The 144,179-nt window shown below is 45.5% G+C and overlaps 1 protein-coding gene across 18 annotated transcripts; it reads right to left on the minus strand.

Annotated features, from left to right (window-relative positions):
* Nucleotides 1-3,216: 3,216 nt before the first annotated feature.
* AHNAK2 (AHNAK nucleoprotein 2) lies at nucleotides 3,217-113,077 on the minus strand. Of its 18 annotated transcripts, none has more exons than XM_083729557.1 (11): nucleotides 113,008-113,077; nucleotides 38,328-38,395; nucleotides 35,508-35,603; nucleotides 34,614-34,676; nucleotides 33,164-33,305; nucleotides 31,474-31,655; nucleotides 21,075-25,734; nucleotides 19,839-20,351; nucleotides 17,613-18,422; nucleotides 15,688-16,904; nucleotides 3,217-13,791 (listed from the first exon to the last, which is right to left on the minus strand). In XM_083729557.1, exons 1-11 carry the CDS (start codon nucleotides 113,060-113,062, stop codon nucleotides 5,761-5,763), a joined length of 15,837 nt encoding a protein of 5,278 aa, XP_083585683.1. In that variant the 5' UTR covers nucleotides 113,063-113,077; the 3' UTR covers nucleotides 3,217-5,760. The 18 variants fall into 18 exon arrangements, with proteins under 18 accessions (XP_083585683.1, XP_083585691.1, XP_083585686.1 ...); XM_083729565.1 differs by having other exon boundaries at nucleotides 17,613-18,494; nucleotides 19,203-20,351; XM_083729560.1 differs by having other exon boundaries at nucleotides 15,688-16,956; nucleotides 18,388-18,422; nucleotides 19,131-20,351.
* Between the last annotated feature and the right edge of the window lie 31,102 nt (nucleotides 113,078-144,179).

The raw sequence follows: 144,179 nt of genomic DNA on the forward strand, positions 1-144,179 counted from the left end.
ATCCATCTTCTTGTTTCCTCATTTGAATGGTTACTCTCTAGTTCTTTCCTTGGCGTGGGCATATGTGGACATCGTATCTTGGGTTTTGCAGATGCTAGAAACTTATGTTTTCGAAATAAATAAACAAATAAATAAAATCCAGATATCTGGGGATTATGGTATGTCTACATAGGGTGGAATGGAGGGAAGCGGGTGGCGCTGTGGTCTAAACCACAGAGCCTAGGGCTTGCCGATCAGAAGGTCGGCGGTTTGAATCCCTGCGATGGGGTGAGCTCCTGTTGCTCGGTCCCTGCTGCTGCCAACCTAGCAGTTCGAAAGCACGTCAAAGTGCAAGTAGATAAATAGGTACCGCTCAGGTGGGAAGGTAAACAGCATTTCTGTGCGCTGCTTTGGCTCATCAGAAGCAGCTTAGTCATGCTGGCCACATGACCCGGAAGCTGAGTGTCTGTTGACTCCCACTTCCCTTTCCCGGGCGCAATATTTTTCCCACCCGAGGGCAAAGCCTCATAAGGCTACAGTACCCACCTCAAAAAAACCATTTAGCTTATACAGTGGTACCTCAGGTTAAGTACTTAATTTGTTCCGGAGGTTCTTTCTTAACAAGAAACTGTTCTTAACCTGAAGCACCACTTTAGCTAATGGAGCCTCCTGCTGCTGCCGCGCCGCCAGAGCACAATTTCTGTTCTCATCCTGAAGCAAAGTTCTTAAACTGAGGTAATATTTCTGGGTTAGTGGAGCCTGTAACCTGAAGCATGTGTAACCTGAAGCATATGTAACCTGAGGTACCACTGTACGTAAATCCGGCATTGCTTGGAGGCCAACAAGTGGCACAACTTCCCTCACTGTGAAACGACCACAATGTCTACCATGGGTGGAATATCCAAGGAGAATAAGGATATTGATTTGCGCACATCGTGAAGCTGTAATAAAAATGCATAAAGGCCTAATGGAAATTGGACTGCTGGGCTCTGACGATGGAAAGACCCACGGCAAATTTTGTTAACTGTGAACTCAGCATGCCGAAAATATGTTTATTGTTCCTTTGTCTTAACTGTGCTTGCAGAGTTGGTGTGGACATTTGTGCTAAATTAATGGTCATTTATTTAAAAAATGGAGGAAGGGTACAACTGATAAGGAAAGCTGAACCAGACCCGCTTCTGCCTCTCTGTAATTCTTAGCTGGGAAGCAATAGGCATAGCTTTATATATAAAAAAGTGACAATATACTGCTTCTACTAGGCCTAGGGTAACTTTTTCCAGGAGTAAATTGTGTAGATGGGACAGGTTGAAATCAGAGAAGCTCCTTCAAATAATCTAGTCCCAAGTCATTTTGCACTGTTTTGATAATTACCAGCACTTTGAATGTTATCTGGAAATGAACTAGAGGCCAGTGTAGCTGAAAAGCCGAACGCTCAAGTCCTTTTTAAAAAAAACCTGATTTGACTAACCTCCTGGTGTGGCATTATATTATTTCAAACTGACTTGCTTTTACACTTTCTACTTTTGTGGTTTTAAAGGCTTTTTAAAAAAAAACCAAAATTGTTGCACGGATTGCATTACTTTTTAAAAAATTAGATATCTGTGTTTTTAATTTGGAGGCTGCCTTGAGGACCCTGCGGGGGCCAAAAGCCAGGGTGGAACCATTTTGAATACATAATTGGTTACATGCTTTCATGTCCATCAATACCACAGGGCAGGGGTCAGCAAACGAAGGCCCGGATGCCGGATCAGGCCCAATTGCTTTCAGGATCTGTCTGACGGACTCTCCGTGGATCGGCATGGGGCTGCTGTTTGTTCAGGCTGTGCCATCCCCCCCCCCCCCGCACCATTCCATTCCCCCCTCTGCCTCTCACAAACTGGCTGGTTGAGCACCATTTTAAGCAGCCCCTCTTCCCTCTGCTGCCCTGGTGCTCCTGTGGACCAGAGAGCAGAGCGAACAAGCTCCCTCTGCCTACCCACGAGAAGCAGCAGTGGCGGCAGCCCCTGGGAAGGTCAGCACAGCGGCTGGGGCTGGGGAGGAGGACTACTTGCCCCCCTTGCCTATTCTTGCAGCCCCCCCCCCCGTGCCGCTTTTCCAGCCCGCCACAAGGTCTGAGGGACAGTGGACCGGACCGTGGTTAAAATTTTTGCCAACCCCTGCCACAGGGCAACCCAGTCAGAAGGTTGGCATATACAGTGGTGCCTCGCAAGACGAAAAGAATCCGTTCCGCGAGTCTCTTCGTCTAGCGGTTTTTTTGTCTTGCAAAGCAAGCCCATTGATGGATTAGCGGATTAGCGCTTTTAGCGGCTTTTAGCGGCTTTGCGGATAAGGAGATAAGCGGCTTAGAAAAAGGGGGTGGGGGAGGAAAAAAACCACGCAGGAACTCACAAGACATTTTGGTCTTGCGAAGCAAGCCCATAGGAAATTTGTTTTGCGAAGCGCCTCCAAAACGGAAAACCCTTTCGTCTAGCGGGTTTTTCGTCTTGAGAGGCATTCGTCTTGCGGGGCACCACTGTAATTAAATTACTAAGGCCCTAATTTCATGGGGGAGTTCACCAATGGCCTGAGCTTCCGCGGTGCAGCAACAACAACCACCCCGTCACTTGCCCACCCCTGTGGGTAGGACAATTTGACTCCCTCTAGCTTCTCAGTGCCACACTGCCTTGGTTAGCGATCATTGGCTTATTTACGTCCCAAGATTTACATGTGGCTTGATTGTAACAAACACATAAATAACCTCAAAGCAGTTATCCTTAAAATCTATGGCACAAAGTAAATGGGCTGTAACTGGCAAGAGTATAGAGGACTGACAAATTACCCACCGAACCCAGGTTTTGTTGTTCTCAGGTATTTTCTGACATCTGCAGTTCACATGGCACAGTAGTAGTTTCACCTACTACTTTGGAAATTGTCCCAGGTCCCCCTGCAGACTTTATCTACAGTATAGGCTTAACAGTTATTGTCAGACTGCTAAACATGAATGCAAGAGAAGATAATTTCCAGATTTGCAGATAATTCCCAAATCTGCAGATGGAAGGGAAGGAGTTCCATCTCAGGGACATTCTCTCAGGGACATTCCAGGGTTTTGTTGTATTTGTTTTTGCAAATGAACTCAGAATCCTAGTCCTAACAACCAAAGATTCCCCAATCGCCAACTTTCCCAGACATTTTAAATAGCCACATTGGCATGTTAGCATGGATAGTATTTCTTCAGAATCAGAATGACGATCACAATACTAATGGTACTACTTTTATTTCTGTATCAGGAGGAGCATAGCCAGGATACAATCAACATTATTGCCGTACATAAGCACAATGTTTCACAGGCATGTGTGTACCATCTTGTTGGCTGCATACGTGTAGCAAAGCATTCATATAATCCAAAAGGCAAACAATAACTATTTACAACCTATATCCTTAGGAAAGTTAAAGCCACTTACATATGCTCCCTTCCATCTTATCCAAGCACTAAACTCCTGACTATTAAGTTTTATTTCTGAAGTCACTTGAATGCCAGTTTACAATCCAGTCACACTGAAGTACACACCTTAAGCCACTTCAGCCCCCATTCTGTAGGGGTACTGTTGTGGTCAGAAGGTTCTCTTTATCAAGACAGTTGGATCTTATGACCCTTGTCTTAAGATTGGAGTCAATGAATGCCGCTTTTGAATGGTTAGATGGATTAATGAATGTGACGTCTTTGGTCTGCCCAACACATGTCTTTGGACTGAGAGTGATTACTGGTGATCATGTGGTTACATATCTGTACCTGGCCTGTGGGGGTTTGTTTTTACTGCTCAGCAGAAGGGTACAAAACAACACTGGGGTGAATGAGTCACCCTGGGGTGAATGAGTGTCAACAAATGAATACAGATTATGGTTGACAAGTCATAACTTATGATGTAGGCATTTTCACGTCAACTGTAACCCCCTTCATGCCTCATATGGCTGAAGTGGGGATGACCCCATGGACTTTAACCCACCCAGTCTGTCATGACCTGGCAACTGACACCATTGTCCTCCACGTTTAGAAAAATACTTCAGTGCCAGGGATCCTTCTGAATCCCTTGCACAATTTAGAACACTGGTGAATCCGATGCTCTAAATCACACGGGCAGCCTAAATGTGTACGGGAAGGTCCCTAAGGTTGGCTCTGCCATTAGGCAGAGTGGAGCGATTGCCTTAGGCAGATACTAGGTGGTGGAGACAAGCAGCAAGGTGTTGGAGGACAGAGCTGTGTGTGCCACAATATTGCCCTGTGTCTCCTGTAGGTGAGCCCTCTGCCCTCAGATGCACTGTTCTACCTGCTGGCAGTGTTGCAGTAAGATTCAGTCGGCAGTCTGCTTGGCTTCTGTATGAGGAATAGGGGAATGTCTTTCACCTCAGGTAGCATGTCTTGAGCTGGCTCTCCCCCATCTCACAATAATGAGGGAAGAACAACAGAAGAGGCTTGTTTTGTCTTGCAAAATTGCATGAGGAATTCTGCCGCATTTCTCTACCTGATTAGAAATGTGAGGAAGTGTGGGTCAAACTCTCGCCGCTTGGCAGGACAAAACAGACACCAATTAAATATGCACCGTGGCAAGTTTTCACATAGTAAGTCATTTGTTTCCATCCTGTATCCACCATACAGGCTACAGCCTGTATCTGCTCAGGTAATCAGTTACAGGCATGGTAGCCACTGGAATTTTGTGTGTGTTGGCCTCCAGTCGGTAGGAAACTGGCTGTGTGCATCATGTACCAGGTTCAGCTTTTGACTCCCCAGTGCAAAGGTTTGAAAAAATATTTGCAGGGGCATAGTTAAAACTGCTTCTTCTGTACAGTGGCAAATGCATTTACCCAACTTGCCACAGGACAAGCATGAAGGCAAGCAATATTTTTCTTATAGCTACTTTTCACCCAGGTGACCAGATGTTGGCTAGTCCCGATATTTTACATATATAAAACTTCAAAAGGCACGCTAACACATATCTTAAGACACTGGTGCTAAGATTTTTTGTCATTAAAAAGAAATTTCAGAAGTAACATTTATATATGCTGTTCTGCAAAATGTTTAGGACTGATATGCAATGTCTTTTAGGTGCCGATACTTCAGTTTAACTGATAGTCTTGAAAACTGGCAAGATGCTTTGTGACTGGAAAGGAAGAATAAGCATTGTAACATTTACAGTATTATTTCCATTTGGTCTATGTTTCAAAACGATCCTGAAATGTGCCTATTGCTCAAAGATAATGAAAATATATTTATATATACTTTTCATAAGATAGCAGCAGAAATACAGTTAAAAAAATAAAATCTAAAAAAGAAAATATGTCTCCTAATTCTCCCAGCACTTGCTTCCTAATACTCTGCAAATAATCTAGAACAAAATCATTGCTGTGATTTGATTCTCAAATGATTATATTTAAACTTTTGTCCAGTCTTTATTCCTCTAAGTAGGTCTGAAGAAGGAACACTTGTGGAAATTAATAGAAAGGGTCTTCGTTGGTTTCATTAGAACTACGGACGTCTCTTGTCAGTAGCTCCCTTTGTCTAATTTGTTTCCTTATGTCCCATGCAACAAGTGTTTTTGTTAAGAAATATTTTTCTATATTTCAATGAGCTTGAAAACAGTACTGTAATTTTAATCAAAACATTTCTTCGATCCTTGTAATGTAATGTTTTATTTTCTTTTGCTGGAAAGAAGGCAATGTGTTTTCTAATTCTCCCCTGCCTAGAAAAGTGTTTCATCACATTTTTATGTATGCTTGAATTTTGAAGGAAAAGAAACCATCTTAATTTTATGCCTCTTCAGGAACGCTTTGGGTTGGAGCTTTCCCTTTCTCTAGCAGTATCAATTCAGTTCTTGCAGAAGATGAAACAATGGGTGTGGTCTCTGAGGTTTCACTCTCTGCGACTGTTTCATTAGGTGGCAAGGATTCTTGTGCATCAAAAAAAGTTTCTGATTTTTCTGTTGGACTTTCCTCATCCTGAGGTTTTTCTTCTTTTGGATCTGTCTCTTCTACTTTATCAGTTTCCCTTCCCTTTTTTGTTGGAGATGAAAAACCTAACTTAGGGAATCTAAACCACCCAGCTTTTTCAGTTTGCTTGGCAGTGTCACTGTCTGATGTGGATGGGACATCGACTTCTGTCTCTTCTTGAAATGGTTTTTGAACTTCAGGTTTGGAATCTGTGCCTGTGTCATCAACAGAGGAAGAAAACCCAAGACTTGGAAGCCAAAATTTAAACCTGCCAGAAGATCTCTTACTATCAGATTTTTCCTTTGGATCTGTTGTTGACTCTTCTTCAGCCCTTGCAACTTCCGTTTCTTCGGTAATTTCTACAGCAGATTCAGACATCATTGAACTGTCTGCAAACTCATCAGAAGATTGTACTTCAACTGCAAATGCTTTCAGCTTTGTCAGCTTAGTAGTAGAAGATGCTTCTTCAGTAAGTTCTTGGCCTTTGTTTGATACTTTCAGTTCAGCAAAGCTGGTCTTTTGTGTTGTTTCTCTTGCCTTTTCACCTGAAGGTTGGTGATCTTTACTCTCAAACATTTCATTCGTATATTCTGTAGAAGACAATTTGACTGGCATATCCAAGTTCACAAGTGATTCCTGAATTTTCACTTTTAAAAGAGAAAACCCATAGGTGGCAGTTTGAACTTCTGATGGAGGAATCTCTGATTCTCTCACTATCTGAGTTGAGAAAGATTCCTGACTTTCAGAATCGCAGGAGTCAAACGCAGATTTACCTTGCAGCTGTTTTCCGTTTCCTTCAAAATATGGTCCTTCAATGTGCAGTGATGAACTTTGAATAAATGTCTCAGTAGATGGGAGTTTACACTCAAGTTGTGTTGTCTGAATATCTGGTTCTGTCAGTGTTGTAATTTTAGCCACTGATTTTTGGACTTTACCGTTCATGCTATCTATTTTTTCTGTAGGAAATTTAATGTTGAATTCCACTGGCCTCTGTATGAGTGTTGTTGTCTCCTCAAAAGAACGATCTGTAGATGGCAGTTTAGTTTCCACTTGTGTTCTTTGGATGTCAGACAATGTTGTAATTCTGACTGTTGATTTCTGGATATTACAACCAATGTCTTCTACCTTCTTATCGAGGAATGTAGTTCTGAATTCTTGTTGAGGGGCACCATCACCATCTGTATCAGTAGCAGCACATTTCATGTGTGTTGTGTCTTCTGAAGTCAACACTTGTCCTTCAGCTACAGATGTGCTGTATGTGAACTTGGGTATTTTAAGTTTGTGAATATGGAAATTTATCTCTGAATCTTCAAAATCTTGTTTGCCCGTGGTGTCTCCTGGTTTCTCCGCAAGGTCGAGTTTTCTACTTTTCATGTCAACAAACTCTTCTGCTTTTTGAGCCTGGATTCCAAATATCTGTCCTTCAGTTTTATCTAGCGACACCTCAGCCTCTGTTTTTGGTGGGTCAACTTCTGCACTTCGTGATTTGGTACGTAAACTGCCAAACTTTGGCATCTTGAATTTTGATGATTTTGTTTTACTTGAGCCATCTGTCCCTTCTGCTTTCACTTCTTCCACGGGCAAATCTTTTTCAAAGCCTTCTATTGGGTACTCTATTATTTCAAAGTCTTCATCAGTGACTGAAACATCCATTCTAACTTCTGGTGGTCTAACATCAGGCTCTTGCAAGTCAGATGTAGCATCATCAACTTTCTTGGTGGTTTTTGTGGTTGACCATCCAAAAGAAGGCACACTGAACTTTGGCATTTTGAATATGCTTTCTTTTCCTTGAATATCCTTTTTGGGTGATTTTATTTGGCTCTCCTTTTCAGCCTTTGCATCAGGGCTTTGCTCAGCGACATCTGCCTCTGTAATGATAGCATCAACTTTTTCCTCTGTTCCAGCCACAGTAATTTTAGTGGCATGTGTCTCAGTCACTGTCATGTCAATATCCACATCTGGTACACTGATTTCTGATGTGGGGGCAGTGGATGAAGTTTTATGTATCTGTACAATCTGTCCTTCAGCACCATGCTTAACTACATCAGCATATGTTTTAGATCCCAGAGGACTTATTGTATCGTCAGCTTTTCCTGAGGCCTGTGAAAAACTGCCTTCCCCCATTAATAGGCCAGTTCTGAAGTCCTTTTCCTTCTGTACTGTAACTCCATATTTTGTAACGTCCTCCTGAGGAAACATGACTTTGCCTTCTAAAATGTCCTGTCCAGAATACAATTCACTAACCACGTGGGGAGACTGGGTTGCCATTTCAGGAGCGTTTATTTCTACTTCAGCAAGAGGAGCTTTTCCTGTACTGCCATCTCCTTCAGCATCACCTTTTTTCCCCTTTGAAGATGACCGCCCAAATGAAGGCATCCTAAACTTTGGCATTTTAAACCAACCTGGAGGCTCCTCAGTTTGACTCTCTCCAGACTTTGCTTCATGTTCTCCTTGTTGTTTTGCATCCTGCTCTGCAGGGCTGCAAACAGATATGCCAGATACTTCGATGTCAACTCCGGGCATTTGTATTTCTCTAGCTGACACCTTTATTTCTGCATCAGCGGGTTCAGCTTTTACTTCCAAGGGTGGAGCTTCGCCACAAAGTCTCTCAAAGTCTTTTGTTGCTTGTAGATGAGAAACTTCAGTTTCCATTTCGGGTAAGGTGACCCCAGTCTCTGGCAATTTTCCTTCTGGAACTGAAATTCCAAACTTTGGCATTTGGAGTTTTAGCATTCTAATTGTGCCCTCCGCAACATCAGTTTTTGTACTTCCACTATCCACATTGATTTCACTTTCAGATCCTATTTCTGCACTTTTCAGTTCAAATGAACTATCTATGGTGGGCTCCTTAATGTCAACTTTAATATCGGTATCTACTTGGGGAGCTTTGATTTCCACTTTTGATGTGCCCTTTGGCATTTTTATGCATATTTCGGTTTCTTCTTCTTTCTGTGTGGTAAAACTGCTCTCTATATCAGGTATGTGTACCAAAGCCCCATCTCTTTCCACAGTAATACCTGCCTCCACTTTTGGCAGGCTACCCTGCGATTTTGGTAGCTTTGGCCTGTGAAGGGAGATTTTGGGCATATTAAAATGTGGCCTTTTCATCTGACCTTTTTTTGTAGCCATTTCAGCATCTAGCTCCATGTGGACTTCTTGGTCTTCTGACAGAACTGCTGTTAGTTCTGCATCTGTATCATCTGATAAGATAGTCAATTTAGGTTCTTCCAGAGGTTCCTTTGAAGTAGTTTTAAGACTTGCTTCCTTTTTAGGTGACCAATTAAATGATGGCAATTTGAATTTTGGCATTTTGAAATGCCCTTCTTTTTCTTCTGCATCTATACTTCCAGTCTTTATATCTCCCTCAAATTTAGCATCTTTTGCTGTAGCAACCAAATCTTGAGCCTCCGTCTCTGGCTGTGCCACAGAAAGACCCACTGATGGTAATTTTATGTCTATTGCTGGAATCTTCACATCAGCTCTAGGGATTGGGGGCATTTTAATTTTCCCTTCGGGGCCAGTTTTTCCTGAACCAGCTAAGTCACCTTCTCCTTCAAGTGTTGGAGCCTCTACTGCAATATCTGCAATATCTGCAGTCGTTTTCAACTGAGGAACTTTTGCATCTTCAGATGGTAAACTAATCTCGGTGTCTGGAGTTTTTCCTTTAGAGAATGAGATTCCAAACTTAGGCCTTTGGAATTTAGGCCTTTTCATCTTCCCATCCATTCCTTCAGTTTTTATCTCTGTTCCATCTACAGAGATATCAGTGGACGGTCCTTCAACTCCTACTTCTAGGCCTTTCACCACAGGGACTTTAATTTCTGCCATTGTTTTATTAACATTATCACCAACATCAAGCGATTTTAATTCTGCTTCTGAAAGACTGGCATCAGGTATAGGAAGTTTGACATCACTTTCAGGTAAGCTGATTTCCATGTCCATTTTTGGACCTTTAAGTTCTGGTTTGGAAAGTTCTAGGCTTGGAAGCTTAACTTCAGGCATTTTAATGCCTTTTCTAGAATCACTACCAATGATATCTGTATCCGGCATTTGTAGTGACATCTTTCCTTCATCCTCTATCGTAGATACTGTCATGTCAGCATGCAACTGTGGTACAGATATTTCTGCTTTATGACTTTTCATTTTTGGAAGGGATATCTTTGGCATGCTAAAATGAGGCCTTCTGATTTTGGTTTTCTCGCTGTCTTTATCAAAAGACATATGTCCCTCTAGTTCTTCAATGTGGACATCGCCTTCCTCTACAGTGAGTGTTAATTCAGATTCAATATCACCTGTTGGAACTGGAACTGAGGGATCTTCTAAATTGGCATAAATATCAGTAGAAACACTTGCTTCTTTCTTTGGAGACCAGCTAAATGATGGAAGCTTGAATTTTGGCATTTTAAATTTGCTTTCTTTTTCAACGATTTCTTTTTCATAGCTTTCACGTTTAATATTTTTGCCTTCTGAATCTGGTCCTTGGATGTCAGCATCTGATTTTGGAACAGAAATATCCACAGATGGAAAAGTGATCTCCTCGTCTGCACCTTTCGCTTTGGGAAGCGAAATTCCAAATTTGGGCGCTTGGAGCTTTGGCATGTTAAATTTACTGTCTAGGCCCTCCATCTTTGCCTCAGCACCATCCAGAGTAATCTCAGCAGAAGGTGCCTCTATTTGTAGGTCTGCAGCTCTCAGTTCCAAGGAAGTCTCCCCCTTTGGAATATTCACATCAGGTGCGGAGAACTTGATATCTGCTGAAATGTCCCCTGCCTTCATCTCAGGCTTGGCTACACTGACGTCCGGAAGAGCAATGTCAACCTTGGGTGCGCTGACGTCCACATCAACTTTGGGACCTTTGATTTCTGGTTTGGAGAAACCCATGCTTGGCATCTTGAACTTTGGCATGTGTATTTTCATCCCGCCACCCTCAATGCTGCCTTCTGCATCAGGCACCTTAACAGAGACCTCTGCCTCTGGAACTTCCACTTTTGCTTTGGGAACAGAGATGTCTGCGTCAACCTTTGGCAGCGAGACTCCCACTTGAGGAGTCTTCAGCTTGGGAACTTTGACGCTTGGCATCTTGACATCAGGCATTTGAATTTTGCCCTTCTCAGCGACCTCCAACTCCACACTAGGTGCCTTCATTTCAGCTCCGGGCAATTTCACATCAGTCTCGATGCCCACAGAGGGTAGGGTCACTTCCCTTTTCAGTTCTGGTTTGGAAACATCCACTTCCACAGAAGGTAAGGTGAGTTCTCCCTCTACAGCGGCTTTCCCCTTGGGAAGTGACATTCCGAACTTGGGCATATGGAATTTGGGCATCTTAAATTTACTGTCCGTGCCCTCCAGTTTCGCTTCAACTCCACCTAGAGTGACATCTGCTGATGGTGCCTTGACGTTTAGGTCTGGAGCCTTCAGTTCCAAGGAAGCTTCTCCCTTTGGAAACTTCATATCAGGTGCTGAAAGGCTGATGTCTGCTGAAATGTCACCCGCTTTGATTTCAGGCTTGGTTACACTGACGTGTGGAAGAGCAATGTCAACCTTGGGTGCGCTGATGTTCACATCGACTTTCGGACCTTTGATCTCTGGTTTGGAGAAACCCATGCTGGGCATCTTGAGCTTTGGCATGTGCATTTTCATTCCGCCACCCTCGATGCTCCCTTCTGTATCAGGCACCTTAACAGAGACCTCTGCCTCTGGAATTTCCACTTTTGCTTTGGGAACAGAGATGTCTGCTTCAACCTTCGGCAGCGAGACTCCCACTTGAGGAGTCTTCATTTTGGGAACCTTGACGCTTGGCATTTTGACATCAGGCATTCTGATTTTGCCCTTCTCAGAGACCTCCAACTCCACACTAGGTGCCTTAATTTCAGCTCCGGGCAATTTCACGTCAGTCTCGATGCCCGCAGAGGACAGGGTCACTTCCCCTTTCAGTTCTGGTTTGGAGATATCCACTTCCACAGAAGGTAAGGTGATTTCTCCGTCTGCAGTGGCTTTCCCCTTGGGATGTGACATTCCGAACTTGGGCATTTGGAATTTGGGCATCTTAAATTTAGTGTCGGTGCCCTCCAGCTTCACTTCAACTCCACCTAGAGCGACATCTGCCGATGGTGCCTCAACGTTTAGATCTGGAGCCTTCAGTTCCAAGGAAGTCTCTCCTTTTGGAAACTTCACGTCAGGTGCTGAAAGGCTGATGTCTGCTGAAATGTCGCCTGCTTTGATCTCAGGCTTGGTTACACTGACGTCTGGAAGATCAATGTCAACTTTGGGTGCGCTGATGTCCACATCGACTTTCGGAAATTTGATTTCTGGTTTGGAGAAACCTATGCTGGGCATCTTGAACTTTGGCATGTGTATTTTCATCCCACCACCCTCGATGCTCCCTTCTGTATCAGGCACCTTAACAGAGACCTCTGCCTCTGGAATTTCCATTTTTGCTTTGGGAACAGAGATGTCTGCTTCAACCTTCGGCATTGAGACTCCCACCTGAGGAGTCTTCAGATCAGGGACCTTCATACTTGGCATTTTGATGTCAGGCATTTTGATTTTGCCCTTCTCAGAGACCTCCAACTCCACACTAGGTGCCTTCATTTCAGCTCCGGGCAATTTCACATCAGTCTTGATGCCCACAGAGGGTAGGGTCACTTCCCCTTTCAGTTCTGGTTTGGAGATATCCACTTCCACAGAAGTGATTTCTCCCTCTGCAGTGGCTTTCCCCTTGGGATGTGACATTCCGAACTTGGGCATGTGGAATTTGGGCATCTTAAATTTACTGTCCGTACCCTCCAGCTTCGCTTCAACTCCACAAGGAGCGACATCTGCCGATGGTGCCTCAAGCATTAGGTCTGGAGCCTTCAGTTCCAAGGAAGCTTCCCCCTTTGGAATCTTTATGTCAGGTGCTGTGAACTTCATGTCTGCTGAAATGTCACCTGCTTTGATTTCAGGCTTGGTTACACTGACATCAGGAAAATCAATGTCAACTTTGGGTGCGCTGATGTCCACATCGACTTTGGGACCTTTGATTTCTGGTTTGGAAAAACCCATGCTGGGCATCTTGAACTTTGGCATGTGTATTTTCATCCCGCCACTCTTAATGCTGCTTTCTGCATGAGGCACATTGACAGATGCGGAAGCCTCTGGATTCTCCATTTCTGCTGTGGGAAGAGAGATGTCTGCTTGGACTTTTGGCAGTGAGACTCCCACCTGAGGAGTCCTCATTTTGGGTACCTTGACGCTTGGCATTTTGGCATCGGGCACTTTGATTTTTCCTTTCTCAGAGACCTCCAATTCCGCACTAGGTGCCCGTATTTCAGCTCCTTGCAATTTCAAATCTGTCTCGATGCTCATAGAGGGCAGTATGACTTCGCCTTTCTGTTCTGGTATGGAGACATCTACTTCCACAGAAGGTAGGGTGCCCATGCCATCTACACTGGCTTTACCTTTGGGAAATGAAATTCCAAACTTGGGCATTTGGAATTTAGGCCTTTTAAATTTACTGTCCATGCCTTCCACCTTTGTCTGAACACCTCCCAAATCAACATCGACTAGTGGTGCCTCAACCTTTACGTCTGGAGCCTTCAGTTCCAAGGAAGCCTCCACCTTTGGAAACTGTACGTCAGGTGCTGTGAACTTGATATCTGCTGAAATGTAACCTGCTTTGATTTCAGGCTTGGTTACACTGACGTCCGGAAGAGCAATGTCAACCTTGGGTGCGCTGACGTCCACATCGACTTTGGGACCTTTGATCTCTGGTTTGGAGAAACCCATGCTGGGCATCTTGAACTTTGGCATGTGTATTTTCATTCCGCCACCCTCAATGCTGCCTTCTGCATCAGGCACCTTAACAGAGACCTCTGCCTCTGGAATTTCCATTTTAGCTTTGGGAGCAGAGATGTCTGCCTCAACCTTGGGCAGTGAGACTGCTACTTGAGGAGTCTTCATTTTGGGGATTTTGACACCAGGCATTTTGATTTTGCCCTTCTCAGCGACCTCCAAATCCACACTAGGTGCCTTCATTTCAGCTCCGGGCAATTTCACGTCAGTCTCGATGCCCACAGAGGGCAGGGTCACTTCCCCTTTCAGTTCTGGTTTGCAGATATCCACTTCCACAGAAGGTAAGGTGATTTCTCCCTCTGCAACAGCTTTCCCCTTGGGAAGTGACATTCCAAACTTGGGCATATGGAATTTGGGCATCTTAAATTTACTATCCGTACCCTCCAGCTTCGCTTCAACTCCACCTAGAGCGAAATCCGCTGATGGTGCCTCAACCTCAATGTTGCCTTCAGCTTCAGGCACCTTAACAGAGACTTCGGTCTCTGGAATTTCCACTTTTGATTTGGGAAGGGAGATGTCCGCTTTAACCTTGGGCATTGTGACGCCCACTTCAGGAGTCTTCATTTTGGGAACGCTTGGCATTTTGACACCAGGCATTTTGATTTTGCCCTTCTCAGTGACCTCCAACTCCACACTAGGTGCCTTCATTTCAGCTCCAGGCAATTTAACATCAGTCTCGATGCCCACAGAGGGCAGTGTCACTTCCCCTTTCAGTTCTGGTTTGGAGATATCCACTTCCACAGAAGGTAAGGTGGATTCTCCCTCTGCAACAGCTTTCCCCTTGGGAAGTGACATTCCGAACTTGGGCATTTGGAATTTTGGCATCTTAAATTTACTGTCCGTGCCCTCCACCTTCGCTTCAACTCCACCTAAAGTGACATCTGCCGATGGTGCCTCAACATTTAGGTCTGGAGCCTTCAGTTCCAAGGAAGCCTCTCCTTTTTGAAACTTCACGTCAGGTGCTGAAAGGCTGAGGTCTGCTGAAATGTCACCTGCTTTGATCTCAGGCTTCGTTATACTGACGTCCGGAAGAGCAATGTCAACCTTGGGTGCGCTGATGTCCACATCGACTTTGGGACCTTTGATTTCTGGTTTGGAGAAACCTATGCTGGGCATCTTGAACTTTGGCATGTGTATTTTCATCCCGCCACCCTCGATCCTGCCTTCTGCATGAGGCACCTTAACAGAGACCTCGGTATCTGGAATTTCCACTTTTGCTTTGGGAACAGAGATGTCTGCTTCAACCTTCGGCAGCGAGACTCCCACCTGAGGAGTCTTCATACCAGGGACCTTCATGCTTGGCATTTTGACACCAGGCATTTTGATTTTGCCCTCCTCAGTGACCTCCAACTCCACACTAGGTGCCTTCATTTCAGCTCCGGGCAATTTTACATCAGTCTCGATGCCCACAGAGGGCAGGGTCACTTCCCCTTTCAGTTCTGGTTTGGAGATATCCACTTCCACAGAAGGTAAGGTGAGTTCTCCCTCTACAGCGGCTTTGCCCTTGGGAAGTGACATTCCAAACTTCGGCATTTGGAGTTTTGGCATCTTAAATTTACTTTCCGTACCCTCCAGCTTCGCTTCAATGCCACCTACATCAATATCAGCCGATGGTGCCTCAACCTTCAAGTCTGGAGCCTTCGGTTCCAAGGAAGCTTTTCCCTTTGGAATCTTCACGTCGGGTGCAGTGAACTTGATATCTGCTGAAATGTCACCAGCTTTGATTTCAGGTTTGGTTACACCGACATCTGGAAGAGCGATGTCAACCTTTGGTGCACTGACGTCCACATCGACTTTGGGACCTTTGATCTCTGGTTTGGAGAAACCCATGCTGGGCATCTTGAACTTTGGCATGTGTATTTTCATCCCTCCACCCTCAATGCTGCCTTCTGCATCAGGCACCATAACAGAGACCTCTGCCTCTGGAATTTCCACTTTTGCTTTGGGAACAGAGATGTCTGCCTCAATCTTGGGCAGTGAGACTCCCACTTGAGGAGTTTTTATTTTTGGGATCTTGACACTTGGCATTTTGATTTTGCCCTTCTCAGCGACCTCCAACTCCACACTAGGTGCGTTCATTTCAGCTCCGGGCAATTTCACATCAGTCTCGATTCCCACAGAGGGCAGGGTCACTTCCCCTTTCAGTTCTGGTTTGGAAACATCCACCTCCACAGAAGGTAAGGTGATATCTCCCTCTGCAGTGGCTTTCCCTTTGGGAAGTGACATTCCGAACTTGGGCATTTGGAATTCTGGCATCTTAAATTTAGTGTCGGTGCCCTCCAGCTTCACTTCGACTCCACCTAGAGCGACATCTGCCGATGGTGCCTCAACGTTTAGGTCTGGAGCCTTCAGTTCCAAGGAAGTCTCTCCTTTTGGAAACTTCACGTCAGGTGCTGAAAGGCTGATGTCTGCTGAAATGTCACCTGCTTTGATCTCAGGCTTGGTTACACTGACGTCCGGAAGAGCAATGTCAACCTTGGGTGCGCTGACGTCCACATAGACTTTGGGACCTTTGATTTCTGGTTTGGGGAAACCCATGCTGGGCATCTTGAACTTTGGCATGTGTATTTTCATCCCTCCACCCTCAATGCTGCCTTCAGCATCAGGCAACTTAACAGAGACCTCTGCCTCTGGAATTTCCACTTTTGCTTTGGGAACAGAGATGTCTGCCTCAACCTTGGGCAGTGAGACTCCCACTTGAGGAGTCTTCATTTTGGTCATTTTGACACCAGGCATTTTGATTTTGCCCTTCTCAGCGACCTCCAACTCCACACTAGGTGCCTTCATTTCAGCTCCGTGCAATTTCACATCAGTCTCGATGCCCACAGAGGGCAGTGTCACTTCCCCTTTCAGTTCTGGTTTGGAGATATCCACTTCCACAGAAGGTAAGCTGATATCTCCCTCTGCAGTGGCTTTCCCTTTTGGAAGTGACATTCCAAACTTCGGCATTTGGAGTTTTGGCATCTTAAATTTACTGTCCATACCCTCCAGCTTCGCTTCAATGCCACCTACATCAATATCAGCCGATGGTGCCTCAAGCTTTAGGTCTGGACCCTTCAGTTCCAAGGAAGCTTCCCCCTTTGGAATCTTTATGTCAGGTGCTGTGAACTTCATGTCTGCTGAAATGTCCCCTGCCTTCATCTCAGGCTTGGCTACACTGACGTCTGGAAGAGCAATGTCAACCTTTGGCGCGCTGACGTCCACATCGACTTTGGGACCTTTGATCTCTGGTTTGGAGAAACCCATGCTGGGCATCTTGAACTTTGGCATGTGTATTTTCATTCCGCCACCTTCGATGCTCCCTTCGGCATCAGGCACCCTAACAGAGACCTCTGCCTCTGGAATTTCCATTTTTGCTTTGGGAACAGAGATGTCTGCTTCAACCTTCGGCAGCGAGACTCCCACTTGAGGAGTTTTTATTTTTGGGACCTTGACACCAGGCATTTTGATTTTGCCCGTCTCAGCGATCTCCAACTCCACACTAGGTGCCTTCATTTCAGCTCCGGGAAATTTCACGTCAGTCTCGATGCCCACAGAGGGCAGGGTCACTTCCCCTTTCAGTTCTGGTTTTGAGATATCCACATCAACAGAAGGTAAGCTGATATCTCCCTCTGCAGTGGTTTTCCCTTTTGGAAGTGACATTCCAAACTTGGGCATTTGGAGTTTTGGCATCTTAAATTTACTGTCCGTACTATCCAGCTTCTCTTCAACTGCACTTAGAGCGACATCCGCCGATGGTGCCTCAACCTTAAAGTCTGGAGCCTTCAGTTCCAAGGAAGCTTCCCCCTTTGGAAACTGTACGTCGGGTGCTGTGAACTTCATGTCTGCTGAAATGTCACCTGCTTTGATCTCAGGCTTGGTTACACTGACGTCTGGAAGAGCAATGTCAACCTTGGGTGCGCTGATGTCCACATCGACTTTGGGACCTTTGATCTCTGGTTTGGAGAAACCCATGCTGGGCATCTTGAACTTTGGCATGTGTATTTTCATTCCGCCACCCTCAATGCTCCCTTCGGCATCAGGCACCCTAACAGAGACCTCTGCCTCTGGAATTTCCATTTTTGCTTTGGGAACAGAGATGTCTGCTTCAACCTTCGGCAGCGAGACTCCCACTTGAGGAGTCTTCAGCTTGGGAACCTTGACGCTTGGCATTTTGACATCAGGCATTTGAATTTTGCCCGTCTCAGCGATCTCCAACTCCACACTAGGTGCCTTCATTTCAGCTCTGGGCAATTTCATGTCAGTCTCGATGCCCACAGAGGGTAGGGTCACTTCCCCTTTCAGTTCTGGTTTGGAGATATCCACTTCCACAGAAGGTAAGGTGATTTCTCCCTCTGCAGTGGCTTTCCCCTTGGGATGTGACATTCCGAACTTGGGCATTTGGAATTTTGGCATTTTAAATTTAGTGTCGGTGCCCTCCAGCTTCACTTCAACTCCACCTAGAGCGACATCTGCCGATGGTGCCTCAACGTTTAGGTCTGGAGCCTTCAGTTCCAAGGAAGCCTCTCCTTTTTGAAACTTCACGTCAGGTGCTGAAACGCTGATGTCTGCTGAAATGTCACCTGCTTTGATCTCAGGCTTGGCTACACTGACGTCTGGAAGAGCAATGTCAACCTTGGGTGCGCTGACGTCCACATCGACTTTGGGACCTTTGATCTCTGGTTTGGAGAAACCCATGCTGGGCATCTTGAACTTTGGCATGTGTATTTTCATTCCGCCACCTTCGATGCTCCCTTCGGCATCAGGCACCTTAACAGAGACCTCTGCCTCTGGAATTTCCATTTTTGCTTTGGGAACCGAGATGTCTGCCTCAACCTTGGGCAGTGAGACTGCTACTTGAGGAGTCTTCATTTTGGTCATTTTGACACCAGGCATTTTGATTTTGCCCTTCTCAGTGACCTCCAAATCCACACTAGGTGCCTTCATTTCAGCTCCGGGCAATTTCAAGTCAGTCTCGATGCCCACAGAGGGTAGGGTCACTTCCCCTTTCAGTTCTGGTTTGGAGATATCCACTTCCACAGAAGGTAAGCTGATATCTCCGTCTGCAGTGGCTTTCCCTTTTGGAAGTGACATTCCAAACTTCGGCATTTGGAGTTTTGGCATCTTAAATTTACTTTCCATACCCTCCAGCTTAACTTCAATGCCACCTACATCAATATCTGTCGATGGTGCCTCAAGCTTTAGGTCTGGAGGCTTCAGTTCCAAGGAAGCCTCCCCCTTTGGAAACTGTACGTCAGGTGCTGTGAACTTCATGTCTGCTGAAATGTCACCTGCTTTGATTTCAGACTTGGTTGCACCGACATCTGGAAGAGCGATGTCAACCTTGGGTGTGCTGATGTCCACATCGACTTTGGGACCTTTGATTTCTGGTTTGGAGAAACCCATGCTGGGCATCTTGAACTTTGGCATGTGTATTTTCATCCCGCTACCCTCAATGCTGCCTTCTGCATCAGGCACCTTAACAGAGACCTCTGCCTCTGGAATTTCCACTTTTGCTTTGGGAGCAGAGATGTCTGCCTCAATCTTTGGCAGTGAGACTCCCACTTGAGGAGTTTTTATTTTTGGGACCTTGACACTTGGCATTTTGATTTTGCCCTTCTCAGCGACCTCCAACTCCACACTAGGTGCCTTCATTTCAGGTCCGGGCAATTTCACATCAGTCTCGATGCCCACAGAGGGCAGGGTCACTTCCCCTTTCAGTTCTGGTTTGGAGATATCCACTTCCACAGAAGGTAAGGTGATTTCTCCCTCTGCAGCGGCTTTCCCTTTGGGAAGTGACATTCCAAACTTCGGCATTTGGAATTTTGGCGTCTTAAATTTACTGTCCTTGCCCTCCAGCTTAGCTTCAATGCCACCTACATCAATATCAGCCAATGGGGCCTCAACCTTAAAGTCTGGAGCCTTCAGTTCCAAGGAAGCTTCCCCCTTTGGAATCTTTGTGTCAGGTGCTGTGATCTTCATGTCTGCTGAAATGTCACCTGCTTTGATTTCAGGCTTGGTTACACTGATGTCCGGAAGTGCAATGTCAACCTGTGGTGCGCTGACGTCCACATCGACTTTGGGACCTTTGATTTCTGGTTTGGAGAAACCTATGCTGGGCATCTTGAACTTTGGCATGTGTATTTTCATCCCTCCACCCTCGATGCTGCCTTCTGCTTCAGGCACTTTAACAGAGACCTCTGCTTCTGGAATTTCCACTTTTGCTTTGGGAACAGAGATGTCTGCGTCAACCTTGGGCAGCGAGACTCCCACTTGAGGAGTCTTCAGCTTGGAAACCTTGACGCTTGGCATTTTGACATCAGGCATTTGAATTTTGCCCGTCTCAGCGACCTCCAACTCCACACTTGGAGCCTTCATTTCAGCTTCGGGCAATTTAACATCAGTCTCGATGTCCACAGAGGGCAGGGTCACTTCCCCTTTCAGTTCTGGTTTTGAGATATCCACATCAACAGAAGGTAAGCTGATATCTCCCTCTGCAGTGGTTTTCCCTTTTGGAAGTGACATTCCAAACTTGGGCATTTGGAGTTTTGGCATCTTAAATTTACTCTCCGTACCCTCCAGCTTCACTTCAACTCCACCTAGAGTGACATCTGCCGATGGTGCCTCCAGCTTTAGGTCTGGTGCCTTCAGTTCCAAGGAAGCCTCCCCCTTTGGAAACTGTACGTCAGGTGCTGTAAACTTCATGTCTGCTGAAATGTCACCTGCTTTGATTTCAGGCTTGGCTACACTGACGTCTGGAAGAGGAATGTCAACCTTGGGTGCGCTGACGTCCACATCGACTTTGGGACCTTTGATCTCTGGTTTGGAGAAACCCATGCTGGGCATCTTGAACTTTGGCATGTGTATTTTCATTCCGCCACCCTCAATGCTGCCTTCTGCTTCAGGCACTTTAACAGAGACCTCTGCCTCTGGAATTTCCATTTTTGCTTTGGGAACAGAGATGTCTGCTTCAACCTTCGGCAGCGAGACTCCCACTTGAGGAGTCTTCAGCTTGGGAACCTTGACGCTTGGCATTTTGACATCAGGCATTTGAATTTTGCCCGTCTCAGCGATCTCCAACTCCACACTAGGTGCCTTCATTTCAGCTCTGGGCAATTTCACGTCAGTCTCGATGCCCGCAGAGGACAGGGTCACTTCCCCTTTCAGTTCTGGTTTGGAGATATCCACTTCCACAGAAGGTAAGGTGATTTCTCCCTCTGCAGTGGCTTTCCCCTTGAGATGTGACATTCCGAACTTGGGCATTTGGAATTTTGGCATTTTAAATTTAGTGTCGGTGCCCTCCAGCTTCACTTCAACTCCACCTAGAGCGACATCTGCCGATGGTGCCTCAACGTTTAGGTCTGGAGCCTTCAGTTCCAAGGAAGCCTCTCCTTTTTGAAACTTCACGTCAGGTGCTGAAACGCTGATGTCTGCTGAAATGTCACCTGCTTTGATCTCAGGCTTGGCTACACTGACGTCTGGAAGAGCAATGTCAACCTTGGGTGCGCTGACGTCCACATCGACTTTGGGACCTTTGATCTCTGGTTTGGAGAAACCCATGCTGGGCATCTTGAACTTTGGCATGTGTATTTTCATTCCGCCACCTTCGATGCTCCCTTCGGCATCAGGCACCTTAACAGAGACCTCTGCCTCTGGAATTTCCATTTTTGCTTTGGGAACAGAGATGTCTGCTTCAACCTTCGGCAGCGAGACTCCCACTTGAGGAGTCTTCAGCTTGGGAACCTTGACGCTTGGCATTTTGACATCAGGCATTTGAATTTTGCCCGTCTCAGCGATCTCCAACTCCACACTAGGTGCCTTCATTTCAGCTCTGGGCAATTTCATGTCAGTCTCGATGCCCACAGAGGGTAGGGTCACTTCCCCTTTCAGTTCTGGTTTGGAGATATCCACTTCCACAGAAGGTAAGGTGATTTCTCCCTCTGCAGTGGCTTTCCCCTTGGGATGTGACATTCCGAACTTGGGCATTTGGAATTTTGGCATTTTAAATTTAGTGTCGGTGCCCTCCAGCTTCACTTCAACTCCACCTAGAGCGACATCTGCCGATGGTGCCTCAACGTTTAGGTCTGGAGCCTTCAGTTCCAAGGAAGCCTCTCCTTTTTGAAACTTCACGTCAGGTGCTGAAACGCTGATGTCTGCTGAAATGTCACCTGCTTTGATCTCAGGCTTGGCTACACTGACGTCTGGAAGAGCAATGTCAACCTTGGGTGCGCTGACGTCCACATCGACTTTGGGACCTTTGATCTCTGGTTTGGAGAAACCCATGCTGGGCATCTTGAACTTTGGCATGTGTATTTTCATTCCGCCACCTTCGATGCTCCCTTCGGCATCAGGCACCTTAACAGAGACCTCTTCCTCTGGAATTTCCATTTTTGCTTTGGGAACAGAGATGTCTGCTTCAACCTTCGGCAGCGAGACTCCCACTTGAGGAGTCTTCAGCTTGGGAACCTTGACACCAGGCATTTTGATTTTGCCCGTCTCAGCGATCTCCAACTCCACACTAGGTGCCTTCATTTCAGCTCCGGGAAATTTCACGTCAGTCTCGATGCCCACAGAGGGCAGGGTCACTTCCCCTTTCAGTTCTGGTTTTGAGATATCCACATCAACAGAAGGTAAGCTGATATCTCCCTCTGCAGTGGTTTTCCCTTTTGGAAGTGACATTCCAAACTTGGGCATTTGGAGTTTTGGCATCTTAAATTTACTGTCCGTACTATCCAGCTTCTCTTCAACTGCACTTAGAGCGACATCCGCCGATGGTGCCTCAACCTTAAAGTCTGGAGCCTTCAGTTCCAAGGAAGCTTCCCCCTTTGGAAACTGTACGTCGGGTGCTGTGAACTTCATGTCTGCTGAAATGTCACCTGCTTTGATCTCAGGCTTGGTTACACTGACGTCCGGAAGAGCAATGTCAACCTTGGGTGCGCTGATGTCCACATCGACTTTGGGACCTTTGATCTCTGGTTTGGAGAAACCCATGCTGGGCATCTTGAACTTTGGCATGTGTATTTTCATTCCGCCACCCTCAATGCTCCCTTCGGCATCAGGCACCCTAACAGAGACCTCTGCCTCTGGAATTTCCATTTTTGCTTTGGGAACAGAGATGTCTGCTTCAACCTTCGGCAGCGAGACTCCCACTTGAGGAGTCTTCAGCTTGGGAACCTTGACGCTTGGCATTTTGACATCAGGCATTTGAATTTTGCCCGTCTCAGCGATCTCCAACTCCACACTAGGTGCCTTCATTTCAGCTCTGGGCAATTTCATGTCAGTCTCGATGCCCACAGAGGGTAGGGTCACTTCCCCTTTCAGTTCTGGTTTGGAGATATCCACTTCCACAGAAGGTAAGGTGATTTCTCCCTCTGCAGTGGCTTTCCCCTTGGGATGTGACATTCCGAACTTGGGCATTTGGAATTTTGGCATTTTAAATTTAGTGTCGGTGCCCTCCAGCTTCACTTCAACTCCACCTAGAGCGACATCTGCCGATGGTGCCTCAACGTTTAGGTCTGGAGCCTTCAGTTCCAAGGAAGCCTCTCCTTTTTGAAACTTCACGTCAGGTGCTGAAACGCTGATGTCTGCTGAAATGTCACCTGCTTTGATCTCAGGCTTGGCTACACTGACGTCTGGAAGAGCAATGTCAACCTTGGGTGCGCTGACGTCCACATCGACTTTGGGACCTTTGATCTCTGGTTTGGAGAAACCCATGCTGGGCATCTTGAACTTTGGCATGTGTATTTTCATTCCGCCACCTTCGATGCTCCCTTCGGCATCAGGCACCTTAACAGAGACCTCTGCCTCTGGAATTTCCATTTTTGCTTTGGGAACCGAGATGTCTGCCTCAACCTTGGGCAGTGAGACTGCTACTTGAGGAGTCTTCATTTTGGTCATTTTGACACCAGGCATTTTGATTTTGCCCTTCTCAGTGACCTCCAAATCCACACTAGGTGCCTTCATTTCAGCTCCGGGCAATTTCAAGTCAGTCTCGATGCCCACAGAGGCTAGGGTCACTTCCCCTTTCAGTTCTGGTTTGGAGATATCCACTTCCACAGAAGGTAAGGTGATTTCTCCCTCTGCAGCGGCTTTCCCCTTGGGAAGTGACATTCCAAACTTGGGCATATGGAATTTGGGCATCTTAAATTTACTGTCCGTGCCCTCCAGCTTCGCTTCAGTGCCACCTACATCAATATCAGCTGATGGTGCCTCAACCATCAAGTCTGGAGCCTTCAGTTCCAAGGAAGCTTCTCCCTTTGGAATATTCACGTCGGGTGCTGTGAACTTGATATCTGCTGAAATGTCACCAGCTTTGATCTTAGGCTTGGTTACACTGACGTCTGGAAGAGCAATGTCAACCTTAGGTGCGCTGAAGTCCATATCGACTTTGGGACCTTTGATTTCTGGTTTGGAGAAACCCATGCTGGGCATCTTGAACTTTGGCATGTGTATTTTCATCCCGCCACCCTCAATGCTGCCTTCTGCTTCAGGCACCTTAACAGAGACCTCTGCCTCTGGAATTTCCATTTTAGCTTTGGGAGCAGAGATGTCTGCTTCAACATTGGGCAGTGAGACTCCCACTTGAGGAGTCTTTTTTTTCGGAACCTTGACGCTTGGCATTTTGACATCAGGTGTTTTGATTTTGCCCTTCTCAGCGACCTCCAACTCCACGCTAGGTACCTTCATTTCAGCTCTGGGCAATTTCTCGTCAGTCTTGATGCCCACAGAGGGCAGGGTCACTTCCCCTTTCAGTTCTGGTTTGGATATTTCCACATCTACAGAAGGTAAGGTGATTTCTCCCTCTGCAGCGAGTTTCCCTGTGGGAAGTGACATTCCAAACTTGGGCATTTGGAGTTTTGGCATTATAAATTTACTGCCGGTGCCCTCCAGATTAGCTTCAACTCCACCTACTGCAATATCAGCCGATTGTGCCTCAATCTTTAGGTCTGGAGCCTTCAATTCTGTTCCAAATTCGGGCATTTGGAATTTTGGCATTTTAAACGTAGTGTCCATGCCATCCTTCTTAATCTCAGCAGCACCCAGAGACATATCAGTTGATGGTGTCTCTAGTTGTATGTGTGGAGTTTTAAGTTCCAAAGAAGCTTTGGCTGTCGGTATACGTATGTCAGTTGTTGCTATCATGACATTTGAATCTTCTTCATTTTGATTAATTACTCCTTTGATGCCATCCATGTCTTTTTTTTCTTTTTCTGTTTGTTCATTGTCCATTTGTAATTTTGTATACATTTTTTCTGTGGATCCCTTTTGCTTCTTTTTTCGTTGTTTTGGTGGTGTTGACTGTTTTATTTGTACATCTTGTATTTCACCTGTTTGCAATGTAGGTTTTGTTATCTGTGTTGTTATCACTGTCGTTTCTGATTTTTTTGTGATGGCTTTGGATTTTGATTTCTTTTCTTTTGTTTTTTTAATTGTTAATTCAACTTCAGGGTATTTACCTGTATGGTATGGCAGTTCAAATTTTGTTTCCCTAACATCTTTTCTGGGTTCCTGTATTTCCTCCAGCTTTTTCTCTTTAGCCCGTGAAGTAGAATATTGCACTGTTATTAATTCTGGTATTTCCTGCGCAGTATCATTTTCATAGTCTGTGAGAGGTTTGACTTCGTATTTTGTCCTCTCCTCTGGTTCTTGTTTAGTTCTGTGCATCTTGAATCCAATACTGGGGAACCTTAGTTTCTTTTGGCTTCCTCTTTTAACTTTTGCATGAATTTCTTCTGGCTGAAATTGTGATTCTGTGTCTGTGCTTGTTGGGGAAATATCCGGAATCGCATGTTCGTATGCGTCTGACGTGCTACGAGATCTCCTTTGCCCCAGTATCTTTTTACCTTTTAATGACTGGAATTTTGGCCAGGAAAGTCTGTCCTTTTTGGATCTTTTTGGTCTTCCAACTCTTTGTTTTACAATTAAGTCTGCTTTATCTTCTTCTGTGAATGTCTTTTCTGATGTTTCCAGTGCTTCCTTCCCCTGAGAAATAGAATTTCCAAAATAAATGGTTGTAGTACTTAATATGTATGTATTTAATCCCCACCCCTTTGCATTTTCAAAATTGTTGAAAGCAATGTACATCAGAATGTTTAAATGAATCAAATAGCAACAAGAAACCCCAAAACGTTAAAACGGACTAAATTAGCAGAGAGACTTGGGCTGTGTGCACATTACCATCTTAAAACACAGTGGGATAACTTCCCTCTGCTTCATTTCAAATCACATTTGGACATCATCGCACACATCAGCATGGTTGGGTGTATTTCCCTTTAATAATAATAATAATTTTTATTGAAGCTTTTTCATAATAAAGGTAAAAGATAAAGGGACCCCTGACCATTAGGTCCAGTCGTGACTGACTCTGGGGTTGCGGCACTCATCTCGCTTTATTGGCCGAGGGAGCAGCTTCCAGCTTCCAGGTCATGTGGCCAGCATGACTAAGCTGCTTCTGGCGAACCAGAGCAGCACACGGAAACGCCGTTTACCTTCCCGCCAGAGCAGTTCCTATTTATCTACTTGCACTTTTGACGTGCTTTCGAACTGCCAGGTTGGCAGGAGCTGGGACCGAGCAACGGAAGGTTACCCCGTGGTGGGGATTCGAACCACCGACCTTCTGATCGGCGAGTCCTAGGCTCTGTGGTTTAACCCACCGCGCCACTCGCGTCCATTTTTTTCATAATACAATGACATAAAAGGTTGGATGTTTTTCCAAGTCTCCCATTGCCTGTCCACATCAGTGGGTGGAGAGGGGCATGGATGTCATCATATGGCTTACATTTTCAAATCAGACTGAAGCTGGTTATGGAGAAAACACATAAAAATGCAATATTTCTCAAGGAACTACAGGATAGATGTGACTTGCAGCCAACATTGTGCATGCACGGCTTCCCAAACCAGTGCTGGGAGCTCACTGGAAGCAGAGCAAACACGAGTCTCCAAAACAACTGAATCACATTCCATAAAAGCCTCATGCTTCTGGGAATGTAAAAAGGTAAAGGGACCCCTGACCATTAGGTCCCTCTAGCAATTCAAGGTGACAAACACTTGCTGAAAAATATCATGTAGATAATACAGCTTAGTCAATTTTGCAGTCTTTTCCCATTCCCCAGTGATGTACCCCTCCTAAAACCTAGATGCAATGTTCCTAGCCGCTACGACAGTGTGAAGCTGTTAATAAGAAAAGGTGTATGTAAAAATGTTACATGGGGGGGGGGGGGGGGAATACGAGGCATTACACTTACACTGTAAAACAAGAAAACCCTTAATAAAATATTTTTTTAAAAAAGAATTAGTAAAGGATGAACTTAAATTTGTGTCTTTCTTTTTGGTATGCAAGGAGTGTTAATTTTGGATTTTTTTGTTGATGGTTATATACTAGTTGATCTGTTTTTCTGTTTTGTTATGGGTTTGTTTAAAAAACAACAACCAATAAAGCATTTTTTTAAAAAAAATATTAGAACTTTGCATTGTGGGCTAGAATAAGATTCTACCCTATGGGCTTTCCTTTAAAAAAATAAATAAGAGAAGGTGTACTCCCTTGTGAAAAATAATTGAAACAAAGCATGTTTTCTATCTTACTCGTAATCCTGTACTCAAAACAAACACGGAAAATGAATTGGTCATAATGGTGTCGGAAGCCTGCAGCCAATAGAAGGAATAATGTGCTCGCCACAATATACTGAGGTTCTACGAAAGAGAGTTATTGCAGAGCTGGGAAAAAACGTATCCTGATGGTACTGGGATATTGCAGCAGGACTTAGCCCCGTCACACATTGAAAGTGATGAAGAAAATCATGACAGAGCAACAAATACAGGTACTTTATTGGCCAGGGAATTCCCCGGACGTAAATCCCATTGAGAACTTGTGGGCTATATGCAAAAGTCGCCTCCGTGCTGTAGACTGTACAACTATGGAGAAGCTCATTCAGGTGCTGATTCTAGTGTGGTCCAGGGATCCAAAAATCAACAGTGACTGTTCGAAACTAGTAGACTCCATGCCAAACTGTGTTCAAATGCTTCTTAAAAATAGTGGAGGTCATATCTGTTACTAATGTGCGTTTTGTACAATAAACTAAATTGTTTGTTTCAATTAATTTGCACAAGGGTGTATAATAAGCCTGCCCTGTGTAAGAGGACCTTAGCCTTGCATCCTCGCATCTCACAACTGGAGTGTGCATTGTGTTCCGTAGGTCACCACAACCTATATTTATAGGAGACCTGCTCTGCTCCAGAGGAAGAACTGGGGGGGGGGGGGAGAGAGACTTTCTGCAGACAATGGCTTTTCCACCTGCCTTGTCGCAACCTCCATCCCCAAGAGCCTTTCCCAGACAATGACTGTGAGAACAGCAAAAGCCAAACTTTGACCTGACAGAGCCCCCTGATCTACTTGATTTATTCTGCTAGCCTGGAAAAATAAAGGACAATGATGATTAATTTTGTCTATGGAGGTGCCGAACAGGGCTGTCCTGGACTAAACCCACACAGAGAGAGAAACCAGCTTTCAGTCGGCTTATGAGAATCATCAGAGATCGCAAAAAAAGGAATACGATAACAACAAGATGATGAAAATATACAAAGAACTATCTGGTTTGAACTGGATAGAACTGATTAATGAATGCAGTAAAATAAGTGAAGTCTGGAAATAGCCGGAATTTTGGACTCGTGCGGAGCTTGATATATGGGTACTCCCAAAAAAATTAAAAATTTGGCTGTATAATTTGGAACCAATGTGATTTGAATAATATGATGTGATTGGCCTGTCAATAAAAATTATTTAAAAAAAAGAGAGAGAACAGCAAAAGCAGCTGGGCAGAGAGTAGTTCAGGGATAGTTTTTAAAAACTGAGTTGTGTGTCCTTGTTTCTCAGTTTGACCCTTTTACATGGTTTTGTGCGTTTGCTGTTATTTTATGCATTGCGATTTGCTGTTGCTTTTTTGATTATAGATTAGTAATTCTTTATTGGAATTGATAAGTGTAAACCGTTAAATTATTATTTGCTGATGTTTAATTTTACAGTTTACTATGGGATTATTGAATAGTGCTTTATCTGATATAAATTTCTTATTTTAAAATTATTGTGACTTTTTTATGTACTATAGGATCTGATTGTTACTATTAATGTTTGATGTTTTATTATTATTTATTCGTGTGTTGGAAGCCACCCAGAGTGCCTGAGGCAACGTGGGGTGGGGTATAAATAAAAATATTACTATTATATATTATTATATATATAGGCCATCTGCATATTCCTGCATTGCAGGGGGTTGGACTAGATAACCCTGGGGGTCCCTTCCAGCTCTACAATTCTATGTTTCTAAGACAATCATATTAGGATGTCTGCTCGGCACAATGTCAGAAATACGCCCTTAGTGTGGCAGCATGGAACTTCCTCTAGTTATCAGATAGGTCTGGTTTTTATTGTCTTTTTTTGTGCCAGTGAAGGCTTTTCTCTTTCCGCAAGCCTTCTAAGTGGAGGTTTTCATTCCAATTGGTATCTGAATTTATTTGGAATCGCTTTCTATGTGCAGTTGTTTAAATTGCTTTTATATAAGCAATTGTTTCAACTGTCTTTACGTAACCAGCTGTTTCGTTTGTGGTTTTTATTGTATCGTGAAATTGCTTTGAGATGCTTCATAGGAAGTGATTAATTTGGGGGGGGGGATTCTTCTGCTCCAAAAAGTGTCCTTAGGCACCATACTAATATGCCAGTAGTCTTCATCTTGTCAAGTGCTGTGATTCACCTGAAACGTAGAAGCTGCAGACAGGAGGCCTGCTTCTCAGAACCCATTAACCTGGGGATTGGGCCTAGCATTACAGCAGCCGACCACACGAAAACAGAACAGGAGGAGGCACTTTCTCCTCAGAAAACAAAATGCTGTCAGCAGCACTGCTGAGACCAGGGCTCCACTCCACTTTGGGGCAAAAGGCTAAGAAGTTGGATAATGCGAGTTGGTGTGGCTGAAATGCCTTTACTCGCATGCCACAGCAAAAGGTTGATGCTAGACTGGGGACTCAGCTATACAGCTGCAAATAAAACATTTTAAGTGCACTATACAAATGTGACGCTAGATGGAGACAGTGAGCTATGGCAAATTCAGTGTATTTTTCAAAACTTTTTTTTTAAAACAACAACAAACATTTTCACAGCATTTTTAAAATACGTGTGCAGATTCCACCTGGCTTTCGGCATCATTCTTGCCCTCCGGTTACAATATTCCTCTGCAATTTCATCGTAGCAACTATTGCAGAGTCTTCTGCAATTTATTTCCTCTCACTGGTTCCAGAAACGCAGCCACCAACTCTATTTTAACAAATTACATGTGCAGCAAACATTATACAGACTGTATTTTGAAACTTTTTCATATTCTCCCACGCAGTGTACTACCCTTGCCGTTGTGGCGGCATGGGGTTGCCATTCTGTGATTGGACTTGCGTTACTTGTTGAACAGTTCATTTATCCAGCCTGTATAATGCTTACGTTGTTAAGATAGAGTTGTACATTTATCCACTCCATGTTTACAGTATCTCCAGGCTTTGTCTTGCACATGGCACCTTAGTATGTTTGTTGTTTGAATGGTTACAAGCCTATCTCTAGTCTAGCTATTATTCTAGCAAATTTGGTTTTATACTTATAAGCCAATTTCTGGTGTTGTTGTTTTCTTCTATTATTATTATTACTGTCACCACATTTGATACTTTGGATAAAAATGTAACCAGCTATACAAAGAGCCATGTTCCTCATCAAAGTATGTCTATGGCCGCCCCCACTTTTACCTCAGGCCCTGCTGGCCTGTGTCCCTCAGGAAGTTGTTCTTGGGCTTAAAAATACCCCCTTTATGTATCTGTTTTATTTATAAAAGTATTTACATACTACCCTCCCATGAAACATCAGGTCAGTGTACAGCAATATAAACACATTTTTAAAAAGTACTAATCCTCCCCCCAAAAAAACGTTTAAATGACTGGCTGCTCGAGAAACATGTAAACAGCTGCATGGGCCTGTTGGTATTAAAAAGTCTTCAAGACATTAACTAGGCCTTTGGTTCATCTGACACATCCTATGCCCTTTTAAAATGTGGGGTTTTTTGTGTATGGGGGGTATTGGGTTGTTTTTATTTTTACTATGTATTTTGTGGTTTTATATCTTGATTTTATTCTGCGAACTGCCCTGAGGACCACCTCCCCCCAGGTATAGGACGGTATAAAATTATATAAATTATAAGAAGAAGATGCCCGACAACCCAATGTGATACACACACACACACACACACACACACACACGGAGAAAGAGAGATTGCACCCTATTCTGAGAGGCTTTCTGCATTCTTACAGAAACTGAAGAACACACAGAAAAAGGGCTTCAATAATTCAATGCCTCAAAGGCTGCTTCCCCTCAAATTTCACTTCCACTAAAAAAACCCCTGAAGGTTGGATCCAAAGACAGATGAGTGGGTGTTAGTTTGCATGATGGAGGTTTCTTGGCTCACTGTTGAAGCAATGTGTGGTGTAGCAAGGGAGTGGAGAGGCACTGCAGTGGGGTTGAAAAAATTGTGATAATATGACAGGGCTACCTTGGTCTAGCAGAAATGCCTTTCTGTTTGCTCAATATATCGCCGGATCTAGACCACTGTCCTAAAATTACACGAGCGATGGTCAAGTTAATACCTCCCCCAAGATCCATGTCTTGATCTGAAGTGTAATTTTACAGCTGTGCATTACCTGACTCATTTTTTCTTTTTTGGATTGCGTTGCAAAATGCATTGTTTCAAGATCTTCCTTCCTGGCGAGCTTTCTTTTGAGGTTGAACTGTACTTTGTACGGCTCGGAATACTGCAGAATCTTGAGTGCATCTTCATATTTGATATTATCGAAAAAGATCGTGGCACTTAGAAGCTGATCACCTGTGAAAAGAGGCAGCAAAAACTAATTGGGTGTCAAAAGATCGGACTCGTTAATTAGATGCCTTGTTTATGCAAAGACATCTATCAACAACAGCAAACAACCCACCCATGTTGGCCATAGCTGTCAACTTTTCCCTTTTCTTGCAAGGAATCCTATTCAGAATAAGGGAATTTCCCTTAAAAAAAAAGGGAACGTTGACAGCTATGATATGGCCATTTCTAAATCCGTTGAAAAGGAGTCAGTTGTACCATTAAAAAACACATTTCTAGTGTCTTGATTCAACAACTGGCTCATGAAAATATTTACACATATCTCCCAGAATTAAACACTAGTATTGACATCTTGCATAGAATTTCCAGTTATAGTAATTCTGCATGGACACCGGAGCTCTCCTTCCTGCAAGAAATCAGTTCATATGATGGAAATAACAAGCATCCCAAACTTGTGCATGCAGAATTGTGGCTGGGCTGGTTTTCAGAGAGGTCTTCAGATAATCCTGCAGCATGGGCACTTTATGAATGCATTCACAAAACCAGGTTGTAAGTGACCATCTAACAGGTTGTTGTCTCAGGTGTGTGGGGGGGGATCACCCTAGAGCACAAAACTGCTGTATCTGATCATTTGAATTGTTCCTTAGGTTGTGTGAGCATTCACACAAGCAGGATTTTATTTGTACAGTTACTTTTTTACAGATTCTAAGCCCTCCAGCTACAGCTGGCTATCCGTCAAGATAATTTTAGATCATAGCCAGTTGACTAAGACTGCAGTCCTATACCACCTTGCCCGGGAGTAAAGCTTATTGAATTCAATAGGGCTTACTTCTAAGTAGACATTTATAGGATTGCACTGTAAGTAGGTTAGGGACGGAGGTGGCGCTGTGGGTTAAAGCCTCAGCGCCTAGGACTTGCCGATCGAAAGGTCGGCGGTTCGAATCCCTGCGGCGGGGTGCGCTCCCGCTGCTCGGTCCCAGCGCCTGCCAACCTAGCAGTTCGAAAGCACCTCCGGGTGCAAGTAGATAAATAGGGACCGCTTACCAGCGGGAAGGTAAACGGCGTTTCCGTGTGCGGCTCTGGCTCGCCAGAGCAGCGATGTCACGCTGGCCACGTGACCCGGAAGTGTCTCCGGACAGCGCTGGCCCCTGGCCTCTTAAGTGAGATGGGCGCACAACCCCAGAGTCTGTCAAGACTGGCCCGTACGGGCAGGGGTACCTTTACCTTTACCTTTACTGTAAGTAGGTTAGTCCCGGCTCTTCTACTGTTATTTGTTCAGCCATTTGTTTAAAAAAGAGAAAGCCCACTTTCTCCTCCTCTATAGATTGTATAATGTGCTTTTAAAAAAAAGTTTGCATAAATTTGACCAACATTTTAATTAACCTTTTAATAATAATAATAATAATAATAATAATAATAATAATAATAATAATTTATTTATACCCCACCCATCTGGCCAGGTTTCACTTTCGTAGCTAATTTTACTAAAATAAATGTGACATAAGACTTTACTGTACCTTCTCTCAGACTGAATAACTTCGATGCTGGGGACTCTTTGAGAACTTGCTTCACAAATAATCCTTCGGTTCCTCCACCAGCCACACTAAAACCACTTGCACCAGATTCGACTTCCGTTTGTAAGGTAACCTCCATAGATTCCTAGTTGGACCAAAAAGTACATTATCGAAACTCCTTTCATTGAAGACTTCAACCCATTCCTGTCATGACATCAGTAAACATCAGCTGATGGGTGGTTACATCGAAGGCGCAGTTCTGCACATTGTGTAGATTTACAAAAGCTTCTAGAATGTTCTAGCCCCTGAAAGGCTAAAAAGTTTCCTTATCCAGGTTTTAAACCAAAACAGAACTCTAACTGCATCTCAAGTAAGTAGTCTCTCATCCAGAGACAGTAGCATGACTATTACAATGCTTTGAATATTATTAAATTCGGCTCCTTTTGAAAAACGAATGTTCACTTAGGTGTACAATGGGTATATTCAATATCGTTCTTCGCAGCTCCAGCCCACCTGCATATCCTGTTTCGTTTCACAGGTGTGGCTGCTCTACAGCAAATTAATTGAACCCCAAGGTAACTTGGGTAAACAGTTTGATTGATTGTGAAAAATCTACGTGGAGATCTTCCCACACAATTTGGTTTCAACCTGACATTATACTGAATAGTTGAAACCCTTGGCATCCAGAAAACAGCAAACTACACTGACAACAGTGGAACTGCTGGGCTTATTTGCACATACTCAGAGTCAACATAAAGGTTTCTGGATAGAGTGTTTTCGAGTTTCAGATGACTTCCAAGGGGGAAAGTGGCCATGTCTCTTCCCATCCCATTACAAGCAACACCAAAATGAACTATGCAGAAAAGAAAACATTGTAGAATAAAGAATGCAAATATTGTTGCAGAATCCATCATTGTTTGGATGTCCTGGACATAGATATTTAATTATTATTCTTAGCATGGAGTACAACAGAGCCCTGGATATGTATACGTAGAATCTTCAGTGCTATGACAAGTGAGAATCTGTGGGTGGGGACTTTGGTCTATCACAAGCTCCCTTGAAAGACTGGGGAACTATAGGCTGGTTCACACAGGCAGTGAGGCTTGAATACATATTTCAGGCACACACCCACATGCGCCCACACCACGTGTAGACCGAGTTGTGTGAGTGTGTACCTATCTGCGGGGATCTGTACATGCATATTTTCCAAACATACAACTTACACACACCCAAGACTTGCATGGACTGGCCCTCTGTGGCTTCGCAAACTGGAACCAGTTTGGGAAGTATTCTTTGGCAAGTAACAGTTAAAGCTTATATTTGTAAATCTGTGGTTGCATTCCCGTCCAGGGACAGGTATCAATGAGAAGATCATTCAGTTTGAAGAGCTCTGAAACAATGCTCTTCTGTACAGAAGGGTGTACCTGGTGTTTATCAGACACCTTAAGCTCACCTGTGAATCACTCATTTTGATAGAAGAATCCCGTCTTTGTCTGTTCTCTATATCTTGCTGAAGCTGCAAACAGAGGTGTAATTTTTAAGTTAGCTGAAATGGATTTGCACAGATCATGCCAAACTTCTCACACATCTGTCATTCTGTAGTCATTAGCTATTTTTCTGTGGTGGGAGTGGCACTGAAGTTAACAATAGCTGGACAATAGCTGTACACACCCACACACAGGGACCAGGAAAAAAACCTATTTATTCACATTTATATACTGCATTTCATTCAAGGATCATAGGGTGGTTTACAGTATAAGAACACAAAAATATATGGCATAATAGCACAGAAAACACTAAGTTTAGTTTAAAAGGCCCTACATTGTTTAATTAGCCAAAGATTTGGGTGGGTGAAGAAGTACATGGTGCCTAAAGATATACAATGAAGGTGTAATTAAGCAGTATATGAATTGTCAAAAATAAATAGTACATAAAATGCAAATAAACTATAGGGCCATTTTGTCACCAGGCAAATACACTTTTATTTGCTCAGATGTTTCAGCTGGCCATATATGCTTGGTTTCAATGGTTTTATCTAGGGCAGGGCCAAAGTACTCAGCCAAGTATTCGGCCAAGTGAGAGATGGCTTATCTTTATAATCATGGCGATTATAAAGCATCACCACTCTTTCCTTGCAGGGCTTAGCTGCCTTTGGGACAACACTATGTCATTATGTAGTGTCTTGCATGGGGCATTTTTGGGGGAAAGAACAGGTGGTTCTCTCCACGGCCAACTGATGCCAGTTTTGCCTTTAACTTCAAAGGGCTAAGGAAGCCATTGTCTTGATGGTCAGAATTTGACACTAGCGAAACAGTGAAAGACAAAATCCCATTGTGTCACATCTTGCCTTTTTGTTAAAATATTCATCTTCTATGCAATACTCATAAACAGGAGAGGATCCTTGTGGTCTTGGTCGTATGTTTTCACTTGTCACTTCGTCGACCTGTAGGAGTGGAACAACAACAGAATTTAGCATAGAATTGTAGAGTTGGAAAGGAACCCAATGCAGGAATCTCAACTGAAGCATCCATGACAGATAGCCATCCAACCTCTGCTTAAAAACCCCCAACGAAGGGAGGCAGTCTCAAGGGAGCCCCTTCCACCATCGACAGGTACCCCCTGATGAACAAGTTTGAAGAGTTTAAATCAGGGCCAAGGATCTGGTGCATGGTAGGCTTTTGTCTAGCCTGTATCCCTTCCTTCCCAGTCTCGGTTTCTCCTCCAAGCCTCTACCCCCAAGTTACAGATAGGTAGCCGTGTTGGTCTGCCATAGTCAAAACAAAAAAAATTCCTTCCAGTAGCACCTTAAAGACCAACTAAGTCAGTTCTTGGTATGAGCTTTCGTGTGCATGCACACTTCTTCAGATACACTGAAGCAGAAGTTTCCAGACCCTTCTATATAGTGAGAAGGTGGGGAGGGGTATTACTCAGAAGGGTGGTGGGAATGGGTGGTTGGCAGATAGCTGTGATGAGCCTGTTGACACGGACACTGGCACCAGAGCCTGCAATAAACCCAGATGCCAACGTTGCTGCCACATACACCCGGACAACACCATTACTGGCCCCAACAACATCACACATACCATCTCGGGACTATTTAATTGCTCATCATCTAACATTGTGTATGCCATCAAATGCCAACAGTGTCCTTCAGCTCTCTATATTGGACAAACAGGCCAGACCTTATGCCAAAGAATAAACGGACATAAATCGGACATCAGGAATCACAAGACAGAGAAACCAGTAGGGGAACACTTCAATCTCCCAGGACATTCTATACAAGATCTCAAAGTAGCTGTTTTACTACAAAGGAATTTCAGAAATAGACTGGAAAGAGAAGCTGCTGAATTACAACTTATCACCAAACTTAAAACCATGGAGAAACCTGGCCTGAACAAAGACCTCGGATTCTTATCTCATTATACATGACAAAGCCATTTTTCACCTTTTCACCCCTTGCTTCTCCCTGTAAGACCTATTGCAGTCATTAAGAGTCATCAACAGTAATACCCCTCCCCACCTTCTCACTATATAGAAGGGTCTGGAAACTTCTGTTTCAGTGTATCTGAAGAAGTGTGCATGCACACGAAAGCTCATACCAAGAACTGACTTAGTTGGTCTTTAAGGTGCTACTGGAAGGAATTTTTTTTGTTTCTACCCCAAGGTCACTCTATTGCTCCTCTGACAGCCCACTGTGTTTTTGCAATGGGTGCTGAGGAAGTCGAGCCTCTTTCTTGGTGCCCAGCACAGAAGCCAGACATTTCCAGAGAAGAGGTGGCAAAAAGAGAGCTTAAGGTATCCCTACTCACTTTTGGCTGCAGCTCTTCCCACCCCCACCCTTAGCTCTCTCCCTCCCCCACATCCCCCCCCCCACTTTTCCTGGTGGAATGTGGCCACTGGCTTAAAAAATGTTCCCCATCCCTAATTTAAGCAGAGGAAGCAGCAGAGGAAGGGAATCCTTTGGAATCATTGCATCACCTTCCCCCCAGCGAAATGTGACAAAACTAAAAAAAGAGTTAGATGTGTATCTGTAAAGGAGTGGCAGTAAAACCAGGATCAAACGTGGTATGCCTGTGAATGACATTTCCTGGGGGCAAACAGTGGGAGAGGCCATATGCCTTCATACCAGGGCTTTGAGTTTTTAAGAGTCATTTGCTCGGCCACTGACATAACGGTGGATTCTTCAGCTGATCCAGCAGGACTCTTCGGACATACCCATACCCTACCTTCTTTTTTTCCACAGCCAAAATGTTTAAATCAACTATGCAAACCAATATTTATTACATATAGCTGGGGCTGCTGCCTCTGTTCGCCAACCCCACCTACTCAACAATCCCTTTGCCAACCCCACATTTATCTCACATCACTCCTCCTTTACAAGTAACAAAAAACCCTTTATTTTACACCTCATCCAACCCTTTGTCTATTCCTTCCCTTTTAAGCAGGTGTGCTGTATGATGCAGCACAGGTAAGATCCCATCAGCCATCTTCATTTACCCAGAGGCAAATATGTGCCATGGGCTTTAGCCCCGAGTATTTTTAAGTACAAAAAGGGACGCGAGTGGCGCTGTGGGTTAAACCACAGAGGCTAGGACTTGCCGAACAGAAGGTCGGCAGTTCGAATCCCCGTGACGGGGTGAGCTTCCGTTGCTCGGTCCCAGCTCCTGCCCACCTAGCAGTTCAAAAGCACATCAAAGTGCAAGTAGATAAATAGGTACCACTCCGGCAGGAAGTTAAGCAGCATTTCCGTGCGCTGCTCTGGTTCACCAGAAGCTGCTTAGTCATGCTGGCCGCATGACCCGGAAGCTGTACGCCGGCTCCCTCGGCCAGTAAAACAAGATGAGCGCCGCAACCCCAGAGTCAGCCATGACTGGACCTAATGGTCAGGGGTCCCTTTACCTTTACTATTTTTAAGTACCAGGCAGTCATCTCCCAATTTTTAGGTTTCTGCTCTGGGTTACATTTAATATGGACTGGAGACTTTCAAATAAAATTGCATTTTCTCTTCCAGTTCTGGGCGTAAAAGGGAGTCAGTATGGTTTGTGAATTAAACTCAGGCTTTAGTTTGACTTCTTGATCTTCTTAGCTCCTGTCGTAAAGGAAAAGATGCTAAGCAATCTCTGAATTAAAACCAGTGGTGGCTGCAAAACTGTTGGGTGTTACTCACAGAGTCATCTTCTGCATCAGCCTCGCCGTCAGCCTCAGTGTCTTCTGGTCTGAGTTGTCTCCCCGAAGCTGGAATGATCAAACAAGCCATCAAACAATTGCCCCACCCACAGCAGTGAAAAACAAAGGTTATTAACCTCATGATAGATATGGGATTGAAATATGCCCCAAACCCAAAGCAATATGGTCCTGATCCACCTGCGGGCACCATGGGCAACTACTCAAGCATAATACCAGATGGCCCTCATACACTCGTTGAATGCATCATGTGAACACCCCCATCTTTCTGAACGGTGCCTGCTTTTTTAAATCATAATCATAATCTTTTATTTATATCCTGCCCTCCCGGCCAAAGTCAGGCTCAGGGCGACTAACATCAGATATATAACATTGGTATAAAATCAAACAATAACTAAATTACCTCCTAAAAACAGGTCAAAATCAAATTAAAGTCTAATTAGATGGCTTTCCGCAGGGTTAGGGTTGGGAACAGTAAGCGCTCAATTAAATTTAAAATTAAATGAACAATTTAAAAAAATGAAGTTGAGAAATGTTGACTTTTCAGGTAGTTAACCCGTTCACACCCGGCCAGACATAAACCCAAGACTGGACACTTCTGTTCTCCTGGGCAGCGTCAAGTGAGAACAGAGGAGAAAAATGACAGACCATCCCATCTGGAAGAGCTCACTTTAAATCCAGTTCCAGGGATTTACATCTCAAAGCAGAGTCATTCAGGTCAACAGATAAGGATTTCTCTGAAGTGCAATGCCTGGGAGAATTTAGAGGGTTATGTCAATTTGTTTTTTTGTTTTGTTTTTCCCCCTTTTGTTTCTTTTAAAAAGAATTTATAAAAAGCTTAATTAAAAAAACACTAACTGTTGTACATAAAATAATATAACATATATTTTATGCCCGGACGCTGAGGTCCTGCGCTGAGGGCCTTCTGGCAGTTCCCTCATTGCGAGAAGCAAAACTACAGGGAACCAGGCAGAGGGCCTTCTTGGTAGTGGCACCCGCCCTGTGGAACGCCCTCCCATCAGATGTCAAAGAGAAAAACAACTGCCAGACTTTTAAAAGACATCTGAAGGCAGCCCTGTTTAGGGAAGTTTTTGATGTATAACATATTAGTGTATTTTTGGTCTTTGTGGCTGGGGAAGCCCAGCGAGATGGGCGGGGTACAAATAAATTATTATTATTATTATTATTATTATTATTATTATTATTATTATTATTATTATTTAGATGCCCTTTTTGTGTTGAGATTTGTAGAGACAACACTGATCCTTTGCTGAAGAGGCTCGCCAACCTTTCAGAAAAGTCTAAACTTAATTCTCTCCTCTTAGGCAAAGATCATAAGACGATCTGGCTGGTAGCCAGATTCTGCGCCCAAATTTGTAGGCACAGACCATCATCTAGAATAAAATAGCTTACTAGGAAAATGCTGACGTTGCCCTTTGGGACGCCTCAGGGTCAATTTTTTACAGTAGCCCAAATCTCAGTTGTACAGGTGTATGTATATATCTCAATTTTAACTCATGAGCTATTGCTGCAATCTGCTCCAATTGTATATTTTATCTTTATGAACACTGTTTTTATTATGTTATGTGAGCTGGTCTTTGATGGTAATAAATTATCTACCTACATGAAATGATATAAAACAATTACCAATGACATACAAATAAATTTAGCAAAATAAAAACAAATCTGTGTAACTAGTTTATATGTGCTCCTGATAGGTTGGCTGAAACAAATGACTTCTTGCTGAAAAACAGTCAACGCAAGGAACGAAGGCACATACAGCTTCCTGTATTGTATCAATGGTTTAGGTTGGTGCATTCTGGAAGACTCAAGGTATATACTTGTTGGAAAGTGAGAAAACAAATGGAAGGGACTGCCCATTCGGGGTTGACTTGCTCTCTGAGAACCACTGACTGAAGCAAGCCTGCACACCTTGGGGAATGCAGCTCTCCAGCGTGAACATGTTGAACTTATTTCCTGTTTCCCTGGGATTGCAAAATCAGGAGATTTGACACGGGTGGCGCTGTGGGTTAAATCACAGAGCCTAGGGCCTGCCAATCAGAAGGTCGGCGGTTTGAATCCCCACAACGGGGTGAGCTCCCGTTGCTCTGTCCCTGCTCCTGCCAACCTAGCAGTTTGAAAGCACGTCAAAGTGCAAGTAGATAAATAGGTACCGCTCCTGCGGGAAGGTAAACAGCGTTCCTGTGTGCTGCTCTGGTTTGCCAGAAGCGGCTTAGTCATGCTGGCCACATGACCCGGAAGCTGTACGCCGGCTTCCTCGGCCAATAAAGCGAGATGAGAGCCGCAACCCCAGAGTCGGCCACGAGTGGACCTAATGGTCAGGGGTCCCTTTACCTTTATGACAGGGATGGGGAAGGTTAGGTCCACATGTCTCTCTATCTGTTCCTAGCCACAGCCCTGCTTTGAACCCCCCTTGAGTAATTTAGTCGTACTACTATAGGACCTTGATCTCTGATTATGCTTTTTACTTGCCGGGATGAAGGGCAGAGAGGCATGTGAGTGAAGAAGAAACTAGCCTGCTGCCCAAAGGTGAAACTCACATTTGTTGCTCAGCCCACTTTTCCCTCTGGCCCCTTCCACCAGCAGCATGTGGCCCCTGGGATGTTGCCCAGAACGGTTCCCTGTCTGCACCGTAGCTCAAGATACAAGGCTGGTGTGCTCTGGCTGGATCACAAATGGCACGGATTTGAGCTACTGATGAAACATCGCATGGGCTATCTACTCAGGGCCCAGCCATACTGTTGTTTAACGTGGGCAGTAAGCTTCCTGACCTCTGGATTTTTTCATCTTAGAGATACTATGAAAAGGACAGGGTATGAGAAAATATGGATTGAGAAAGGGGCAAATGTGGGAAGGCAGTGATTTGGAGGAGAAAGTAATATGGTCAACAGAGAGCTGGGAATCTTACAATCCACATGAAATGAACGGTATGGATGAATCTGTGGCATTTTCTTCCTGGTGAGTGGCTTTGCAGGGTTTATACGGGACTGAATATGAATTGTTTTTCTCTATCAACTGTGCTGTTCTGTGACTAAGCAGCCTCACACCACAAGGGGCTCAAAAACAGGCTTCCGGAAATCAGAACGAACGAACGAACGAACGAACCACACATTGAGCAAATCTCGTTTCTTTTCCTATATACAGAATTACATGTAAAAACTCTCACTCTGGTTAGTCACTTTTCAATGCAGCCAACATTTCCAGAGTTTTCACTCCTTACATAAGTCTCTGACAATTGATGCTTTGTGTCAACCTCCTTCTGAGAGGCATTGATGGAATTTGTGGCTGTAACTATTTCCAGTAGCCACTGGACTGCTTTCAAAACAAGGGAATAGTTTTGAAAGAAGTCTGTAGGCGTTAAGACAGATCAGAAGAACATTTAAATATCATAAGACTATCACACACGCACACCCACCCATCCACACACACACACACACACACACACACACACACACAGAGAGAGAGAGAGAGAGAAGACAAAAGAGGACATGTGTATATGCAGTATTTAAATGTTATCTCTTATTTAGATTGGGGTTGGGCAACCTGTAGCCCTCCAGATTTTTTATTTTGGACTACAAATCCTATAATCTCTGACCATTTACAATGTTTTCTGGGGCTGATGGGAACTGGAGTCCAACAACATCTGCAGGGCCACTTTGCAGAACTGAATGACGAGCGAGAAGTATGAATGTATATAATTGCTTTCTTTTCCCCAAGTGCATCATCTGGGATGAGCAATCTTTGGCTCTCTGTCTGCTAAATGTGCTGTCTCTGTGGTACGAAGAACACAAAAATAGTTTTCTCACTTGATGTCATCAACATCAATTTATTTCAGTATCTTCTGCTTTCCCCAGAGTTCAGGGTCTTCAGCTCCAATTACAAATGGAAGTAGCAACCTAATGCTATATTAAAATAGCACAAAATGCAACATTTTCATGAGCTCTTAGATCTTCAGTTACCAAAGCAAACCACAATGGACTTGCTTTCTGAAACTACAGTGTTCAAGAGACACCATTTAGAACATGTGATTCAGCTTATGCTAAACCATAATAAAAGCATATTATAGTCTGGCAGCGACTTCAATGACCGCCTCTCCCCATCAGTCATAACCTCGGACCCTTCTGTGTCCTTCCTCCATGACAGGTACAGATGGTGACAATATAAGAACGAGTCTTTTTTTTTGCAGCTCCCCATTTGTGGCATGCTCTCCCAAGGAGGCTTGTCTGGCGCCTTCATGATACATCTTTAGGAGCCAGACAAAAACATTCCCCTTCAACCAGACCTTTGGCTGATTAACAGACTATGTCCTTTAAAATGTGTTCATGGGACTTCCGGGTTGGCGCCATTGTCGAATGGCGGAGTTCCTCCGACTGGAGGAATGGGCTCCGTGAAATTTGGGTCTTCCCACCACGGCGAAGGTGGGGACCCGCTAGAAACCCCAGGCGGAGGAGCCTGGGGACGTGGGGTTCGGCGGAGCACCGAGAGCGCCTCCCCTACTCGCCGGGAAACCCTTTTTTGGGGGTCCGGAGTGAAGTGGGGTGAGCAGCGTGGTGCAATCGAACCGACTGCTACTTTCACAGGGGGAAGCCACATAGCCATCGACGGAGAGCGCTGACTTTTTCTTGATGACATTTGGACTCTAAACAAGTACCCGTGAGTAAAAATGGAGGATTGGATTAAGAGAAAAAAATCTTTTGAATTAGATATGAAGCGGGAAGGTATAAAAAGGAAGTCTGCCTCCCGTTTTTGTAAACAGACTGAAGCAAAGATCGTACAAACTAATTAGCCTTGAACTTGATTCAAAGATTGAAATTTCCGGCACTTATGACCATTAAAACCCCCTTGTCGGCAGGAGGAAAGGGGGTAAAAGAATTTTGACTATATAATCCTGCAGATAGAAAGTAAAGGAATAAATTTCCATTGCCCCTAACCTGGGGACGGGACATCAGGACAGATTTTTTGAAGGAAACGGACTTGGACAGATAGAAATAAAAGAGAAACAAATAGACTTTAATGTCACTTTCTGCCTGTGCTTGCTGCAAGGAAACAAAGTATTGGAAAATTGAAAGTAAACTCTCCTTTGTTTGATACATTTTAAAGATGGAGGATAACAGAAGTTTTGCCCTCTAGAGGGAGTTTGTTAGTTTCTTTGTTGCAGCTCACAAAGAGACATAACAGCCGTGGAAATCAGCGTGAGACCAGATATTTGACCTTGACTAAAAATGAGCAGGAAGGAAGTTTTTCTTGCTGCCCTTCTTAAAGTGGATGCTATGCTGCAGAAGCTGCAGGAAGGTATGAACTTGGTAGATGAGAAACTGGATGCCATGGCTGCTGTAGCTAGAAAGTATGGATTGACAGGAGAAGAAGAGAGTGAAACCTTACAACAATTGACCCAGGAAACTGACTTAAAGCAAACTCAAGGGCAGTGGGAGATGGAAGAGACTGCTATTATACCTCAAAAGTCGCAAAATGAGAGATCTAACGCCGTTGAATCCAAAGGGTGTCTGCAAACCTCTGGAGTTAAGGAGACTCTTAGCTCTAGTGGGACTGTGAAACAAGAGAACAAGTACTTTTGGAGCAACTACTGTTTGGATTACAAATTTTACAATGGGGAGTGGAACTGGGGGGAATGGAATAACCTGATAAATGAAAATGGAGACTATGACTGTGTGGAACTCCCCAGGGATCCACTCCCCAAGGAGAAGGGGAAGAAAGTACGAAAGACTTCAACAAGGGATAAGAAAGTGTTGTATCATAACCAGGAGCAAGAAAATCTGCAGAGGTGGCATGGAAGTGACTTGAGTGCCTCAGACATTAGAACACCGGAGTGAAAATTAAGATTAAAGGGAAGAAAGGACGGACGTAACCCGAAACCAGGAAGAAAGGGACGATGGACAAAACTAAAATTGAACTTTCTTTTATATATTTGGCTATTTCTGAGTAACATTTGTGAAATAATAGATTGTGGCGGAAAGGAAATAATTGGCTTTAGTAGAAAGATTTGAAGATAATAAGTATAAATATAATTTAAAGTCTAAATTTAAAGGTATATGGTTTTGAAAGTAAAGATAAAGTTAAAGGTAATATTGATAAATTTGAAATAGATTGTTAAGATAAACTATTCTTTTTTTTTTGATAAATATGGGAAGAATTTGCTGAAACAATGATTAAATTGGAATACAAAAAAGGGAGGTATGAGGAAGTCTAAGACACAAAATAATGAAATGAAGTTATTTTTAATCTTGTTTATTTTTTATTTTTTATTTTGTCTGTTTTTGTTGATTTGTTTTAAATGTTTTTGTATTTTGAAAATCTGAATAAATATTATTCTAAAAAAAAAATAATGTGTTCATGGAAGGGATAGTATAATGGGTTTGTTTTGCTCTTGTTTTTATTATGTCCTTTGTGTTTTTATTTTGTATTTTTTTTATGCTGTGAACCTCCTTGAGATCTTTGGAAGAAGAGCGGTATACAAATTTAATATAAATACATAAATACTATTTAAATGGGGGGAAATTGATGTTCTGTGTTATAAGTGAGAGGTCTATGGCCCTTTAGATGTTCTGGACTCAAAATTTCATCAGCCCTGGCCAGTATAGCTAATGGTCAAGGATGGTTGGAACTGCAGTACGGAAACATCTCCTGGGTCACAGGTCACTTCCACTCCCCATTTGTGGAACGGGGGGGGGGGGGGGACAGCACCGGTTTGTTTCTCCTTCCTCTCCCATTGGCAGGTATATGGCAACTTCTAATTGTGTTAAATCGAGGTGGGGCCACAATTGGTCTCCCAATCTCAAGGATGTTTAGACATGTGCGTGGAACCTGGATGAAACATCTAAGGCTGCAATCTTATGCTTGCCTTCCTACCTACCTACCTGGGGGAAAGTTCCAATAAACTCAACAGGGCTTACTTGTGAGTGGATAGCTCTAGGATTGTGCCATAAGCAATTTCATGGGTACCCAAAAGAGCTTTGGCAGGACACGTAAAGTTTCACAGAGGGGCTTCTGTGCATCCCTTAGCTGTTGCCTGATTTCATCAAAAGTGAAAATCAGCTTGACTTTGGAGGCTGTCACCATACAGCAGGTGTGGGGAACATCTGGCTTTCCAGATGTTACTGAGATGAGACTCCCATCATTGCCAACCATTGAGGGGATAGTCCAGAAACATCTGGAGGGCCAAGGTTCCCCCCCATCCTGTATAGATCACATTTTGCTATACAATGGTACCTCAGGTTAAGTACTTAATTAGTTCCGGAGGTCCGTTCTTAACCTGAAGCTGTTCTTAACCTGAAGCACCACTTTAGCTAATGGGGCCTCCTGCTGCCACCGCGCCGCCGGAGCACGATTTCTGTTTTCATCCTGAAGCAAAGTTCTTAACCCGAAGCTCTATTTCTTGGTTAGCAGAGTCTGTAACCTGAAGCGTATGTAACCTGAAGCGTATGTAACCCGAGGTACCACTGTATAGGTATCCCAAGGAACAGGGGTGTGGAACCTCAATCCCAGAACCAAATGTGATCTTCCATGATCTCTATCTGGCCATTGGGACTCTCACACAACCACACCTATTTCCAGGCCACATCTCTTCACTGGCCCCAATCCATGTCCTCTCAAACATTTTACTAGAATTTGTCTTTGAGCAATGATAATGCTTCAGCTGAGGATGGAGAAGTGTGTATGTGAGTAGAGACCTCTGAATTTTGTGTGGCTGAATCACAGCCTATTGTACAAGGGATACAGTCACATCCATTGTTCCAAGAACTTTTGCCTCTGGCCCCACAAAAAGAGGGGAATGTGGACCCCAGGCTGAAAAAATACTCCCTACTCCTGTTCTAGAAGCTTTGCAACAGTTGCTGGTAATTTGTTATTCAGAATTTGCTTTGCCTCTTTCCATCCTGTCACATTCCCAATGTATTAGTTGCACACTTGTGCCCATTGTTAATGGGGAAATGTCAAACAATTACTTATGACTGGATTTGTCCCATGAGGGAACTGATATCACACTTGGTCAGATGAAATCCTCACTAAAAAAAGTGCTTTTTAAATGACTCATGGGTGGTCTGTTGAATGATCATTTCTATGCCAATGTATTCCATCTCTGAAGGCCAAACAAGAGTTTGCTGACTAACAAATATGCCAATTAGATGTGGTTGATCATTTTATTCCCTATCCTTTAGCATGGGTGTGGGTGGAGCCTTATTGTTTCGGGACGAACCCCGTGGACCATATTTAACAACCTGCCTATCACATGACATCATTATGTCATCACAGGATTGAAAAGTGGACAGGGATGTGCACACCTGCCAAATGTGCAGTTTAAAGCCTTTTGCAAAAGTGCTGTTTGAAGCATCTGCCCCCTTCTCCTTTACATGAAAGATGTGTGTGGCTGTTTCAAAGAGCACTTTTGAGAAGCGCTTTAAGACAGCCCTCGTGCTTCTGTTTCAGCTAGAGTCTAGTACAGGGGTGGAGGTGGGGCCTTTTCCTGCCCGACTGAAGTATCTCCTTGGGTGCAACCTTCAGGGGTGCCCACATGTGAATGGTGGGCATGGCCAAAACACAGTGGGAATTCCCAGAGGTAAAAATGTGTGATGCAACCAATGGGCTACCCTTGTGCAAGAGGCCACATTCCAGTTACACGGAAGCCAGCAGTTTCTAAGTGTACACCCTCTTCATCCAAGCGAGCAAGAGGCACTGTTACAGCTCAAGGACAGCTGGGTAAACACACTCAAAGGTCCCATCTGCCACAGCACATTTAAAGCAGTATCATGCCTCTTTAACCATTCAGGCCCTCCCCCAAAGAATCCTGGGAATTGTAGTCTCTGAGCGTTGTTAGGAGACCCCCTATACCCTTCACAAAGCTACAATTCTCAGAGTTCCCTGAGAAGGAGTATGGATTGTTAAAGCACTCTGAAAATTATAGCTCTGTGCATTTTTGCACATTCAACTATATTTTGGCACCTTAAAGATGCAACCAACTTTATTATGGCACAATATTTTCATGGAACAGTGTTTATAAAAGCTTACGGCTTTGGTCTCCCTCCCACGTCCATTCCTCCCTGTCCTAAGAGGTGCCTTTTATTTTAGACCAGACCAACAATTTGTTATTGGTCACGCTGAAAGGAACCCTGACAAGATCAGAGAAATCAGGCGGCTGGGGGAGTTATATACTTCTGTAAGTTTAGAAGTTGTCACGAGTCTGTTGGTTTTATTGGTGATGTTTCTAGGGAAGAAACATCTAGCCTCTGTGTAAAAATCACCATAAATGGCATGACTGCTTGCAAAAAAACCAAAACGAAAACCCTGACACTTGCTTGGCAATGAGAGCCAGGCATTTAATAAGGAAGCTTGGAGACAAGGTATTTATGGGAATCATGAGTTTAGACAATTGGTAGAATCATCCCTTTAATTTATAGAGAAAAGGAGCTACCAGAGTTCAAATCTGTCCTTGAATAGAAATAAAAGTCCTATTTTGTCTGGAAGACTTTCTCTCTGGTGCTGTGTGTGTGTGTTTTCTGTAGTGACTCACTGCTGACAGAAGCACACTTTGCAAATGCTCATGAGCACATGGGGTTGCAAGCTGACCTGAAAAAAATCACCTTGGCCTAGCCTTGAGACCCGCAGAAATTGAAAGAGGAAGCTTTGTACTGCATGAAGAGGTGCTTCCAGCTGCATCTCTCATGGCCTGCTGATTTAGGTGCTGATGGGTGGCACTGTGGGTTAAACCACAGAGTCTAGGACTTGCCGATATAATGAACTTTTGCATGTTTTATGCATGAATATATACAGTTATATGCACACACTTTACCCTAGTACAGTGGTACCTCGGGTTACATATGCTTCAGGTTACAGACTCCGCTAACCCAGAAATAGTACGCCAGGTTAAGAACTTTGCCTCAGGATGAGAACAGAAATCGCACAGCAGCAGTGCAGCGGCAGCGGGAGGCCCCATTAGCTAACCCGAGAGTGGTACCATGGTTTAAGAACAGCTTAGTTTATGAACAACTTGGATTAAAAACGCTGCAAACCTGGAAGTAGGTGTTTTGGTTTGTGAACTTTGCCTTGGAAGCAGAACGTGTTCTGCTTCCTGTCGAGTGTGTTCCATTTGTAAATTGAGTCCCCCACTGCTATGGGAAAGCACACCTTGGTTTAAGAACACTTTGGTTTAAGAATGGACTTCCGAAACGGATTAAGTTTTAAACCAAGGTGGCGCTGTGGGTTAAAGCCTCAGCACCTAGGACTTGCCGATCAAAAGGTCGGCGGTTCGAATCCCTGCGGCGGGGTGCGCTTCCGCTGCTCGGTCCCAGCGCCTGCCAACCTAGCAGTTCGAAAGCACCTCCGGGTGCAAGTAGATAAATAGGGACCGCTTACCAGCGGGAAGGTAAACGGCGTTTCCGTGTGCGGCTCTGGCTCGCCAGATGCAGCTTTGTCACGCTGGCCACGTGACCCGGAAGTGTCTCCGGACAGCGCTGGCCCCTGGCCTCTTGAGTGAGATGGGCGCACAACCCCAGAGTCTGTCAAGACTGGCCCATACGGGCAGGGGTACCTTTACCTTTACCTTTTTACCACTAAGTGCTGTTGCACTCAGGCCCTAAATGTGGGCTTCCCACAGGCATCTGGCTGGGCACTGTAAGAAGAGGATGTTGGGGAAACAAATATCAGAACTGGAGAGAGAGCTGTTGGAATGTAATGTAAAATTGTTGTCTCAAATGTATAAGATATTATTGGAATTGGAGACAAAGGATGAGCAAGTAAAATCCTCAATGATACACTGGACAATAGATATTGGCCATAATATAGATATGGAGGCATGGGAACGATTGTGGAATATGGATATAAAATTTACAGCATGTTACAGTCTAAGAGAAAATTATATGAAAATGATATATCGATGGAACCTAACAATGAGTACATTGGCAAATGTATAAATCCAAACCAATTAAGTGTTGGAAATGTAAAGAGAAAGAAGGTTCTTTTTATCACATGTGGTGGTCTTGTACTAAGGTTAAAGCTTACTGGGAAATGATATATAATGAATTGAAAAAGACAACAACAACAACAACAACGCAGAAGCTTTCCTTTTGGGAATTATAGGGACCCAAACTGTATAGAAATTTATTCATATACAGTGGTGCCTCACAAGACGAAATTAATCCGTTCCGTGAGGCTCTTCGTATAGCGGTTTTTTCGTCTTGCGAAGCAAGCCCATTGACATCTTAGCGGATTAGCGCTATTAGCGGTTTAGCGGCTTTTAGCGGATCAGCTGATAAGTGGCTTAGCGGCTTAGGGAAAGGGGGAAAGGGGGGGGGAACCCGCAGGAACTCGCAAGACATTTCGTCTTGCGAAGCAAGCCCATAGGGAAATTCGTTTTGCGAAGCGCCTCCAAAACGGAAAACTCTTTCGTCTAGCAGGTTTTCCGTCTTGCGAGGCGTTCGTCTTGCGGGGCACCACTGTATGCTACTACAGCAGCAAAAATGTTACTTGCCCCAAAATGGAAAGAAGAAGTCCCAGCAAAAGAAGAATGGATACAAAAACCTATGGGATATGCAGAAATGGCGAAACTTACCCGAAAAATAAGAAATCAAGATAAACTTTTTGTAAAAGAATGGAACTGGTTTATGGACTATTTAAAAACTGTAAACAGATAAGAACATTGGCAGGATTATTGTAATAACCTGCAGTTTTATAAGAGTATATATTTAAAGAAGATGAATAAATGAGCAAATTAAGCTAATTTGGATATGCAGAAAATATTAAAAATAAATTTAAGGAACCGCAGAAAGAGGGGGAAGGAAGTCGAGTTTTGAAATGTTAAAATGATTATAAAATTATTGAAAAGTATAAAACTGAAAATCATATAAAAAATGATGAAGAAGATGCTGCTGGATTAGATGGGACTATGGCCTGATCCAGCAGAGATCTTCATATGCTCTTATTTTAGTTTATGAATCTCATTCATAGTCTGCAATTGAATTCTGAGTTTTGGCTTCTGTAGTTACACAAAACATTGGCAGAATGTCTGAAAGCGAGTTTTGACATTTTCCGAGGCATGTTCCTAAACAAGCTGGGCCAGAAGTGCTTTTGCTTAAGCATGTGATGCAGGAAAACAAACAAACAAACAAAAAAACATTCTTTATGTTCCAGAAATGTTCAACAACAGTCAGTCATGTTGCCCAGAGTGAACTAATCATATTCAAGTGACCAAGAAGAACATTTAGGGATTGTGAGATATAATCTCATCAGCGATGAAAACACATGTAACATTTGCCCAAGACCAGTGGTTTCTGAACTTTTTGGGGCCGCTGCACCCTTGTTTGCATATATTCATCCCCAGTGCCCCCTACCCTGCTCTATAAAAAAGCATGACTCAGAATAGTGGTTTGCCTGACACACTAAGGAAGATAATAGCCACAATTAATTGCACATTTATCCAAAATCCAATTAAAACTATTTACAGGCAGAAGTCATTTTGCATGGGGCTCTTTGCCAGTGAAGGAAGTATGATGACCACATGCACTTCCTTGTGGCAGAGAGTTCCAGAGATAAATTGCTACTACAGAGATCTCTATCTGCCAAACATTGAGTTGCTACCTATTAAATCAAGCTTTCCTCGCAACATCCAAACCACAAAACTGTGATTTTGCTGCGGGCACAGGAAAGGGGGAAAGGTAGAGCTCTTGAAACCTGATTTTGTTCCTTCTCTAACATACCCTCCAACATTTCTCCAATGAAAATAATGATAGTTTTACTATTTATACCCCACATATCATACTGGGTTGCCCCTGTCACTCTGGGCAACTTCCAACATATAAAAAAACATAATAAAACATTAAAGGTTTAAAAAAACCTTCCCTATACAGGATTGCCTTCAGACAGCTCGCGAGTCAGATAACTCCACACCCTCCAACATTTCTCCAATGAAAATAGGGACGTCCTAAGGAAAAGTGGGACGCAGGTGGCGCTGTGGGTTAAAGCCTCAGCGCCTAGGACTTGCCGATCGAAAGGTCGGCGGTTCGAATCCCTGCGGCGGGGTGCGCTCCCGCTGCTCGGTCCCAGCGCCTGCCAACCTAGCAGTTCGAAAGCACCTCCGGGTGCAAGTAGATAAATAGGGACCGCTTACCAGCGGGAAGGTAAACGGCGTTTCCGTGTGCGGCTCTGGCTCGCCAGAGCAGCGATGTCACGCTGGCCACGTGACCCGGAAGTGTCTCCGGACAGCGCTGGCCCCTGGCCTCTTAAGTGAGATGGGCGCACAACCCCAGAGTCTGTCAAGACTGGCCCGTACGGGCAGGGGTACCTTTACCTTTACCTTTAAGGAAAAGTGGTGCTTTTGAATTATGGTGCTGGAGGAGACTCTTGAGAGTCCCATGGACTGCAAGAAGATCAAACCACTCCATTCTTAAGGAAATCAGCCCTGAGTGCTCACTGGAAGGACAGATCCTGAAGCTGAGGCTCCAATACTTTGGCCACCTCATGAGAAGAGAAGACTCCCTGGAAAAGACCCTGCTGTTGGGAAAGGTTGAGGGCACAAGGAAAAGGGGACGACAGAGGACGAGATGGTTGCACAGTGTTCTCGTAGCTATGAACATGAGTCTGACCAAACTGCGGGAGGCAGTGGAAGACAGGAGTGCCTGGCGTGCTCCGGTCCATGGGGTCACGAAGAGTCGGACACAACTAAACGACTAAACAACAACAAGGAAAAGCAGGACATTTTGGGATCAAATCAGAAAGTGGGATCGCTTCCTTAAATCAGCGACATCCCTGGAAAATAGGGACACTTGGAGGATCTGCTCTAACATGTGAGCTGTTGGATCTAGAACTTTGCATCTGGACCAAGCCAGGGGCTAGCCAAAGGTGCCTATGTGATTTTCCTACCTAGGTTGGCTGGATGCCATGCAAGTAAATGATTAAAGGTGCAGAAATCCTGTCCCCTTTTGCATCTGGCTCCTCTGTTCCTAATTTCCAGGAGTTGGGGGCAGGAGGTGGGATGGGGTGAGGAAGAAGAACCGAACCTGTTTTTCAATCATTCAAGTGCAACACAAAATTAAAATGTTGCTGACATAGTGTCTGCAAATTTTCTGATGGGGGGCTCTGGAGAACTTTAACAATTGCATGACAGAATGAAATTTAGCAGGCTCAGCTTCCCTGCCCCCTCCACTTGGAGGGACGGGAAAAAGGGGTGTACTTCTGTTGGGAACTCAGAGTAGATATCAGGGGAAACTTCATTTTCTACAGCAGGACTCAGCAGCATGCCACAGAAACTAAGAAAACGCTGGGCAATGTCTGGGGAGGGGGGCGGGGACGGACAACGTGTTTATAGCTCTATGCCAGTTTCTGACTCACGGTTTTGTTTGTTGCTATAGAGAACCACACATGAATCCACCAGCCGAAAGCATGTTTATGAGCAACGTTGTGTCTCCGAGGGCTGAAAAATGGGAACCGAGGAAACAATATAAGGAGGCCTGGGAAAGGAAACACCCTTTGGAGCACCAAATCTTTGTGAGCATAAAAAAAAAAAAGGAGAAGAATGCAGAAACAGAGGAGAACATTTTTTTTTTTTTAATGATCAAATAAAAGGGTAAAGGTAAAGGGACCCCTGACCATTAGGTCCAGTCGCAGATGACTCTGGGGTTGTGGCGCTCATCTTGCTTTATTGGCCAAGGGAGCCGGCGTACAGCTTCCGAGTCATGTGGCCAGCATGACTAAACCGCTTCTGGCGAACCAGAGCAGCACACAGAAAGGCTGTTTACCTTCCCGCTGGAGTGGTACCTATTTATCTGCTTGCACTTTGATGTGCTTTCGAACTGCTAGGTTGGCAGGAGCAGGGACCGAGCAACGGGAGCTCACCCCATCGTGGGGATTCAAACTGCCGACCTTCTGATCGGCTAGGCTCTGTGGTTTAACCCACAGCGCCACCCGCGTCCCAGTATACAAGAGTTTAAGTGGGGGCAAACAGTGGCCACTCCAATGAAGCAATGGGAGTAGGGACCAAGCAATGGGAGCTCACCCCATTGCGGGGATTCGAACCGCTGACCTTCTGATCGGCAAGCCCTAGGCTCTGTGGTTTAACCCACAGCGCCACTCGCGTCCCTTAAAAGAAAGGGACAGCCCACTAAATTATGATTTTTAAAAAGAGGTAAAGAGGGGTTTCTTTATAATAATTCGAGAACGTGGGAGAAATGTGGCTGTCAAATTCTGTGCCCAGGAATCTCAACATTCTCTGGAAACCTGTCAGAGCTTTCCTGAAGCAGAATCTGAGCACAAGAGCGCTCTTTCCTCTTGTGATTTCAGCTTTGCTGCCTCCTGAGTATTACTAGCCCAGAAATGGAAGCAAGATGAAGTGCCAGCAAAAGAGGAATGGCAAGCAAAGCTGATGGACCATGCGGAGATGGCGAAACTGAGGGGAAAGATCCGAAACCAGGAAGACCAAGCATTTGAAAAGGACTGGAACAGATTTGTACTTATATTTAAAAGATCACTGCAAATATTTAAAGACACTGGCAGGAATGTGAAGATACTTGTAATGTGAAATTCTACTATATTCTACTTATGATTGACACAATGATGCCGTTAATTATGGGATAAAGAAAGAACCCATGGAGGGGCTGGAGGGAAGTTCAAAGGTTCAAAAGAACCTAATAAGTAGAGACGAAAAATGAGTATTGTGAGTATGTGGAAAATCAATAAAATATTAGTATAAAAAAGAAGAAGCTTTGTTGACTCCAATCCTGGAGGCACAGCATAGTCATCACGGCTAATAGCCACTGACAGTCTTATTCTCCATGAATCTGCCAGTCCTCTTTTAGGGCCATTTGTGTTGGTGACCACCACAACTGTCTCTTGTGGAAGTGAGTTCCACAGTTCAGTTCCACACTGCGTGAAGAAGTTCTTTCATCTGTCTCGAATTTTCTAACATTTGAATCTTCGAGTGTTATGAGAGAGGGAGAAAAGCCTTCCTCGATCCGCTTTCTCCATGTCATGAATGATGTTACAAAGTCTATCATGCCCCCTTCTCGCTTGCCTTCTCCTCGAAACCAGAAAGTTCCAAAAACTGCAACCTTTCCTCGTAGAGAAGTTGCTCCACCCGCTTGGTCATGTTGGCTTGCCCTTTTCTGAACCTTTTCCCGCTCTACAATATCATGAGATAACCAAGTGCTGTGGGACTCGAACTCCCATCAGCCTCTGCTGGATTGACCAGCCGTCAAGGTTGGTGTGACTTTTGGTCCTGTAGCATCTGAAGGGCAGCTCCTTGCTACCTCTGATGTAGAGTGTTCAAAGGAAGCCAATTTACTGCTTTTCTAGAAGGATGGCCATCTGTCATGGATGCTTCAGCTGAGATTTCTGCATTGCAGGGGGTGGGACTAGATGACCCTTAGGGTCCCTTGCAACTCTACAATTCTATAATTCAATCTTTTGGCCTATAATTCACATCAGTCAATATTGGACTATATGGGCTTTGTTGTCATTCTGCCACGGAATTCTTACGTTCTTTTCTGTATGCTGTAAAATGGTTTTATTTTACAGCATACAGAAAATATTACTTTTAAACAATCCTACATCCAAGGAAAACAATAAAAGTTTGCTAGTTCCGAGAAAGAAAGGAAAAGCATCTGGCTATGACTGATCGAGGACCTAATTCGGTGAAATCTAAGAAAACATGATTAAGCAATTTCTGCATCTGGAATCATTCCCCGTTAGATACACATTCTGCAACAGGAGATCAGTTTTTAACTGTAGTTTCGGTTTTTGAAAGAAAACTTTCCAAAGGCATTGTCTCATCCGTAGGAAAAACCAACAGCTCCTTGTTGACATTAGCTGCTTGGTCCCCAGCTTTCTCACTAACCTCTATTCACAAATTAACCTCTGTCCCCTCCCAAAGGTTTGCAGCATGTACAATGCTCCTGAGGACAGGGCTTTTATCAGGACTGTGTTTTGTCAGCATTTTGACCTTGGAGGTCTCCTGGCTTTGAGGTCAGCTTGGATAATGGCATTTTAAAAAGCCTTCCCCCCTCTCTTTTCTTTAGAAAAGCACGAAGGATTCATGGGATAGAGAAGCAAAAGGGGAAAGAGGGGGGGGAGCATTTAAAGGCAGTGGAGAAGTGTGTCTTGATTGTGCCCGGGGCGACGCCAGCCCCTACAATGGTTGAGTCGGAAGGTACCCCACGGATCATCTAGTCCAACCGCCCGCCAGGAAGGAATCTTTGGCCCAAGGCAGGACTCGAACCCACAACGCTGAGAATCAGAGTTTACTCCAAGGATTGAACCTGAGACTTTTTGTGCATTCAGCATGTCGCTGTCAGGCTGCAACGCTTTCCAAATACAAATGATTCCCTTTGTGGAAAATAGAATAACACATAGCTAGAAACTAGCATCTCAGGGAGATTAATTTTGCTTGTGGGTCGATTACTATCAATTCACTTTACACTCAGAGGTGCTCGTCTTTTTCAGCACTTCACACACCCCAGGGTGAAGTCCTAGTGCTGAGAACAGATTCTTTGGGACCTGTGCCCTGGGACAAATTGAACTCCATGCAGCTTAACTCTATGCTGACAACACTCCTAGCTGTTCCCATTGCATGAATGCCGCTCAAACAGGTGTTGGGCTAAAGCACAGTCCAGGGGAAAGGCGAGTCCATAAATAACAGGACAGGGCCATTTCCCTGATGCTTTCCTGTTGTTTTCGCAGTGAAAGTGTTCTTTTAAAAAAACCTGTACAACCTGCTTTTAGAAATGAAAAAAATCAAGAAATGCCAGAAATGCAAGCTTTGTGGGCCTGTTGGAATTCCATTGCTGGGAGCTTTTTCAGCCGGAGGTGAATAATATTTCACAGAAGCTGTTCTGTTGTCAAAAGAACAAGGAAATGCAGACAGTGGGTGTTTTATTACCTCCTTACTGATAGGCTGTGAAGATGGCTTAACGTAATTTCAGCTTCGCAGCAGGTGGCTCATAGTATCTTCTGGGCTTCTGGCAGAAGCCCTGTTGACATGAATGTGGCTTTGGGGCTTGTTCTCGCCCAGGACTAGTGGTCTCCGACTTCACTTTGGAGCAGGCCTGAAAAAACACTGACCCCCCTAAGATGAACATGACAAGCTGCTTCTGACTGTCTGCACTGACTGGCAACTGCTCTCCAGGATTTTAGATCGGGAACTTTCCCAACCCTACCTGGAGATTTCAGAAGTTTAACCTGAGACCTGGTTCACATTCCCTGCCTTTAATACACTCATGAAGTTTGAGAAGTTTGGCAATGCCTGAGCTGGCAGAAGCCCCCAAAAGGGAAGATTTGGGGGCATAAACAAAATAAAAAAAATCCTTCCAGTAGCACCTTAGAGACCAACTAAGTTTGTCATTGGTATGAGCTTTCCTGTGCATGCACACTTCTTCAGATACAAACTTAGTTGGTCTCTAAGGTGCTACTGGATTTTTTATTTATTTTGTTTTGACAACGGCAGACCAACACGGCTACCTACCTGTAACTGGGAATATACAATACTGCACATGCATTTTCATGTCTCTCAGCTGCCGTCACCCAAAGCTGGCTTTCAATTCTGCAACAAGCTCAACATTGCAATTCAAGCAGATTAGGTAACGTAAATAAAGGTGTCTTTATTTCATGACATCTTACTATTTTTGTGCCTGCCATTTGCCTCTTCCTGGCTGCAAGGCATCTTAATTCCAGAAGCTGAAGTTTGCCACTGCAAAGAGGCTTGGAGAGGAGAATGATTTACACTCTGAGACGTCTTAGATGAGCACTGCCAGAGCTCCACCCCAGCCAGGAGGGAGTCGCAATGACTGGAAATTACTCTTGAGTTCTTGGAGGAGACGAGAGAGCGAAAGAAATCAAAACACAAGCTGGGGAGAAGATTCTTTGCTGTGTGCATTTTGTCATCTGCCAACCGTTAGCTAACACATACTCCCTGCTTTCCCTGCTCTGTGGCAAGGCCTGTAACACCTGGCTCTTGTAGACTTCCTTGTTCTTTCCTAGGCTGGGGGGAATATCGGTTCTTTCCAGAGGAAGAAGGAGTTGGATTTTATCTTAAGTACTTTGGATTGCCAGGTCTATGGTACCTTCACATTGGCTGCTCTGATCACATTTGCCTCTGGCTCTGTTGACACTCCAAGTGTCTCTATTTTCCAGGGACAGTCCCAGATTTACAGAAGCCACCAGTACAGTGGTACCTCGGGTTACATACGCTTCAGGTTACAGACTCCGCTAACCCAGAAATAGTACCTCGGGTTAAGAACAGGATGAGAACAGAAATCGCGTGGCAGCAGTGGGAGGCCCCATTAGCTAAAGTGGTGCTTCAGGTTAAGAACAGTTTCAGGTTAAGAACAGACCTCCGGAACGAATTAAGTATGTAACCATTGTATCTGATTTGATCCTGGAATGACCCACTTTTCTTTAGGACGTCCATATTATCATCAGAGAAATGTTGGAGGCTATGGAGTTATGTGATCCCCAAGCCAAGGAGATAAGCAACTATACAAACTTTGGAAAACATCTGAAGGCAGCCCTAAATGTTTCTAAATGTTTTATCAGGGCTTGTTTTGTCAGCCGGAACTCAGGCAGTGGCGGAGGAACCCTCTCCGGTAACCGGGGCAGGATGCCAAGGAGCGGGGCAAATGGCCTGGTGACGCACATGCGATGTCCCTGTGGACTGCGCATGTGCAGCATCCCATATGGTTGCCATGTGAGAGGCAGCCCATATGGGTGCCCGTATGGACAGCGCACGAGGCTGCTTGCAAAAGGGCTTTCAAAGAGCCCCATGCTGCACTTTGAAGAACCACTATTTGGGGCTTCAAAGGGCAGCATCACTTGATGTCATAGTAATGCCAGGTGTCGAGGTAATGTCAAATTTGGCCCATTGTGGGGTTGGTTGGGGAGATATGGATCTGGCTTGCAGGTTCCTCACCCCTGGACTATGGTGATGAGTCTGCTCTGCATAGTGAATACTGAATGTATGAATTGGGGCAGCAGCTTCAGAGCCAGATACTCCCCGAATCACAACATTTCCTCAACAGCCAACATTTGAACTCTCAGTCACTGGGCACACCTGCATTATTGTGATCTTTGCTTCTAGCAGTAGAGAAGGAGACCTCTCTTGTGGAACCTGACAGACTGGTATGTGAATTAGTGGGCGATTCTGCTGAATCAGGCTCAGCAGAATTCTCAAGGTGAGAAGGCTGAAAGGAACAATGGGAGGGCAAAGCCTTTCTGAGGAACACAAAACATCCCCTTATGTGTGGCCAGTAAGCCCTGAAGAGAATGGCTGCCAGCATTCAAATCAGCTGCTGAAGGAAGTCCTTTCTTTAGAAACAAATAAAGGCTGCGCAAACACCATACACTTAAGTCATGTTAAAGGCACATCGATTCCCCCAAACAATCCTGATAACCGTAGTTTTCCCCTCACAGCGCTGCAATTTCCAGCACCCTTAAACTACAATTCCCATGATTGGTGTTTTTTTTTGGGGGGGGGAGCTTTAAATGGACAGCGTTTTTGCAGCCAATCACACACAATAAGTAAATCCTTGTGGGTTTTCCCACAGCATCAATCAGCATACTTAAAAGGTAGACCCATACCTAATATCATGCCTTGCCTGAGAGCTAACAGCTTACAAAAAGAAGTAAACAGCATTTGGCAAATAAATTATAGCCATATCATATATTCACATATATTAAGGCATTTATAGTTTCCTTCCCTAACTCACGAGTTTTGCACACTTTATCAGACCAGGCCCCCTCCCCTCAAGCTTACTAAAGCCCTGCTCGGGCATTTTTTAAAAAATGTATGATTACTCAAACTGTGTAGGGGTGCATGCCCCAGCCCCCAAATTGCCTGTGCACACCAGCCCCAGCCCTTTTTGCCTTTTACATATTGAACATGAAGATCTATTCTATGGAGAGATTCTAGCTATCTTCACCAACAATGAACAATGAAAAAGAACAGCTAGTTTGGGATGTCACATAGAGGAGGGAGAAAGGTTGTTTTCTGCTGCTCCAGAGAAGCGGACACGGAGCAATGGATCCAAACTACAAGAAAGAAGATTCCACCTAAACATTAGGAAGAACTTCCTGACAGTAAGAGCTGTTCGACAGTGGAATTTGCTGCCAAGGAGTGTGGTGGAGTCTCCTTCTTTGGAGGTCTTTAAGCAGAGGCTTGACAACCATATGTCAGGAGTGCTCTGATGGTGTTTCCTGCTTGGCAGGGGGTTGGACTCAATGGCCCTTGTGGTCTCTTTCAACTCTATGATTCTATGAATTCCTGAAAGGTTTTTTGAGGGTGGGGGACAAGGCTGGTGCATGTGTCCCCAGACCTCTTAGAGATGGGCCGATTTGTCTCCTCTCCTCCCCTCCCCCACTTTCTCATTTTTCCAACCTTACATTCAATTCTTCCCATTTCCACATGAGTTTGTGAGGTGTTTTTTTAAAAGAAGTCCTCATGTAAATTCATCAGCTAACTTTAGCACAGATTTCTTCTAGCATTTCCCCATGCAATCTTGCCCAAGTCACACATTTTTTTGCAAAGCAGTTTCCCCAAATATAATACATATTTGCAGATATGTTATTTTCACTAAAATGTGCATTTATTTGCACAATTTACACTGGTATATGCATCTTAGTACACATTACTTGGCTGGAGGACTGCACAGCAAAATTCTGAGGGGAGGCAAATTGCAAAGGGCGTTTTGTGTTTTGTTTTGCATCTTCTTTCAGAATTTGTGAATTAGGTATCTGAAGAAGTGTGCATGCACACGAAGGCTCATACCAGTAACTAACTTAGTTGGTCTGTAAGGTGCGACTGGAAGGAATAATTTTTTAAAAAAATTAGAGATGTATGCCTTCAAATGCAAACAGAATCACATGTCTACTCCATCCCTAGGGCCCCTGAAGTGTTTGAGCCCTCCTGTGTTATCAATGCCTGGAGAGGGCCTGCTCCTTTGGTTCCTTCCCTCCGACACTGGATGTTTCTACACCGGAGGTTCTCAACCTTTTTGAGTCCATGGCTCCCTTGACCAACTGCATTCTTTCTGCTGCACCCCTGTGGGGTTCATGAACCCAGTTGCGTCACCCCTTGCCTGCAGAGCCGGCAGCCCCTCACCCTTTTTCAAACACCCTCCCTTGTGGAGTGTTCCCTCAGGCTCCTCTCTTTCAGAGTCCTGGTCTCTGAGCTTCCCACCCCGCCTCCCAGCCCCAAAGAACTGTGCCTCCTCACACTGCCCCACAGGGGCCTGGGATTTGTCTGTCTATTTCTGACAGCAAGGGCTGGTGGACTGGCTCCCTGGGCTCCCTTGTCTGCTTGCTTACTCTGAGGCCCCCCTCAGCTCCTGGTAGCCAGTACCCCTTAGCCAGCCCCAGAGGCTCCATTCGCCTGGGGAGCTTGTAGCCAGGGCTGCTGCAGTAAACAGCTGTGCAAGCCTTTGGCAGGCAGAGATGTGAGAGGGCATCGGAGGAGGGAGGGAAGGAAAGAGGGACAGAGGCCAGTGTTGCCCGTGGCATCCCTGACCGTCATTCAAGGCACCCCAGGGTGCTACAGCGCACTGGTTAAAAACCACTGCTCTACACAGCTCCCACACAGTTAAAGTGCCGTTCGTTCCCTACTACATTAAAGTGGACGCTCGGGTTGCGAACGTGATCCATGCGGGAGGCACATTGGCAACCCGCAGCGTTCGCAACCCGCAGCTCTGCATCTGCGCACACGCGGGTCATGATCCAGCACTTCTGCGCATGCGCAAAGCGCAATTTAGTGCTTCTGCGCATGCGCCAAAACCTGGAAGTAACCTGTTTGGGTACTTCTAGGTTTGGTGCAGTGCGAAACCCGAAAACACTCAAATTGAAGCGTCTGTAACCTGAGGTATGACTGTATCAGTATTGGCACTTTTGCTGTACAGTGGTGCCCCGCAAGACGAATGCCTCGCAAGACGAAAAACTCGCTAGGCGAAAGAGTTTTCCGTTTTTGAGGTGCTTCGCAAGATGAATTTCCCTATGGGCTTGCTTCGCAAAACAAAAATGTCTTGCGAGTTTTTTCCCTTCCCCCCCTTTTTCTAAGCCGCTAAGCTGCTAATAGCCGCTAATAGCCGCTAAGCCGCTAATAGCGCTAATCCGCTAATGGCCATGCTTCACAAGACGAAAAAACTGCTAGACGAAGAGACTCGCGGAACGAATTATTTTCGTCTTGCGAGGCACCACTGTACAGCTTCTCGTGCCAGATCTTGCCAGCAGTGGTACAAGAAAAAGGAAGGAAGGAAGGAAGGAAGGAAGGAAGGAAGGAAGGAAGGAAGGAAGACTTGCAGCTCAGAGGCAGAGTAACTATGCTAAATGTGCAAAGTCCCAGATTCATTCCCTGGCATTTGCTATTAAAAGGATATCAGATAAAAGGGCTGTGAAAGGCCCCCACCTGCCTTTCAGAATAGACAGCAATTGGCAGAGTAGACAGCAATAGTCTGATCTGACAGAAGGCAATTTTCAACGCACATGTTGTACTCTAATTATTCATAGCAATGGATGGATAAAGCTAATTCCAAATTGTAACAGCTTTCCACGTGCTCATTCATAAGTCTGTGTCATTCTGTTTCTGCATTACTTTGTGATTTTTTAAAATAAAAAAGCACAGAAATTATATTTAAATACACGTTTTCTCGCAAAAATATGCATTTGCAAATATATATTTTCTCTCACGTTATGCATTTCTAGCTGTAGTTTATCCCAAAATGCAGATTTTTAAAATAAAAAAGGGGACAGTTTTTGAGCAGATATCTGTCACGATATCTGGAGGAATGTAGTGCACTCCTTAGTCCTGGAGCCGCAGATCAGGTTGGTCCATCTAGGAATTTGCAAAGAATGAATTCCTCAAGAATTCCTGAAGCACAGATTCCGTAATTACACATATTTGCTTGTGCAATGATGACACAATTGTTTGCTTTCAAGGAAGCCTGAAATGTTGATGTTTACATGCATAATTCCAGGGTTCATAAATCTCATAAAGAGCTCAGTTTAATGGCTAGAATTAGCTCCTCTGGAATAATGGAAACAGTTCGATTAAAATAATACACTGACGATCTTTTTCCTGTACTACAGGGAACAACACACATTCCAACCTTGCCTTTCTTTCCAAAATGCCAGGCTTATTTTTTGTGTATCGCTGGGCCTTCTGCATTGGGCTGATATTAGAAACAGGAAATGCTCTTCTGCTAGGAACAGGAAATATTGGCAGTCACATGGAAATGGTATCTCTTTTGGAGCACAGTGATAGATTTTAATCTCTCAGAAGTCCTTGTTTAAAAAAGTATTATGTAGCAGACAGTGCCGTCGTTTGTTTTCACTGGCACCCAAACCCCATGATCTCTAGCCCATGGGTTTTAGCATAGAAAGGAATAAGGACTGGCCTTATACAGCCTTGCAAATAACACTCAAAAGTTACTAGCCTGGTAAGAGGCTGGTAGGCTACATTTCCATGTTCTTGGGATTTTTTAAAGGACCGCGCCCCTGCACACCTTTTCTTCAGTAATTCAAACACACTGGGCTTAACATATACAAAGGCCACATGTAGACATCACACAATGAGCATGTTGTTGTTGTTGTTTAGTCGTTTAGTCGTGTCCGACTCTTCGTGACCCCATGGACCAGAGCACGCCAGGCACTCCTGTCTTCCACTGCCTCCCGCAGTTTGGTCAAACTCATGCTGGTAGCTTTGAGAACACTGTCCAACCATCTCGTCCTCTGTCATCCCTTTCTCCTTGTGCCCTCCATCTTTCCCAACATCAGGGTCTTTTCCAGGGAGTCTTCTCTTCTCATGAGGTGGCCAAAGTATTGGAGCCTCAGCTTCCGGATCTGTCCTTCCAGTGGACATTCAGGGCTGATTTCCTTCAGAATGGATAGGTTTGATCTTCTTGCAGTCCATGTTGTTCACAATGAGCTTAGCACACCCCAATCATATAGCATGGTTTAACTGTAGAAAGATGATCTCAGGGTTCCTTCCAACTCTACAATTCCATGAATATGAATTCAGCAAGTATGAGGAACCTGTGGAACTCCAGACACCGTTGGACGGGAACTCCCATCAGCCCCAGCCAGTGTGGCCAATGATCAGGGATGATGGGAGCTGTAGTCCATCAGCTGTTGTTCATCACAGGCAGAAACTTCATCACACCTTGTCCCCAATGTTTGGTCCCATCTGCACCATACATTTAAAGCACTCTTATACCACTTCAACATTAATGGCATCCCCCAAATAATCCTGGGAACCCCAGCTTCTTAAGGGTGCTGGAAGTTGTTATGAGACTCCTCAAAATGCTATAGTTCCTGGCACCTTTAACAATGCACACTTCCCAGGTTTTTGGGGAGAAAGCCATGGCAAACCGGAGGCCTTCTGCATACACCTACTGGGCTATGGCCTTCCCTGATGGGTTGAATTTCATACAGACGCTGCTTCCTTGTTTGAGTGAATCCACTCTAAGCAGGTCAAATGGTGCTTTTAAAAGTAACGTGAGGCTCATGCCTTATTGTCTGTGTTTCATGTTAACAATGAAGGCATTACCAAAAACCAACCAAGTTAAATGGTGCGGAGACAGCATCCATTGAACCGCATCAAGAGCAAAGTAGAGTTAATATTTGCCTGGGAGAGAATAGCTGTTCTTGCAATGTTGCCCCAGCATTCTACTGAATGCCTGTTGATAGATTGGGAAATCCTGTCGTTGAATCAGAGAGCTGTAGAGTTGGAAGGGACCCGGAGGATCATCTAGTCCAACCAACCCTCTGCAAGGCAGGAATGAATACGCAGCTGTCCTATGTGGGGATCGAACCTGCAACCTTGCTGTTATTAGCACCACGTTCTAACTGAAATAAAAAAATTAAGGTCATATATATATATATTATATATATATATATATATATATATATATATATATATATATAATAAATGTTCATAAACATACCATTTTGAACATATATCTTATATCTATCCCACTTTTCCATAATTTCCCCCCATAAATCTTTTCCAGGCTAAACATACCCAATTCCTTCAACTGTTCCTCATCAGGCTTGCTTTTGAATGGCTTTAAAAGAGGAATGGGCGAATTCAAGGAGGAGAGGACTACCAATGGCTACTTAGCCAGGTGGCTATGTTCTACTTTCACTGTTGCTTCTGAATACTAGTTGCAGAAAACCCAGGAATGGACACTCAGGTCCTGCTTGCAGGGTTTCAATGGACACTTGGTTGGCAACTATGATAGCAAGATGCTGAAATAATGAGCAAGGCTCTTCTTATTTTCTCGCAGCCTGTAAGGCAGTTGTCAAGGACTTATATATCCACAGTTCCTGAACTGCATGAAACTGCGTGAACTATAAGTTGCTCTACCCTGCCCTGAATGCTAATTCCAATCACCGGGCCTTAATATATTTCACCGTATCATCCCTTGATCGCTGGACTTGATTATGGTGATTAACAGCAAGCCTGGCCAAAGATAACTAAAGGCACACTGACCTCATAGCTGGGAATGAAAACTGACCTAACAAGATGATGAATACTATAACTTAAAAATATTCCCTATCACCAGGGCCCAGAAGAATATCCCCAAAGAGAACTTTTGCCAGCACTCTTTCCAGACTGGGGGAAAAATATATATACCCTTGATGCATTTTGCATGAAAAACAGTTGTACTGCAGACTGGAATGCAGCCATCTTCAGCGAACTGCTTTTAAGTAGTGGCTGAGATCATCTTTAACACACTTGCCCCAAATAAGATTTATATAAGCCTCCCATCCACAGGGCTGAGTTTACTTTAGGAAAGTGCTATACCAAAAACAGTAAAAGAAAAGAAAAGCGGTAAACACAGACAGATCAAAGGAAGCTGGCTTACTCTCTGTATCAACTACCAAACCTGCACTAACATACAGATGAATGGGAATGCCAGGATAAATAGGGCTTGTGGAGAATGAAAGAGTCAAGCTCACATGATTGCCTCCCACGTCAGCCTACGATAAAATCAAGTAAAATTAAGGAGGGAATGAGACATTCTGCAGAGAATCTGGTTCTCTGCAGAACAGCTGAAAAGCAGAGTGGGGAGGGCATGATTTGAAGCAGAGAAGCAGTGAGCGGAATGGGGTGCTTAACCCTTCCCCACCCACCACTTTCTCCCTGCAAAACTGCAGCTAAGTTTCTGGACATGCTGTTTTGCAGGGAAATCCTAGAGTTGAAGGGGTCCCTGAAAGACATGGTGTCTAGCCCACTGCTTGATACACAGAATTCCAACCCAGAGCATTCCAAAGAGAAGACCACCAGCAAGGGAGATCCTACCACTGCAAGGTTGCTTCCATGGGTGAACTGCTCTTACATTAAACATTGGGGTGTCTCCTAATGTTCAACCAAAATTACCCTTCTTGAAACGGCTTTAGATCCAGTCCACTGGTGGAGGAAGGGAGTGTAGTTGGTGCGGCCTACCCCAGGTGTCATCCCTGAGGGGGGTGACATCGCTGCACCGCCCCCTGGGCCGATCGCTGTGGGCGGCACCCCCCGGGCTGCTCACCACTCGCTGTGGGTGGTGCCCCCACGGCAGCTAGCCCCACCCCCATGGCAGCTAGCCCCTCCCCCAGGTGCACAGCATGTGCACCGCTCCAGGGGCCGGAGCAGATAGCACAGCCCCTGATCCAGACCTGCCTTGGCAGGAAGCAGGTAAGAAGTCTTTGCCCTCTTCTATGGTGGCGCTGTGGGTTAAACCACAGAGCCTAGGACTTGCTGATCAGAAGGTTGGCGATTTGAATCCCCACGACGGCGTGAGCTCCCATTGCTCGGTCCCTGCTCCTGCCAACCTAGCAGTTCGAAAGCACGTCAAAGTGCAAGTAGATAAATAGGTACCGCTCCAGCGGGAAGGTAAACGGTGTTTCCGTGCGCTGCTCTGGTTCGCCAGAAGCGGCTTAGTCATGCTGGCAACATGACCCGGAAGCTGTACGCCGGCTCCCTCGGCCAATAAAGTGACATGAGCGCCACAACCCCAGAGTCGGCCACGAGTGGACCTAATGGTCAGGGGTCCCTTTACCTTTACTTGGACTACTACAACGCACTCTACGTGGGGCTACCTTTGAAGGTGACCCGGAAACTGCAATTAATCCAGAATGCGGCAGCTAGACTGGTGACTGGGATTGGTCGCCGGGACCACATAACACCAGTTCTGAGAGATCTGCATTGGCTCCCAGTACGTTTCCGAGCACAATTCTAAGTGTTGGTGTTGACCTTTAAAGCCCTAAACAGCCTTGGTCCTGTATACCTGAAGGAGTATCTCCACCCCCATCGTTCAGCCCAGACACTGAGATCCAGCGCCGAGGGCCTTCTGGCGGTTCAGTCATTGCGAGAAGTAAGGTTACAGGGAACGAGACAGAGGGCCAACCCTGTGGAACACCCTCCCTTCAGATGTGAAGGAAATAAGTAGCTATCCTATCTTTAAAAGACATCTGAAGGCAGCCCTGTTCAGGGAAGTTTTTAACATTTAACGCTGTATTGTTTTTAATACTTGATTGGGAGCCGCCCAGATTGGCTGGGGAAACTCAGCCAGATGGGTGGGGTATAAATAATAAATTATTATTATTATTATTAGTAGTAGTAGTAGTAGTAGTAGCAACCCTTTGGGTATTTGAAGAGGGTTTAGCCCAGGGGTCGGCAACCTGCGGCTCCGGAGCCGCATGCGGCTCTTTAACGCCTTTGCCGCGGCTCCGGGGTGGAGGCGAGGGGAGGAGGCGCATTTTCCTTTGTTCCCGCCCCAAGCCTCGCGCGCCCGACGGGAGCTCCTGCCGGGCGCGCAAGGCTTGCAGACACTCGCCCGAAGCACGGGGAGCCCTCCGGAGGGCTCCCTGTGCTTCGGGCGGCAGGCTGCCGCCCCAAGCCTCGCGCGCCCGACGGGAGCTCCTGCCAGGCGCGCAAGGCTTGCAGACACTCGCCCGAAGCACGGGGAGCCCTCCGGAGGGCTCCGCGTGCTTCGGGCGGCAGGCTGCCGCCCCAAGCCTCGCGCGCCCGACGGGAGCTCCTGCCGGGCGCGCAAGGCTTGCAGACACTCGCCCGAAGCACGGGGAGCCCTCCGGAGGGCTCCCTGTGCTTCGGGCAACAGGCTGCCGCCCCAAGCCTCGCGCGCCCGACGGGAGCTCCTGCCTGGCGCGCAAGGCTTGCAGACACTCGCCCGAAGCACGGGGAGCCCTCCGGAGGGCTCCCTGTGCTTCGGGCGGCAGGCTGCCGCCCCAAGCCTCGCGCGCCCGACGGGAGCTCCTGCCGGGCACGCAAGGCTTGCAGACACTCGCCCGAAGCACGGGGAGCCCTCCGGAGGGCTCCCTGTGCTTCGGGCGGCAGGCTGCCGCCCCAAGCCTCGCGCGCCCGACGGGAGCTCCTGCCGGGCGCGCAAGGCTTGCAGACACTCGCCCGAAGCACGGGGAGCCCTCCGGAGGGCTCCCTGTGCTTCGGGCGGCAGGCTGCCGCCCCAAGCCTCGCGCGCCCGACGGGAGCTCCTGCCGGGTGCGCAAGGCTTGCAGACACTCGCCCGAAGCACGGGGAGCCCTCCGGAGGGCTCCCTGTGCTTCGGGCAACAGGCTGCCGCCCCAAGCCTCGCGCGCCCGACGGGAGCTCCTGCCGGGCGCGCAAGGCTTGCAGACACTCGCCCAAAGCACGGGGAGCCCTCTGGAGGGCTCCCTGTGCTTCGGGCGGCAAGCTGCCGCCCCAAGCCTCGCGCGCCCGACGGGAGCTCCTGCCGGGCGCGCAAGGCTTGCAGACACTCGCCCGAAGCACGGGGAGCCCTCCGGAGGGCTCCCTGTGCTTTGGGCAGCAGGCTGCCGCCCCAAGCCTCGCGCGCCCGACGGGAGCTCCTGCCGGGCGCGCAAGGCTTGCAGACACTCGCCCGAAGCACGGGGAGCCCTCCGGAGGGCTCCCTGTGCTTCGGGCGGCAGGCTGCCGCCCCAAGCCTCGCGCGCCCGACGGGAGCTCCTGCCAGGTGCGCAAGGCTTGCAGACACTCGCCCGAAGCACGGGGAGCCCTCCGGAGGGCTCCGCGTGCTTCGGGCGGCAGGCTGCCGCCCCAAGCCTCGCGCGCCCGACGGGAGCTCCTGCCGGGCGCGCAAGGCTTGCAGACACTCGCCCGAAGCACGGGGAGCCCTCCGGAGGGCTCCCTGTGCTTCGGGCAACAGGCTGCCGCCCCAAGCCTTGCGCGCCCGACGGGAGCTCCTGCCGGGCGCGCAAGGCTTGCAGACACTCGCCTGAAGCACGGGGAGCCCTCCGGAGGGCTCCCTGTGCTTCGGGCAACAGGCTGCCGCCCCAACAGGCTGCCGCTGGCTGATTTGCTGCTATTGCTTTGCAATTTGCAGCTACTGTTTTGAAGGGGAGTGAAGAACACACACTCAAAAAAAGGTAACTTGTTAATATAACGTTTATTTCTATGAGGAGGAGTAATTCTGAGGGGTCAAACAAAAAATAATTAAAAAGTGTCAAAAAAGTTATTTTTATAATGACGAGGATAACATTGGGCTAAGAAACAATGTATGCAGTGTTATATTTGTTTTAAATGTCGCAATGGTTTTGCGGCTCCCAGTTGTTGTTTTTTCTTCGGAAACGGGTCCAAGTGGCTCTTTTTGTCTTAAAGGTTGCAGACCCCTGGTTTAGCCTGTTCTTTCTCAGCCTTCTCCAAACTGAAGATCCTCAGTTGCTTCCACCTTTCCTTATAGGACTTGCTTTCCAGATTACTAACCATATTTGTTCTGCTCTGGCAATTAGGCGGCAGGGAGAAGGGGACACAGGAGGAAAGCGGCAGGCAGGGGAAGGGATAATGCATCGCCACCTGCCTGCAGCTTCTCGTCTTAAAACTGTACCTGCCTACCAACTCTTGGCAGCTGTTTGGCAAAGATCCACCAAGGTTCCCTTCTGTTACACTCAACCATTCCTGCCCCACCCATCAAATTAGAACCACCAGAATGACAAGCTGGGGGAGGCAGCCAGACCGCATTGGGAGCCGCCCATAACCACAAAATCTTGGTCTTCTAAATCCTTGGAGAGATGAGAGCTTGGAAAGCTTCCCCAAGGTGGGTATTCCATAAAAAAGTGCCACAGTGGTGAAAGCTCTGCTCGTATTAGCTGTGATCAGGTCTGTCTTTACCAGGGGGTGCAAGGGGTGTAGGGCACCCGGGCGTTTAATTCTGGGGGGTGCCCGGCGCCTGCCGCTGAAATCGCCTAAGCTCTTAACTATCTACCTGTTACGAAATAATAAATCATTTTGACCAAGCTAGAAAAGCAAAATGTATACCTACTGTTTCACTAAAGGACTTTCGACTTTGTGCGCTCATTTACCAAAGACACGGCGCACTGGCAGCGGCGCTTGTCATTCACAGCGGCGGCGCTTGTCAGACTTGGGGGCACTGGGCGGATCTTTGCACCCCGGTAGCACATATGCTAAAGACTCCCCTGGCTGTGATTCCTGCACTGCAAGGCGGTTGGACCAGATGACCCCCAGAACCCTTCCAATTATGGAAATCCACTTGCCTTCAGGAATGAACAGAATCCTCTCCTGTGGACCCCAGGTGGAGATTTTTGCCTTCAGGGCTGCAGCCTTCAGGGTTCCAGACCCATCCATCTTGAATAGCTCAGTCGGTAGAACATGAGACTCTTGGTCTCATGGTCATGGGTTTGAATCCTATTTTGGGCCAAAGTTTCCTGAATTGCAGGACCAGATGACTCTCGTGTTCCCTTCCAACCTTACAATTCTGTGGTCTACGATTTCTTTTAAAAGGAGTGTTTTCTACGGCCCCGGCACAGCTTTGCTTGATCAGAGCACCAATACCAGACTTCCGCCTTGTGCCAGGGCCCTGCTGGCCAGATCCTGACAGTCTGCTAGCTACCTGCTCAGCTAGAGAGGGTAAAACACAGGTTTGGTCAACTGACTGGAAAGGAGACTCCAGGGGAGCTTGCAGGCAGTGGCGGAGCTTCACACGTGTCCTCGGGGCATGGTGTGCTACCCGCAGGGGTGTGGCATGCGTCCTGGGGGCATGGCACACCTCCCACAAGGGCCTGGCACCCAGTATGGGCAGGGGGGCAGCAGTGATGGGAACCCACCAGGACTGCGCTGCTGGGGGCGGTGCGCTCCCCCCGAACTCCTCTTCCTCCGCCAAGGCTTGCAGCTTCAGAGCTGAGCCAGATAGGATTCCACCAGCTGGCTGAGCAACACCAATTGTGAGCTGTGGCTGCCCCAGAACCGGGGGTGGGGGACTTTCTCAACTTGGGGGCCATATTGCCTCCCTGGCAAGCTTCCAGGGGCCACATGCCAGTGGCGGACAAGACCAGAGGCAAAAGCAGGGTGGGGTGCCAGGTGTGACTCTTACCTTTGTACAGTAGGCTACATTTCAGAGGTTTCCACCCACAGCCCTCTTCCATCTCTCCATCCATCGTCCATGCAAGAAAGAGAGATTTCAAGCACACATCCTGGTCAAAGGCAGTCAAGGAAGGCATGGAGCACAGCAGCTGAGAGGCTCAGAGTAGCGAGCCAAGAACAAACCTTGGTTTGTGTACGGAGAAGAAGCACATCTAGATCCCAGGTTTGGACCCCCACCAACACAGCTCTTTCCGTGCTGTAAATCCTACCCTATCCTTGCACGCAACTTGCTCAGGGCAGACCCATATTTGAAGACCCAAATCTGAGGACATGACAGCCAGACCAAAAGTTAACCTAACTTTTGAGGGTTGGGGAACTTTAGCAGGCTAGTTTCTGCACGCACACAAGCATGGCCCCCTCTATTCTCCATCCAAACAAGGGGCATTGGGAGAGTTCAGGGTCACATTCCAACTGCACAAAAAGATTTGGAAAGCAGAGCAGGTCCAGTGAGGGGTGTGGTCTGCGGGAGAGTTCTAAGGGCCAGACAGAGTGTTTCAGAGGGCCACATTTGGACCCTGGCCCTGAGGTTCCCCATGCCAGGACTAGCGCACCCCCAAAATCCCTTCCCACCACGAATGGAAGGATCTGCCAATTTCACTTCTCTCAGTTGCTCATTTTTCCAGTCTTATATTCAGTATTTCACATTTCTGCAGTAATTCATGTTTTTTGTATGTGGTTTTCACTGACAGTTTCAGTTTAATGCACACTTTCTCCTAATGTATGCATTTCTGTACACATCGGTTGGAAACCGGCATTGAAAAATTCAGACAGGTGTGAATTTCAGTTTCAGTTTGTGTGTTGCTTCTGAGAGTGTGCGTTTAATAATTTCGACTCTAAATGTGCACTGAACCTATCCCTGCTCCCAACTCTGCTTTTATGAACTTGCAGACTGGCCCCTGCAGCTGTCCTTTCACTAGTCATGTAAAGTGCAGCAAGGAAGAGGTTAAAATAATAGCTTCTCCTGGCGAACTCATGGCTGTAGCTCCAGCTGTACAGGAGCAGGCCGGGCTGGGTTTGTCTGGCCTGTCATTCCTACATGGAAACCAGAAGTTGTTGTTTCATGCTCTGATGGAATCTGCAATACTGATAGGCACCTGGAAGCCCTGGGGTCAAATCTGGCTTCCAAAGGCTTTGAAACCTCCCAAGCTGGCTCAGAGCAGAACCTTCAATCCTGCGTTTCACCCACTTCTGTTAAACAAACATACACCTCAGCCAATATACAAATATATTGTACTGAAGGGCCAAATATACAACTCCCCTCAAGCCGAGCAAAACGACTCTCTTCCTCCAGTATAAACAGCGACAAAAACTCTGCAAGAGTCCTCTAGTTATTTAATCTTAAGTATCTCTAAGCCACCTTTCCGGGCCAAAAAGCCCTCTTAAGGTGGCTTACATAAAACTATTCAGCTATAAAACATACACAAGCACAATATCAACCAAAGGCCCATAATTTGAAACAGTAGCTAGGGAAGCCCAGCCAAGAGACCTGTAACATTACAATGGAGAACACACTTGAAACCAGCTGCAAGAGAGCCCCTGGGATAAGTCAAAACTCGTCCAAGTGATTCGCCAGAAGACAAATCAGCTAAAAGCAACAATTGCTGCAAAGCACACTTAAAATCCAGAACTGAAGGGCCAACTATTCGCCCACTGGGAAGGACTCCCACAGATGAGAGACCACCACGGAGAAGGCCCTATCTCTAGCATTTGCAAATTCTGGAAGTTATATCTGTTTGTTTCTTTTTATCTTGCGTTTATAGAAAAGTATTCAGGGGAATGTGCAAAAAGAAAAACGAAGCACTGAAATCAAAACATGCTTTAGGCAGTAAATCTACAACGCACCAAAAAGTACAAACATCCGCCTTACTGACTTTGGGGACAGGCCAGAGAGGAGGGACTTTGTAAGTCTGCAGTTCTAAGTACATTTACTAGGGAATGCATTCCAGTTAACTCACTTGTGAGCCTACATGTGTAGGATGAGGCCACACAAATCTTTAATTTTGAATGGACCAGCCCCAGAAATCTAACATTTCTTTTGCATGTATTTTTCATAGTTTCCCCCCTTTCTTTTTAAAATGGGGCCTGCAAGGAGATGCAATGGTCATTTAATTTCCCTGCAGACTGATGCAGAGAACAGAAGCACAGAATAGAAGCCAACCAAACCTGATCTTATAGAAATAACAGAAATGTAGAGTTGGAAGGGACCCTGTGAATCATCTAGTCCAACCGCCTGCAATGCAGGGATATGCAGCTGTCCCATACGGAGATCGAACCTGCAACCTTGGCATCATCAGCACCAGACTCTAACCAACTAAGCTATCCAGGCTTCTAAGCCTATGGCACCCAGTATTCCCAGGCAGGGTCCCATCCACGTACTGACCAGGCTTGACCCTGCTTAGCTTCTGAGACTGGACAAGATCGGGCATGTTCAGGGCAGGAGGAAACCTTTGGGGAGTCCGTGCTTGTGGCAACTCTATAAGGGAAGGCTGCAATGTTACCCCCTCCCGTTGAAAGCTTGCTGGGTGCATAGGAAAGGCTTGGTTGTTGTAAGGAACTGTACAGGCAGCATGTCCTTGTGGAAGGACCCAAAGCTCAGTGGGAGCACTTTGCTCGAAGGAAGTCCGGAGTTCGAGTCCTGCCATCTCCAGGTAGGGCAGGGAACGATGGTTGTCTGAGACTCTACTACTACTACTACCACTCAGTGTAAAACAGCCCTAAACTGACTCGCTGCAAGGCAGCAGTGTTCTAGATACAGAGGGACACACCTTCCTCTCCCACATCAGAAGTGCAGTGCCTGTTTTGCCTTCCACGCATGGTCTCAAAAGGCAGTGGTCAGAATGGCTGAATGGCAACTTGGTGCATCATTTGCATGGTGTAACTTGTAGACCAGGCTGAGCAAGTGGGTGGGGCTAAGTCTGCAGCAGGCCCCTCACCCCCAGCCATTGACAAGCAAGACCACTCCTGCTCATTCTCAAATATTTTAGGGTGTATGTGTGCTGGCTGTGCCTATTTGCTCTGGGCATATGGAGACTAGGGATCAAAAGATTTGCCAGTTCCCATCCTCTCATTTTCCCAAATCTTAAATTTGGTTCTCCGCATATGTGCTGCAATTTGCAATCCTTCCCACCCCCACTCCACCAATCATCTTGCAAATTATCCAGCATTTTAGTTTGACTTTCTCCTGATATATGCAACTTTGTCTACTTTTTTTTTTTTTACAAGCAATTTCTCCTAATATAATCCATTTTTGTATGCTGCTTCCAGCAATGCATTCCTATTTAGGCACACTTTCCTTAAATATATGCATTTTTTGCAAACCTTATTTGGTTGGAGAACTGCCTCAGAAAATTAAGCTAAATGCAGATTTTGAAGGTGCTTTGGTTCTCACTGTTTTGAATTTTGATAGATTCACCTTTATATGTAAAAACTGAACCAAAGGCATTGGAGCTCAACTTCCACACTGAGCCAGTATGCTCTCCTGATACACACAAGACTTTACTTCCAGCATACAACCCTGTGAACACGCCCCTGGAAGAAGTCGATGGGACTCTGCTTCTGAATCTAACATGCACAGGTTTGAGCAGAAAACGTTTAACTGCATACCTTACTGATACATATCTTATTCACCTGTAAGAGTTGTCCCTTATCTCTGAACTCATAAAGCAATCTGTTGAGTCATCACTGTTTGCTATACTTTTGATCAAAAGCCCCTCACCTCAAAGTTACCCAAAAGCCCAATTCCACAACCTCTGAGAGGTGCTCATTTCTGGGTTTTTTACTTCTGCAACACAGCAAGACTTGATGGTGGGCGCACAACATACTCTCCGCACCTTTTCCTCATCACATCCCTGGAGCACTGTCCAGCTTGACATGCAATCTTTACGCTCTCTCTTTAGATCGCAGGGCATGCAGACAGTGAACCATCCCCGAACCAAAAAGCTCATGTCTGGGTTTGCAGTCTGGTGCTGCAAGCCCACATACCCCAACAAAACAGGAGGAAGAAGGTGGGAAGAAAAAAGACTTACCAAAACAGAGAAACAAAAGTTCTCAGAAATGGCTCTGTAGTTCAAACAGATAAAGCGTGCAAGTGCGGGATCAGCTCCTCCAAGCAGCCCTCTGCAAAGTGAGGCACGCAGAACTTCAGCAAAACAAACGTGTTGTTGCCGTTGCTGAATCTCAGAAGTCAGGCTGAGCAGGGAGTTCCTCCCATCAGGTTAGGAAGAGAGCTGCCTCGTAGTCTCCGCCAGGAGTCCTCCTGGCCTGCCCCACTCCAAGCTCAGTGGTGCAGTTGCAGCTCAGGCAGCCTGTGATATCCAGTTCCGACCCCCCTACTCCACCCCTACAGGAAGGCAACAGCTGGACTGCTTCATTCAGGGCTGGAGCAACTCTCCATGCCTTTTGCCGAGTCTGTGACTCACCCGCAGGCATGGAGGGAGAAGACTGGGGCGGGTGGATTTCAATACGGACTCTGTCTCTAAGCCTACATTTGCAAGCACCAATGTGGATCCAGGGGTGGAGAAAGAGAGAGAGAGAGAGAGCGCGCAGAAGTTTCCCTGTGGCTGCAAATACATTGGGAACGAAAGCACACATAACAAAACATCTCTCTTCCTGAGATTCATTTCCAATCTGGCCTCAGGGCAATGAGTCACGGTGCTCACCAAACACACACGTAGCCAAGAACACACACAAGCACACAGGCAAAGGCCATAGTTAAATATCTTGCCACCGATGGCGTCCTTTAGACATCCTTTTTCAGGCTGATCCAGCAAATTTATTGCAACCCTGCTATTTTAGCACCAGTGGACTCAGGATACAGGATCGCTGCCTAATCACACAGTCTCTTGCCAGATTTGCATACCTGTTGTGGCCACGTGTGCAGGTGTGTGTATGTGTGTGTATGAGTCATCATCACATTGCATGGCGCTCTGCAAGGATCACACACCTGCGGGCCTGTGATGGTGGAGCGCCCAAGTTTTTGGGGTGTGGCCGCGTGGGATCAGCATATAGATTAGCAATATGTGTCTTTCAGACTTTCCTTACCATCGCACTACTGGGGCCAGGACAGTACAAAAACACACATTCTAGCTGGGATCCAGCTCAGCCATGATGAAATCCTGTTGAAGCCACTGGGACAGGTTCACTAGTTGTTGATAGCACCTGTAAATTGAGCTATGATCCTATGCACACCTAAACTAAGATGCGGCTGGCGCTGTAGTCTAAATCACTGAACCTCTTCGGCTTGCCGATCAGAAGGTCGGCGGTTTGAATCCCTGTGACGGGGTGAGCTCCCGTTGCTCTGCCCTAGCTCCTGCCAACCTAGCAGTTGAAAAGCACGCCTGTGTAAGTAGATAAGTAGGTACCACTGTGACGGTAAGGTAAATGGCGTTTCCGTGCACTTTGGTTTCCATCACAGTGTTCTGTTGCACCAGAAGCGGTTTAGTCATGCTGGCCACATGACCAAGAAAGCTGTCTGTCAACAAACGCCAGCTCCCTCAGCCTGAAAGCAAGATGACCGCTGCAACCCCATACAGTCATTCCTCGGGTTAAGGTTGCTTCGGGTTAAATCTTTTCAGGTTGCATCCTGCGGTGACCCGGAAGTAACGGAACGGGTTACTTCTGGGTTTCGCCGCTCATGCATGCACAGACGCTCAGAATGATGTCACGCATATGCACAGAAGTGGCGAATCGCGACCCATGCATGCGCAGACGTGGGTTGCGTTCTGCTCATGATGCGAACAGGGCTCCGGAATGGATTCCGTTTACACCCAGAGGTACCACTGTAGTTGCTTTTGACTGGACTTAACTGTCCAGGGCCTTTACCTTTACCTTTTAACCTAAGAGTATGCCCCATTGGCCACATGACCCAGAAGCTGTATGTCGGCTCCCTCGGCCAATAAAGTGAGATGAGCGCCACAACCCCAGAGTCGGTCACGACTGAACCTAATGGTCAGGGGTCCTTTTACCTTTACCTTTACGCCTCACTGATCTCAATGGGACATTGAGCAGAGATGGGAAGGATTCCACCGTGAGCAGGATTGTGTGAAGATCCTACCCTGATGGGCGGGTCCTCTGTAATGTTGGTTAATCCCCCTTTTAAGCCTGTCTAATAACAGCTTCCCACCAATCGTATGCGTGTGTTTTTTCTGAAGCAAGGCCCATTATGCTAATTCCTCTTGTTGCACAATGGGGCAGTGTGTCTGGCTGTTAACCAGAAGGTTGGTGGTTCGAGCTCACCCAGGGAAAGCTCCCTTCCAATTCTATGATTCTATGGTGAATGGGGCTAACTCCTAGGAAACTATGCAAGGGATTGCCTTAATTCTGTGCCTTCTGCACAGATCTTTTTAACACTTTGAGGACTTAAAAACCTATGGCTGTGGAATATTCATGTTCAGTTAACACTGGGAGCTGGCAGCCAGGCATATGCATTCGCTTGGAATATTATTGCAAGTCTAGGTCAGGGTGTGTTGGTTCTGCATCCAAGATACTCATAAGTGAGAAATGTTGCTTAGCATTTGGTAGAAAACTGGTTTGTTCAAGTTTCGTTCCGGCCCTCCTCCAGTGATTCCCCCTTTGGGAAAGTGCAGCGGGTGGGGGAAGAAACAGGAGATCAACTCCTTTGATAAAATGCCAGAACAAACCTCAGGATCATCATCTCAAAGGAAGCACAGTGGCTCAGCCTTTTTGTCCCACCCGAAGCTCAGATTGGAACCAGAGCAAATATTGCTGAACACACACTAGAAATGCAAGAGTTTGGTACGATCTACAAGCATGTTATGACAGCAGAGCAAAAGGCCGCAAGATACGATAGCAAGTATATGCACATGCATGCTACTCATTTGTGGCAAAATATGGCATGATTCCCCGGAATTCTAGGATTTAAATCCCAAACCTGCTTACATTTGGCTTTGCTGAATACTTCAGGCGAATCGTAGAACTGTAGATTGGAAGGGACCACAAGGGTCATCCAGCCCAACCCCCTGCAATGCAGGAATCTTTTGCTCAATGTCGGGCTCAAACCCACAACCCTGAGATTAAGCGTCCCATGCTCTACCAACTGAGCTATCATGTTGAGCTTCTCCATGGACAGAAATCAATGAGCCACAGACCACAGTCAAATGTTGGTTCTGTTGATGCCGAGTTCTACTTTAAGAACACCTCATGGAAAGGAGTTGGTTCCCGCCTTCTTCTTTGATACTATACAGGCCTTTACCACTTCCAACAGAATTTGGGGAGGATTACCTGAGTGCATACAGCCCTGTCATCTAAAGAAATTGAGCACACTTAAAATTAGAACAGAGACATCACCTTGCCAACAAAGGTCCGTATAGTAAAAGCTATGGTTTTCCCAGTAGTGATGCATGGAAGTGAGAGCTGGACCATAAAGAAGACTCATTGCCGAAGAATTGATGCTTTTGAATTATGATGCTGGAGGAGACTCTTGAGAGTCCCATGGACTGCAAGAAGATCAAATCTATCCATTCTGAAGGAAATCAGCCCTGAGTGCTCACTGGAAGGACAGATCGTGAAGCTGAGGCTCCAGTACTTTGGCCACCTCATGAGAAGAGAAGACTCCCTGGAAAAGACCCTGATGTTGGGGAAGATGGAGGGCACAAGGAGAAGGGGACGACAGAGGACGAGATGGTTGGATAGTGTTCTTGAAGCTACCAGCATGAGTTTGACCAAACTGCGGGAGGCAGTGGAAGATAGGAGTGCCTGGCGTGCTCTGGTCCATGAGGTCACGAAGAGTCGGACACGACTAAATGATTAAACAACAACAAACAAAATTAGCATACTTTTCTTTTTTCTATTCAAAGCAGTGAATAGTCTGTAAACTACTAGAATCCTAATACTTAAACATCTCCCTAAAGCAAACAGCATCTTAACCATCTTCAGATATCTCAAGGCTATCCCATGGAAGAGTGAACAAGATTGCCTTTTCCTGCTCTGGAGGGTAGGACTCGAACCCATGGCTTCAAGTTACAAGGAAGGAGATTCCGAATAAATAACAGGAAGAACTTTCTGATAGGAAGAGCTCCTCTACAGTGGAATGGAGGTGGGAGACTCTCTTTCCTTGACAGAGGTTGAATCTGTCCTTATAGAGAAGTTGCTCCCTTTTCTGAACCAGTTCCAAGTCTACAATATCAAGAGATAACCAAGTGCTGTGGGACTTGTGATAAGAATTTTAAGGTCTTAGATATATAATAAATGTTCATAAATGCACCAACCAATCACGTACATAGATCAGCACAGGAAGATCAACCTGAAACCATTTTTTATTCCCAAACTGACCAAATGTTTCTCTGCAAGGAGGGAGGAGGGTCAGGGAGCTGGTCAGGGAACCTTCCCATTGTCTCAGGAATTGAGTAATCAGCATTTCAATGGGTGACAGAATATCAGGAAAGGCAATCAGATAAGGCATTATCAGATAACTTGGCAGACAGGAAAAACAACATTCATATTTCTGTTTTAGACCACCCACCTTTTCTGTGTGGTAAGTTTCTGATGATAAAATGATAGATAAAAGTTTGTGATAAAAGTTTGGCCTCTGTTATTTTCTCCTACCAATAGGGAACCTACGTAAGGACTCTATATGGGCTCTTGGATACCCCATAAGGGAAAAAGGGCAGATTTTTGTTTACAACAGAAGGCACCCATTGGTCATCTAGTCCAACCCCCCTGTAATGCAGGAATCTCAGCTAAAGCATCCACGGCAGATGGCCAACCATAGATGCTTCTTCCTTGCTTGGATGGAGGAGAGAGAGAAGGGCGTGGGGAGGTGTAGGTGTCTGTTTGGAGAAACTAGTCTGCTGCACGAAACTTATAATTACGGCTCTGCCCACTTTGGCCTCTGGGTGCAGCCGTCACTGTCATGTGACTCTCGGAAGGTTTTCCAGAAGAGAATGTGGCCCCTGGGATGAAAAAGACTCCCCCCTCCCCTCTGCATGAAAAGGTCTGGTGCAGCCACCATCAAAATGGAAAAGGGGCCTGCTGGAATGAATGGAGGACCAGGTGGATCTGACTCGTTCAGTTCGTGCCACTTTTGCATGTGTTCATCATTAAGGCTGTTCCATTTCATTTCCAAATCAGCGAGCATTTTCATGAAGGAACAGCATGGAGGTTCTTGTTGAAACACACGCAGTATGAGAAGCTGGTCCCACGGCTGCCTTTAAGAGCCGCTCCAAGCAGCTAGGAAGCCTGGCTTGTGTGCGCGCATTCGGAGTTTGACATTGGAATGGTCTCCCTCGGGAACCTTCGTTGGAGGTTTTTAAGCGGAGATTGGATGGCCAGCTGTCATGGAGTCTTGCATTGCAGGGGGTTGGACCCTCAAGCTTCCTTGAAACTCTACAATTCTGTGACACTGCATTGTGAAATGGTGCAATTCAACAATATATAACAATATATAATTTGTTGTTGTTGTTGCTGTTGTCATTACAACTTTTGTTCTGACATTCTCAGACCGTTTGAAGTGTCTCTATTTTCCAGCGACAGTGCCAGATTTACAGAAGACATCCCAGTTTCTGATTTGATCCTGGAAAGCTTCTTGGGAGAAAAGCAATGACAAACCTAGACAGCATCTTAAAAAGCAGAGACATCACCTTGCCAACAAAGGTCTGTATAGTTAAAGCTATGGTTTTCCCAGTAGTGATGGATGGAAGTGAGAGCTGGACCATAAAGAAGGCTGATCGCCGAAGAATTGATGCTTTTGAATTCTGGTGCTGGAGGAGACTCTTGAGAGTCCCATGGACTGCAAGAAGATCAAATCTATCCATTCTGATGGAAATCATCCCTGAGTGCTCACTGGAAGGACAGATCCTGAAGCTGAGGCTCCAATTCTTTGGCCACCTCATGAGAAGAGAAGACTGTTGGAGATAAGCAGTGTCCAGTGCACAGCGGAATGATGAAAAGTACGTGCCAACATGCTCTATATTACTTTATTTACACTTCAAAGCTGGTAATTTACAGAAAAACATCTTCCCTCTGCCGGAGCAGAGAAAGGCATCCTCTCTCCTCTAAAGCACGGAGAGAATCGCACTGAACTGCAAAGAACAGTGAAAAACAGGAAACCAGTGTACGTCACATCCAGTCTCCTTTCCCGTGAGAAAACCCAACAGCACTTGACTGTGGAATGTAAACATTGTCTTGTGACAAGCACTTCGCTGCTCAGTGAAGGAAGCAGAAACCAACATCCTCCCCCTTTCTGTGAACATCACTGGGCAGCGTGTTCGTACAATATTAGTACAAACCCAACTTCTGCACATAGGTACAGTGTTGATCCCTTGATACAATCTTGGACAATACATCAGCAGGAATTTCATTACCTGGCATATAGGACACCGTTACGAGTCCCTTTTGAATACGTTCCCTAGCATGTTGCAACTTCAATTGCAAGTGCTTCGTGCTTTGCTTACAACCTTCAGAATTCAGCAAAGCCAAACATGCTTTGTTGTCCTGGTAAACCTGGATTGGACATTTGACAGGAATTTTTATGTCTTTGCACAATTGTAACAACCATTCACAATCCTTAAGTGAATAAGACAGTGCATTCAGTTCAGCTTCACAAGTACTTAAGCTAACTGTTGTTTGCTTCTTGCATGACCAATCAAATAGACCCTGATTGTACTTATAGCAAACTCCAGACGTACTTTTCCTGTCTGTAGTGTCACTTCCAAAACTTGCATCTGCAAATATCTCAAGACCACCAGACTTCTGATTGTTAAATCTCAGTCTGTAATGCATAGTGCCTTTCAAATACCGCGCTATGCGTTTTAGAGCTTTCCAATCCTTAACAGTAGGATTGTTGACTTGTCTGCTTAGCAAATTACAGCTAACAGCAATGTCAGGTCTTGAACATCTGGCAATGAAGTTTAGCTTGCCTAGCACACTTCTGTACAGTGTAGTATCAGAAAATGCTTCTCCAGTGTCATCTACCTGATAACCTGTTGTCATCGGTGTGTCTACAGGGTTAGCATCCATCAGGTTTAATTTGCTTAACACATCAGCAATTTTCCGTGACTGGTGTACTAGAATGTTACCATCTTGATCTCTCTCTATTTCCAGAGATAGGTAGTTGTTTACCTCACCAAGATCTTTCATGTCAAAGTGCTCTTTCAATTGAGCTAGGGCATTATTGTACATTGTGACATCCTTCCAAAAGAATAAAAGATCATCAACATAAAACAAACAATACAGTTTCTTTTGCCCCTCCTCTTTGACAAATACGCATGGATCAGCTTTCCCTTGCTTAAAACCTAGAGAAAACAATACTTCAGTGAGTTTTGTGTGCCAACACCGTGCACTTTGTTTGAGACCATAAAGGGACTTCTTCAGAGCACAAACAAAACCCTGTTTTACCTGTACGCCATCAGGTGGAAGCATATAAAGTGATTCATCTAGAGATCCGTACAGAAAAGCTGTATTCACATCATGGTGACTAATGTGTAGATTTTCTTCTGCAGCTAGCTTGAGCATAAGCCTAATGCTCTCATACCTCACGGTGGGTGAGTAGGTCTCGTGATAGTCTTCACCTGGTACCTGTGCAAAACCTCTGGCTACCAATCTGGCTTTGTGTCTGACTATCTTGCCATTTTGATCTGTCTTCGCTTTGAAGACCCATTTGCTTCCAAGCAGTTTCATTCCTGGAACTACTGGAACAAGGTCCCATGTTTTGTTCCTTTCCAAGGAATCAAGCTCAGCCTTCATGGCATTTAACCATGGCTCAGCTTCCTTTGAATCCAAATCCTGGATTTCTTGGAAACTTGAAGGTTCAAACACCTTCTTGGAGCTTTTAACAGCTGTTACTGCTATCTTAGCAAACTCATCAGCAAATCTCTTTGGAGGTCTGCCTTTTGTTGCTCTCTGTGACCTGCGAATTAGCCTTAAGTCTTCAACACTCTCCTCTTCCTTCTTAGGAGAAAAGTGACCTATTGTGAACAATGGTTCCTCCAATTCTTGATCAGAGCTTTCAGAGGGTCGCATAGAGGCTTTCGCACTCTTGAAATCCTCTGAATCACCCGATTCAGTTTCAGACTCAGAATCAGAACCTTCATCAGTGGGTGTGGGTTGTTGCGGTTGCTTTTGACTATCCTCAGTTTCATCACTGTCATCAGGATAACATTGGAAAATTCCCACATTCTCCCCCCACTTGGCATTGTACTCAACACTTCTTGTGAGCTTAATTGTCTTAGAGTCAGTCATCATTATTCTGTAAGACCCTTTCTGATAACCTAGAAAGATACCATGCAATCCACGCTTGTCTAACTTGGAGTTTTGTGGTGAGTGAACCCACATGTCAGAACCAAAAATTTTCATGTGTTTGATGTATGGCTTCTTGCCAAACATCTTCTCATAGGGGGTACAACCAATCGCTGAAGATAACCTGCGATTATAACTGTAAGTGAAACATGAGAGAGCTTCGGCCCAATAACTCTCTGGAAGATTGGCATCATGCAGCAAGGTTTTTAACCCTTGAAGCAATGTCTGATTTGCTCGTTCCGCAAGTCCATTCTGCCATGGCGAGCGAGGACTAGACAAATCGTGTTGAATTCCTTTCTCAGTCAGAAAAGCTTCAAACTGCTGAGAAGTGAATTCTCCCCCGCGATCACTGAAAAGAGTCTTTACCTTCTTACTATGCACATTTCCCAACCAAGCACAGAATTCCTTGAACCTTGGAAAAGCCTCTGATTTCTGCTTGAGATTGTACACATAAATATACCTGGAAAATGCATCAATGAGAACCATGAAGTACCTGTTTCCACCCAAAGAGGGCGCTAGTGGTCCAACCAAATCAGCATGAACAACCTGGTATGGTTCTGTAGCTTGCCTACTAGACACCTTACCTTTCGCAGCCATTTTTACCTTGTTTGCTGCGCATGCCTTGCACTTCATGTGGTACCTGCAGGGTTTAATAGTCATACCTTCAACCAAGGCAGGCATTTTAGATACTGCCTCAAAATGCAAATGACCAAATTTTCGATGAAAATCGTGAATACATTCTGCATGCAAACTTTTGTTAGAACCTGCAATGCAACAAGTGTCATCCTGCACAACATCATCAAAATACAAAACATACAAACGATCAACATATTCAGCATGCAATACATAATCATTTTTCTTTGTGATGATGCACCTTTTGTTCTTAAAGGAAACGTCAATTTTCCGCTCATTCAGCTGTCCAACGCTGAGCAGATTATGCTTGGCATCTGGCACATAAAGCACATCCTGTATCGATAAGTCCAAACTGTGAAGAACAACAGTTCCGTAGCCTTTACTGGGGATTGTGTGGTCATCCGCCTGGTGAATCGCACCTTCCTGCGGTGTAAAAGACACGAACAGTCGCTTATCGTTGCACATGTGGTGGGTTGCAGCCGAATCAACAACGAAGAAAGATCTAGACGTCTTCTGGACCTCTGCAACCTTTGGAGTGAAGCGTGAGACCATTGCCTTGTGCTGCGTTGTCCTGGACACCGGACCTTTGCCTTTGCCTCGGCCTTTTCCACGTGATGAGCTTTCGCTGCGCTGCTCTGTCTTGGCCCTGGGATATCTGCATTCCCTCTTCATATGGCCTAGACGTCCACACGAGTAGCATTTCACTGCCTTCAAAGCTTTGGCGCCATCTGGTGGTTCCACTGCACTATGGGATGACGTCTGTGAAGTCTCCCCCTTGTTGATGCAGCTAGCACCCTGGCGGTCTGCTCCATTCAGAATCATGGCAGTATCACTGGCTACTGTGAGTTGAGCATTTGGCTGATTGGCATCAAATTCCCCACTTGCCTCATCCAGCCTTCTGCAGCTAGCCATCATGACTTTGGCATTAGCCTTCTGCGTCATCTCTGCTGCTTTAAATCAAGCTGCTTCATACAAGCTGTGTCTGTGCACAGCTGCTTCAATCCAAAAGCAAATTCAAAAACAGCCTCTGCCTGTGAACCTGTGCCTTTCTGCTTAACTGCTTTGCTTATCTGCAGCTGCTTCAAACCGCATTCCAAAGGCAAGTTCAAAAGTGAAAGTTCTCTCTGCTGTCTTAAATTCATGCTGCGACACTGCTGCAGCTGCTTTACTTTACTTTCGATTTCCCCCAGCATAGGAAAAATTTATCCTTCTAGCCTTTTGCCTGTGCCACGGCAAAACCGGCTATAAAAGTTCAAAGTCCAGCCATAAAGCCATTAATTAGAAGCTGGCAGGCTGCCCGGAGCTGTAGCACATACCTCATCAAATCATCTTGACGCGCAGAGATATCGTCCGATCCGGCCCTCTGCATTCCGATCCTTTGCCGGCACTCCAATTCTTTGCTCCTTTGTTCCTTTGCCAGGAGCCCGACTTCTGGAGTCCATTCTCAAAACACTGCGTTTTTCTGGGCCCATAACCAAATGTTGGAGATAAGCAGTGTCCAGTGCACAGCGGAATGATGAAAAGTACGTGCCAACATGCTCTATATTACTTTATTTACACTTCAAAGCTGGTAATTTACAGAAAAACATCTTCCCTCTGCCGGAGCAGAGAAAGGCATCCTCTCTCCTCTAAAGCACGGAGAGAATCGCACTGAACTGCAAAGAACAGTGAAAAACAGGAAACCAGTGTACGTCACATCCAGTCTCCTTTCCCGTGAGAAAACCCAACAGCACTTGACTGTGGAATGTAAACATTGTCTTGTGACAAGCACTTCGCTGCTCAGTGAAGGAAGCAGAAAAGACCCTGATGCTGGGAAAGATGGAGGGCACAAGGAGAAGGGGACGACAGAGGACGAGATGGCTGGGCAGTGTTCTCGAAGCTACGAACATGAGTTTCACCAAACTGCGGGAGGCAGTGGAAGATAGGAGTGCCTGGCGTGCTCTGGTCCATGGGGTCACGAAGAGTCGGACATGACTAAACAACTAAACAACAACAACAACAAATACATTTCAGAGCAATGTTTGCTGCGAGTTTCTGCAAATTGGGTGCCTGCAGGTTTATTACTGTTTTGCTTCTCTCCTATCTGCCAGGATACCTGATAATGCCTTATCTGATTGCGTTTTCTGGGTAGCCTGGCCATTCCTTTGAGATGGTAGATGCTTTAGTTCCTGAATCTCTTAGGCATGTTCATAGTTTGCCCAGCTTAACAGATACTTGCCAGACTGTATTTGAAAAGGGAGGTGTAAGCCCCTACAGTCCAAAGACAATTGGAGAGCTTTTCCCATTTCCTTCCTCCTTGAGGAGAAATATTTGAGGTCAATTTGGGAGAGTCAAAATGGCTTCAGGATTGTTCTCCTGTACTATTTCAGACACGCGGTTTATATATTTATGTATGTGTTTGCCTGGTACATTTATGAATGTTTATTTTATATCTTAGACCTTATAATTCTCATAAGATTACTCATCCCACCCAGCCTTCATTTTGGAAATTCGGGTACAGTCCTTCCAGGTTTGCCACCGGCTATTATACATTCCAGGGCACTTGGCAACCTGCAATGAAAACTTGTTTGCCTCGCCTTTGCATATGCAGGGCTGAGCGCCCTGGGTTTCACAGCAGTGGAGGCAAAGTCAATGTGGAGCCAGAGTAATCCAGAGTAATTGAAGTACTATTTAACATTCCACCTTCAGGAGGCAGGGCGGGATATAAATTCAATAAATAAAAACAAAAACTAGAAACAAGGCGGCATTGGCAGGGACATAGGCCCTGCTCACAACACAGGAAATGGTAAGGTGCTTGACACCACTTAATCAAAATTTAGAATCAAGGTGAAACATTGCAGCAGGAATGTTTGCTGACAACCCTCTGAAGCCAAATAATACACTATACAGTGGTACCTCAGGTTACATACGCTTCAGGTACCCAGGAAATCCAATCAAGTAACCTGCCAGACAGGAGATAAACAAGGACAAGAGATAAACAACATTTAAATTTCTGTTTAGACCGCCTATTAGACCACTTTTTCTGTGATGTAGGTATGATGTATCTGAGGGGTGGTCTTAGGTTACACCCCTTCTGTGATGTATGTATGATGTTTCTGGGGGTTGTCTTGATCTACAGGGTGGCAATTTCAAAAGTCTTTATAAGGCCTTGCACACCATTTTTCTGGGTCCTCCTTTCCTGCATGTGAGGGGAGCACCCTGTTGCAACAGATCAATAAAGATCAAGCTTACTAGCTGCTTTGCTTCTCAATATTCTCTTGTTGGCCTCTGTTATTCTCTCCTACCAATAGGGAAGCTATGTAAGGACTCTATATGGGCTCCTGGATACCCCATAAGGGAAGAGGGCAATTTTTTATTTACAACAGGTTACAGACTCCGCTAACCCAGAAATAGTGCCTTGGGTTAAGAACTTTGCTTCAGGATGAGAACAGAAATCATGCTCCGGCGGCGCAGTGGCAGCAGGAGGCCCCATTAGCTAAAGTGGTGCTTCAGGTTAAGAACAGTTTCAGGTTAAGTACGGATCTCTGGAACAAATTAAGTACTTAAACTGAGGTACCACTGTACCTCAGCAGTCATGGCTTCCTCCAAAGGATCCTGAAAACTGTAGTTAGTTGTGGGTGCTGAGAATGGTTTGGAGGCCCCGATTCACCAGCTATAGAGTGGTCCCTCGGGTTACAGACACTTCGGGTTACAGACACTTCAGGTTACGCACTCTGCTAACCCAGAAATAGTACTTTGGGTTAAGAACTTTGCTTCAGTATGAGAACAGAAAGCGTGCGGCGGCAGCGGGAGGCGCCATTAGCTAAAGTGGTCCCTCAGGTTAAGAACAGTTTCAGGTTAAGAATGGACCTCTGGAACGAATTAAGTTCTTAACCTGAGGTACTGTTGTAATTACCAGAGTTTCCTCAGAAGAGGGACTGATTGTTAAACCACTATGAGGGTGTAAGGGGGGGGGGTCTCCTAACCGTTCTCAGCATCTTTAACAAACTACATTTCCCAGGAATCCCTGGGGGAAGCCATGAGTGTTAAAAATGGAATGATGCTGCTTCAGAACTGTAGTGCAGATGTGGCCTAAGTTTGAGAAGCATTCGTTTCGGGATAAAGACAGGAGACCTAGGAAGCTGCTGTTGTTATGGCAGTTAAGTTCTTTGTTCACTCTGTCTGGCAGCGGTTATGAGGTCTTTCTGCTAGCACTTCCTCTAAGGCAGCCCACCTCAACCTGCTGCCCTCTGGAAGTTTTGGATTGTGTGATAGGAATTTTGAGGTCTTAGATATATGTTAAATGTTCATAAGTGTACCAACCAAGCCCGTACATAGATCAGCACAGGACTAAACAACAACAAGATATGAATAGGGTGTGAGGCTGTGGCCTGGCTCAGGAACTAAGTACCGTATTTTTTGCACCATAACACTCACTTTTTCCCTCCTAGAAAGTAAGGGGAAATGTCTGTGCGTGTTATAGAGGGAATGCCTGCGGGTGGCCGGGGAGGATCTGCTGCAGTCGTGAGCAGAGGATCCATGGTTCCCCTTCCTTCCCTCCTCCATGGTTACAAAGCATGGATCCACATGGATCCTCAGGAGTTTTGCATTGGGCTACTCCAAACTCACTGTCAGATCACATGTCTGTAGCCACAGCATGAACCACAAAAATCACATATCCACTATTTCGTTTAGAATATTTTTTTTCTTGTTTTCCTCCTCTAAAAACTACGTGCGTGTTATGGTCTGGTGCGTGTTATAGAGCGAAAAATACGGTATTTATTATTACAAAAGACTGGCCAGGCTCCCCAGGAAATCCAATCAAGTGACCATTAAGCAGGTAACCTGGCAGACAGGAGGTAAACAAACCACTCAGATTTCTGCTGTAAACCGCCCTTTCTGTGATGTAGGTATGATGTATCTGGGGGTGGTGGTCTTGAGCTACACCCCTTCTGTGATGTATGTTTCTGGGGGGTGGTCTTCATCTACAGGGTGGCAATTTCAAAAGTCTATATAAGGGCTTGCACACCATTGTTCTGGGTTCCTCCTCCCTCCTGCGTGTGGTGAGTGAGGACCCTGTTGCAACAGATCAATAAAGATCAGGCTTATGAGCTGCTTTGCTTCTCAATATTCTCTGGTTGGCCTCTGTTATTTTCTCCTACCAATAGGGAACCTATGTAAGGACTCTATATGGGCTCTTGGATACCCCATAAGGGGAAAAGGGCAGATTTTTGTTTACAACAATTGCAACTCCCATGAGCCATAGCCAGTATGGCTGTGCTGGTTTGGGCTGGTGGGAGTTTTAGTCCAAAACATCTGGAAAATACTGGGAAATGCTGCTTTAATGTGAAAATGCCAGTGACTGAACCTGGGAGGAATGACCCCTCACTTTTGCCCCCAATCTCTCAGCTCACACCCATACTGTACATTTAAAGCACATTCAACACACATTTAAAGAACATGGCAGCCCCCAAAGGAATATTGTCAACTGCAGATTTCTGAGGATACTGGGAATTGTAGTTCTGGAAACTACAGTTCCCAGGATTCTTTGGGGGGGGGGACCATGTGCTTGTGGGTTGAATGTGCTTTAAATGTGTGGTATGTATGTGGAGACGGTCATTTGAGGAAGCATAGAGATGGTGGCAAATGTGTTTGTCCGAAAAGAATGTCCTGGGAGCTACCAATTGCTGCCCCCCTGGACCGATTTGTCAGAGAGGTCCTCATGCCTCCCGATTATTGCTTTGAGAGCAGAGAAGCCCGATTTAAAATCAAGCGGTGTTTCAACTCGCAGAGCCAACAGAAATGGCTCTTTCAACAAATCACTTTGTTAATCTAATCAAGGACACATGTGGGCCGAACGTTGGTTAGTTGGCAGAATTCCTCCCTTTATGAGAACGACATTAAAAGAACTTGACAGCTTGTTGCATGCAAAGCTGGGAAACCTTATACCGCTCAGTATTTATATAGTACCAGCAGAATGAAATAAAGCAAAAGGAAATACTTCTGGCTCGGGGAGATTGCAATCGAATTTAGATAGTGGGGAGGTGCGGGGGGCTTATGAGAAATGATTGTGAGCAAATGCAGTTATGCATAATTTAGCTTTAGTTCAGTTGCCAGAGGAGGAGGAGAGATTAGATTCAGGGACGTAAGAAGGAGATAGTTTTCTTTTCTGCCCTGTATTTTCGCACACAGTCCTGTTTCCCTTCTGCTGCAGTTTGCCTTCTGCCCAGAACTACTGCCTTCTGCTATTTGTTTCACTGGCTGCTGCAGCAGTTGTGTAATTACGTTATTCTACCCCATTCATTAAAAAAGGGGGGGAACCAGTGTGAATGGGGGGGGATATAATAGATTACCCATCATTGGCAGATTGAAAGTAACACCGATGACAGATACCAATCATATTCACTGGGCTGATTTCCATTCTGGACATAGGAAGAATAAGGGAATGTTGGCAATTTCTGCTCCCATTTCCATTTTGTCTGAATTGCCCAACATCCCCAGCAAAGACTTCCTGGCAGAGGGGAGTTGTGGGATGTGGCATCACATGCAGCCAGCCACTTTCACATTGCCCCAAGAGAGGAAACGCATCACCACAACAAATGGACTAATATTGGCATACAATTTGCCTATGCCAATTTTATATGCATACATGCAGATTTAGAAATGATTACTGTAATTCTGGAATAGCCAACGTGGTGCCTTCCAGGTGTTTTTCCTGTTGCAGTCAGTGTGGCTGCAACAATTCCCAAAAGATCCATGGGAGAAGATGGTTAAATCACTCTGGGAATTGTAGCTTAGTGATGGGAATAGTTCTCAGCCCATTAACAAACTACAGTTCCCAGGATTCCATGGGGGGGGAAGAAAAACGACAACTATTTAAAGTGGTATCTAAAGCTAAAGTTAAATGACCCCTAGAGGGTTAAGTCCAGTCAAAGGTGACTATGGGGTGTGGAGCTCATCTTGCTTCAGGCTGAGGGAGCTGGTGTTTGTCCACAGACAGCTTTTTGGGTCATGTGGGCAGCAAGACTAAACTCGGAAGCCAGAGCCCACGGAAGCGCCATTTACCTTCCCGCCGCTGGTGTGCTTTCAGAGCCATCTTACCCATAGGCGCTAGGGGTGTGGGGCATCCAGGTGCCAGGCTCTCAGGGGCACCAGGCTGAGAGGCCGGGACCCAAGAGTTGAGTCCAGGAAAGAGCCCGTTCGTCAGTCAGAGCACCGCAGCAGGCTCTTCTGCTGCGGGTGGCTCTGTGCCACGAGTTTGGGTGCTGACCGAGCCAGCAAGATGCTGAGGCAGCCGGCTGGCTCCGCCCTCCTGCACACCTGGGACTGGGCAACCTGGGGGGGGGGGTGCCGGGCAGATCTTTGCACCCCGGCATGCTGCATATGCTTAAGACAGCCCTGTGTGCTTTCGAACTATATTGCACTGGTGTGCTTTTGAACTGCTAGGTTGGCAGGAGCTGGGACAGAGCAACGGGAGCTCACACCGTTGCAGGGATTTGAACCACCAACCTTCCGATCAGCAAGCCCAAGAGACTCAGTGGTACAGACCACAGCACCACCCACATCCCTAAAGTGGTATGATACAGCTTTAAATGCACCGTGCAGCACATGGCGCCTCTGACGCACAGTGAACAGAATCATAGAATCATAGTCCTAATATCCCTTCTGAATATTCAGTATAGTCTGAAGCAAAGTGTTCTCTGCCAGGACTCCTTTGCTGACTTGAGCGTCTTCACTGCTTGCACATGGCATGGTAGGCTGGTTTTTATATAGGAAGCAATATACAAGCATCTTAATGTGCTCCTTTCCTTATGCTGCAATCCTATGCATGTTTGCACGGGAGTAAATCCCACTGAATGCAATGGGACTTACTTCTGAATAAACATGACAAATCAGTGTCTTTTTGTCTGTTGGCACAAACTATGATTGATGAAGGAGGACCCACATTTTGTGTGGGTGTGGACACGATCCTCTTGGGCGGTGAAACAACATTGCCCATTGTTCTTTTCGGGGCCCCAGGAAGGATTTAACATAATGGAGCCATAATGATTGTTTGTAACCATTAAGGTGTGCATGAAGTAAGCCACGTTGCCTACCGTGTGCAGCAGTGGTGTTTCTTGGGTGCTGGATGAAGGACTTGTATCCCAAGAGGTTAAAAATTCCCGCTGGAAAATGTTCTGCTGCACAATGACTGGAAAAAGCTACCTGGCTTTAGCCACAGTAACCGGGGACATCTTGCCCATAGAGGCTAGTGGCGCTGGGCACCAGGGCACAAAGTTCTGGAGGGTGCCAGGGAAGAGGCAGAGGCTGGGCGTGGTGCCTCCTGGCATCAGCTCGCCACCCTCACCCGCCTCTGCCATGCCGCGCCGAAGCAGCGCCACGCCTGGAGTCTCCACCTGCCATGGCCACCATGGCATGAAGTGGCCAGATGAGCCAGGAGCCGCTGCGTCCAGCCCCCCCTCTTCCCTGCCCTCCAGCCACTGCCCACCTCCTCCAGCCCTGCAAAGCTGGGGGCGTCGCCGGCGGCACCGTCCTCCCTAAAAAAGGTTGGCAACTCTGGGAAAGGGAGGGGAGGGGCGCCGGAGGGATTTTTGCACCATGGCATTAGATATGCTTAAGACGGCCCTGACAGTAACCACAGTACTTTCTGATCAGATGCATAGAAGCACATTCAGAGGTACCATGATTATACAGCAGTACCTCAGGATGCGAATGGGATCCGTTCCGGAGCCCCGTTCACATCCCAAAGTGAACGTAACCCATGTCCGCATGTCTGTGCGTGCTCGGGTCACATTTCGGTGCTTCTGCACATGCGCGTGATGTCATTTTGATGGTCTGCGCATGCATGCGCGGCGAAACCCAGAAGTAACGTGCTCCGTTACTTCCGGGTCACCGCAGAGCGCAACCTGAAAACGCTTAACCCGAAGCGTATTCATCCCGAGGTATGACTGTATCTTCTTCCACCCATATATGTCAAAGCGATGCACAAAACATAATTGGGGGAAAAAACCACCCCACCTCCCCCAAACACTTAAAAACAGCACAAAAAAACCCCGCAATATGAATTTAGAATGAATACAAGGTAGAAAACTATGGCAGAGACCTGTTGGAACACAAAGGTCTTCATTTGTTTCTGCAAAGTATGGAGAGCAGGTGCTTATTGTATCATGGCAGGAATGTTGTTTCCACAGAACAGGGGCAGCCACCCTGAAAGCCCTGCTCCAAGTTGTGGTGGATCAAGCCTCTGGGAACTCTGGAATTTGCTAGAGAAGCTCTGCTGTAGACCACAGTTGGCTTCCTTGGCTATGGAATTAAGGGCCACCTGAACCCTTATGTCCCAGCTCAATCACTGAGATCTACTGCAGGAGTGCCATTGGATGTCTCCTGAGTTGGTGAAATAGAGCCTTTAGTGTCGTAGAATTGTATAGTTGGAAGGGACCATGAGGGTCATTTAGTCCAACCCCCTGCAAGGCAGGAATTTTGCCCAACATGGGGCTCGAACCCACAACCCTGCAGTTAAGAATCTCATCAATCCAGTCCTGTGGGAAGCTCTGCCAACAGAGACTGAGCACCCACCTTCTTGTTTAAGCCTTAAAATCCCTGCCGAAAACTTTTTCTATTTCACCAGCCTCAATCAGGAAATTAAGAAAACATCTTTCCATAAAACTTAAAGGATGGCCTCTTAAATAGTTACAGGATTTTGTTATGCGTAGATATTACTGAGAACCGATTTGTTATTTTGTATCGTAGAGCAGTATATAAATATTCTGATGAATAAAATAAGGCAATCGCCGCCTTAGTATGTCACTGGTGGCATGCCACCCAGACTATGAGCGGGCAGCGAACAACAGCAGAGGACTTTATGCCCTCTTGTGGACTTCCTGGAGACACCTGCTTTGGGAAGCAGAATGCCAGACTAGATGGGGCTTTGGTCTGACCCACCAGGGGTGCCCAGAGATGCAAGGTGTCTGTGTTTCATTTACTGCAGGAAATTAATGAGTAGAACCACAAGATAGGGGAGATCCCAAAGGTCTTCTTCTCCAACCTCATGTCAATGCAGAAAATAAATTGCCAGAGTAGGTAACAGTCAGTCTCGCTTCCCAAAGAACACTCACAATTGTAGGCCTAGGAGGGCAATAGGGGGGTCTCCTAGCAACTCTCAACAGCCCAAAGAAACTATATTTCCCAGGCTTTTTTGGGGGGGCATGACGGTTAAAGAATGCTGTAAGTTATGGTGTGGGTGTGCCCTGCTCTCAGGCCGGTGCTCCAACTTTAATCTATACTCATTTTTCAGCAGCTGAATATCTGGCCCAATTTGCTCCTCTGCTGATAAGCACTTCTCATTGTTACGTAAACTATATTTTACAACCGACCATGTCACAGGGACATAGGCGCCGACTCCATGGGGCCTGAGGGGGCCCGAGCCCCCTCAAAAATTCGTTTGGGGGGGCTCCGCCCCCCCAATAATTTAAGAAAATTATTAGTTATATTATGCTTTGTAAAATCACAAAATTATGTTGGTATTTTTTATTTTCCTTGTTTGACGATAGTTACCTTTTAAAATACATTCAGTAATGAGTTAAAACAAAGCCACTCCCGATCTAGAGAGGGGGTGGGGTTGCGGGCTCTCGACCCATCAACAATCTTGCGGGGCTGGCGCCAGCCCCGCGAGAAGCGGGGATTCCCCCTAGCTCATTAATATTCACCGCCCACGGCGGCAGCCAATCGGCTGCCGCAAAGGGCGGGCCCTCACAAGTTCACTTAAGGTCGGGGCAGCCCAGGGCTCGCCCCTTTCGTTCAACCAGCTGCAGCGGTTTGGAGGTCTTGGGCCCCCCCAATATTTTTTATAAGTCGGTGCCCCTGCACAGGGATATGGATTCGGTGTCCATGTTTGGTTCACCTAGTCCCTTAAACTGAAACTAGTGCATATGCCAAAAGCATGGCGGTCACACCCACCTTGAAATGTTACATCATCCCATTTGAACACAGTAGCTCTCTACAATATAATTAGACTGCTCACCAGGTAGTCCCTCAAGTGGTCAAAAAGAGGCATGAAACAGTGAGAGAAGTCAGACAAAACACAAATTCTGCACTGAGCTAACTCAAATTCTGCAACTTCAAATTCTGCGATGTACACAAATTCATACCTGGATTTTGACTCATTCCACAGTTTTAACTTTTGCATAAATTTGTTAAATTTGTGGACAGCACTAAGGAGCAAAAGAAAATAATAAAGTTCCACCTTTTTTAAGCACGAGGAAGTTTACCCAGTAAGACCTTTGGCTATGGAGGTTCGCCAAACTTTGCTCAAGATATATCTACCCACGTATAACCATAAGGCAGCCATTCTAGAGCTTTCCAGATGTTGATAGACTCCAACCAGCCAGTATTCTGACGCATTCTGCCTCCAACAGTAGAAGTAAGAACATAGACACTGTGTTAAGTATAGTAATTTAATTCCTGAAATTGTAAATGCTTGTGTGCATTACTATGTGTTTAAATCTGACTGCTTTTGGTAGCTGAATTCTAGAGAGTTCTCTAGTAATTCTCCTGTGACTGGCTAACGTTGGTCACAAGGGAGTTATCCAGTGAAGGACAGACTCCATTTTGTGTGTGGCAAGATGACTATGTTTTAGAATCCACTGTGAACACTGCTAAGTTGAATAGAGTGTGGGAGCGCTTGGAAGAAAGAAAGCAAAACTGCAGGAGAAGGTGAAAGTGGGAATCTCATAGGAGCTGCTAGGCATAACCTTAACAGGGATACAGAAGGCTGAAAGTGCTGAGCTCTGGAAAGCAAGGAAAATACAGTTGTTTGGAAGTTCGAAGAAGAAAGCCCATGCTTGGAGAAGCATGTGACTTTAAGTATTATGTTTTAATTCATCTATAAGTATCTGCATGTAAAGTTTTTCAATGTGAAAGTCTGGACATTGGTTTAATTTTCAAAGAAGGGCATCAGTTATATGCATGATTTGAGCTTCTTAGCTGTGTTTTTGCCCCTCTGACATCGGCGCGATGCTGTTAGCAAATTGAGCCACAGAGATTCACACTCCACCAGTGGCAATGCATGCGCTCGTGTTGCTCTCATAGTCTTGGAAACTTTACTCCATCTCCACTCCCTGAAGCTGGCTCCTCTCCAAAGTGACATGACTGCAAATCCTGATTTTCCCCACCCCTATTAATCAAGAGCATTTTGATCTACCAGCTCGTTACAGAAACAATGCCACAGGATCACAAGCAAGAGATCACTCCTCTCGGCCTCCACCTTCTCCTTCTTGTGTTTCAGCAGAAAGAACAAGAACGCTGGCTGTCATCACCCAGCAGTTACGTAATAGCTTTCCGTTTATCCCCAGATAATCCAAGCTGGAAAGTATGCAAATACTGTAGTATCTGTGAACCAGTGGGAAGAACAGGCATTCAAATCAGTTACAGATCATGCTCTGCCTTTCTCGGTTAAAAATGCACCCTGACTTGAATGGAAGTGCAGCAACAACCGTAGTTTGATGCTGGGTTGGGGGACTCTGTGTCCTTCCTGATGTTGCTGGACTCCAGCTCCCATCAGCCCCAGCCAGCATGATCAAGAGTCAGTGATGATGGGATCTGTAGTCCAACAACATCTGGAGTGTCATGCTTCCCCCATCCCTCATCTATAGTGGAGACAAGGAATGGACTACATGCAACTGGCGGAAATGACTGGCAGAATCCGAGACCAGGGAGAAGAGTCGGTGGAGGAAGATTGGAAGAAATTTAAAGACTATTTACAGAAACATTGTAAAATTAATAACTGTTAGAAGGATGTTGGAATGATATTATATGATTTTAGCAGGAATGATATAAAGGATTTGGGAATAACTGACTGTTAATTGGTGAAAGGAAGAAAAGTAAAGTTACATTATATTTACAGGACAAAAAATTTAAAAGAGGGAAAGGATTTGCTGAAATAGATAATTGACCTAGAATACAAAAAAGGGGGGTGTGAGGAGGTCAAGGAAATAAGCTAATGAAAGACAAGTAATAAGAAAATTTGCTGTATTTTTCTTTGTTTTTTGTTTTTATTTTTTCGTCTTTGTTTAATGGATTTTATTTTTCTGTTTTTTTTCATATGGTGATGTGTTGTATTATTTTTGCTTAATGTGGTATTTTTATTTTTTCTTTCTGTAACTTTTAAAACCTTTAAAACTCTAATAAATATTTTATATATATATAGTGGAGACAAGGAAGGGTTCTTCAGCTTATAAAGACCCACTTTATTTAGAAATAATGCAAGGGTTGTGCCAGAGCTTGGGAAGGGGGGAAATCCGGATACCAGTTTACTGGAGTCCTCTGGGATCAAACCCAAATAAGTGACAGTCTCGAAAAAAAGGGGTGGCACTCAACTGTCATGTCCCATCAGTGTGAGCATCCCCACTTGTGTAATTGTGATTGTGCAATCCCCGTTGGACACCCTTTGCACATCCTCAGAACCTCCCAAATCTGGGTCTGGAAACCAAGCCTTATGAGGAATGGTTGAAGGAATTGGGTATGTTTAGAGTGTTAAAATCGAGATGTGGAAATATGGAAATAATGACGAGAGGCAGGATTGAGATTTGGAGATATGCTTCAAGGTCCAGACTATGGGAAGCCCCGAAAATTAAAAATTATAATTTGGAAGATCATTTTATTTTTAATTTTTATTGGATTATGATTTGATATGTTAATTGGAAGTTTTTTATTGGAAAATTACCGGTAATAAAAATGATTTGACAAAAAAGAAGAAGAAGGAATTGGGTATGTTTAGCCTAGAAAAGAGGTGACTGATATGACAGGCATCTTGAAATATCTGAATAGGGAACAAGCTTGTTTTCTCCTGTTCTGGAGGGTTGGACTCGAACCTGCGGCTTCAAGTTACAAGAAAGGAGTGTCTGGCTAAACATCAGGAAAAACTTTCTGACGGTAAGACCCGTTCGACCCTGGAACAGTCTCCCTCGGGAGGTTGTGGACTCTTCTCCCCTGCGGTTTTAAATCAGAGAATGGATGGCTATCTGTCATGGATGCTTTAGCTGAGATTCCTGCATTGCAAGGGGTCGGACTAGATGACCCTGGGGGGTCCCATCCAACTCTACAATTCTACGATTCTATAAAATTTGTTGCAGAGGTTTGGGAGAGCATTCAAAATAGATTAAGGTAAAGGGACCCCTGACCATTAGGTCCAGTCGTGGCTGACTCTGGGGTTGCGGCGCTCATCTTGCTTTACTGGCCGAGGGATCCGGCATACAGCTTCCGGGTCATGCAGCCAGCATGACTAAGCTGCTTCTGGCGAACCAGAGCAGTGCACAGAAACGCCGTTTAGCTTCCCGCCGGAGCGGTACCTATTTATCTACTTGCACTTTGACGTGCTTTCAAACTGCTAGGTTGACAGGAGCAGGGACTGAGCAACGGGAGCTCACCCCGTTGCGGGGATTCGAACCGCCGACCTTCTGATCGGCAAGTCCTTAGGCTCTGTGGTTTAACCCACAGTGCCACCCGCGTCCCTCAGAATAGATTAAGGGTGTGCAAAAGGAGAAGAGTAGGGAGAATGTCCTGCTGTGCAGCAGAAATCCTTGCATTGATGGAGTGAGAGACTTTGCACAACACCGACTCGCACCCATGGTTTCATCAAAAGCGCCTTGGACCAATTTGAAGCCCTTACCTAGTAGTGCCAAGGGAGGTCCTATCTGATTACGCACTATGTGGTTTCAATAACATTTGTACGTTAAATGCTACATTACTTTCTGCTGGCTCTGATCTCCTCCACACCCCATGTTTTCTCTTTCCAACCCCATGTTTTCTCTTTCCAACATGACATTTCCCAGTTGATGCTCCCTTTTACTGGAAGCCCCTCCCCTTTGTTGTCTTACACATGGCTACTTCTTGACTTGCTTTATATAAAAAACTCCTTCAAATGTCTCTCACTTCCCACAAATGATGCTTTTAGCACTTGTGGTCTGCCGCCTCTCTCTTTTTTAACAACCGGTCCCCCAGCCTCCTGAAGGCTGTAAACCTGAAGGTGGACCTGTCTTTTATCTTATCTCAGTACACTGCCCGGCTATTTTAGGCACTTAAAATATTTATTATTAATAATAATACAGCTTAGCTCTCATACAGAGCATTTTAAGTCCTCGGAGTGCTTCACATACTCCCAGGAACAATAGCAAGAGCTCTCTGAAGCTGGGTCTAAACAGGTTTGCCAGTCAGAATGCAAATCCTGGTAGGATTTTATGAGCTTCTCTGTGTTTTGTTTGTGTGCAAAAATGTGCACAAAAAATATGTATTTCACGTAAAGGATTATATGGGCCTTGCTAAATGAACGTGCAAATTTGTTTTGAAAACTCTTATCTATGTTTTGATCATCTGATTATATCATGGTTTTAAAGGTCTTATTCTTTGGTAGATTTACAAAAGGAAACACAGTAAGAAATATATTTCAGAAGAGGCAAGATTAGATGCAAATGCACAAAGCATTTTTTAAAATAAAAAATCAAGACTCCTTCCACAAAGCATTTTTTTATAGAAACAAACGCACAAAGTGCTCTACAGTGGTACCTCGGATTACATAAGCTTCAGGTTACATACGCTTCAGGTTACAGACCAACCCAGAAATAGTACCTCGGGTTAAGAACTTTGCTTCAGGATGAGAACAGAAATCGTGCAGCGGCACTGCAGTGGCACCAGGAGGCCCCATTAGCTAAAGTGGTGCTTCAGTTAAGAACAGTTTCAGGTTAAGATCGGACCTTTGGAACGAATTAAGTACGTAACCAGAAGTACCACTGTACTCTGCTACCCCATTTTTTCAGCCCAGGGGGGCCCTTCCCTCTGCCTGTACCTCAGAGCTCGCATGTCACACGGGGGCTGAGCCTTGGTGGATAAGGGAGGCCAGTGGCAGTGGCCCTGGAGAGAACCTGGAGAGGCAACAGGAAGCTTCCTCGCAGCCACTGCTACTCAGGAGAAGTTCTGGCTCATTGTCCCTGCGGGAGAAATAAGGGCATTCTGGGAACAAATTGAGAAGCCAGGATGGCTTTTCTAATTCCAGGACTGTCCCTGGAAAATAGGGGCACTTGGATGGTATGCATGGTGTCAACCCTAAGAAGCACAAACACTAGGGCCCGTTTGTGTATTTGGCAATCTGGTGTGATAGGAATTTTATGGTCTTAGATATATGGTAATGTTCATAAGTGTACCAACCAAGCGCATACATAGATCAGCACAGGAAGACCAACCTGGAAGCATTTTGATTCCTAAACTGAGCAAATGTTTTCTCCGTAAGGTCAAAGTGGAAAACCTCCCCATTATCTCTTTCCTCACTAATCCTGTCTTAAGGGTATGTCTGTGTTTGAATAGGGTGTGAGCCTGTGACCTGGTCCAGGAACTAAGTATTTATCATTACAAAAGGCTGGCCAGGCTCTCCAGGCAATTGAGTCAAGTAACCTGCCAGACAGGAGACAAACAACATTCAAATTTCTGTTTTAGACAGCCTTTTCTGTGATGTAGGTATGATGCATTTGAGGGGGTGGTCTTGATCTACAGGGTGGCAATTTCAAAAGTCTTTATAAGGCCTTGCGCGCCATTGTTCTGGGTTCCCCCTCCTCTCCTGCGGGTGAGGGGAGCACCCTGTTGCAACAGATCAATAAAGATCAAGCTTACTAGCTGCTTTGCTTCTCAATATTCTCTGGTTGGCCTCTGTTATTCTCTCCTACCAATAGGGAACCTATGTAAGGACTCTATATAGGCTCTTGGATAACCCATAAGGGGAAAAGGCAATTTTTGTTTACAACACTGGGTATCACAAAAAGATGGAAAATATTCAGAGAAAATTCTCAAAAGTACTCTTTCTTTTTCTAAGAAAAATCTCAAGAGTGCAAGTTGTGTGCCCAGAACTCTTGCTGCAAGTTACCTTTGCAGAACTGCCGGGTTTGCTGCCCATCAGAATGGGATAAATATGACACTATCTCCTCTCCCTACTCACATCTGGGTTCAGCTCCAGGCCAGAGTGTATTTAAAAAAGAGCTGGATAAAGGAAACCAACCAGTTCGCTGCCAGATTCTGTTCTCTACCTGTCCTCTAGCTTAATTCTCATCCAGAGAGCACATCTGCAGTGCTGCTCACACCCCACTGCCAAAGCCTGTTTAAACGACTTTATTAAAAAAGAAAAAGAAAAAGTTTGGAAATCTTCCCAGATTGTACAGCCCATCTGCCATCACTTCTGATTTATATTATAGGGGATGTGAAGGTGACTGGCCATTGGTTGTTTTGCATTAAGGCTGGAGACAGATTACATTTTTTTTACCAGAGCTTGAGGCAGGATGCTGTGTCCTGCAGCTCAAGCCAACATGCACAGACCTGCCACCAAATGTCCTCTCGACCAAATCTCTGTTTTTCTGACAAGCAGGTGGGTGGTGCACGCTGCCTCCTCCTCTCAGCCCTGCCCAGCTTGTCACAATCATGCTTTTCACTTTTAGGAGCGTGTCTGCAAAGTGTTAGGGGACCACACACTGCCAGCATCGCCCTTGAGCCCGTGCACCAACTGGACTCATGCACCTCAACCCCGACTGGGCTAGGCGAGCTGGGTAGCACTGCCAGAGACCACCTTTCTCACAGGAACAGGTCACAGTGCTGTGGACTCACAGCTTAGAGCTGAGAGCACCGGATTCACTGTCTCAATAATACAGTCGTTGCGCAGCAGAGTTTTGCAGAGTCTTGCAGAGTATAAACCACTTGGAGAGCAGCTCTGTAGAATATCTTCCTTTTATTCTGTAACTACAACTATGATACAAAACTATATACAGAGCTGAATATTCTAAGCATAAATCAATGCTACACTGAGAGTCTGCAGCTGCTCTTAGCAGCAACCTTATCTCTAGACACGATCTCTAACACTCTCTCTCTCTCCGATACACTGACTGACTGACTCTCTCTCACACACACATTGATGTGGTGCTGGGGCAGAATAAGTAGATAGCAGAACACGCCTCCTCCTCTCTGGAGAGTCAGCAGAGATCATCAGGAGATCATCAGGAGATTCTTGGGTATGGGAGGGGTGAAATCTCCTCACACACAAGATATGGAGCGGCTCCAATCCTTCGCAATGGCTGTTGACTTTGAGCACGGTTGTAACCCTGGAAAGGCGGCATACAAATAAAACGAGGATGATGATTTCAAGAGCTTGCATTTCCTTTCTTGTAGGGTTAACTCCTTCAATGGAAGGCCTATCACTCACACGTCAGCTGAGGCTGCACGCACACTAACCCCTTTGCAGCACAAAAATGTAGTTTTTCTCAGCCTGGAATCATTCGTGCTCATCTTCAACACGCTTCTTTCATGGAATCATACAAGTTGGAAGGGTGCTTGAGGGTCATTTAGTTCAACCCCCTATGATGCAGGAATGTCAACTAAAGCACGCATAATAATAATAATAATAATAATAATAATAATAATAATAATAATATATTATTTATACCCCACCCATCTGGCTGGGTTTCCCCAGCCACTCTGGGCGGCTTCCAACCAAATATTAAAAACAACACAGAGTCAGAAATTAAAAACTTCCCTAAACAGGGCCGCCTTCAGTTGTCTTTTAAAAGTAAAATAGTTGTTTATTGCCTTGACATCTGCTGGGAGGGTGTTCCACAGGGTGGGTGCCACTACTGAGAAGGCCCTCTGCCTGGTTCCCTGCAACCTCACTTCTCGCAGTGAGGGAACCACCAGAAGGCCCTCAGAGCTGGACCTCAGTGTCCGGGCTGGATAATGGGGGTGGAGATGCTCCTTCAGGTATACTGGGCCGAGGCCGTTTAGGGCTTTAAAGGTCAGCACCAACACTTTGGATTGTGCTTGGAAACGTACTGGGAGCCATTCAATCTAGCTTGAATATAGATCCTGCCATTCACAGGGATGGATGCAGTTACTTGGTGCACATTGGAAAAACTTCTCCTTTATTAGGTTATCCATGCTTTTCCCTCCCTGCAGATGCCTCAGGTAAATGTTGGTGGGACCATCTGTATCAGTGGCGGAGCTTCATGCTCCGGCACCAGGGGCGGGGGGGGGGGGCGGAGAGCAGGCGGGGTGGGGTCCTGGGGACGTGGCGCCCAGCGCAGGTGGGGGAGATAGCCAAGATGGCACCCCACTGGGATCGTACTGCCGGGGGCGATGCGCTCCCCCCGCACTCCTCTTCCTCCGCCAGTGATCTGTATCCGTTTTCATCTGTTTTCAAATTGTCACAGAATCCATCTGCAACAAGGCTTTTATTTTCATAACGAAACCAGTTTCTCAAGCTTCCCATAAGCACCCAGGCTTGAAACTGGTGTCACCTTCTTTCATACTCCCACAATTGGAGGGCTGTCTGCTTTGTTTTCATACTTAATTCTAGCAAGGCGCTTCCCTTTTGCTGGCATATTTGCTTCTGAATAAACACTTTGCTTTATATTGGTTGGCAAGGGTTTTGATCTCGCTTTTATTTGTTCATAATCTGGCTCTGGCAAAATATTAACTCGGGATCCAGCATAAATGCAGCTGCTGCTCCATGCAACTTCCTCCCTGGGAGCTGATTACTTTCTGGTCTAATTGAAATGTTGAGGGCCATTGACACTGAAATATACTCGGAGCCGAGAGTGGATTTCATGCTCTTTATTCAGCTCATAGTGGTGAGGAGGAATCGAAGTTCCCCCAGAATGTCTGCTTTATATACATTATTTACACAATGGGCCGCACGTGATTGGCTAATTCCGGGATTCTCCTGTAGGCCAATCAGGGTGAGGATTCACTTCCACCAGGAGCTGGATTGGCTGGCTCCTGTGGACCAATCAGACTGCTGCATTCTGGATCCTATTTTTCTAGGACCAATCAGACTGCTGCATTCTGAATCCTATTGTTCTAGGACCAATCAGACTGCTGCATTCTGAATCCTATTGTTCTAGGACCAATCAGACTGCTGCATTTTGGACCCTATTCAACTCAGTACATAACAGACACAATCACTCTTAAGCAGTATAAGAGTACTCCTGGATTCCAACCTATCGCTGGAGTCTCGTGCCTTCATGGATGGAAGTGCTTATGCCCATTTTAGTCTGACTTGCCAGCTACAGCTAGACTGGGATAGCCGGGCCTCAGTTGCCCATGCTCTGGTCCTGTCTGGACTACTATGTGGGGCTGCCCTTGAAGATAGTCTGGAGGTCACAGCTACCGCAGGATGCAGCTTCTAGGTCAGTAAATGGGGCGGCCTAATGGGATTAAGTGTCAGTGGCTCTGGAAGTGCTGCATTGGCTGCCACTGAGCTGAGGGGCACTAGCACACAAAGCCCCAAACAGCTAAGGACCCAACTTCGTAAAGGAGCATCTCTTCCAACACTAGCCATATTGGACCCTACAATAAGCAGGGGAGACCCTGTCAGTGCTCCTGGTGTCGGTTCAATTGCCGAACCGGTTGGATTCTGCACATGGAATGGAGGGCACCAGCTTGTCCTTTGCCCCAAGACCAGGAAGAAACATTCCTGGTTTTTGTTTATCTGGGGTAACTATAGCATTGTGCAAACTCATTATTCATACGACAAACCTTTCCAAATGCTGCATACTATTTAAAGCTGTATTGCGTTCCACGCCAGCTATGAGCATTTTTCCTTGTTTTCTCTCTCTCTCGTCGCATTTATAGCAGAAGATCTCATAGTCTGAGTCAACTTTCTTGGGCTGCAATGCTGTCTTGTGCACAGATCACACCTCGGGTCAATTTCTTGGCATGAACCTTGGCTGCTGTTGCTGCTGCCCTGCAGATCCCTGCAGAGTCTCTCCTAGAACACCACGTCTATATGGTGGCAAATAATTCTGTCTCTAATGGTCAGGTCCTTATCAGAGGCTGGATCTGTAGGTATCTTGATCCTAGCCTTCGCAGGGCAGAGGGAACACATCTGGTACAGACCAGATGTTGTTGGATTCCAGCTCCCATGTGACCCACCCAACATGTCCAATGGTCTGAGATGATGGGAGTCAGAATCGAACATAATCTGCCTCCTCCATCCCGATTTAGGACTTCAAAGGTAAGAACCATCGCCTTGAACTGTGGCCAGAAAGAAACTAGGGAACCCAGAGAACTGGGGAAATACCATCACCCACTGAAATCTTCTACCCACTTACCTGGGAATAAGCCTCAATAAACGCAGAGGGAATTAGGTACTTCTGAAAAGGCATGTAAACCACCCAGAGATCTTAGTTATGCATAGGATTGCATTGTGCAGCAGGACAAACGCTGCTCTGCTCTGTGCAGATCCTCTGGCAAAGTGCTGTAGACCAGGGGCAGCCAATGGCCAGAGGTGAAGTACAACTTCCATAATCCTTGACCATTGGCTATGCTGCCTGGAGCTGATGGGAGTTGTAGTCCCAAACGTCTAGCATGCACCACATTGGCTAAAAAGGTAAAGGGAGCGCTGACCATTAGGTCCAGTTGTGACCGACTCTGGGGTTGCGGTGCTCATCTCGCTTCATTGGCCGAGGGAGCCAGTGTACAGCTTCCGGGTCATGTGGCCAGCATGACTAAGCCGCTTCTTGTGAACCAGAGCAGTGCACGGAAACGCCGTTTACCTTCCCGCTTGAGCGATACCTATTTATCTACTTGCACTTTGACGTGCTTTCGAACTGCTAGGTTGGCAGGAGCAGGGACCAAGCAACAGGAGCTCACCCAGTCTCGGGGATTCGAACCGCCGACCTTCTGATTGGCAAGTCCTAGGCTCTGTGGTTTAACCCACAGCTCCACCCGCGTCCCTGATTTATTATTTATTTATTATTATTATTGAGACAGGCGATGACTTGCATAGCACATGGTGCAACTATTCAGTTTAATTACTAGTCTTTGGACTTTTCCAAGTGTTCCTGATATACATTACACTCTGTTATCATAGAATCATATAGCTGGAGGAGACCATGAGGGGGTCATCTAGTGCAACTCTCTGCAATGCAGGAATCTTTTGCCCAAGTTGGGATTCGAACCCACAGCCCTGAGATGATGAGTCTCATGATCTGCCAACTGAGCTATCCCAAAGTACATAATTCATTATTATGAAGTCTTTGTCTTCTAAAAAGAAGTGGCAGCTTTTCAGCTGGATCCCATCCATGTTCTACTCAGAAGGAAGTGCTATCGGGTTCAAGAGGCTTTCCTCTGAGTAAAGGTTCATAGGATTTGCATCCAAATGCGCAAAAGACTCCCACTTATATTTGTCTCACGCTTTCTCAATACCTGTAATAAAGACCCATACTGAGATTTTGGCAATAAACTAATGAATGAATTCTTTGGGTTTAAAAAAGGCAGCACTTTTCTTTCTCGCTACTAAACGACCTACTAAGAGAACACAAATACACTTTTTGGGGCAGCTTGGAATCATTACTAAGTCATGATGCCCACTTCCCTACTGAATCATAACTCTTGGCAACCGCAACGCATCATTCCACCAAAAAGCACATCTCCTCCTTATTTTGCCCAACTAAGTATAAAACAAGCATGTTGCTCTGCCCAAGTGATGAATAAAAAGAGCGCTTGTTGACTACAGTGTTCTGTAACACTGAGGTTTATTGCATACATTACACAATGTGCAGACAGGCTTATTCACACTAAAATGGAAATGCAGATATAGGGAAGCTACAGGGAAGGCCTTGGGCTTTGAGGGGTATATACACCTCAGGTGGCTTATTCAATGGCCTCCCTTGCCAAGCAGCCTAGCATCATTCCATCAGGAGACAAAGCAGAATCTCAGCTCCTGCTGGAACACAGTTGTTTTGGTATCACAGTGAATATGAGCTGGTTGCTAACGGGGGTGGGTGGGACTTGTGGGCTTGCTTTACCCCACATATGCCTTCTTGACCGCTTCAATCTGTGGAACAGGCATTGTTGCAAGTGCTACTTATCACCTGTCACACACTTGTTAGAAATCAAACTTTTAGTGTGGCAGCACCTATGGAACTCCTCGCCTCTTGACATCAGACAGGCGCCTTTGCTGTATTATTTGGGCAAGCCTGTATAGGCATGTATAATTATTTCATCTCTTTTGTCTCTTGTGTGTTTTTAGCTACTGATGATTTCAATAGTCTTTTGAATGCTTTTAAATGCCTGTTTTAAACTATTTTTAATTGACAATTTTTTTATTGAGAATGTTTAAGTTTTATTTTATATTTCTGTGAACTGATTAGAGCTTTCTTCTTCAATCAAGCCGTATTTATATTTTGCTAGATAGATAAATAAATAAATGAAGGCAAGCAAGCGAGCAGGGTTTGGGATTTGATTGCATACATTTTACCTCTCCAGTACTAAATAGTTGGAAGTATGCCAAGAGTAGCCAATGCGGTATGATCTGGATGTTGCGGACTACATATCCCATCAGTGGACAGGGTTGATGGGATCTGTAGTCCAACAATATCTGGAGAGCTGCATGTTGGCTATCCCTGAACTATAGACTGCGAGAAGTGAAGTTACAGGGAACCAGGCAAAATGGCCTTCTCGGTGGTGGCACCCTCCCTGTGGAATGCCCTCCCATCAGATGTCAAGGAAATAAACAACTATCTGACTTTTAGAAGACATTTGAAGGCAGCCCTGTTTAGGAAAGTTTTAAATTTTTGATTCTATTTTTAATATTCTTTTGGAAGCCGCCCAGAGTGGCTGGGGAAACCCAGCCAGATGGGTGGGGTATCAATAATAAATTATTATTATATTAATAATAATATAAAAAAGCAATGGGCCAGTCCACCCATAATAAACCTGGATTTCTCAGCATCTCTCTCAGATGAATGGATATGAAGTGATTCTACTTAGGAGCATTATGTTTGGGGTGCAAGTTTATTTTATTTTATTTAAAATCTGCTTTCTGCTTTCATCCTGCTCTTCCTCCCTAGGGAGATCAGAGCATCCTACAAGGGAAATAACCCAATAACATAATATTCACAACCCTCCTCTCACAATTTCCGCCCTCCCTTCCCTACAGGTGGGTGGGGTTTGCGGCACTGAGCGGGGGCTCACCTGGACGGGTGCCTCCCACCTGCTTGGGTTGGCCTTTGACTCGAACTCGGCCAAGGAGGTCAATGGACAGCCGGCCGGGGGTGGGGCTAAGGCCAAAGAAAAAAGGCTGACCCTTTTGTCTAAGCCTCACTTGGTTTTCTCCCTTCCATGATCACCCACCCACCCTCCCTCAAATTAATAATTTCTTGCCTCCAAATAATTTCATCCTAGGTCAGTGGTCGTCAAGTTAACAATACTTTTCCCTTACAGACTAATATTTTGCATTCCAGGTCAGCGGACGCTGCTGTGGTTGTAAGATGGTTGCTGTATTCAGAACCGGGAAGGAATTTTCCCTGCATTGGCAGGTTTCGCCTTCCCTGTAGCATTTCGTCACAACTTTGGCAGTTTTAGGTCTTGGCAAGGTATCCTTTAGTCTATCATCAAGTCGGGGGTGGGGTGCATTCATGCTCCCTTCCCATGCAGCGGCGCTTTTGCAGGGCCTGTTAAAGGGCAAAACCGGGAGTCCCTGGCCCTAGAGCGTAGGCATGTAGGTCAAACTCCTGGGACGAGGGTAGTATAAGGTCATGCTGTGTAAGTTTGTGCTTTACAGTCCCCCCTCACTGCACCTCATCAACCTACATATCCTCAGCCAGAGGGGCTGAGAGGGTTACCTGCCAAGGCCTGTGCCAAGTTTCCCACTTCTGAAGCTCAATAAAGTTGTGGCCAATTTGAACCCATACTCTGGTCTCTTGTCTCAACATTTGGGGGAAAGGGTAGGCACCACAGCCAGGGTTTAGCGCATGTGCCCACTATTCTAACTTGCTTGAGTGCTCTACCTTTTACAAGTAATTTGTAACTCATGCTAAGCAATAATAGGTTTCTATCAGCAAAGCCTTGACTCCTTGGTATGCATTAGGTGCAGGAGAGGTCAATTATTAGCAAATCGCTGTGGGTTAAACCACAGAGCCTAGGACTTGCCGATCAGAAGGTTGGCGGTTCGAATCCCCGCGATGGGGTGAGCTCCCGTTGCTCGGTCCCTGCTCCTGCCAACCTAGCAGTTCGAAAGCACATCAAAGTGCAAGTAGATAAATAGGTACCACTCCGGTGGGAAGGTAAACGGCATTTCCGTGCGCTGCTCTGGTTCACCATAAGCGGCTTAGTCATGCTGACCACATGACCCGGAAGCTGTATGCCGGCTCCCTCGGCCAATAAAGCGTCACAACTGGACCTAATGGTTAGGGGTCCCTTTATCTTTACCTATCAGCAAAGCCTTGACTCCTTGGCATGCATCAGGTGCAAGAGAGGTCAATTATTAGCAAATCAGCAGCAGATCTCTTAGGTTTTCTCGGCTCCTTGGCATTGGACAAGCTGTTAATCTCTGCTTCAAAGGAAAACATGGCAACTTAACTTATTGCAAGACCTTGCACCTGCTGCTCAGGCAGCCTGATCTGTAATTCAATTAAGCCACAAATGCTTGGAATTAAGATGAAGCCTTCACCTCCTTGCAAATAGAAGGGGAAGAAATGGAGGCAGTGAGAGATTTTACTTTCTTGGGCTCCATGATCACTGCAGATGGTGACAGCAGCCACGAAATTAAGAGACGCCTGCTTCTTGGGAGGAAAGCAATGACAAACCTAGACAGCATCTTAAAAAGTAGAGACATCACCTTGCCGACAAAGGTCCGTATAGTAAAAGCCATGGTTTTCCCAGTAGTGATGTATGGAAGTGAGAGCTGGACCATAAAGAAGGCTGATCGCCAAAGAATTGATGCTTTTGAATTATGGTGCTGGAGGAGACTCTGGAGAGTCCCATGGACTGCAAGAAGATCAAACCTATCCATTCTTAAGGAAATCAGCCCTGAGTGCTCACTGGAAGGATAGATCGTGAAGCTGAGGCTTCAATACTTTGGCCACCTCATGAGAAGAGAAGACTCCCTGGAAAAGACCCTGATGTTGGGAAAGATGGAGGGCACAAGGAGAAGGGGACAACAGAGGACGAGATGGTTGGATAGTGTCTTCGAAGCTACAAACATGAGTCTGACCAAACTATGGGAGGAAGTGGAAGACAGAAGTGCCTGGCGTGCTCTGGTCCATGGGGTCACGAAGAGTCGGACACGACTAAACGACTAAACAACAACAGCAAAAAAGATGAAGCCTCTAATCCTGCAGTCTGCAGTGAAAGATGCAAAATGGATAGGACTGGTGCAAGAGGGGTCCTGCTACTAGGGAGCTATCATGAGTCACACCGTTGTATTTGTGTAAAGATACACTCCACCTTTCCCATCGATCAAGATTGGCACAACTGAACCAGTGCACGTAGGAACGTTACTCTTATTATTAATAATTTATCTGTCGCCTTCTATGCAATCGTCTTAAGGTGATGTACGATAAAAATAAATAAAACACAGTTAAAAAGCACAAAGCAACAAATAAATGTAAAACAAAACTAGAACCATACAAAATATGTGTGGCAAAGTTTCATTTATCCAGCTACGACAGCCTGCCAGAAGAAAAATGTTTTCAGTTGTTTCGGGAAAATGGAGGCCGTGGGTGCCTGTCATATCTTGAAATATCGATCCAACGAGCTCAGTAGTCTCTGAACTGGCTAGCGGTATCTCTCTGGGGTTTTAGCCCTGGACAAGCCAAGGTTTGAACCTGGGACCGTCTCCCACTGAGCCACGGCCCTTCCCTGCAACCAGGTGAGTAAGACCTTAGCTGAAGGTTCTGGCAAGTGTAGATTGAAGGCAATGTCAGAAGCCGAACAGAAACACATTTCTGCTCAACTCACAGCACCAGGCACTGTGTAACCACATAATGGGAGGAAACAACAGGCTGTGAATTCACCATACATTTAAAACACATTACTTCCCCTCCCACAAGAATCCTGGGAACCGTAGTTCACCCAGCATAGAGCCACAATTCCCACACTTAGAGACCAGGATTTTTTGGGGGGAAGTTACGTGCTTTGATTGTGTTTGAATTGTGAGGTGTGTACATAGCTTCAGAAACATCAATGCCTACATCCAGAAAAAACAAACAAACATAACTTCTCATGGGTAGTCAGACTTTGGCTCCATTTCTGCCATACTTTTAAAGCTGTATCATACCACTTTAAACAGTCATGGCTCCACAAGGAGAAACCTGGGAGCTGTGGTTTATTATGGATGCTGAGAGTTTGTATTCCCCTCAAAGAGAGATAATTCTCAGAAAGGTATAACAGTCAATCCTGCTTCTCACCGGGAACTCTGGAAATTGGAGCTCTGAGAGGGGAACAGGGGTCTTATAACAACTCTTGATATCTTTAACAAGTTCCTACAGTTTCCATGACTTGGAGGGGAGGAGGGCATGGAACCATGACGGCTTAAGGTGGCGTGATACCGTTTTAAAACGAATAGTGCGGGTGAGAGCTCTATAATAACCGTGGGACCCCCTAGCAGTTAAGAGGCTTCCCAAGTATAAGGCATATGTACTCAGAAGAAATGAAACCATCACTTGTGGTGGGAGCCTCAGGAATAAATGTTCTCAGAGAGAGAGAGAGAAGCAGAGTCCCTCCTTACATCCAGAATAAACAAGAAAAGACAGCAATACAATAGAGTTTTATGAAACACAGATGGAGTCGCTCCTATTGCACCAGAGTGAAACTATGAGCAAGGCCTTTTATCACAGCTTGATCAAAACGTGGTGGGGTCTCTGGGGCCCCCGGATAAAGTTGCTCCAGGAGTCAAATCCAGCCCTCAGGTTGCCAAACGGCCATCCCTGTTGTAAAATGCGAAGCTGGAAAATATTATTGTTCAGATGATGCTCATCTAATCAAAATATTATCCTGGGGTCAGGGGAAAGAGCTAAAGCTCTGTTTTTCTCTTGCGGAAAAATAGCCCCCAGCTCCGGAAAAATAGCCCCCAGCTACACTGCATGAGAATGAAGGGGAGATAAAGCCAGCCCCATAAATTCCAACGCATTAGGAAACAGGATTATAAGAGACTTGTAGAAAAACAACAAAAAACCAGGCATTATAACAAGCCATGTATTCAATACACACACCCTTAAGATCGCTCCACCCCACCCTCCTCAGAAAGCTTTTCACAAGTTGCAGTCTTTCAAAAGGCATGTCTTCTTGTGTGTGCACACACTTTGAATCACTAAAAGGATAACACAAGATGAGACACCAGGAAAAGATTTGATGTTCACTTTGATCTTGCAAGAAATAAATATCTCACTTATCGGGCACTCTAATTTGATACCGACCTTCTCTGTCTATTCACTACACACTTGCAATATATCAAACACATGGCAGCCAGCCAGCCAGCCTGCCTGCCTCCAATCGCAGTTGCCTCCCCCTTTTTCTTTTCCTTTTCCTCGGAGATGCCACACTGGGTGATGGTTATCATGCAAAAATAACAAGATCTACTTTGCCTTTTGGGAGAGGGGGAACAAGTCAAGAGCCACTGTTGCTTGTCAGAAAATAAACAGGAAAATAAAACTCTAGCCAGCTCTCTGTTCGTTATGCTCTTAAACATTTCTCTCTAAACTCCACCTGCTAACCTGCTTCCACCATCATTCTTCAGGAATATTGCTCTTTATAGAAAAACACATGAAGGAATATGAAATGAAGAAGAGTGGCTTGAGGCATGCACAGAGTGCATTCTGGTCACTATTGGGCCCCTGTACCCTCCCCCCAATACTGAGGATTTAGGAGCACGGCTTCCAGACAAGACTGAATCCTGAAACCTCCTTTTAAAAACGAAAAGAAAAAAAAGCTTAAAACAATTCCACTTCCTTCCTCAAGAGGATTATGGGAACACAGTCTGAAATTATTTATGAAACTTTAAAAGCTTATGGTGGCATTACTGTAACTCTGCTGGACCTTATGCCGTGCCTGAAAATACCATTAACTTTCACCGCGATCACTCATAAACTCTTGACAATAAGCATGAGAAATGTTGAGAACTACACATTCAAAGCATGTATCACATATTTTCAGTTGGAGCCAAAAGCCAGCTTTGTCTTGCGGTTCTTTTTAGAACATGCTATGCCCATGCACAGTGCTCCAGCATCCTCACTGCTAAAGGAAGGGGTGGGGAGTGAAACTGAAGACATGCAGTCTGAGTTTAAAAAACCTGACATATTCTGACAGGAACCACAAAAAGAGCACTTGACTTAATTGTACACATTGCAGGAGATTTCAGAGGTGACTTTGTCGCGTTGTAAGAAGGCGAAAGAAAGTTTTGCCCGTGTGAATATTTACAGGCTTGCTCTGAAACTCTGATGCATGCAGTTATCTGGTCAAAGCCACACCCTAAGAAGCTGCAGGGAGAGGAGGATATCAGAGAGGGAGGGTTCGCAGCTAGCAAAGGCATTTCAAAACAGCAGCGGCAGCAGCGGCAGCAGCAGAGGCGCAGAAGGAAAGTAGAAAAAACAGTTAAGCCCACCACTGCCTGGCGATCCCGGCCAGTTTGGAAGGACTAGATGAAAGCAGTCACACATCTTGCTGTGTTGGCTTGGCTCAGCAATGTGAGAGAGAGGAGGAGAGACAGAGAGGAGAGAAAGAGAGAGAAAGAAAGAGGAAAGCAGCCTCCTGTCTGCTGTAGGTTCAGTCCCAGCGCAGAAGATGGAAGGTTTTTGAGACGCAGGAAAAAGTGGCTCGAGGTGGGAGCAAACTGCTGGCACTCTCCGCCGGTCACCAGAGACTACTAGACGGTCCGGGTCTGCCCTGCGTTGCAATCCTGCTCCATCGCAGCAGCCTTGCAGAGCTGGTGCTTTAGGTCATTGCAGAGGGAGGGAGTGGTGGTGAGGGGTGGAGACGCCGCCGCCGCCGCCGCCTTGCAGGGACCGAAAAGACTCCCAGCGAAATGGGCTGAGGATGCCCAGCTGCATGCGCTCACCTGATTGGCTGCGGCTCTCCTATTAAACCAGAAGCTGAGCGAGTGAACTGGCGCACTGGGAGAGGATGCGATTGTTGTTCTCTCTCTCTCTCTCTCTCGCCAAGATCAGACGACGGTGTAGGGTCATCCCATCGCCAGAGATGCATGGCGAGATGGGAAACTCGAATCCCTGAGATGCCAAAGCTTCTTAAGTGCGGGTTTGCTTATGCTCAGTCCCTAATTTTTACAACAGATTAAAGTGAATAAAGGGGAGAAGGGAAATAGTAAAAACAGAAGAAGAAGAAAGCAAGGATAACAACCAGTACCGGATTTATGTATAAGCTAAACAAGCCATAGCTTAGGGCACCACTCTCTTGCCCCCGCCCCCAAATATAAGGTAAAGGTAAAGGGACCCCTGACCATTAGGTCCAGTTGTGACCGACTCTGGGGTTGCGGCGCTCATCTCACTTTATTGGCCGAGGGAGCCGGCGTACAGCTTCCGGGTCATGTGGCCAGCATGACTAAACCACTTCTGGCGAATCAGAGCAGCGCACGGAAACACCGTTTACCTTCCCGCTGGAGTGGTACCTATTTATCTACTTGCACTTTGACGTAAAAAAAAAAACCCTTCCCCTACAGGGCTGCCATCAGATGTCTTGGAGGTTGCATAACTCCATACCCTCCAACATTTCTCTGATGAAAATAGGGATGTCCTAAGGAAAAGTGGAACATTCTGGGATCAAATCAGAAACAGGGATGGCTTTTGTAAATCCAGGACTGTCACTGGAAAAATAGGGACACTTGGAGGGTCTGTGCATCCCTCCCCCTTTTTTCGCAGGCGTGCAAAAATAAACCCTGGGCACATGCAAAAAGAGTTCCCAATGCACACCATTGTGAACAGGAACATGGGTGTGCCAAAAGCTGGAGAAGAGGGCAGAAGCTAGAGGAAGAAATGTGAGTGGTGGGGCGACATTTTATTGTATTTTTAATATTTTGTTGGAAGCCACCCAGAGTGGCTGGTGAAACCCAGCCAGATGGGTGGGGTATAAATAATAAATTATTATTATATTATTTTTCCTTTCTGGGGACCCTCTGGGAAACTCACCAAACCTGCTGTACCTGAAGAAGAGTTCAGGTACAGCAGGTTTAGTAAGTTTCCCAGAGGGTCCCCAGAAAGGAAGAGTTTGGATTTGATACCCTGCTTTATCACTACCCTAAGGAGTCTCAAAGCGGCTAACAATCTCCTTTCCCTTCCTCCCCCACAACAAACACTCTGCAAGTCGAGTGAGGCTGAGAGACTTCAGAGAAGTGTGACTGGCCCAAGGTCACCCAGCAGCTGCATGTGGAGGAGCGGGGAAGCGAACCCGATTCACCAGATTACAAGTCCACCGCTCTTAACCACTACACCCCTGGAAGTGGATGGGGCGAGTGCAGCTGACTGCTGGGTGGTACACAGCTCTGGGCAGCCTGAGGATGCTCCATCTGCCTTGGTGCTTGACCTTCCAAAACCAAGCCTAGTGTGGGAGACTTGGGTGAATTCAGCAGGTTCCAGGAACCCTCTTCATTCTCAGGTTTTTGTGGGTGAGCTGTGAATTTGTCTGGGCCCTGGCTGAGAGTCCTGGCTGGATGGGTGGAATCCTGGCTGGGGGCCAGGATGCTGAGAGGGAAGGATGCAGAAGGAGAAGGAATCAATGTTGAGTTCATGCATTAGTAATTTGATACTGATGCAATATTTTTATGCAACTGTGTTTTTGTGACATTTATCAGTGTTTAAGTTGTCTGTTGCTGCTGTTTTAGTTTTCTGCACACCACTTAGAGATAACTTGGTATGTTAAGGGGTACAGGAATGATCTATATAACTGCAAAATACAATAGAAAGACACCCAAAGGGATCTTCATTCCATTCCATGCCCCCTCTCCTACCCCACAAGAAAAGTCAAATCACCCCCAGAACATTAAGGGAATTAAGAGGAGAGCAGGCACGATTCTGCCTTGCCATCACAAGATGCCCAACAAGGCAACTATCTTTTCTCCTATTTTTTGTTCTTCTTCAAATGATGTTGTTGCTGCAGCAGCAAAGGATGCATTTCTCTGCAATTCCTGAGAGGGGCATTTGGCTGGGCTGTCATAGGTGCTCAATGCTTCTGCTCTTTTGCCCACAAGCTGAATCATGTTCCCACCGGGACACTTCTGCCAACGGGGGTTTGACACGCCAACTGGTTCCATGTGTCCTGCCAACAAACCTGTTTGTTAACTTCCTGTTTCTGATTTGTTTAATTTTGGGATTACAGGGCAGTTCACAACATAACGATACAAAATGAGAAGACAAGATACATAATGAAAACAAGGAACAAGAACGAATGCAAACCATGCACTGTCTCAAGGCTGCGCAACCTCACAGATGTTGCTTGACTCCAACTACATCCACCCTGATTGTCGGCCACGCTGACTGGGGTTGGTGGGAGTTGGAGTCTAGCAACAGCTCGAGTGCCTCAGCTCCCTCAACTCTGTTCTGGCTGAAATTTGGCTTTTGTGTCATACAGTGTAGGACAGTGATGAAGCCGGTTAGAACATCAGCACGATTTGCGAGATCATTGTTTACAGCAGTTAGCTGTCTTTTGGCATTCTTGGGTCCTTAGGCAACGTTATTTGCTTTATTCATTATTACTGGAATTTCCTTTGAGCAAAACGTCAAAACGTTTCCCTCCTGCGTCTCGCCTCCCCCTTTTTCCTCCCTGAGGAAATCCCAGCAAACGCACCAACCTGCCATGCCTTGCTTGCTTAGATGAGAAAACTGTTTTCCAGAGTTTTCCTTTGATAACCATCATATGGGGTGTGTGGGTGTGTTAGATGATGATATATCAACTTGCTTCCCCTTCAATTAGGAGGGCTTTTTAATTACTTTTCTGCTTGCGGTTATATATTGGGGAGGCATAAAATAGACCCAGGTGAACATCTCAAAAATTGCCTTTTGTAACCCCCTCCCCCAGTAAAAAAAATTGCAAGTAATTTATATAGCAAAGCTTTGGCCGGGAAATGCTTTGGAATTCTTATCTCATTCTTCATCCCAACAGCCCCATCAGCTATTTTCATTTTAACAAGCAGAGGATTAAAAAATAAACAAATCCTGCATGATAAGAGGTTTGCTGAAAGCCACCCGCTAAGTTTAGGGTTTGAATTGTAGCTGTGCTGAATAGTACCTAGTTTCCAACTGGAGGAAGAAAGAAACTTAGCAGTTTCAGTGGAAAAGAATCCTGCCACTGATAAGTACAGATATCAATGAATATACATATATTTTCCTCTCCCTGTTCAGTGCCATTACCTCCTCCGGCTATTGAGATTTCCACCCCCCTAAATTAGATATATGGGTGGTTCCACCCACGCAGGATAACTCAATGAATGTTATGACATCACAAGAATGCACAGCCAATTGCTGGAAATGGCAGGTGGGGAGAAGGCTCTTTTGCTCAGGTCCTCTTTGCGGAATTCCCACGGGAATCTGATTGGACATCATGAGAATAGAATGCTGGATATTGATTGATTGCATTGCATTTATACACCACCCTTCATCATAAGATCTCAGGGTAGTTCACGGAATAAAATACAGGAGAAATACAAATAAATAAGTAAAACAAAACAGCAAAACAATATTTTTATTTTTAATAATATTTATTAAGCTTTCCGATTTCATTATCCAATAAAAACCATATTAAAACATTCCAAATCACAATACAATTTTTTTTTAAAAAGCTGAATTTTATATCTTTGGGTGACTTCCCATGCTCTGAATTTCGTGAAGTGCTGATCATCTAATATCACATTGCATTTCTTATTTAATCAATAAACCGTTCCGATGTTAATCCTTCATATAATTTCCCTTTACTTTTACAACCACTGGCCTGTTCAACTTTCACCTTCTTAATTCTGCGTGAAATGTTTTCCCCTGATGTTTTCCACAGTCCAGCAATTCCATTTTCAGTTTCTGCTCACAGGAGCCATAATATGCCACATCCCAAACAAAGAGACGCCATTAGCCCCGGGCAGACAAAACAGCAAAACAACAATCCCCCCTCCCACAAACACATTGAAAAGACTGTGGAATAGTAATCAGCCCAAACTGGCCTGGTTGAAGAGGAATGTTTTAGTTTGGTGCCTGACGGTGAGCCACTACAGAGAAGGCCCCGTTCTCGTGTTGCCACCCTCTGGACCTCATGTGGAGGAGACACACGAAGAAGGGCTTCAGATGAAGAAGTCTGGGGTGGTTTATATGGGGAGAGGCAGTCCTTCAGGCATTGTGGTCCTGATCAGATGGGGCACTGGCTTGATCCAGCAGGCTCTCATTGTTTTCTTTGTTCTTAATTCCTCACTGATGTACAGTGGTACCTCGGGTTAAGTATTTAATTTGTTCTTAAACTGAAACTGTTCTTAACCTGAAGCACCACTTTAGCTAATGGGGCCTCCCGTTGCTGCTGCGCCTCCAGAGCCCGATTTCTGTTCTCATCCTGAAGCAAAGTTCTTAACTTGAAGCCCTATTTCTGGGTTAGCAGAGTCTGTAACCTGAAGCGTATGTAACCTGAGGTACCACTATATAACCATGCTGCAAAGAGATGGGAGCAAATCAAAACCAGACCTTGTCTAACCTCCACATAGACTTTGTGCAAGCAGCTCAGGAGGAATGGTCAACAAACAGGTGGTCTGGAGCAGCCCCTGGGAAGGTTAGTTCCAAAGCACCCAGGTCCATTTCGTACCTTGGGCCACTGATCTGGCAGGCTCTTAACAGTCTTCACAGCTGCTCTTTATCAGCAGACTGCTCACCTCCTGTCACGGAAAAGCTCTTTCTGACTGATGTTTGCTGCTCCATAAACAGCTGGCTGCCCCCATCCAAAGCCCGAATTGCAGTCACTTATCATTTCCTGACTGGGTCAGTTTTTATAGCCACTAATTCATGCTGTTCACGTTCAGCATCTAAATCTCTACAGGAAATCTGCTGTGGAAAAAGATGCCTGAGTTGCCAAGATGTGCATCTATGGTCCCTCAAGGCACCGGGGCATGATGGTTTAATCACCTACATTGGAGAGATCGAGTGACAACAAGGTGCTTCCCCCTGAGCCTCAGAGCGGAGCGTGGCCCTGAATTACCCACCGGCCTTTGTTTCATTTTGAGCCGGAGCCACGAAGGCTGCTCCATTAGCAGTTTGCCGTTTTAGTAGAACCGAAGTTTGCTAAGGATGCTGGGAATTGTAGCTCCATGAGTGGGAGAGAGTGCGCAGAATTCTTTGTGGAAAGTACAGTGGTACCTCTGGTTGCGAACAGGATCCGTTCCGGAGGCCCGTTCGCAGCATGAGCAGAACGCAACCTGTGTTTGCGCACGCGCGGGTTGCAATTTGCTGCTTCTGCGCATGCACATGATGTCATTTTGCGCATCTGCACATGTGTGAGTGGCGAAACCCGGAAGTAACCCTTTCCGGTACTTCTGGGTCACCGCGGGACGCAACTTGAAAACGCTCAACCTGAAGCAAACGTAACATGACTGTAAGGTAAAGGGACCCCTGACCATTAGGTCCAGTTGTGACCAACTCTGGGGTTGCAGTGCTCATCTCGCTTTATTGGCCGAGGGAGCAGGCATACATCTTCCAGGTCATGTGGCCAGCAGGACTAAGCCGCTTCTGGCGAACCAGAGCAGCGCACAGAAACACCGTTTACCTTCCCATCGGAGCGGTACCTATTTATCTAATTGCACTTTGACGTGCTTTCGAACTGCTAGGTGGGCAGGAGCAGGGACCGAGCAACGGGAGCTCACCCCATTGCGGGGATTCGAACCGCCGACCTTCCGATTGGCAAGTCCAAGGCTCTGTGGTTTAACCCACAGCGCCACCCATGTCCCAGGTATGACTGCAATGGGCTTTAAATGTCTGTTGAATGGGCTTTAAGTGTATCATGTGGATCTGCCCCAATTCTTATTTTAGGGAAGGGAGCATAACTAGCCTGGAGGCCAGATCCTTACCACCCTCATCACTCATGGGCCAAGTTTGACAGGTAGGTGGGGGCACAAAATCCCACCTACGCCCACCAGCTGGCAGGTTTTCATTTGCTTGCTGTCAGCTGTGTTGCATCCTTTTTTGGTGCCTGGGCAGCGGCGGCGGCGGCGGGGGGGGGGCACAAGGCCAACACCACACCATGCCAAGCCTCACTGCCAAAGCTGCCAAGCATATGCGCACAGGGCACAGAGGATTCTTGGAGCCCCTGCACCAGCTCAGCGCTGGCCACGGGAGCAAAGCAGCACTGTGCTGCTCCCCTGCCTGACCGTGCAGTGAGGAGCCCGGCCAGGCCTCGGCAGGCAAATTTCACTGATTCTGGCCAGGCAGCCAAGGGGGCTGGGGACACAGCAGCTAGGCCAAGCCGGGCTCTGGGACTCAGAGACCTCCAGCAGCAGGCAAGGTAGGATGGCGACCCCTGGGGTGTGTGCGCCTGGTTCTTGCCCCCTAAAAATTGTGTGCACCCCCTGCCTGCCCACTCTATGCCCCTGCTCATTGTGGGCACTGACAATCTGCTGATGAGATGTGCTCCGAAAGCCCTGTTCTTTTGCGACAGCTTTCCCAGGACAGGACCCCACATGCCACCTTTTCCCAGTACGATGAGGAACCATTAGCAAGCATTGTGGTCTCAACTAGGGCCAGGGCCTTTTCAGTACTGGCCCCAGCTTGGTGGAATGCTCTCTCACAAGAGACCAGGGCCCTGCGGGATTTGACATCTTTCCACAGGGCCTGCAAGACAGAGCTGTTCCGCCTGGCCTTTGGTTTGGACTTAGTCTGACCCTTATGTTTCCCTCCCCTTATGGTGACAGCAGCCACGAAATTAAAAGACGCCTGCTTCTTGGGAGAAAAGCAATGACAAACCTAGACAGCATCTTAAAAAGCAGACACATCACCTTGCCAACAAAGGTCCTCCATATAGTAAAAGCTATGGTTTTCCCAGGAGTGATGTATGGAAGTGAGAGCTGTACTATAAAGAAGGCTGATCACCAAAGAATTGATGCTTTTGAATTATGGTGCTGGAGGAGACTCTTGAGAGTCCCATGGACTGCAAGAAAATGAAACCTCTCCATTCTTAAGGAAACCAGCCCTGAGTGCTCACTGGAAGGACAGATCCTGAAGCTGAGGCTCCAATACTTTGGCCACCTCATGAGACGAGAAGACTCCCTGGAAAAGACCCTGACGTTGGGAAAGATGGAGGGCACAAGGAGAAGGGGACGACAGAGGACGAGATGGTTGGATAGTGTTCTCGAAGCTACCAGCATGAGTTTGACCAAACTGCGGGAGGCAGTGGAAGACAGGAGTGCCTGGCGTGCTCTGGTCCATGGGGTCACGAAGAGTCGGACACAACTAAACGACTAAACAACAAAATGGTTTTGATCTATGGGCTGCATTTTAAATTGTATTTTAACCCGTATTTTAATAAATTGGTGGGGGTGGTTTTTTGTGTGGTCCCCCCCATTATGTTTTTATTGTAATTTTACTGGTGTTAGCCGCCTTGAGGCTGGCTCTGGCTGAGGAGGGCGGGGTATAAATAAAAAACTATTATTATTATATTATTATTTGGCTTTGGTCCATCAACCAGCTACAAATTCACCCAACATCATCTAGCTCACATTTTACCAGCTTCTCTGCAAGAATACCATAGTGCTTGAAAGCCAGTGGCTTTTGTGTTTCCGTCTCGGCTGGGATGGACACGGTTAACTCTTCTGTACTGTATCCTGTATTTTATGCCAAGGCTGCCCTGCTAGTAGTACGTGCAGCACCGGGAAAGCGCTGTGATTGCCCCCAGGAGATCCTCATCTAAATTCGGCACGCAGGCAGCGAACAAACGTTAATTTTGCCGGATGGCATAAACCTCTAATCATTCAGAGCCGTCTTTCCCTCGCCAACTCCCACAGCCTCTGAAGGAGATTCCAGCATTGCAGGGAGCAAGAACCTTTATTGCTGAGACATGCTTTGCGCTGCCAGTGCGCCTTAGGGGTGGGAATGGGAGGGGAGCTATATGGAGGTGCGTTTCCGCTTGGTTCGTTAACTCCTTCTCTCCAGGCTACCTATATCATTCTCGTGGGCTTGGGTGTGGAACCAGGGATGTTAGATTTAAACTGCTGGCCAGCGAAAGAGAAACAGCCCAAGGCAATCTGAAGACAATGTCATTTGACACATTAAAGTGGAGCAGAAGCCTTTCTCCTTTGTGACAGTGCGGTTTAAGTCGTTCATACCTATACAGTGGTACCTCGGGTTACATACGCTTCAGGTTACAGAACTTCAGAAATGGGGCTCCAGTGGTAAGGCAGCAGCAGGAGGCAGGAGCTAATGAGCTAAAGTGGTGCTTCAGGTTAAGAACAGCTTCAGGTTAAGAACAGACCTCCAGAACGAATTACGTTCTTAACCCGAGGTACCACTGTAACTGCAAGAGGCTTCCTAGTGCAGGAGGGGCCTGGCGCCGCACACAGCTGCAGCAGGGAGTGAGGCTTCCGGCCTGCCTGTCTTGCCCTGTTCCAGGATCCTCCATTCCCTTCTCCCTCCCCTCCCTTGGCTTTCTGTCCTCTTGCCAGCAGTCAGTTGGCTTTTAAGAACCTAAGAAGAGCTTACTGGCCCATCTAGTCCAGCTTCCTGTTCTCACAGTGGCCAAACAGAAGCCTGTGGGAAATCTTGAAGTGTGACCTGAGCCCAAGCACAGTCTCTTCTCTTGCGGTTTCTAGCAATGGGTATTCGGAAGCATTTCTGCCTCCGACTGTAGAGGCAGAACCTAGCTAGCAGCCATTGATTGCCATCAGTCTGACTCATCTCTGCCTCTTGGCCTCCCTCCTCTCCTGGCTCCAGCTTCTGCCTCTGATTCTGGACAGCTCTCTGCCACAGACTCTCCCAGACTAAGCCCTGTGACCTCTTCAGCTTCAGACACCTCCTCCTCCCAGTCTTTTTCTTTTTGTATATAATTTTTATTAAATTTTCTTTTTGGCAGTTTAAAGTACTTCTTTTTACATCCTCAAAATATCAGTGACTTCCCAACTTCTCTTTCCACGGTTCATTTTACACATCACAAATCCCTGCATATTTTACAGAAACCATTCAGTATTCCATTATTACATCCATCATAACTTATTTACACTGTTGAATTCATCTTAATGCTGCCAACGTTTTCAGCTGTACACAGTTATTTCCCATATATTCAGTAAATGTTTCCCAATCTTCTCTAAACGTATGTTCTTCTTGTTCTCTTATTCTGCAAGCTGTGCATATTGTGTCACCTTAGGTTGCCATTCTTCTTTGGCTGGGACCTCACTTGTTTTCCATTTTGGGGCTAGCAAAACATGGGCCAAGGTACAGTAAAGGTAAAGGGACCCCTGACCGTTAGGTCCAGTCGTGGCCGACTCTGGGGTTGCGGCGCACATCTCGCTTTATTGGCTGAGGGAGCCGGCATGCAGCTTCTGGGTCATGTGGCCAGCATGACTAAGCCGCTTCTGGCGAACCAGAGCAGTGCATGGAAATGCCGTTTACCTTCCTGCTTTCGAACTGCTAGGTTGGCAGGAGCAGGGACCGAGCAATGGGAGCTCACCCCGTCGTGGGGATTCAAACCACCGACCTTCTGATCGGCAAGTCCTAGGCTCTGTGTTTTAACCCACAGTGCCACCCGTATCCCTACAGTACAGTAGTGGCATACATAAATAATCTTTTTGACTGCTGAAAATTTCAGTCTGAGTTATCCCCAACAGAAAGGACTCTGTTTTTTTAAAAAAATATTTTCTCCAATTCGTTATGGATCATTTCCCAATACCCTTTTACCCTTTTACAGATCCACCACATACAAAAGAACATTCCCTCAACCTCAGTGCATCTCCAGCGCTTATCTGATTGAGTCTTATACATCTTACCACTCATTATCGTCCCACCGGTACCTGAGCCTTCTTCCCTTGGGAGTTCGTCAGCTGGTGCCTCCCCCTATTCCTTTGCATCTAACCAGTCCATGACAGCAACATCAAAAAGGAAATTAGGACGTTGTCTTATACCGAGTCAGAACATTGGTCTACATAACTCAGTGCTGTCTACACTGATTCGTAGCAGTTCTCCAGACTTGGGCTATTCCTCACCTTACCAGGAGATGTCAAGAATTTAACCTGGAACCTTTTAAGAGCAAGGTAGATGTAGCATCCCTGCAAGGCACTAATGTGTAGCCACATGGGTTGTGAATGTGGTTGCTTTCGCTTTTCTCTGTGATGCCTCCATGATACACAAACATGTATCTTTTTTTTAAAAAAAGTTTTCATTTATACTTTTCAAGTTTATACATTTCATTATTTTTTCAATCATTTTAACATTTCAAAGTGTGACTTCCTTCCCCCTCTTTCTGCGGTTCCTTAAATTTATTTTTAAATATCTTCTGCATGCCCAGATTCATTTAATTTGCTCATTTATTCATCTACTTTAAATATATACTCGTATGAAACTGCAGGTTATTACTATAATCCTGCCAATGTTCTTATCTGTTTTATCCCTGTGGAACGCCCTTCCATCAGATGTCAAAGAAATAAACAACTATCTGACGTTTAGAAGACATCTGAAGGCAGCCCTGTTTAGGGAAGTTTTTAATGATTGATGTTTCAATGTATTTTTAATCTTTTGTTAGAAGCTGCCTAGAGTGGCTGGGAAAACCCAGCCAGATGGGTGGGGTATAAATAATAAATTATTATTATTATTATTATTATTATTATTATTATTATTATTATTATTACAGCGGTACCTCGGGTTAAGTACTTAATTTGTTCCGGAGGTCCGTTCTTAACCTGAAACTGTTCTTAACCTGAAGCACCACTTTAGCTAATGCGGCCTCCTGCTGCCGCTGAGCTGCTGTTTTAGCACGATTTCTGTTCTCATCCTGAAGCAAAGTTCTTAACCCGAGGTACTATTTCTGGGTTAGCAGAGTCTGTAACCTGAAGCATATGTAACCCGAGGTACCACTGTATTTGCAATTTATCCATAAATATTCCATAAACCATTTCCATTCTTTTATAAAAAGTTTCTTATCTTGATTTCTTATTCTTCCGGTAAGTTTCGCCCTTTCTGCATATTCCACAAGTTCTTGTATCCATTCTTCCTTTGCTGGGACTTCTGCTTCTTTCCATTTTTGGGTGTGTAACATTCTTGCGGCTGTAGTAGCATACATAAATAAATTTCTATACACTTTAGGTATTATTCCCCCCAAAAAAATCTTCTGGGTTTTTTTGGTTGTTTTTTTTATAACAAAGGTTATTTTGAACATCCGTTTCCATTCGTTATATATCATTTCCCAGTAAGCTTTAACCTTACTACAAGTCCACCACATAGGATAAAAAGAACCTTCTTTCTCTTTACACTTCCAGCACTTGTTTGATTTAGATTTATACATTTTTTTTGCCAGTTTACTTGGTGTTAGGTACCAACGATATATCATTTTCAAATAATTTCCTCTTCAACCATAACATACACAAACATGTATCAGTAGGGTTTCCAACCAGCCTTGAAAGAGGAATTTCTTGAGTAATTCATTTTGCCTGGTTAACTCGACACTATGTAACCCCCATCCTCGTGACTCAGCACACATTGGCTATGGAAGCATCAAATGACCGGGGGAGTCATCTGATTTACAGAAGCCTCCCTTATTAAGAGTTTGGCAAATGGCCAGCGATAGATTCTCCAAGCCAGATGATGGAAAAAGAACCTGAAAACAGGCAGATTCTTGGAAAGGTTTCTCTCTTCCTCAGGAGCTAAGTTGTTGGAAAAGACCACTTTTGGTTCCATCTCTATGGCTACACTTAGGAAACCATTCCTGGGACCAGTCTGTTCCGGAAGCTGGCGGCAACAATTAAGACCCACACCTAAGGACGTCCTTGGTCAAAAACTCTTTAAGCAAGGAAACTGGCTTGACGTTGAGCTGCAGAAGTAAAAGTTTCCATGAAAACAGACGGAGAGTGGAGAAGGTAAACATCCCTTGGACCAGGGACAGACTTCAGGCCCTCATCCTGTTTTTCAGTTGTTCACAATGTGGGCAATCGAGAAGAGGGAGGGGGAAGGTCTGCTCAAATCCAGCGTAGCCAGTTTGGCTTCAGTAGCTAGGCTGCAATTTTGTGCACACTTTCGGGAGAGTAAGGTCTATACTAGAAAATATGGGCAATTTACATGTCCTCACCCCCAAGCCCACTTTCAAAGCAACCTTGGATTGGGAACACATTGTTTGGGGAAGATTTCTCCTTCCCCTCCTCAATTTTTCCCCCTCTCCATGGAATTTGTTTTGTACTGAGTTGAATAGGATCCAAAATGCAGCAGTCTGACTGATCCTAGAACAATAGGATCCAAAATGCAGCAGTCTGATTGGTCCTAGAACAATAGGATCCAGAATGCAGCAGTCTGATTGGTCCGCAGGAGCCACCCAATCCAGCTCCAGGTGGAAGTGAATCCGCAGCCTGATTCGCCTACAGGAGAATCCCGGAAGTAGCCAATCACGTGGGGCCCACTGTGTAAATAATGTATATAAAGCAGACATTCTGGGGGAACTTGCATTCCTCACCACTATGAGCTGAATAAAGAGCATGAAATCCACACTCGACTCCGAGTATATTTCAGCATTTTTGTGATCAAAAGCTGCCGCCCCTCCCCACAGCCACCAATGAAAGCTATTTGCCCTGCTTGTACCCACGGGTACAAACTGGAGACCAAAAGACAACTATTTTTTTGGGGGGGGGCGCACGCTGCAATTTAGATTGGGAATATGGTGCAGGGGACATGTTCTACACCCTTCTCAGCATTTTGGTCCTGATCCAATTCTTCACATACATTCTCCTTCCAGCTGCATTTTTTTTTAAAAAAAGGAAAACATTGTAGGATCTGACTATAGATCTCTCCCATGTCTTGTCTATTTTCCCACTGAATTCACAAGGATTTACTTTTGAGTCACAAAAGTTTTCCTACTGAACTCTGGCCGCATCACTCAGGGCCTTAGGCACTTAACTCTAGGGGCTCCTGGTACCTTAGGTCCCCACCCCAACAAAATTCTTAGGGGTGGTGGCCCCCCAATATCTTGTGCAAGTTCGTGCCTCTCCCTCCCTTGGCTAGCCACCTCCACCCACCCCCAGCCAGGAACTGCCCTATTTTCCCAACTTGCCTTCTGGCTTTTGAACCCATTTCAGATCACTTCTGGGCCTGGAGAAGCTGGGGAGAGGTAGGCGGGTAGGCAGGCAAGCAGGCCGGTTGGAGAGACAATTGGGTAGAGATGGGGCGGAGGCAGTGGCATAGCGTGGGTTGTCAGCACCCGGGGCAAGGCAAGTAATTTGCGCCCCCTAACCCATGGATTTGCGCCCCCTAACCCGTGGATTTGCGCCCCCTAACCCAAACCCCCAGATGTTGCGCCCGGTGCGTCCGGCCCCCCCTGCACCCCCCACGCTACGCCACTGGGTGGACGGCAGGAGTCAGATGAGCAGGCAGAAAAATCTTGCATGCGGGGGGGGGGGGGGCGAAAGGTGAGTGGGTGGGGCAGGGAAAGGGGAGGCCAGCACCCAGTTTTGCGCAGTGGAGGAAGGTGCTCCAATATTTTGTTCAACCTGGCGCCCATACTGAAGCCCAACATAAACAATTGCTTAAACATGTACCAGGCAGCTGTGGGGTTTCTTTCTCCCTGACTGAAATGTGGGAGCCTGGTTTTTGCTGGGAAAGTGGCTTACAGTGGTACCTCGGGTTACATACGCTTCAGGTTACAGACTCCGCTAACCCGGAAATAGTACCTCGGGTTAAGAACTTTGCTTCAGGATGAGAACAGAAATCGTGCTCCGGCGGCATGGCAGCAGCAGGAGGCCCCATTAGCTAAAGTGGTGCTTCAGGTTAAGAACAGTTTCAGGTTAAGAACGGACCTCCGGAACAAATTAAGTACTTAACCTGAGGTACCACTGTATTCAGGCGTCGGCAAGGTTTACTGGCCATGGGCTGGATCACTCCCACAGAGATTGTCCGTGGGCCAGACTGGAGCAGCGTGACGCCGGAAATCGCGTCTGAGCATCCTCAGATGTCAAAAATCGCACGAGTGCAGAAGCAATTTTTGGTGTCCGGTGTGCTCGGTGAGTCCCCGCACCACGCTGTGCTGGTTTAGGGCAGTGCACGGGGGACTTGCCGAGCGGGCGGCTCGGTTCAGGGGTTAGGGTGGACCGGTAAAACGGTCTTTCTGGGCTGCATCTGGCCCATGGGCTGCAAGTTGCTGACCCCTGGGCTTATCTCTTCACTCCCCCAATGAGATCAGAATGAAGCTGCCAGTCATTCTGATGACACCAGAGGCAATATGCCTCTGAATTCCCCTTGCTGGGGGTCATGAATGGGCAGATGCTATTGCTCTCATATCCTAACTGGCCAATGAGAGAAGAGAATGCTGGACTGCAGGCCTGGCTCCAGTAGTTAGCCAGTTTAGGCACTGGCCGGGGGCCTCCGTGGCTTGGGAGCGCCCCTCACCAGCCTCACCCAGCTGTGCCACTCTACTCAACATGCGCCTGGGTGGCTGTGTGTTTGCTGCCACCACCATAGCATTGGTGCAGTTGCACTGGGTGTTCACATGCTGGGGGATCTTTATCAGCATAAATGTAAAGGTAAAGGGACCCCTGACCATTAGGTCCAGTCGTGGCCAACCCTGGGGTTGCGGCACTCATCTCGCTTTATTGGACGAGGGAGCCGGCGTACAACTTCTGGGTCATGTGGCCAGCATGACAAAGCTGCTTCTGGCGAACCAGAGCAGCGCATGGAAATGCCGTTTACCTTCCCGCTGGAGCGGTACCTATTTATCTACTTGCACTTTGACTTGCTTTCAAACTGCTAGGTTGGCAGGAGCAGGGACCGAGCAACGGGAGCTCACCCCATCGCGGGGATTCAAACTGCCGACCTTCTGATCAGCAAGTCCTAGGCTCTGTGGTTTAACCCACAGCGCCACCCGCATCCCTATCAGCATAAAAGACCACTCTAAAATAGGAAACTTTTATGGACACTTAAGGCAGCAGCATTAAAGAAAAAGATATCCTGCTGATGTGCAGGAAATTGGGTAATGTGCACTTATCGCTAGCCTCACATATATGGGAGAAATACAAGTTAGCGGCGGGGATTGATAATCGTTACAAAGAACAGCATTTGGTGGGTGAGACAAAGGTCTCTTGCTCCCTCTTGTGTGGGATGCCATCGTTTTTCACATGACAAAGTCATGTGCTGACGTAGCACCAAGTCCCGCTGAAGACTCAGGAATGTGGGTACCACTTTTTGTGGAGTGTTATTAGCAGGGGGAATTGGTGTGCTTGGATAACTGGGGCAGTGCCCTCCTAGAAACCTCAGAGCCCCCAAACCCAAGGCCAGTGTCTTTCCCATCCTTGCTAAAGTTCCCTGGAAAGAGGCATGCAGGGTTGAACCACCCTGGGCTATAGGGATTTCCGAAAGACTCTCAGACAAAACACAGTTCCCAAATTTCTTTGGGAGAAGAAGAATAATAATAGCATGTTGCTGCTTTTAAATGTATAGTTCATATGGAGGTTATTTCTTACATTCTGCATAGTTCCACATAGTTCAATGAGGCAAAAGACAGAGAGAAAAGTGCGGGGGGAACCGAGATAGAGAATAAAATACATATTAAAGTGTTGCAGTAAAGTCCCATATTGTGTTACAGATCAGGGGTCAAACTTTTTCAGCAGGGGGCCAGTCCACTGTCCCTCAGACCTTGTGGGGGGCCAGACTATATTTTGCAAAAAAAAATATTTGAACAAATTCCTATGCCCCACAAATAACCCAGAGATGCATTTTAAATAAAAGCACACATTCTACTCATGTAAAAACACCAGGCAGGCCCCACAAATAACCCAGAGATGCATTTTAAATAAAAGCACACATTCTACTCATGTAAAAACACGCTGATTCCCAGACCGTCCGTGGGCTGGATTTAGAAGGTGATAGTACCAGGCCTTAGTTTGCCTACCCATGTTCAAGATGCTCATTCTGGTCCCCTGTCACTCAGTTTTCCATCCTGCCTCCCCACAGTCAAGTCAGAATTCTCTGGCCATTGTGGATACTGGGTAGGGAAAGAATTTTGATTTTATTTTCCTTTTAATGAGAAGTTACCTAAATCGTGCTTCTTGAACCAATCAAGAACTGAAATGAAACTATCCTTTGAAATCCACACTTCTCTGAATTTTGTGGTGCAATTTCGCAACAAAACAATACTTACAAAAATGCATGTGTTAGGGGAAAGGATGCATAAAAATGAAAGGAGGAGAAAATGGCATACACAGCTTTACCATATTAGGGGGAATTGTTTGCAGATATGTATATTGCTCAAAACAGAAATGTGCAGTCTAAGAGGAATTATAAAATACTGATGAATTTTTGTGAGGATTTTTTTAAATATAAAAATCCACATATTGCTGTAGAAATCCAAAGAATTGAATTTAGGATTGGGAAAATGAGAAATGGAGAGAAACCAAAATTGGAAGATTCACCCATCTCTAGTCTGCATCAAGCTATTTTTTGGATTTCCCCCATAATTCCCCCTCTTTTGTATTTCAGCAAACCTTGGGGTTCTCCCAAGTCATCTAAGATCTTTCTCTTGTGCATTTGGGCAACGTAAGGACAATCTTTAGGAGAATCGAGATTGCTGTTAGTATTGTGCAAATTAATTGAAACAAAGCATGTTTTCTATCTTACTCGTAATCCTGTACTCAAAACAAACACGAAAAGTGAGTTGGTCATAATGGTGTCGGAAGCCTGCAGGCAATAGAAGGAATGATGCACTCACCACAATATATTGAGGTTCTACAAAAGAGAGTTAGGTATTTCAGAGCTGGAGAAGAAGAAGAAGAAGAAGAAGAAGAAGAAGAAGAAGAAGAAGAAGAAGAATAGGACTTTGGATTTGATATCCCGCTTTTATCACTACCTGAAGGAGTCTCAAAGCGGCTAACATTCTCCTTTCCCTTCCTCCCCCACAACAAACACTCTGTTAGGTGAGTGGGGCTGAGAGACTTCAAAGAAGCGTGACTAGCCCAAGGTCACCCAGCAGCTGCATGTGGAGGAGTGGGGAAGCGAACCCGGTTCACCAGAGGAGCAGAGTCCACCGCTCCTAACCACTACACCACACTGGCTCTCTGTATCCTGACAGTGCTGGGATATTGCAGCAGGACCTAGCCCCCTGTCACATATCAAAAGTGGTGAAGAAATTCATGACAGAGCAGCAAATACAGGTACTTGATTGGCCAGGGAATTCCCCGGACGTAAATCCCATTGAGAACTTGTGGGCTATATGCAAAAGTCGCCTCCGTGCTGTAGACTGTATGACTGCGGAGAAGCTCATTCAGGCGCTGATTCTAGTGTGGTCCAGGGATCCGAAAATCAACAGTGACTGTTCGAAACTAGTAGACTCCATGCCAAACCGTGTTCAAATGCTGCTTAAAAACAGTGGAGGTCATATCCGTTACTAATGTGAGTTTTCTACATGTATATGTGAGTTTTGTACAATGAACTACATTGTTTGTTTCAATTAATTTGCATAAGGGTGTCAGATGTTGCAGGCTGAGAGTCAAGGTGGGCCCTGGATCTGGAAGGATTGTGGGGGGCAGGGGAAGAGGTCGAGTCTTAGCTCCCAGTTTTCACCCAACATTTCTGGAGAAAAGAGTTGCTTTCATCCCTGGCAAGGGTCCAGGTGGCTTGGCACACCATCATTTAACATGATGAAGTGCTTGCAGCAAAGCCTTCTGATGTTCCACCAGATCTTTCAGGATCAAAGAAGCCGAGCAAACCTAAGAAAATTGTTGTTGTTATCATTAATTCCTAAAGGTGTATCGGGTTTCCTGTGTGAGAAGGAGGGTGGGGGAAAGAGATATAATTTGAGAATTCAGTTTATAACTAGAGGAGGCTGGTGCCACGAAAGATCGTTTATACTTGTCCTTAATTATTATCTACACAGGGGAAAGCAGCATGAAACTCCCCTCCGGAGAAGCAGAAATGGGGTAATATGATTCTCTCATCTGTTGAATGAAAAAGAGCCTCACACAGTGAGCTGCTAATGAAAGCGAGTCAGCGGCAAATTAACATTCCTTATTGGGGAGGTTAACAAAAGCAAACGCTCTTAGCACAGGGCCAACTGCCTGCGCCTCCTCTTTCTCAGAGGTTTCAGCTAGTGTGCTCCCCTTCCTTCTTATCTTTTGAGCCATCTCCTTCTTTACGGTTGTAACTGATTTCCTTTCAACAGACCTTGCACACCTCCCTACGAATTTATAGCCAAAAGCAGCAGGCAAGGCCTCTTGGAACATCTTGTTATGAAGCAAACATAATTCCAAAAAGGGAGAAAATTGGCATGTATTTCAGTTTTTCTCGGTTTCTCATTTTTCCAAACTTAAGTTCAGTTCTCCACATTTTCACATCAGATTGTGATTTCTTTTCTTTTTCTTTTAGTCACCACAAAAATTCACCATGGAATTACTCCCAATATATCCATTTTGGTATGCAATCTCCCCTAATATACACATCTTTGCACAGCAGTTTCTCCTAATGCCGTGCATTTTTTTGTATGTGATTTGCACTGAAATATGCACTTTTATGCACACTTTACCCTAGCAAATGGATTTTTGTATGCATTGCTTGGCTGGAGAGGTGCATTGCAAAATGCAGAGAAGTCCACATTTCAAAAGGTTGCTGCCTTTCAGTTTGTGATATCCTGTTGACTATACCATGACTTCTTGGTTTACCTTATTCCCACATTTGTTGTGCTATAGCCCCTCTGGAAAGCACTAATGTGGTAGTCTTGGGAAACATCGCAGAAGACACAAAAGCAGAATAAATCCACCATTCATTCACTATTATTGGGTCAAGGAACCTCCAGATTAAAGCACCAATCTGCAGGGGCCCATAACATGCTTCCCTCTCACTTGAAACTCTCTCTAGGCTAAATGCAACCATAAGCTATTCCTCATATGACTTGACTCCTGTCTGCCATCGTATAATTTCAGGCACCTGAGATATATTTACTGACTCATCAGCAGAAGATAGTTGCTGCTGCGGCTTTGGAAAACTGTCTTTGCAACGGCTGGAATGACTCAGCACGGAGGAAAGCCAACTGAATACGGGCAGATTGCTATCACCCCTCCCAGCTTAAAAAGGTGTCATTTGTAAGATACCACTGACATGCCAATACAAAGCAGGACACCGCCTCTTAAAGTTGGTGGATCTTGTGGTTTGCTGCGGACAGGCCTCTGCAGGAAAGCACTGTCACACCATGTTGTCGAGTTTTCATGGGCCTTAACAGCCTTGCTTGTTTGGCATCAATGCAGCTTCACACCTTCGCCAAGGTTTCGCAGTTCCTGCCCAGGGTTGTACAGCCAAGTGTTAGATCAGTGATGAATTGGCTTCTATAGCAAAGGTTTCCATGATCCCCAGAAAGAAGGGAGGGGAGAGGAGTGCTAGATATGAGTCACATGAAGATGGGAGGAGTCAGGCATGGCTCCCTGGGGAATTCTCGGTTCCTTTGGCTGTGCTCCGTTAAAGCCAGTAACATTGACACTCTGTGCAATACTGCCTCTAACAAATGCTCCTTTGGCATTTAATCGAGGAAAGGCAATGGAAGGTGTGTAGGACAAAATGTCTGAACTGGAGCTCACTTGTTCTACATCACAGGAACATAGGAAGCTGCCCTATACCACAAAGAAGCTGGTTGGCTTCTCCAGTGGCGTAGGCGTGGGTTGCCAGCACCCGGGGCAAGGCAAGTAATTTGCACCCCCTAACCCGTGGATTTGCGCCCCCTAACCCGTGGATTTGTGCCCCCTAACCCCCAGATGTTGCGCCCGGTGTGGCTGGCCCCCCTTGCACCCCCACGCTACGCCACTGGGCTTCTCGAGGGTTTCAGGTAGGGAACCTCTTCCACCCCTAGCTGCACATACTGGGGGTTGAATCATAGAATTGTAGAGTTGGAAGGAACCCCAAGGGTCATCTAGTCCAACCCCCTGCAATGCAGGAATCTCAGCGAAAGCATCCATGACAGATGGCCATCCAACCTCTGCTTAAAAACCTCCAAGGAAGGAAAGTCCACAACCTCCAGAGGAAGACCGTTCCACTGACAAACAGCTCTTACTCTCAGAAATTTCTTCCTGGTGTGTAGTCAGAATCTACCTTCTTGTAACTTGAAGCCATGGCTCTCAAGAGCAGGAGAAAACAAGCTTGTTCCCTCTTCCATGTGACAGTCCCTAGGATATTTGGAGAGGGCTATCATATCTCCACTCAGTCACACCTTCTCCAGGCTAAACATACTCAGCTTCTTCAACCATTCCTCATAAGGCTTGGCTTCAAGAGCCTTGATCATCTTGGTTGCCGTCCTCTGCTTGTCAAATATCCTGCTTAAACTGTGGTGCCCAGAACTGGACACAGTATTCCAGGTGTGGTCTGACCAAGGCAGAATAATCTTAAAAAGCAGAGACATCACCTTGCCAACAAAGGTCCGCATAGTAAAAGCTATGGTTTCCCCAGTAGTGATGGATGGAAGTGAGAGCTGGACCATAAAGAAGGCTGATCGCCAAAGAATTGATGCTTTTCAATTATGGTGCTGGAGGAGACTCTTGAGGGTCCCATGGACTGCAAGAAGATCCAACCTATCCATTCTGATGGAAATCATCCCTGAGTGCTCACTGGAAGGACAGATCCTGAAGCTGAGACTCCAATACTTTGGCCACCTCATGAGAAGAGAAGACTCCCTGGAAAAGACCCTGATGTTGGGAAAGATGGAGGGCACAAGGAGAAGGGGCTGACAGAGGATGAGATGGTTGGACAGTATTCTTGAAGGTACCAGCATGAGTTTGACCAAACTGTGGGAGGCAGTGGAAGACAGGAGTGCCTGGGGCTTCCGGAGGCGGCGCGAAACAGCAATGGCGGTCCTCTTTGCGTTGTGAAGAGGGGCTCCGCGAAAAAGGGTCGTCCGCTACGGCAAAGCGGAGACCCATCAAGAAAAACCGCAGGCAGAGTGAGCCTGCGGCCGTGGGACTCGGCGGGCGCCTGGAGCCCCCCCAGAAGCGGGGAAGGAGCCTCGTAAGAGGCTCCGGAACGTGAAAGGGGGAGCGGCGCTGTGAGTTCATCGCTCTTTTCGTGGAAGCAAAGCCGCGCTGCTGCTGCTGATGAGCGCTGACCTTTCTTCTTGAAATTATCGGAATTGGAGCAACACACCCGTGAGTAAGGGTCCTAAATTTTCTAACTAAATTGAAGAAATTCGGCCGAAAGCGGGAGGCGAGTAACAGGAAGTCCGCCTCCCGACTCTGCTAATTAGATCAAAGCAAGGGCTCGGAAACGAGCTGAAGTACTTAAAAAGGGATTGTAAAAGTGGAAGAAAGGGTGCATTGAGAGACTCTGTATTTTGAAGATAAAAAGGAAAGAACTGTGGATTGTATAGGCTTTTATTTTTTAGAACTACCCTCCAATTTTTGGGTTAAAGAGATAACCCCGTCACCGGGCTGCCAGTGCATAGAAAAAGAACTGTCAAACTGCTGTCAAACTGACGACATTGTTGCAGAGATCGAAATTGTTGCATAGACTGAGATACTAACATTAAACATTGTTGCATGGACTTGTATCGATACTTTATGGCTGGATTTTAAGAGATTAGAAGTTCTGGAAACCTTCCTTTTGTGTTTGGGAATTACAAAACTCAATATGGGGAATTGAGGAACTTCAATGGCGGAAAATAGTTCCTTTCTTTTTTGAAGCTTTGAAATACTCCCCCTATAGGACTGTGGAAACATAGTTGCATGGGAACTGAGCTTTATTGAAACTTTTTGTGGTTCTTTTTATTTATATTTGGGACTTGTTTTTCCCATGGGACAAAAGACCATTTGACCTTGAACAGAGGCAGGTGTGGAATGAGCGGCACAGGGAGAACAAGAGCAGCTAAAGCTAAAGATAAAGAAAAAGAGAAAAAATCTGGGCAACTTTTGCAAACAACTCTAACTCATCACCGCAGATCATCTGTCCCAACTGTGCTGACAGCACAGGAGGTGGAACTAGTGCAGCCTGCTGCAGAAGACATGGCAACTGGAGGATCTGAAACAGTTTTAAAACAAATTTTGGAACAATTGGCAGTTTTAAACCAAAAAGTGGACAATCAAACATCAAAGATTGACCAAGCTACATCCTCTATTGGCAAATTAACTGAACAGGTTTCGCAGCACACTCAGGCAATTGAGAAATTGCAAGGAGCTACGGCAGAAAACTTTAAATTAGCTGTGGAAGCCAATCAAAAAGCAGAACAGGCGAACTTAAAGGTGGAGGAAATTAAAGGAGAGGTAAGACCTTTGAGAAGGCAGGTAGGGGAACAACAAGCCTACCTGGCATTGGTTGAATTGAAAAGTAAAGATAGTAATCTCAGGATAAGGGCTATCCCGGAATTGGAACAAAATAATCTAGAGGGATTTTTGACACTTTTGTTCTCCAAATTCTGGGGAATTGAGGAAGAAAAGGACTTTAAAATTGTGACAGCCTTTAGACTGGGAAAATCAGTAAAGAAAGACAAGCCCAGAGACTGTTTGGTTGCTCTGAGATCAAGAGAAGAAAGGGATAAGATACTAGGCCTACATTTTAAGAAATCTTTGGAGGTAGAAGGTAAAAAGGCCGAAATTTACAGAGATATACCCAAATATCTCTTGGAACTTAGGACTACCTATATAGATTTGACCAAATTGTTGAGACACAACGGAATTCCTTACAGGTGGGAGTTTCCACAAGGACTTTCATTTACTTACAAAGGAAGGAAAATAAAGATTAAATCACCTGAAGACCAGCAGAAGTTCCTACACGACCACGAGGAGGACCTGCAAAAAGGAGCTGCAGCTTCTTGGCCTCCACCACCACCGGGACCATCTCCAAGAGTTATACCACCAGGACCAGGACCAGCATTACCTCCCCCGGGATCGGGAGGAAGCTTAGATACCCCATTGTAGAACCCGTCAAGTGATCCAGGATGTCTCTACAGCTTCTTAGTTGGAACATAAATGGCGGAAACTCCCCGGAAAAAAGAAGGAAAGTCTTTCACATTTTGAAAAAGGAACAATTGGACGTTATCTGCCTACAGGAAACACATGTGACAAGGCTCCATAGAAAAGTGTTAATTAACAAAAGACTAGGCCAAGAATTTATTTCTTCAGACAAAGTTAAGAAGAGAGGAGTGGTGATTTATGCAAAGGAGAGCCTGTCACCGAAATTTTTATTTAAAGATGAATATGGCCGAATTTTGGCGATTGAAATACAGACGCAAGGAGAAAAAATTTTGATATTAGGAATATATGCTCCAAATGAGGGAAAGTCGGAATTCTTCAGGAAGCTGCATGAGACTATGTTGGATTATTTGGACTATAGTAACATCATTATGCTGGGTGATATGAATGGGGTTGTGTCTGTAAATATGGATAAGTCACAAAGTGCCAACATATCGAAAGACGGCAGACTCCCCAAAACTTTTTTTGAAATGACAGACAATATGGACTTAGTAGACATTTGGAGGGTTAAGAACCCCCTAGGGAAAGAAGGGACTTTCTTTTCTGAAGCTCATCTGACATGGACACGAATCGACCAAATCTGGACAACTAGAGGACTGGCACCTAAGACTAGAAAAGTGGAAATCTGCCCAAAAACCTGCTCCGACCATAATGCCTTGAAAGTGGAATTGAGACTAAATACAACCGGATCCTTTAGATGGAAAATGAATGACACTATTCTAAGAGATCAGGAGATTGTTAAGAAGGCCCAAAAAACTCTAAAGGACTATTTTGAGATAAATTTGAATACTACTGTGGAAAAAAGAACAATCTGGGACGCAAGTAAGGCAGTCATGAGAGGGTTTCTAATACAACAAAACACGATTAAGAAAAGGCTCTGGAATGAAAAGAAGGAGAAGATATTGGAGAGAATAAGAGAAGGTGAGAAAAAATTAAGATCTAGGCCTAAGTCGAAGGACGTGTTAAGAGAAGTGAAATTCTTCCAGGCGCAATATTCAAAACTGATAAACCAAGAGGTGGAATGGAAAATTAAACAAATGAAACAAAGATCCTTCGAATCGGCGAATAAGTGTGGGAAACTGCTAGCTTGGCAGTTGAAAAAGAGACAAAAGCTTAATACGGTTACAAATCTAGAGATTGAAGGGAGAATGGTTCAGAAACCCGAGGAAATCAGAAAGTGCTTCCAGAGGTACTTCAAAGAACTTTATACACAAGGGCCGCAAAAAGCCTCAGAGGTGGATCAATTTTTAAAAACTAATGGATTACAAAAAATACCCCTGGAAATGAGAACAAACCTGAACTGTAATATTACACAGCAAGAAATTGAAAGTGCCATTCAAAATCTTCAACTTGGCAAGTCCCCAGGCCCGGACGGCTTAACCTCCAAATATTATAAAGTTTTAAAGGACTATTTGATACAACCTTTGATGGAGGTTTGCAACCAGATAATGGAGGGAGGGAGGGCACCGGAAACGTGGAAAGAAGCTTTCATCACATTGGTACCTAAATCAGAGACTGAAAAGACCCAACTTAAGAACTACCGCCCCATCTCACTCCTAAATGTGGATTACAAACTTTTTGCAGATATTTTGGCAAATAGACTTAAAAAAGTACTAAATGAAGTGATTCACAAAGACCAGGCTGGCTTTCTCCCTGGTAGGCATTTGTTTGACAACACAAGAAACATTATTGACATCTTGGAACTTCTACAAACAAATCTGAATACCAGAGCGGTTTTGATTTTTGTTGATGCAGAGAAGGCCTTTGATAATATTTCTTGGATGTTTATGAAGAAAAATTTGGAAGGGATGGGAGTGGGGCGGGGGTTCGAAAATGGTATAGAAGCAATCTACACAGAACAAAAAGCTAAATTGATAGTAAACAATGTGGTGACAGAGGAGTTTAAAATTGAAAAAGGGACACGCCAGGGGTGCCCCCTATCCCCCCTATTGTTTATTTCGGTCCTAGAGGTGTTGCTAAATATGATTAGAAAGGACCGGTTGGTCCAGGGAATTGAGGTCGGAGTGAAACAATATAAATTGAAAGCATTTGCAGATGACTTGGTATTAACACTTCAGGAACCAGTCTCTAGCACTAAAAGAGTGTTAGAATTAATTTCTGATTTTGGTCGGGTGGCGGGGTTTAAGTTAAATAAGCAAAAAACCAAGGTTTTAGCAAAAAATTTGACAGTTACAGAAACAGATGAGTTCTCTAAAGAAACGGAGTTGAATGTGGTTAAAAAAGTAAAATACCTAGGGGTGTACTTGACCTCCAAAAATTTGAATTTGTTTAAAGATAATTATGAGAAATGCTGGTCAGAAATCAAAAGAGACTTGGATATATGGTCAAGACTGAAACTTTCCTTGTTAGGCCGAATAGCTGCTGTAAAGATGAATGTATTGCCGAAAATGTTATTTTTGTTTCAGGCCCTACAGATCGTGGACAAGGTGGAATGTTTTGGAAAGTGGCAGAAGGATATCTCTAAGTTTGTTTGGCAGGGCAAAAAGCCCCGAATAAAGTTTAAGATATTAACTGATGCGAAAGAAAGAGGGGGATTTGCCCTGCCAGACTTGAGGTTATATTACGAATCCGCAGCCTTCTGCTGGTTGAAAGATTGGATTTTATTGGAGAACACTGATGTCCTGGATCTGGAAGGGTTTGACAATGCGTTTGGGTGGCATGCATATTTGTGGTATGACAAGGTTAAAGTGCACAAACTGTTTAAAAACCATATTGTCAGAAGAGCAATTTGGAGGGTCTGGATAAAATACAAAGACTTATTGGAGAGTAAAACTCCGAGGTGGCTCTCACCGGTGGAGGCCAAGGCTCGTAAGAGACCCAACATGGAGGCCCATTGGCCTAAATACTGGGAAATAATTGAAAAAACTGGAGACAATTGGAGGTTGCTAAGTTTGGAGAAATTGAAAACTAAGGTACGAGATTGGTTGCACTATGCGCAAATTCAAGAGGTATTTAAAATAGATAAAAAAGTTGGATTCCAGGTGGAAAAATCGAAACTAGAGACTGAATTGTTAGAGCCAAAAAGTAAACTACTTTCGAGAATGTATAACTTGCTGCTTAAGTGGAATACACAGGATGAGACAGTCAAATCCGCTATGATAAAATGGGCTCAGGATGTGGGGCATAACATTATGTTTGCAGACTGGGAAAGGTTATGGAACACCGGTTTGAAATTCACGGCATGTACTGCCTTGAAGGAAAATATTATGAAAATGGTATACCGGTGGTACATGACCCCAGTCAAGTTAGCCAAGATATATCATCTGTCTGACAACAAATGTTGGAAATGTGGAGAGGCGGAAGGGACATTCTTCCATCTCTGGTGGACCTGCCCGAAAGTGAAGGCCTTCTGGGAAATGATCCATAATGAACTAAAAAAGGTATTGAGATTTACCTTACCTAAAAAACCAGAGGCCTTCCTTCTGGGCATGGTGGACCAGAGAGTGTTTAAGAAGGACAGAACCTTTTTTATGTATGCTACCACAGCAGCAAGGATCCTGATTGCAAAATACTGGAAGATACAAGATTTACCCACGCTGGAGGAATGGCAATCGCAGTTGATGGACTATATGGAACTGGCTGAAATGACTGGCAGAATCCGAGACGCGGGAGAAGAAACAACTGAGGAGGATTGGGAAAAGTTTAAGGACTATTTGAAAAAACACTATAAGTTGTATGAATGTTAAAAAAAAAAATGCACCTTTCAGGAAATTCTAGCTTCAGCAAATGTAAGTTATTGGAATGAAAATTAAGACACAAGAATTCAGAGGTAAAATAATGAAATAACTTTATTGTGTTTAATATAAAACATATAAGAATTGAGTGACAGTAAAATTGAAAATAGGGAACATGATAAAATGGAAGTTACAATAAGTTTTGAAATAAGTTAACAAATTGCTGATGCCTTATAAGACAGAGAACGCAGGGTTCGGAGGATGTGAGGAAGTCCTATAGGTTAGATGGAAAAAGAATATGGAAATTTGTTATTTATATCTCCCTTTCATATAACCACTCTTTATTCTTTTTTCTGTATTTCTGTATCTTTAAAAAAGCAATAAAAAATGTATATAAAAAAATAAAAAAAAAGGAAGACAGGAGTGCCTGGCGTGCTCTGGTCCATGGGGTCATGAAGAGTTGGACACGACTAAATGACTAAACAACGACAAATTGCTTCCCTTGATCTGGAAACTAAACTTCTGTTGATGCAGCCTAGAATGGCATTTGCTTTTTATACTGCTGCATCACACTGCTGACTCATGTAAAACTTGTGGTCCACCAAGCCCACAGCCAGGGACGTTCTGCATCCAAGGCAGACTCTCTACCACTTCCCCATTCAAGATCCTGAGATTAATATCTTGTTTTGATCTCCACCAGTCATGCTCTGTGGTTCTTTCTCCCCTGATTTGTTAGAAATGGCTGAGTAGTCAAGGCTACTATTATATATGCCAAAAACCAAAGCTCTCTTGAAACAAGCAAATGAAAACACCCACTGAGAAACCTTTTCAGCAGTTGTCTTGAATGTGCATTCTGTTGCAAACACTCATTTATCTTCTATTCCCAGAATCCAATTAATATGAAATAATAATCCGATAGAGGACGGTGTGTCATTTTGTCGGGTCGAAGGTGATCACCAGCATAATAAAATGATGTCTCTTAGACTATTGAATAAGATGAGAAATCAAGACAGATGCTTCCTTTCCTCCAAATAGCCTTCTGTGCAAAGTAAACGGGACAGAAGTGTTCAGAATAGCCAGTAAAAGCAGATTTTGAATGGAGGGAGTGGAGAGTAGATGCTAAGATAAATAAGTGGCTTGCGATTTGCTTCAGAACTCGGCAAATGTTAGAAAAAGTGATGCCCCAAAAGTGTCCCTAAAGAATGCAGTGATTGGAAAATGGTCTATACTCATTATTCTGTAGAGGTTATTTCATGTGAAGATTGAAATGTACAACCCAGGATGTTCAGAGCACAAGAAACCAAGACTTATGATGAGTGGTTGAAGGAGCTGGGTATGTTTAGCCTGGAAAAATGTTTTTAAGAATTGGTTGGATGGCCATCTGCCATGGATGCTTTAGTTGAGATTCTTGCATTGAAGAGGGTTGGACTAGATGACCCTTAGCGTCCCTTCCAACTGCCATTCTATGATTCTAAGAAGAGCCCTGCTTGTTCAGGCCAAAGACCATATAGTCCAGCAGTCTGTTCTCCCAATATCTAACCAGATGCTGTGATGGGAAGCTGGAAAGCAGGACATGAGAACAATAGCATTTTCCCAACTTGCAGTTCCCAGCAACGGATATTCAAAGCCATACGGCCTCTAGTTGTGGAGGCAGAACACATCCAACACAGCTAGTTGCCGTTGATAGCTGCATCCTCAATCAAGTCCTCTAATCCCCTTTCCAGGCCCTCCAGGTTGGTGGCCATCGTAACGTCAGATTTGCTCATGTCGTGAGGCCAAATCAGAGCGAGAGCAGGAAGCACTTCCCCCATTCTGAACAGGCATCACTGCAATGTCAGGTTTTGCAATGTAAAAAGAGCCCATCTTGTCCAGATTCCTCTTCTCACAGTTGCCAACCAGATACCTATGGGAAGTTCGTGAGCAGAAGCTGAGTGGTACAGCGTCCTCCCCGTTTGTGTTTTCCAGCAACTGGCATTCTGTGAAGTACTGATTCCGATGGTGGAGTTAGAACATCACCAGCATGACTGGTGACTGCCATTCTCAGAACAGTGCACTAAAGACTTCTGCTGTTTCTGCAATATTTTGCTTTATTTACAATTATACAAGAGTTTAAAGGTAAAGGGACCCCTGTTGCAGACGACTCCGGGGTTGCGGCACTCATCTCGCTTTATTGGCCGAGGGAGCCAGCGTACAGCTTCTGGGTTGTGTGGCCAGCATGGCGAACCAGAGCAGCACACGGAAACGGTGTTTACCTTCCCGCCGGAGCGGTCCTTATTTATCTACTTGCACTTTGATGTGATTTCGAACTGCTAGGTTGGCAGGAGCAGGGACCGAGCAACAGGAGCTCACCCTGTCGTGTGGATTCAAACCGCCGACTTTCTGATCGGCAAGCCCTAGGCTCTGTGGTTTAACTCACAGCACCACCCACGTCCCAATATACAAGAGTTTAAGTGGGGGCAAACAGCAGCCACTCCAACGAAGTTGATGGTGTCTTCAGAATCCTGTAGCTTGCTCCTCTGCCAAAATTAGAGAAAGGAGACTTTGCACATAGAACTGCAGAATCATGTGATAGACTCATGGCTCTGCTCTTCAGTTCTCCCATGTGGTACCAACAATTGACGATTCACCTTAGACATTATGCCATGTGAGATAACTGTTCTAAAGATAATAAGGCAGGGGAGCTTATTTCTCTTCCCTCCCTCACCTGCCCAAGTTGAATTTTGCTGCATTTAAAAAAAAAAGGGGGGGAGCGGTTGTTCCTGTCAGAGCAAAGTGACTTTGATGTATTGACCACATATAATTTGATGGTTAATGATCACTTCTCGAAATCTTGACTCAAGGAAAATATAACTTCACAAGCTAACTGAGTCAGGAAACCGGAGATTCCATTATAAGCTCCAATGGGGGAAAACTATACGAGCTTGTCAAATATGAAAGGAAAGCAGATGTGAATTCATCGTAAAACAGGAGCCCATCAGTGGGTTCATATTATTTATTAATAAATAGGTGCACGTTTTGCTGTCTCCTTAAGGCAGCCTTTCATTCAGGAACTTTGCCATCACGTAGTTGTTCCGTGTCTCTGGCCTGAAATAAACCAGGACCTTTAAAATCAGGAAAATAAAATCAAGAAAATAAACATTCCTTTTTGTATAGACTCATTCTTTGACAAATGGGAAGAATTCTATTTATCTCAGCAGAGGTGGCTGCTGCCCATTATGGGTGACAGGGTAGAAAGTGGGGAGACCAGCCGTAGATTGAGACCTGAGGTTGATTCCCAGCTCTCTATGAAGCGAACCATGTGTCACCCTGTGGGGCACCCTTGGACTTCAACTCCACCAGGGCCAGGGCCTTCTCAGTGATGGCTCCGACCTGGTAGAATGCTCTGTCCCATGAGACCAGGGCCCTGCAGGATTTAACTTCCTTCCGCAGGGCCTGTAAGACAGAGCTATTCCGCCTGGCTTGCAATTTCAACTTCGCCTGATCTTTTATTCCCCTTCCTTCCCTTCTTCTCCCCTTTTTATGAAGATTACCTGCTCTGGATCCCACAGGTACTCCTCCCCTGGTCTCCCTGCTGGCCCAAATAGGACTAATTTAGCCACCTAGCCCTGGTGATCATCTATTGTTTATTGGATGGATTTCCCCCCTAAATTGATTTTTGAATTCTGAATTTATTGTTACTCCTATTTTATACGGTATTTTATGCTGTTTTTGTTGCATCAATTAAGTGTTTTAAATTTGTTGTTAGCTGCCCTGAGCCCAGTTTTCTGAACCAGGAAGGGCAGGGTATATTTGTTTGTTTGTTTGTTTGTTTATCAGTGTTGTCATGAGGCTTGGAACTGTGTTTTCTAGGCATGGGATGAGTGCAAGCCTGGATGAGCCCCACGTCGCTCTGATGGAGCAGGGCCCCAAACAGCTGAGTGTAAAACTCTTTCCCTACTTACCTATATTAGATGCTGCTGAGAGCCTGATCTCAGCAGAATTCAGTGACAATGAAAATACAAGCTG

Source organism: Podarcis gaigeae (assembly GCF_964106915.1).
Source record: "Podarcis gaigeae genome assembly, chromosome: 1".
Lineage (NCBI taxonomy): Eukaryota > Metazoa > Chordata > Lepidosauria > Squamata > Lacertidae > Podarcis > Podarcis gaigeae.

What these genes read in the sequence shown, in the direction of transcription:
- AHNAK2 (XM_083729561.1), bottom strand. Translation starts at nt 113,062, where the DNA reads ATGTGTGACTGCTTTCATCTAGTCCTTCCAAACTGGCCGGGATCGCCA. An exon ending in ATGAATATTTTAACAAAAAG is followed by an intron (nt 34,677 to 35,507) that starts GCAAGATGTGAC and finishes CTCTGTTTGCAG; the next exon opens with CTTCAGCAAGATATAGAGAA. An exon ending in TCAAAATGAGTGATTCACAG is followed by an intron (nt 33,306 to 34,613) that starts GTGAGCTTAAGG and finishes TGGTCCAACTAG; the next exon opens with GAATCTATGGAGGTTACCTT.